Source organism: Pezoporus flaviventris, unplaced genomic scaffold (genome assembly GCF_033815535.1).
Source record: "Pezoporus flaviventris isolate CSIRO_AGI_PZ_B2104156 unplaced genomic scaffold, CSIRO_AGI_Pfla_v1 ptg000003l, whole genome shotgun sequence".
In the NCBI taxonomy this organism is placed as follows: Eukaryota; Metazoa; Chordata; class Aves; order Psittaciformes; family Psittacidae; genus Pezoporus; species Pezoporus flaviventris.
In genome coordinates, this window is record NW_026892551.1 from 8963138 (window position 1) to 9107316 (window position 144179).

A 144179-nucleotide genomic window follows, 5' to 3' on the forward strand; every position below is an offset into this window, starting at 1 on the left:
CACCTGGAACAGGACTCAGGGACACTGCAGCTGGCACAGCACCATCACTGCACACAGCACTGAGCACTAAGCACACAGCACTCCCTTCCCACAGGCAAATCCATCACCAGCATGGATTTCTGTGACTTTGACACCCCACAAACTGCCACTGCTTCTTTCACAGTAAGGATTCAGTGCTTTTTGAAGACATTTAAAAGTAATATAAACACAATTTCTATGAAACTGACCTAATTGAAGCCTCCAGCAGATTTCAAGACAGGAGACTTGTAGAATGCTGCAGTTATGCATCAATGCCGACATCAGAACAGGCTGTTTGCCTTCTATCTGTGCCAGAAAACACACACGAATCTTGGGAAGAGCCATATATATTATGTTTACAGTGCAAGTAAAGGAAATAAAAGTGGGAAAAAGATACCACCCATGCCATCTTCTAGTAGATTCTGCCTCTTCACACCCTGACAGAAACCTACGTCACAAATCAGAGAACAGTTCATAGGTCCCAGTTGGACAAACCAAAGAAATATGGAAATGTCAATGTAAGGCACATGTTGAGGGGACTGGGCACATCCAGGCACTCGGGTTTGTCAGCTCCAACACATGGATTAGCTGAGCTGGTCAGACCAGAAAGTCCTTGTAATGCTCACGTCCACCCTTGGTGGTGGCCACATGGCCACCTATGTGGAGACTAAAGCAGGCAGGCTGCCTCCCATGCACCCTTTGGCACTGCAGTCTAGCCAAGAGCAGCCACGCTGGCCCATTGTTAGATAACACGTCACATAGAAGCCAGCCATGTCAGAGACACTGAAGCTATACAGGTAACAAGTAAAAAAAAAGGCAGAGTCTTTCATGTGGTCTAGCAAAGCTTTCCCAACACAACTTTTACAGCTGGCAGTGAAACACTTGAGCTCCGTCATGGCAGCCCTCCCACGTCCTTAAGATTATTCTGTCATAAGGGCAAGTTTGGTTCTTCTGTAAGCCACTACACATCAAAGGATGTTTTGCTTCCAGTAGGTAAAGGGACCTCTTCATAAATTATTTTGAGATAAGGGAACTTCATAGGTAAAAACCAGTATTCCAAGTTGTAGAAGAAGTAAAACTGATGATTCAAGATGACATGATCAATAATTTTTAGAAGATCCACAAAAAACTCCCTGACTGTTTGATGAGGTTTAAATGGGTAGTAGAAGTCCCTTATAGCTGTTGCCAATGTCTTGTTTCCTACCGGTCCAAAAATAGATGTTTCATTTCCCAGATAAACAGGCTCACCACTAAATAAAATTATGCTTGTATAGTTTGTTTGTATCTTCTTAAAGACAGCTCCTAAGTCAGCCAGCTTCTGGTATGTTCTCAGTATGAATTTAGAGCATTCGTAAGAGTCAAACCACACTACTGACCGTTTGTCAGGACTTGACTGAACTGTCCAGGTCTCATAGTAAATGCCAGTCTCATTGTCGTGTCTTACCCATTTTGCCATTTCATTAAACATGGCTCCTGCAAGAGATGAAAATAGGTATTACAGAGACAACGTAACAAATACATGACTCAAAATATTTTCCATCTATTTCAAGGTTCACCTTTCCTTCCCTGAAGAAGTTTATGTGCAACATTACCTGACCATACAAGGCGTAAGTTGGAGGGAGAAGCAATATATGTAAATATAGCTTTTTCAGCTGGGTAAGTTATTTAAACTGTAATTCCTTTTTCTGCCCTATTTCCTGCTACTATGCCAAAACATCCAAACGTCAGGGAACCATGACAGTTCTGATTTTGTTTTATCCATGCAGACAAGCAGTGCAGGTGGCAAAACCTACCAGAGATGCTAACAAAGTGCTCACTGGCACAACAGGTGCTTCTGCACTTCCTGAAGTTTTACCTAAATTCAGAAATTCATAGAATGGTTTGGGTTGGAAAGGATCTTAAAGAGCCTCAGGGCAGAAGTTTCATGTCTCCACACAAGAAACTCCAGACTGGGATACCTGCTGTTTTAGCAGCTCCTCAGACAGCAAACTGAACTAAAAGCCAAATGATGAGTGGGGTGTGAAGACCAGTAAACTTAAAGCCCTTGAGGATTATTTCTTAATTCAGAATACATGTTTGGAGTACTCTGATGATGGTGTTTTCACAACTGGAATGAGGAAAACATCTCTAACTCAACTCATCTCTCTGGCAGCTTGCTATGGGTGATGCACCAGCCTCTGCTCCAAAATACAGCTGATTCACAGGGCTAATTTGCCTTCTATTTTTCCTGCAGTCCTAGCACTGCACCTCAGCTGAGTCCTTCCCACCCTCTCCTTCCTCAGCCACAGCACAGTACAACCATCCATGACTCAGATCTGTCACCTCATATTCACAGCATGACCAAATTTTGCAGATTCTTCTTGCACAACACATCAGAAGACACAGTCAAACAGCTTGCTATACACGGACTTAAAGATCCCCTTCAGCTTCTCTAATTCCTACCAGATTACCTTCCAAGTGTGTATTCTTTAAGGCATGTTATTGAGAAGGATTTGTCTCTCCTAACACGACTGAGATGAACTTCATATGAAGTTCTGGCCTTAACCTCTTAAATTAAACAAAAATTATTACAGGTTAATGCGTATCTCCATGATAATCTCTTGGAAGATGCCTAAGCAATCAAAAATCTGATTTTGGCTATTCCTGACCTATTTTACAGAAGAAACATACCCCTAAGTAACATTAACACAGCCAGCAGGCATTAAAGGAAAATGAGATTGCTTCACTATGGTCTGCTGACAAAAAGCAGTGTAGGATCTCACACAGGCAAAGAGGACCAGCTGTTTCATACGTTAAAGCCCTCTCCCACAAGATGGGATGCTTTTTGCCTGCTCTTTGAAGAAAGCAAGTTCAGCTCATGATCACAGAATCATAGAATGGTTTGGGTTGGAAGGAACCTTAAGATCATCTAGTTCCAAACCCCTGTCATGGGCAGGGATACCTTCCACTAGACCAGGCTGCTCAAAGCCCCATCCAACCTGGCCTTGAACACTGCCAGGGATGGGGCAGCCAGAACTTGTCTGGGCAACCTCTTCCAGCGTCTCATCTGAACTTGCACCCGTTCATCTTCTTCCACAGTAACTTTCAGCACTGGATAAATTACCTAGAGACCAAGTCCAGTAAAGCTGCTGAAGGTGGATGCGAGCAAACATAAAGCAGCACATCACTCTATCTGTAACTTTCCACTGTGCCCTGTACACAGCTAACTTTGCAGAGTAAGTCATTTTATCACAAAATTTGCAATTCTCCAAGTCCTCAGTGGGCTTTGTTTGTAAGTCATTCACTGTATTACTACAGTAGTCAGTCAGATTTATATAAAGGACCTTTTTATTTTAGGATTTCAGTGTTCAATATACACAAGGAAGCTATTATGGTGATCATCCACTTATTTAGAGGTGTAATTCCTGGTTTTGTTCTACACCATATGACAGAGACCTATTACTGGGGACATTTGCACAGTTTTTATAACACATAATGGAGGAGACAGAAATAAGGGATTAGTATTCTTTGTATTTCTGAGACAATTTCTAAATATGCCTTATTTGTTTGCCCAGTAATTTACACATTTCCACCAGTTTTTCTATCTCAGCAGTCATCTGTCACTTCACAATAGAAGATTTTGTTTTGGTGAAATCATGTGAACAAGTCCATAATGGTTCTGTACAAGCTGTTTTCCATTTTTACACTCAAGAGACTCAATGTTTTTGTACAGCAACAACAAATGACTCTCATTTAACAACTCTTCAGGGTATTTTGTTCAAAAACCAGCAGCCTCAGACCACTTTTTGTATAGAGTGCAGAGACAGTATTTCAGTTCGAAATTAGCACGGGTGACTAACATTGTAAATAACCTACAAACATAAAAGATACTGCTTTACATGAAGACAAGGCTGACTCTATATTTTATATTAGCACTACCCAAAGCATCTGAAACCTACCTGATATTGTGGTCACAAGAACTAAAGTTCCATTTTCCTTCCAGTGTGCATCATCTATTCCTTCATAAAAGCAGGCAGCGCCCTGGTTACACCAAAAGGGTGCATCCATGCCAGGCCGGAGATGTGGAAACGTGCAGTTCCCAAGTTGGAAGAGTTCGTACCACTCCATTGTGTAGTTTTTGCCTGTTAGAGAGCTCTTGAAACCCACAGCATCATGCATAATTTTCTGAAAAAGAAAAAACCCACTAAAGTCCTAGAACTTAACATAAAAACTACTTCAGCTTGAGCTGTACAGAAAATAAGACACCTGGAAGCTGCTGTGTAATAGGGCAAGAAGACAGAAAGAGGGTCCTATAACACCTTGGATTATTCAGCACAGGTGCACAACGTACTGGATTGTATCACACACATACTTTTATCATAGAACCATACTGTCTCAGTGGTTGTCTATCCATCCATTACAAATTCTGCCTCCAGATACTCTGTGGGAGCTCATCTTCAAAACTCAAATTCACTTTTGAATCAACATCACAAGGGGTATCAAAGAAATAAAGACCAGAACAGAGTTGCCAAAACCAGATCTTAGTAATTAAAGCCACAAGAGGAATGAGATAAGTATTTCTTTTAAAAGCTGTAAATAAATCAATCGAACCTTAGTTTAGCAACTCTGATATTTGAAGCTATTTCAATTTTTGACTCTGTGTGCTTGGTTCTGATGTTGCTCCTTCATGTTCACTAGTATTTATTCACTAGGGATTGTGCTTTGAAGCTTAATTATGCTACTGATAAAACTATCACTGAAGTTGAGATTCTTTAATTAAAGTATTCATTCATGGAGTCACGCAAATATGAAAGTCTGTGATCAGTCTTAAGTAAAGTCTAATGATCAGTCTTAAGTAAAGTCTAATGATCAGTCTTAAGTAAAGTCTAATGATCAGTCTTAAATACTGATCATAACATTCAAGAAAGAACCATGAAAGCAACCAACTCCCCACAATCCACCATTCAGACCAGATGGCTGTCCACTCCTGACAGGTATTCACGTCCATGCAAACACATAAGTTTTTAACAACAGAAAAGTTAATACACTAAGAAAGTGTATTAATATCAGGTAATACTGCTGCTCTCTTTAGCACTCACAAGGTCTCAGCTCATGGCTCTGTTTCAGGTTTCAGCATCACAGTTTGAGGACAAAACACCTTCAACTCCAGTAGGCGAAGGTTATGGGACAGAACTGGCAACAGACGGTTTGGAATCACAGAATCATAGAATCGTTAGGGTTGGAAAGGACCTTAAGATCATCTAGTTCCAACCCCCCTGCTGTGGGGAGGGACACCTTACGCTAAATCATATCACCCAAGGCCTCTTCCAACCTGGTCTTGAACACTGCCAGGGATGGAGCATTCACAACCTCTCTGGGCAACCCATTCCAGTGTCTCACCACCCTAACAGGAAAGAATTTCCTCCTTATATCCAATCTAAACTTCCCCTGTTTCAGTTTTAACTCATTACCCCTTGTCCTATCACTACAGTCCCTAATGAAGAGTCCCTCCCCAGCATCCCTATAGGCCCCCTTCAGATACTGGAAGGCTGCTATGAGGTCTCCACGCAGCCTTCTCTTCTCCAGGCTGAACAGCCCCAACTTCCTCAGCCTATCTTCATGCGGGAGGTGCTCCAGTCCCCTGATCATCCTCGTGGCCCTTCTCTGGACTTGTTCCAACAGTTGCATGTCCTTTTTATGTTGAGGACACCAGAACTGCACACAATACTCCAGGTGAGGTCTCACAAGAGCAGAGTAGAGGGGCAGGATCACCTCCTTCGACCTGCTGGTCATGCTCCTTTTGATGCAGCCCAGGATACGGTTGGCTTTCTGGGCTGCGAGCACACACTGCCGGCTCATGTTCATCTTCTCATCAACCAACACCCCCAAGTCCTTCTCCACAGGGCTGCTCTGAATCTCTTCTTTGCCCAACCTGTAGCTGTGCTTGGGATTGCTCCGACCCAGGTGTAGGACCTTGCACTTAGCATGGTTAAACTTCATGAACACAGATAAGACAGGTGCAAACCAGGGGGATCAGATGGTACTCACCCAAGAGGTGTAAAGGAACTAAAGTAAGAGTGTTGAACTAACTGTGCAGTCTGTAACCTAGTGTTTCAACTTAGACAGTGGCAAGCAAGCAGAGCAGAACTGGCACTGCAAAACGGGATTATTGTACTGAACCAATAGCATGGCTAAAGCAGGGTATCTGAAAGGTCCAAAACCTCTGCAGAGGGAAGATGTGCTTCTTAGGTCTGCTTTGAAGGAGGCAACAAGTTTTTGGATACAGGTAAATGCTTGATTTAAGTTCACCTGAATTGCCAGAAGAAGTCAAAGAAGATTCAAGGTCAGGCTGGACAGGGCTCATCTCACCGAAGATGAGCAACCTCATCTAATTGAGGATGTCCCTGCTCACGGCAGGGGGCTCAGACTAGATGACCTTTAAAGGTCCCTTCCAAGCCATTCTATGATTCTTTAAAGCACTTCATCTGATATAAGGGGATAAATAAATGTATTTTCTTCATGCAGCTCTGGTGCAGAAAAAAGAACAAATGTAACGGTGTGAGTAAACAAAACACTGCCAAAGGTTCATGGGGGAACACATTCAAACCCACCAACAGTGCTGGTCATGCTCTTTTCTTTAGCTGAGCTAAACTCTGTAACTTCTGTTTAAAACTTACAGCTCTTTGGGTATCTTTCCTATAGATAGCTGAACTTGAGTGCTCCAATACTCTTCCATGCAAACACATCCCAATGTTACAGCTACCCTTCTTGACAACTTCTGTTGAACTCAGCTTAATTTGCCACTACAACTTTGTTAAACAGAAACATCACCTTACCAAATGTCCTAGTAGGTCCCCATATTTAAATTCCCATACTGGAGCCTGTAATCGATACACTTCAATGACATCCTCTTCTTTCATAACTGGAATGGCAGAGCCAGTGGGACAGAAGGTGTAACGAGCTTGGCAGTAAGGATCGGTTTTTGGACGGTAGTCAAAGCGCCTGTGTTGAGAAAGAGAAGCACAGAGAACGATAAGCACAGCTTCCTGGCTGGAGTAACTGCCTTGTGGCTTCCTAAGGGCCTGAGTGGGACAGTCCAAGTGTCCAGCCACCCCAAAGATGGGTTCTGTGATGCAGACACTGCAACACCTGGAGCTACACAAGTTGGTCAGATGCTGAGGTGCGCATCTGCAGAAACAGGACTTCAGACTCGTAAATGCCAGCCATGTTGTATACAGTACTGACCACAATACAAATGGAAATACAACTCTTCTGCAACTGACAAAAGACTGTTTATAAGAAATATTCAGTGAAGAACCCTGAATGCAAGGAGCACATATGGCCAGTTGTGAATTACAGCAAGCATTGAATTCTTTTAACTTCTTTTATATAACCTGGACAAGAACAAGTTTGGTAAGCACAGTTATTTATTAACTAACACTACTGGAAATGGATATCTATTGAACATGTAACTATTTCTGTGCACTTAACGTCCCAAGTTCAAATAGCTTAATGAAAATGTTCATGTTACGGCTCAAATGGAAGAAATTAACTGATTATATGACTTGGACATTATAATGTTAATGACTGATTTTGGTAGTGGACTTGGCAGTCCTGGGGTAATGGCTGGATATGGTGATCTTGAAGGTCTTTTCCAACCTGGCTGATTCTGCAATGGAGCTGAAACGATGATAATCTATTCCTCAATGCTAATTTAGATAATGAGGTCTAAGAACCTCGCAAGGATCACTGTTTCCATCCACCATTCCTATTAAGCCTCAAAAACCAAAGACCGAATCTGGTTACTTGTCACTTTATATAAAACCAGCAAAACACTTTTCCAACAAGTCTTCCTTGCCCCAATTTCCCTCAGATTCACTCCTTGTATTTCAGTTAAAACACATGTAACACATTCCTGTTACCAAGACAGACTGGCAAACACAGCTTTGCCCAGGGCACAGCCTGAGAACCGAACACAGTCACCCAGAGCTACTGAATGACACAAATAGCCCAGCCATGAGATGACTCAAGGACATCGGACTTCCTGAGCCATAGTAAGGCCAGGAGCCCTGCTGAGACATGACTGACTGTCAGTGCCGACTTCTCCAAGCTTGCTGGGTACTTCAGCATGTCAGCTTTATTTTGTCCAGGGAAAAAGAGAAGGGAAAGGAAGCTGAAAAAAGAACACACAGTTACAAAGCAAAGACTTACGCCAGCCACACATTTAAATCCTGTTTCTAAATTGCACACCTTGTATTTTCAACTTCCCCTCCCACTGCACCTTGCATGTGACAAGGAGGTAACAAGCATGTTAAGAAGCACTAAAATACCACATTTCTGAGTTTCTCACACTGACAGGCTTGCACTCCAGTTCAACCACCCCAAGACCCAGTCTTGCAACTACTGAACTTGCTGGAAAATCTGAACAACTCGTGACTGCAAGATCAGCTCCTTCAGGCATCACCTGATACAAACATAACTGCTCATAATTACACAACAGGCTTTCAAAACTTCAGGTGTGTATTAGATAGCAGCTAAATATTGGGAACACCTCCCTTTACAAACAGCAAACCCACACAAGCATAGCTCTTCTCTGAAGCAGCTCATTTCCTCGGCATAACTCAAACTGCAGCTACTTGCTCCAGTAAAATGCAGTAACATGCACTCTTCTGCTTTCCCCAACACCACCACATCTTCCTCTGGAGCTAAAAAAGCTCTGCAGCAGAAATGGGGTGTTTATACGATTTCATTTAATATGAGCGGAACTATGAAGGAAAGTTAAATTTAAAAAAAATACAATAAATCATAGCCTGACTTCCTCATCGTAACTCTTCGCTAGAATGGGATTTAAAGGACCATCTTTAAAGCAAGGGCAGTCATTCCCACTGCTGACAGAGCTCACAGGGATGGGACACCCACTCCCTTGCGAGCTAAATACACCCAATATTGCATATATGACAAATACCCCCGCGATTAGAAAGGGGAAACTATTCATGGCCATTTCAGTACAAAAATTAAATAAGCAAAGAAAACTAGCAGAAAGCTGACGGGCCCCGAAGGAAGCGGCGGCGGCGGGGGGGGGGGATAGGTGCAGGCAGCCGCGGAGCCGTGCCTCTTCCAGCTCTGGCCGCTGGGCCCCGTCCGTGTACTCACTCACCTGTAAGGCACCGGCCACCGCCGCTGAGGGGAGCGGGACCCCGCCGAGAAACACAGACCCCAAACCGCCGCCGCCAGCAGCAGACGCAGCAGCAGCCGGCAGCGCCGAGCGGCGCCCATGGCGACGCGCCCTCCGGGGTCTGCGGGCCCCGGTGCTGCGGCCCGGCGGGGGAGGCGGCGGGGCTGAGGCGGCCGGGCGGAAGGGAAGGAGTGAGGCCGCCCCCGAGCCCGCCCACAGTCCCTGGAGAGGCGGTGATGGCCAGGGAGTCCGCGGGCCGGACGGCGTGAGGCAGGAAGGGCGAGTGCGCGCTGTACGTGGGGTCCCGACCAACCGCAGGGAGTTTTTAACCTCTTTCCGAAGGAAACCTGCCGTGTGGTGAATCGGCCTTTAAAAACGTCACTTGATGAGCCACGATTTCGGTCTTCTGGAGACAGTTATGCATTCTTTTATGCGAAGCACTTGTTAGCAGCTCGGGGTGTTGTTTCACGCTTTGGGGCCACTTTAAAACACACATGAAACTCCCATTCCTACAAGCGGAACGCCCCGAGAGGGATGACCTGCATCTGGACCAGGACGATGAGTTGAGGCCTCACCAAGTGGCAGAAGGTCGTTTGCTGTGACAAACAGAGGTGTCCTGAGCCTCTTCTGGCTGCCCAGAAGTCTCGTCTGAAGCTTTTCAGGGCTTCAAGCTAAGTTTATACATCAGTCACCCACTCTAGAACACTTAACTCAGGTTGTAACAGCTTACATTATGGGCATTAGATAGAGGTTTATTCTCTCATTTTTACAACATAGCAAGAACTATATCAGAGGAACTCTGGCTAAGGGGAACGGCAACTACAGCTTTGCAAGGTGCATCCCTGCAGCAAAGAGATCTTTCCAGCTCTGTAAAGTTCAAAACCGGCTATGCTAGCATCAGAGCTCAGGAGGATGTTTGGTAGTTAGCATCCATGGTGAAAGAGCTGGTGTATGCTGTTCACTGGATAAATAATAACTGTGCTGTGAACTTCTGTCTACCAGGAGGCAGAGAAATATACCATTTCATTCCTTGCATATAAGCCCCTAAAGAACAATCAGTTCTCTAGTCAGCATTATGCTATCTCCAAACAAAACTGGAGGTGGAAAATCCTGCATCCTACGTAAATATGCATGATAGGCTGCTGAATACCAGTCTCTGTAATGCTGGAGGTACTAGAGGTGTTCAAAAAACCGTAAGATGGCACAGCTATTGAAATCTTTCATTTCAGCCACTTTTCTTTCTCTCAGTTCATTGCTGCCTGATTCTATACTGCTTATGTTTAAAATCCATGTCATTCAGCACTATACATTAATTTAATGCATGTATACATGATCTATATTGTCTAGACTGTGCTTTTGCCAAGAAAGATTGGACCAGATGATCCTTGAGGTCCCTTCCAACCTGGTACTCAATGATTCCATGATTCTACCATAATTCTATGGGATTCTGGTACCTATATTTCAGTGTTTCATTTTAATCTCATGCATGTTATTTGTCTCTGCTTTAAAGTAAAGAACAAAACCAGAGCTTTATAAAATAAAGTGTGCTATTATTCATGTTTTTTCTATCTTCAGTGTAGTACAAGATGCCAGCTTTTTCATGTGTTTGAAAAGGTTATGTGTTTGTGTGGAATACAGCTGTCATTCCTTTTTTTACAGATTATGATGTGTAACCTTGGAAGTACTTTATGAAATAAGGGAAGGATAATTTATCCTTTCCACAAAGCCAGGATGGAGGGAAGTGAAATGACATAATAAAGGTGCCATAATCACTCATTAGCCAAACTAGAAATACAGTATGAACTGGTTCTTAGCCCTGGCTCAGCATGTGTTTGCAGTCTGGACTATTAAAGTCTCTATTCAGGCACTGCTGTGGTTGCTGAAAGTGTTGGGTCAAGTGGCTAGGATGGCCAAGCTATTGATGTTTTTCATTTCAGTAGCATTTCTGTATCTCACTTCATTGCACCCCTTAGGTTGTATGAGAAGAAAAAAAATGGTGTACTGTGCAGCAAAAGTTTCCTAAGTTACATTATGAAACATATTTTAACATAGAAAATAAACTAATAAATATACTTGAGCTAAAAAGCTACTGTTAGCTATTTCTGAATCAATAGACATGTGTCTATTAGCCAGACACATGTCAAAGTGTCCTTTATAAACCCACAGAACTGATCTGCATCTTTGTCCATTGGCAGGCTTAGAGGAAAGATTGAGACTGGCTATAAAGATTATACTGGAACAGATTGCTCAAAGAAGTTTTGGATGCCACATCCCTGGCAGTGTTCACAGTCAGGCTGGTCGGGGCTTTGAGCAATCTGGTCTACTGGGAGGTGTCCCTGTCAATGGGAAGGGGATTGGAACTAGATGAGCTTTAAGGTCTATTCCAACCCAAGCCATTCTATGATTCTGTGAAAAATCAGCTTCTGGAGTTGACAAGATTCCTACATTTTTCTCATTTCCTGGAGTATTTTCTTTTGTTTAGTGAAAACCAAACATTTTCCTGATACAATGAAGAAGACTCTTCAGTATGATTTCCAATTATAAAAGTACCTTCTCCGTCTCTACTCTTGAGAGCAACAGGATGGAAGGAACAGAGAGAAAGGGGAAAACAAACCCCTGCTGCAGCCAAAGGTTGTGGGTTTGAATAGCTAGTTTGGTTTTGAACATCTACAGGAGTCACTACGCTGTAAAAAAAAAAAGACTGAAGCAAACACTATCCAGCAGACAGCAGTCTGCCCTCAAGCAGGGACCTTCGCTATCTCAGCACTTTGCTGTTCAAGCATCTCTATGCATCATCCTGCACAGACTTCCAACATCTCAATACATAGCTGAATGCATTTTGCTAGGGACTTTGCTTTCTTTCATATGCCATTTCCAGTGTAAGCCCTGTTGTTTCCCCTGCAGAACCCCCATACTACAAATTTGTGAAGCTGGGAGCAGATCAAAGAACGTAGGTTCATTTTCTAAAGAAACTCTGGTTTTCCTGGCAAAATGGAGCCACTCCCTAGAACAGAGTCTGAGGTTAGGATAGACAAAAGGTGTCTGATGTGTGAGGGTACCACGGATCCTCAACAGCATCAGAACCCAGAAGCCTTCTGATTAAACTCCACTTACTCTTGCTTTCAAAGCTGTACATTCATTACATCATTACAGTCCTGTGTGTAAACCAAAAAACCACATTGGTGAGCCTTTGTGAGGTCCTGCTGGAAGCAACCCAACTTCCAGAAGAGCTGCAGCAATACAGGTAAGTAACAGCACCACACAGCACCAGCTCAGTGCTACTGCTCCGCTACGGTAAGCAGGCCAGAAAGTGAGACCGAAAACACGTCTGAGCCTGTTTAATTTAAAACAAAAGGCACATCTTTATTTCACATCACTCCCCAGGTTTCCCCTTGCCATTTAAAACCCATCCTCACCTACATGCAGGCAGAAGAGGAAGCACGTACCGCACAGCTGCCTGCAGGGGGTTACATGCGGTGTGCCAGACCTCCGGGGCACGCTGAGCACCCGTCGGTGCCGCCCGTAAGACGTAGGCCAACCGGAGCCCAGCGGCGCAGGCGCAGCAGCAGGACGTGGAAAAGGGAGGGTGCTGCGAGGCCCGGGTTCACCAGCTTGGACAGGCTCTGCGCGGTGCCCGGCCGCTATGGGCAAGCGGGTAGCTCTGGTTCTCGCCGGCTGTGGCGTCTTCGATGGCACCGAAATTCACGAGGCCTCGGCGGCACTGGTGCATCTCAGCCGCGGCGGCGCAGAGGTAGGGGGCGGCGGGTCCCGCTCCCCGGCACCCCGCGGGGTTGTGTGGAGCTGGGCGTGGCAGGCTCTCTGGGGCGGGGTACGGCTCCGCCGTCTCTTTGTATCCCTCAGCAGACGAGAGACCCCCGCCTTGGCCCCCCACCCTCTGGCCTGTGCCGGGGAGCGGGCCGTGCCATCCCGTGGCTCCTGGTGTTTGTGGGATCGAGCCTCCCCTGCTTCACGGTTTTGTTTTCCCCGCCACAGCACACGACAATGCCTTTTCAACCATAATCTCTCTTACTGTCTTGCCCTCTCCCTTTTCTTTAGTGAGCCCCTCCCCGAAGCCGTAAATGTCCCCCTGACAGGAGCAGCGGCGCCAGGCAGGCCCCGGTTGTGACGGGTGGCAGGAGGCCCTGCCCTGCTCCTTTGTCTGTAGGGTCCTGGAGATTGGGTCCAGTTAAAATTCTTCGTCTGTTTTCTGATTGTTTTTGCAGAGATCGGGGGCTCACCTTTGCTTGCATTCACCTGCATGCCTTCTGTTACCTGTTTCTGGGCTTTTTCAGTAACTGGGCTAGTTCAGTAACAATTACTCTTTTAAGCAATTGGAGGAGCATGGGCCAAGATCATAGAATCATAGAATGGTTTGTGTTGGAAGGGACCTTAAACATCTCGTCGTTCCAGTCCCCCTGCCACGGGCAGGGACACCTTCCACTAAACCAGGCTGCTCAAAGTGATGTGGTGGTGTGTTGTCCTGTCTGTGGCTTCAGACAGTGGAAGGTGGTCACTTTCTGTCTGCTTATAGCTGCATTCAGGTGTTTGATGGTAACAACAGCACCCTCATATTTAGCACAAAATTATCCTCTCTAAAATTAACTGGAGTCTGCAAAGCAAGACTTCTGATTTGAAAAGCAGATATGTGAAAATAGGCCCTGCAGTATACCTCTCACAAAGCTTTGCACTTCCATGCAGCTTTCCCCTCTTGTGCCTAACCAAAATATGTTCTTCCATGTTTTGTTTTCCCTTCCTGCTACCAGTGTTTTGAGAAAGCAGCTAACTCTTAATGTCTGCACTAGGAATGCTTGTGAAGTTTGCATCCTTATATTTTAAACTTTTTCTGTAAAACTTTTAGCAGTATGATCCCCTAGCTGTTAAGAGCAGCCTTTCTTCAGACTCAGCTGTGTTCCCGGTCAGCCTGCTGGTATAAATTGTGTTCTGTTTGTCCTTGGGATTATCTGCAGAAGGAAAGCAGGCTGTGGCAAAATCAGTAAGCTTAATGTTGGTGTCAGAATGCAGTCCTGTCAAAAAACTGCAGGAATAGGATGGGGAAGATGAACAGGTTTACCTGTCCTAATATGCCACCTATCGCTTTAGTTATTTAATGCCATAGATCCATCTTGTGGAATCCACTTCTCTTGTTTATTTTGACCAATATGTAGGAGGTCTGTTTACATTCACAAAATTGCTTTATCTCTCTATTCTAGGTGAAGATATTTGCCCCAAATATTGAGCAAAGGGATGTAGTCAATCACCTAAAAGGAAGTCCAACAGAAGAGAAGAGAAATGTGTTAGTAGAAAGTGCCAGGTTGGCAAGAGGAAACATTCAAGATTTGGCTGAACTGAAAGCTAGTGAATTTGATGCAGTCATTTTCCCGGGTAGGTGCTTTTAAAAGAAAGTTATTTGTGATTTTTCAGTTGCAAATTGAAATTCCTCAGTTACTTTTCTATTTTTAGATCCATTTAGAGAATAAATTGTTGATTTGAGAGGTATGGAGGGGGGGGTGGTTTTTTTTTTTTAACTTATTTTCTGTCAAGGATGAGAAAATGTTTCAGCAATCTTTTGCGGGCTGATTAAGTCATATGAGTTTTTTATTCTTTTATAGTTAAGTAATTTAAAATGCCAGACTGTTCTTTTGGTGTTAAGTTATACATCACACTGTGCCTTCTTTCTAAAGATAGTGAAAACTTGAATACCTACTTGTGGATAAAAACAAAAGTAGGGCCAGAACTTGACAGCACATGGCAATGCCTTGATTTTAGGACCTCTGAAATTGTTGGCAAAATAGCAGGTTTCCAAATAGATTATGTTTCCTGTCAGATGTGAGTACATTTTGTTTTAATTATGTATCTGATCTGCTGCTGATCAAGTTACACTAAACATATTTATGGATAATTTTTTATTTATAGACCACAGAATTGCCTTTCAGACGGAGTTAATTGTAATCATTTTAGAAATGCAGAAACCAAAGTTTCACGAGGAAATTACGATTTGCTGAAGATCACTTTCGAGAATATTCATAGTACTGTTAAATACTGCCTTCATGATTGTGCCTAAGCTTTAATTTTGGAGTTGTGACACTGTCTTCTGTTGTAAAGCCAGCAGAGGGAGCGTGTGTATAAGGGAAGAGAAACATACTTCCAGCGCTAAAGTGTACGGGTGACATCATTGCTGATCAGGGAGTAGAGGCTAGCAAGTATTTTCCACTTTAATTCCATGCTGTTATAACCCAGGCTCAAAAGGGTTGCTGTAATAACTGTCACAGGGAAATAAACTCTATGAGAAGTTTGAAAATTAAAATCTTACTTTAGAGATTCCTGATAGCACTTGAAAGTGAGCAAAGGGTGAAAAAAAAAATAGTAAAAATGCAAAGCTACTTGGTGTTGTCTGTTGAAATACTTGTGGAAATTTTTTTGTTTACTGTAGAAAAGCTGATGTTGTGCGCATCCTGTAAGGACTCAAATATAGTGGATGGTTACTCTTATTAATAACCTTCTCTGATTATTCTGATCTGGCAAGTGAAGATGCTGTAAAATACAGTCTGCTTGTACAATTAAATGAAGATTAAATGCAAGTTTATTGTTATAGATATGTAGTTATTATTGCTATAACTAATTTCTAGAAAGACAAATCCTGCATTATTTTTAATAGGAAATTATCATTCACAAGTGGTGTGTCTCAGAATATCATATGTTATAATTTCCTTTTTATGTAATATTCATTTGGTTTTATTATGTTAACCCATTCTTTTAAGTCCAAAAATAATACTAGAGGAGTAAAAAAGCTTAAGTATTCAACTAAAACTTGAGAGTGAATTACTGTTGAGCATCAAATCACTGTTTGCATTATTCTTGTGACTTATATTTTTCTACTTCTGACTGTCATTGGTCTTTTTTTCTGATCCCTCTCTTGCTTATTGAGGGATGTATATCAGATGGTGCAGCTTTTCCAGTGACTAGCATTTAAGGTGAGCCTTCCTGTTTGTTTGCTGCTCAAGGTTAAGCTTTCTGGCCTATGTAACATATGTGATATGAAAAAGCGCAGTTAAACGTTTAACATTGTAAACACGTCATGTTTCAGGTGCTGAAAGCTTACAGTGTAGTAACTTAGCAGTCCTATGTATGCCAAGATTATGTTGTAATATGTTGTCTAGTATTGAATTGAATGACATTTAGTGTTATCATATATTTGAGCTTTTTGTTTGTTTTCCTTTTTTTTTTTTTTTAGGTGGCTTTGGTGTAGCAAAGAACCTGTGCTCCTGGGCTGTAGATGGCAAGAACTGTACTGTCAATGAGCACGTGAACTCCACACTCCAGGCTTTCCACAGTGCTAAAAAGCCCATTGGTTTGTGCTGCATATCACCGGTTCTGGCAGCTAAAGTCTTTCCTGGTTGTGAGGTTACAGTTGGCCAAGATAAAGATGTAGATGGAAGGTAAGAAGGAAATGGATAATTTACATGGGAATTCAGATTAGGAAATGGCCAGTCTTCTGAGGTCTCTAGTGCCAGTAAGCCCTGGGTAACTTCTGAGTGACTTTTTTCACTTATTTATAATTTTCACTTGCCTAATAGTTCTTGTATAATGAGCAGAGCTCTCAGGGGAGACAGACTGAATCTGTGAGGTCAGGTGACTTGTGCACTACAGTGTTGGAACGATTTATCCCTAAATTCAGAAATACATTGGTCTGTGATATCACAGAATCATTTAGGTTGGAAAAGACCTTTAAGGTCATTGAGTCCAACCATTAACTCAGACCTGGCAAGTCCATCACTAAACCATGTCCCTAAGCACCACATCTACATGTCTTTTACATACCTCCAATGTTCTGATACCAACATCTACAGGCACACTACGATTAGTAGTTTGGCGACTCTAGGTAGCCTTATCTCTTGCGTAAGCTGTCACTCTGTGAGCCACTGAAGGTAGTTTAAGTTCCTGCACTGGCTTTATTATGCAGTGTGGGCACTAATGAGTCAGTGGATGTAGCATCTGTCAGTCCTAAAAGTGACAGAACAAAGCAATTTTTATGGAATCATAGCTGTGCGAACATGCAGATGACCAAGGATATCAAGTAATTTTTTCTGCATTATATTCATGGTAACTGAGCGATGGATTTTAGCTCATACTGAGGGAGGTACAGAATGTGCTTACCCAATGCCTTTGAAGGCCATGATTCATACTGCAAATGTGGGAATGAAGAACAGGCATGTGGCCAGCTGGCATTCAGAAACTTGGTACCCTGTGGTAATTGGAGCGGCTGTTTAAATTGCGTCTGTGGGCTTTTGTCTGTTCAGGGATTTTTAGTTTTTCAGTCAGTAGTGGTTTGGGGCCAGTTTAGGGGAAGTAGTTGAGAACAGGACCTGGCAGAAGTATGTGCTGCTTCAGGAACTGTCAACTCCAATAAAACTTCTGAATGGAATTTCATCTCAGCAGTGATACCGAGGGTTTGTCTCTGCTCCTTCCTTATTCTTAGGGAAAAAAAAAGACAACAAAATTATGCAGAATCCCAGCAAAAGACTTTACATGAAGGTGTTGGAAAAGGTTTAAAGTGTCTGCAAGTTCAGCTGGCATCTCTCAAACTTTTGAGGATCAGTTATGATCACTTGGTATCATCTTGTAAACTACTGAAAGATTGTTAAAACCAGAATTACGCCTTCTGCCAATCTGTCGCTCTGCATTTTTTACCTTGTTTTCAAAGCTATCAGATAATCTGTTTTGCCATAGGGGCTGGAAGGACCTGGCAGTAGCAGTCGTGATTCCCTTGTCATCATCAAGAGTCACTTTAATATTATTGTAGTTCTCTCATTCAAGTTATGTTGGTGGAACTTTATGCCTGTGTTTTCTCTTTAAGTTAATGACAGCCTTTTTATTTACAGATTTCCTGATGCTGAAACAGCATCTGCTATAGTTGAGCTTGGATGTAAGCACATTTGCAAAAATGTAAATGAATCCCATGTGGACAAAGCCAATAAAATAGTTACTACCTGTGCCTTCATGTGCAAGGCTCCTCTGCATGAAATCTTTGATGGAATTGGAACAATGGTACAAGAAGTCCTGAAACTTGCATGACCGGAATCATACAGACTTCTACAGGGAAATCAGTGTAACTGAGAATAAGCATTTAGCTTCCTTTGAACGTAGTAATAAAATAATGCAACTACTAAACTTCACAGTTCTTGGGGTTTTGTTTCGTTTAGTTTTAAAATCTGTACATCACAGGGTTATTGCTAATTTTATCCTATTTATTTCTTTTTTAAAATAGAAAATGTGTTGAAGGTTGTGTATGTGGGTGTCAGCATTTTTTTTTTTTCTCATGAATCAGTGTATTCAGTCATGATGAGACAGTCCTTCTCGGAGAGGGACTTTTTGCAAGGACATTTAGTGACAGGGCAAGAGGGAAATGGCTTTAAACTGAAAGAGAGTAGATTTAGATTAGATATTACGAAGTTCTTCACTGTGAGAGTGGTGAGACACTGGAAGAGGTTGCCCAGAGAAGTTGTGGCTGCTCCATCCTTTTCAGTGTTCAAGGCCAGGTTGGACGGGGCTTTGAGCAACCTGGTCTAGGGGCCCCTGCCTGTGGCAGGGGGTTTGGAACTAGATGATCTTAAGGTCCTTTCCAACCCAAACCATCCTGTGATTCTGTGATAATGTGGGACCCCTCTGTGCCCAGCGGTGTGATTATCAGTAATTCATATTTGGTGTTACCCAGCTATAATTACTGTTGAAATAGCTCTAAATGAGTCTCCGTGCCTTCAGTGTAGGTGAGTAATTAAATTCTAATAGGAAGGAAAAAAGCATGCAAGTCTTTAAGCACGTATAATTTTAGCATGGACTTAACTTTAGAAACCAAGAGTCAGAGGTACACATCAAGTACAAATTAATACATTGTTTGAGAAAAACACGCAAGTTTTGCTCTAATATATGAAATTACTTGAGGTTCAGTTGGTAAAATGAAATAGCTTTATATTATGATTTTTTTTTTATACATAGTTTATTGCCCTAAGGAAGGTACACTTCACATATGCTAGAACACGTGCTTTGATCTCACAAATGTGAGCAAAGGTGGCCAGCCTCTCTAATAAGCACAATATGGCAAGGTGTTGTACTCCTGAAGGAACTAGAAATTCCCAGAATTTGTTTAAGGTAAGCTGAGAGTCACTGTAGACACTTAATTGTCTCAGCATAAGAAGTGGTATGATGCTTGCAGATCTCTTTCACTACTCACAGCAAATGTATTGCAGTCCATGCTTTGCAGTGCCTGAAGGAATCTAAACATGTCATCATCACTAGTGCTAATCATGATCAAGGGCCTGGAGTGGGAATACAGCAGGAACAAACCTGTACCACAGAGCAGCCAAAAGATGGGACTAGGAAATAATGCCTTTGTGATGGGGAGCATTGAGTTGTGCCTCTTGCTCAGCAGCTGGCATGGTCAGGGAGGGCGCTAACCTTTACCTGTGATTCCTGACATGTTGCAGAGCGTTGAGTGCTACTACTTTCTATGTGTGCCGTGTTTATTCTAGCACAAACATCAAAGTTCAGATGTAACTGGTAGCTTTTTCAAGGAGGATTTAGAGCGAAATCTACAGAAATAAATATATAAAGGCATTTATTCTCTGTCCTTCTCAGGGATGTTTCCCATGGACACAGCATTTCTATACTCCAGAATTTCTTTTATGGATTTACTTAGCAGAAGCAGAATATACAGACACTTTTGGCAGCAGAGCTGGCATGTTTTTGTGTCATGCACAAGCAGTGCTCTGCCTCTAGAGGTATAAAGATAATGGAAGTGCCACTGATCATGCCAGCAGAGGATCTTCTATTCAGCCGGAGCTGTGTACATAATCACTAAATTACTTACTTAGTCAAAACCCAAGGTATTTGACCAAGTGTGGCTCTTGGGTTACAGGAGTCCTGTTCAAAACTGCTTGAGTCACTAAATAAGAGTTTGTCCTGAGTTTTGTGTTTGCCTTGTGAACAGTCTTGCTGTTGGCTCAAGCAGCCAAAGCAAGCGCAGCTTCTCCAGAAGAGCTCTAGCTGACTGTCCTGATAAAAATGTACTTAACACAGAACAGTCCTCTACTTTTTCCAGATTGTACACGGTCTCTATGATGCCTTCTGTGGCTTCTGCAGGCAGGATGCTGGAGACATTGGATTGAAATTTTTTCTCCAAGTCCTCCTTTTTCAGGGGTTTCCTCCAGTGCCCATAGAACGTGTCGCAGCGGTCGCTGATCGTGTTGCCATCCTGAAGCATGACGCTCACTTCGCAGTAAAGACTCTCAAAGCTAGGTGTGTTATCAGGAGAGTGCTCCAGTTGTGTTTTGCAGAGGAGCTCCCGCAAGGCCGGCCGGTGAATGTTCTCACTGGTGAAGGACTGGACCGACATGCTGCCGTCCAGCAAAGCAGAGCACGCAACAAACTGGAAGGAGTGTCGAGCTTCATGCTCTGAGGTAGGGCTGGCTCTGTTCACGTATTTGACGTCTGGGACTCTGAGAATGACTTTCTCAATTTTATGAAGGGGGAGCAAGTTGCTGCTCTCCACAAGCTTCCTCCTAACAGAAGATGCTGCATCAGCCACCCAGTGTGTTCCAAGGTGAGCAGGAAAGCGTTTAATGGCGACATCTTGCTGGTCTAACAGCCACGGATAGGACTGCAAGGTTGGCAGAGTCTGTGGGTTGTAATCTGTATAAAAGGCACCTATTCCGGACTCCATATCCAAGATCTGCTTGTTTCCTTGAAGGCCCTGTGATGCTAAGCAAGCTGCTTCCAGTCCATGCTTGGCAGCATTGCCAACATGGAGGGGCTTCGTTTGGGTTGCTGCATTAGCCAGTGGGGCACCTGCATAGGAGGCAGCGATAGCCAAGGTGTTTTTACATTGCAGTTGATCAAGAGCTAGCAGTTTAGCACAAGCTGCTGCACTCCCCATTGTACCAACCACAGTAGGTGGGTGAAACCTGAGAAAACAAAAATATCTTCATTACCATATTTCAAAAAGTCATCTGAACTCACTATATACAAAAGCTCCAATTTCCTAGCACTGCTGTGGAAGACAGATTGAGGCATAAAGAAACATACACTCAAAATTCATGTGTGGCTCTAGTGGAAAAAGTTGTTGGTTTTCCCCAGGAATAAGTTAAACTGGAATAGTACTACTTCCAATAGGTCTTCCCCAGAAAGCAATTGAAATTTTAGAACTGCTCATAATTTGAGGCACACCAAGCAGAATAATGGCAAAAGCATCACAGTTTATAGTCTTCTGTACATTGGGGGAGGCAAGTTTTGTCATTCTGAAGTAGTTTTGTAAAACTGATAGAAGGAACACACAAAAAAATAGCAAGAAGACATCTAGTCCATCCCATGTTTCAAGGCTTTCCCCTAAGCACACCCCATCTTCCTGGGCTCTGCTCTGGGCCCAGCTCCAGTGGCTCCCCTCTGCTGAGAGCGAGGCACTGTTTGCAGTAGAGGCATGATCGTATGTATTCGTGAGAGCTTGAAATCTCTGCTGTTAATCATTGCCTTTTTGCTGCTGTTTTTAATAGATAGGGAGATCATTACATCCTTCTTGTAAACTGCTCAATGCTCTCATAAAGACAGCTATTAGCTAAGCCATAAGGAGTCATGTAAGTGTATTTATGTTTAAGATGAACCTTTCTTAACTTTCCAGACAAGCAACATAGAAAATATGAATGTCTATGCTATCTGTATTTTAACTGGCATTTAATTAAGTGTATTAACACTGAGAAAACAAACCCATTCCACTCAACTTTCCACTTGAAGCATTTCTTTGTACCTTTTGGGGATATTCCTGGCTTCATTGGAGAAGCGCAGCAGCCGGCCTTGCACTTCGATTCCCACATTGAAAGCTAAGAGCAGATCAAGACCTGAGATTTTTTTCTTCTGAGGAAAGGCCTCTGAGAGTGCAATCACAGCAGGAAGCACAGCCCCAGACGGGTGCGTGGCAGGATGCCACGTGTCGTCAAAATCCATTGAGTGCACCTAATGGAAAGAAAAGCCTCGACGTGTCATCAGAAATAAACTCTGAGTTGGCAAGACTGGCTCAGTCAAATGAAACTACTGAAATCAGTATAAAAAAGGGCTGAAGAACTAAATTTTCCTTAGAAAACAAATCTTCAGAAGTCCTTCTTTCAAAGACCTTTACTCCCAACATGGCTCCATGAGAAGTGGCAATGCAATACAAATCTTGCCTCAAAGGAGTGGAATTCTAATTCAAGTTGTAGCAGTCTAAAACCAATATGACAATGATTCATCTTTCCTACAATAGGGTTTTGCTGCTTTAATTAGACTGGTATAATTAAAGCAGTAGTTCTAGGTTCATCATATGAATGGTGAATTTTCACTTCCCCCAAAACAGTATATAAACATGTTGAAACTACTTCCCCAGTGCTGCAACTGATGCTGCCATTAGGGCTCACACCATTAAAGCTGTAGCAGTCCAGTCCATACTGCTAACTCTTAAGTTATACCATCAGAACAGCTTCTTCAGTGCAACCCTCCACAGGCAACAGGTACAAGCCTGCAAATGTACATGAGGCTTTAGCCTGAATTCTCAGCACATTGACCTATCACATGAAGAACCAGACTCCCTGGGGTTGCTAGGACTGGGAGAATGTTGGTCTTAAAAATGTGATAAGCCGTTTAGTCCTTGAGAGTGTCCAGAGAGGTGCCTCCTCTCTCCCATGCCCACAGCCCAGCTGCTTGGGAAGACTGGGTATTCCCAGCATGGTAGGAGACTACTGCCAGCAATGCAGTCAGTGTTTGCAACGTACTGCTTGACGGACCCCCACACCTCCCACCAAGATTTTGAGAATCCCCAAGGACTTGAGAACATCAGGGGCAGCACTTCTAATAACAATATCTCAAAAGCTGAACTTTCATGCCTGTTCACCCATGTCTTACTTCAGAGCAACTGGGAAGGTGGTCAGTCTCCCCAGCGCTCAAGTCTTGCCCCATAACACAGGGAACATGCACTTCTGAGGACCGTGTTTCTGAACAGGCATAAGAAAACATAGTTTCTACCTTGAAAAACTTAGATGCCAGCTGGAAAGATGCCCTGCAGTGCTGGAAAAGTTGTGCCCAATACCCAGTAAGCTGTGTTCTTGGCATCTTCAATAAGCACTCAGAATTAACCCGTGACTGAGATGTAAACTGAAATGATCATACACATGTTAAAAGCCACATTTGAATGTCAAATGGACTGCTAGTTGCTGGGAGGATCCAGATCTCTTTTCCAAGGTAATTTTTTCTACATTGGAAATGAGGTGTCAAACTGGACCTCTGATCTTGTTGTTGCAGTAATTCAGATAGGTTTAATATTACCATTTCCTTTGTTGGTCACCTTTGCTAGTTTTGCATAATTGCCAATTTTGTCTACCCCACCTCTTGTGCATATTTCAGTTTCAAATGGTTTCAACCTTAATCTGAGTTTAGACAAATGTATGGGGAAACTGTTACTGCTTTAATGACAATGTATGTGTCCAAAACGTATGGTTGGCTTTTGCAAACTGCATAACCAAAGATTAAATTGCCTTGTGATATTTTATGCGTGTATGTATATGTGCATCTGTCTGTATTTGCGTTTTTCTGCAACTGTACTTTGCCAGCTGGCATGAAATTTGGATCCCAGTGAAATCAGCCAGAGCTAGGAGTATCTCTTTATAATGCAGCTGTAGCAAGGTTGTAACAAGCTGTAGAGTTCTGACCTTTGAAAACACCCTTGAGTCCCACATTAAAGGTAAGGGATGCTATTGAGCTGGGTCAGATATGTATTATACCGTGATCTCAGTTTCATTGGGAGAAAGTTGAAGCGCATTAGGAGAACGGTGTAGGAAAGTTTTGTAGCAGGCTTCAGGCAGAAGAATAAAGTAAACCAAGATTTTAGGAGCTTTCTGTTCTCTCTAGATCAAGAATGGCATCAATTACTGTGATTTAAGAGCAAACAAAAGAGCATCCCTTACAGCCACTCCATTCACAAAAGCTGCATACAGAGGAGGCAGTCGGAAATCCAAGTGGCCCCAGATGGTACTGGATATATCTGAGCTGTAGATCTGAAAGAAATTGTCATAAATTAATTCAAAATCCTGAACCCAAGGATGAATGTGTGCCATATCTCTGACGTAACCCAGATCAGGCTGTACCCTCTTGGGACCCAATTGTTCCCCTTCATGAGAAAAACACTGTTTTTTAGAAAGTATGAAAAGAAACTTTCCTGTTGGTTTATGTCCCTTACCACCTGAACAGACCTCAGGTGCCAGACCAACACCATGCACCCAGCCATTCAATACCTTCACACAACCTCTGGCCATTGGTATCCCTTCCCACAGCCCATCTGCAGTTGTCTCAATACTGTCATCATCTTGTTGGGGAAGATCTCCAGCTAAAGGTTCTGGTTTTCTACTTTTCAGAAGACCCTGAATAAACGATATACAGGCTCCTGGAGCAAGTAGCCCCAAGCTCCTTTCCTTTTGCTCTGCAGATCTTTGTAGCCAATAAAAAGATTTTACAGAATTAAATAGAACAAAACCCCCCTAGTTTGGGAAGGGGTGAGCTCTGTGCAAATGGACTCACAGAACTCTGGAGCACGAGTCCAGCTGGGCAAGTCTGGTCAATAAAACAGCAGGTGAAACTCCTCCTCATGTGCTCCTCTGTTGGGAAGGCTTCTCCTCAGGGTCAAGTACTGCTCAAGTTTAGGGAAAGCAGGACTGGAGAAACATAACCAGTGTACTCCAGGCAATAATTATATTTTGGGAAGTAAGCCACTTATAGCTCTCCATCCCATTAACAGTCTCTTCTTTTTGAAAGTTGATGATAAGGGATATTTACTTTGCTGATGTTTCTGAGAAAATCTCACAGGCGAAATAGCAACAATTCTTAATTATCTGTGCTTGCAGGGGGTTATCTTAACATGCATTCTGTTACAGAGGCTTTTGCCCATCCAGAGTTTAATAACTCAAGCAATGAAGTTTCCCTGTGTGAAGTGGGAAGAACCCTGTGTCTCTCTTTCTGTCCCCCAAAGAATTTCACCATGAGGAAATTTCCCCTTATAGCCCTAATTTTCCCTTACTGTCCTTAAAGCTGAACTTCAGGGCATGCTATGAATGCCAGGCATCTTACCTTGCTGTATTGTGTCACTTTGTGGCAGACCTCAGTGTTGGTACCCAGAAGCCCCACTCCAAGAGTATCAAGAATCATTCGCTTGCTTCTCTGAATGACTTGGTCTGTCAAGTGGTTTGCATTCAAACCATGAATAACACTGGCAAAATTTCCTGTAATTGTCTGGGAGGGGGAAAAAAAAAATAAAAAATATATTTCTGTTAATTTAAAGAAAACACATTTTTTTTTCTTCCTTTTCTTTCCTCTTTCTTTCAGTTTCAGACTACTACTTAGCATACCAGCCATTTCTATTGCCCTGCCCATTCTTACATGAATTGCATCAGCAAAACTAAGGTTTGAATTCTTCCTCTTTTTATTCCCAGAAATGCCACAGTGTTATTTATATTTTATTTATACTTTCATCAGTGTCTGTCTCTCTTCTGTATTTCTGCCGCTTCCTCCTTGAGTCCTTGAGGGTAAGTACTGCAGGTGATGTAACTTTGGAAGATATCTTCATCTCCACCTCTATACACATACGAACATATATAAAACAAATAGATAGCAAAACCCACCTCGCTTTCTATAGCACCTTGCTATTGCAATCAGTGGGAAAGCAGCATTTCAATCCCGTGCAGCCACTGCCACACAAGGAGGAAATATTTAATCTCCCCGAGTAGCAGAATTACTTTCCCAAATCTTGCTGAGCTTGCAGTTCAGTAGGACTGGCATCTCTACCTTGCACCTGATGCTCCTAGCTCCCAGCTCTCACTGAATTCATACTCAGCTGGGGTCCCAGCTTTTCTCCAAGACAAGATCTCACCTCTTTGAAAGCAGTGGCTCTTTGTTCCTGCTGATCTGGGAATTATATCTTTTTTTTTTTTTTTTTTTTCCCTTTACTTTCCTATTGAACCTATTATGCAAGTTCAGCCTGCTTCTTGGCTGGAGCTGTTAGTTGCCATTAATACATCTATTAGAAATCTAGAACTTCCCTTTTCTGACCATTAGAAACATCCCCATATAGAGGTATATATTATTTACAACCAGTATACACACACACTTGCTTTTTTTTCATATTGGTATTACTGAATATAGCTGTTGTCCCTTTTGGAAACTGTCTCCTTCCATTCATCCTAACCCTTCTTCTACTCCCCTGTACATATCCGCACAAGGTGGTATTTCCTCTTAGCCTGCATTTTGCTAAAGTAAACCAAACAGTGCTGCTTTCTCCTTTATAATGTAGACTCACCCCTAACTATACTAGTAGCTTTTCAATGCGCTGTTCACATTTGATTTCTATCCTATAGCAATGGTGACCAGAATTGTACCCATTATTTCAGACAAGTTCTCACTCGGCTTTGTACTAAAGCATTAAGACTATCTTGAGGAACAGAAGTCATTTAAAGGAGGTGAACCACATATCCCAGTGGTTCCCTAAACATAGAGAGTGAGGATACAAAAGCTAGAACAGAAAAGTGCATCTTACAGTGCAAAGAAACAAGACAGTACCTTTGCCCACATCACAGAGGGATGGTGCAAGGTTCCAGAGAGATGCAGCAAATGAGTGGTAGCCAGTGAGCAGGGGAAATAATTCTCTCACTATTTATACGGGTAAGTCTGGGGTGGGGAAAAGAAATATTGGGCCTTTTTTCTTGCTCATCATGTCCTGCCCATTTCCTCCTCTGCCTGGAAATGTTCCTTTTTCTTCTTTCTTTCAACTTTCCTCTAACTGTAGCATAAACTGCTGGGACATGTGCTATGGGACTTTACCAGTCACATTCACATGTTGTGTAAACTGATACATGTGATGTTTTATTACCAGATAGAAACCAGTATATTGAGTGTCTTACATTTGTTAGTATGGAAAGAAGAGGTCATCAGGTGTGTCAGGTTAATCTTGGGCAACCACAGTAGTCCATGGATAACTCTACTGGTTGAGTGAGCAATCAGCCCAGTACTAGACTATAGGATGGCAGAAGCTGTTTTAACTTAAACAATCTGTTGTTTTGTTTTTTTCTTCCTTCATTATATGTCTCTTCTATAATATGTAGAATTCAGACAAGGGAAATGTATGGCATAAGAACTTCAGAACATAAACTATATTAAGGCAGCTCTTGGGGGTTGGACTAGATGACCTTTCAAGGTCTCTTCCAACCCAAACTATTCTATGAATCTATTATTCTGTGGTTCTTGGTATTTAACAGTGTTTTAACAGCATGAATCACTGTGTGAGACCATAATTTCTACTAGCAGGTTTTCTGCATCTCAGTCAAGGATGCTTTCTCTCAAGAAGGAGGCAATTCTCCCACCACCAGTTTAGGCATCTGGGGGAATCCCAGACTGCTACGAGATAGTGAGTCGGAAATCCCTGCCCATCCCATCAGGAAGGGAGCAGACCCCAGAGGAGCAGGCATAGAGGCCACTGAGTAATTCTGAAGTGAAAAAGTAATGTATGTCAGAAGTTTGGCACCTCCTGGATTACAAAACAAAGCATCAAGTCTTCTCAGGATTGCAGTCTTGCACTTCCATGCTAAAGCACTGCCTAAAACTTACTGTAGGAACCTCAGCCCTTTACTCAGCCTAGCCTCAAATAATTTTGTAAAGCTGTATCTAATCCCTGAGTGCTTCCAGGTAGAGACTGGCATAGGTCTGTAGATGAAGTCAAACATTGATTTGAGTAGCTTTTATTAATACTAACAGGTCCTGTTTTAGGCTGCATCCTCTTCCCTCTCCTGTTCCTGGACACATAGTCCTCTTCATCCTCCTTGTGCCAGTGCTGAAGCTGAGCACACCCTTTTCTGAGCTGGTCCAGCCTGTCTCCAGAGCCAGCTCAGGGATTCTCAACAGCCAGGCAAAACTGAGTTTCTTGCCTCAGAAATGCAAAATGAAATCTAGGAGCACATGTGGAGGGAAACAGAAGTAGGGCTAGCAGTATTCCAGGAAATTCTGGGAGGGCATGTGCAGGTAAAAAGAGGTGAGAGGGCATTAGCTGGTTTTGAGCAAGCTCTAACCCAGACATTTGCCTATTTTGCCTGTGCCTTGAGCCAGCTCTGCTTATGGATGTCATCTTCAGGTGCCTAACTTGATGCTGAAAATTGCACTGGGTAAGCTTACGAGTGCCTTAAATGATAGAAGCAGTGATGTGACTTTTTTCAGATTTAGCCAAAGAGGCTGAGGCCCAGGAGGCCCAAACCCCAGCCCTACAAACACATACACACTTTTGTATGGGCTAATCTGCATTATGTGTAAGCTCCATTTAAAAATCTTATCCTTTCTCTTCAGTATGAGCAGCTGTTCAGCATGGCATGGCTAAACCTCTTCCCACACACATTTCTTTTTGAGTATACCACTTTCTTTATGCATATTTCTTCACTCATGTATGCATAACCTGCATCTACATACAATATCCAAGCAGCATTTACTAGTTCCTGGGTGAGATGTGCATTTTGGCCAAATCCTGAGCCCATGGGGAGACAGAACCAGAATGTTCATCAATGTGTCTTCCTTGCCCCCTCATTTCCATGCTAAGGAAAACCTCACAGGTGGCCTGGATGTGCTGAAGGATTACCTTTGGTGCTGATAAAATCCAGCCCAGCTAACAGGATTACTCACACAGACAAGTTTGGCAATGGCTAGAAAGGCTAGTAGAAGTTAATGCTATTAGTCTGAAAAACGGAAACATCTTCTTAACTTTCATTTTTGTTTTTCCCTGCAGAAAATGGAAGAAAATATGTAAATCACAGAACCACGGAATCACAGAGTGGCTGAGGTTGGAAAAGATCATCTGGTCCAAACTGCGTACTTTAGCAGAGCTATGCAGAGCAGGTTGTCCAGCACCGTGTCCAGTTGGGTTTTGGATATCTCCAAAGATGGAGACTCCACAGCCTCTCTGGGAAACTTGTGACAGTGTTTGACCACCAAAAAATTGCATATTCATACCCTAAAGTCAGTCCCCTTTCAGTCATTTGCTTCCTTTACCTTTGGGGTATCTGTTATAGTCTCATTCTGTTTCTGATTTCTTCCTCAAGTGAAGCTGAAGTGAAAGTTTTAATATCTCCTTGATCCCTCTGTGCTTCTGTATGGCACAAAGGAGACACAACCGCCCCACAGGAGAATTTCCCCACATAAGAAGCAATGTGGGACCCTTTTTATTTCCCCTGACAACTCCAATGGACGGAACAGTGAATACATCTGAATGCCTAAAAAGCATGAGAAAACTATGCAATAATGCAATTCCTGATTAATTTATTATTTTAATGACTGCTCTAATACAGCTGGCATTCTACTGGAAAGCCCACAATCAGAACTGAGAAAAAATGGCCCATAAATCATTTTATTTCTAGAAGGCACAGTGTAGTGTCAGCCTGTAGGACTGTGTCCTCAGCCTTCATTATTCCTCAAAACAAGGTCCATACAACAGCTTACAGTTTGCAATGCCTTACATCCCCCCAAACACTTTGAAACACTGTTAGTGGAAGTAATAAGTGCATAGCTGCCTTTAATCCCATGTTAAGACTCCAAAGTGAATTCAGATTGGAGCCAGAACTTGTGCCTTGCAGTGTGATGTGTGGTCACATGCTGCTAGCTGATCTCAGATACATGACCACTTCCTTACATAACCTTGATTGCAGGATGGATTGTCCCATGTATTGCAATAGGAGGATCAGTACTATTTAAGGACTGGACAGAGATATGAGAAAGTGACTTCCTTAAACAAAAAATGAAGTGAAGCTGTAAATGCAAATAATTAAGTTACCTGGGAGACCAGTTTCCAAAATGTGGTCTGAAGACCTCAGAGTCAGATGGACACTGTAGACTTAGGAGTGAAAGGAAAGCAATATGATTATCACTGTAGGGGGAAGAGGCATCTATACAAAGTCCTGTACATCCACAGGAGAATTCGTAGGGGTCGAAACAGAAGAAGGTTGAAAAGCAGTGACCGAGAGTTTGGAACAGTCTGTCCACCCTGACAAAGGGAATCTGCTGCTTTCCTCTTCTTTGACACTCTATGCATGGTTCAGCAATTTGGGCAGACAATTTGTTAACTAGTGAGCATGATGGAAAGACAAAATGCATTCATCCAAATGCCATTTGCAACATCATGCACAGCTACAGTAATGAGCTCTGTTGATTACAGAACAAGGCTTTAGAAAACCAGTGCCCCACAGAGTCTATTTTCTCATGCTGACATCACATTTTTAAGCTGCTTTTTCTTTCTTTTGCCTCCAGTTATTTCAGGCTAAACTCTGCCCACACCTGCAAGCTGTATGGTTGCAACTGAAAGCAGATTTGGCCATAGCCTTGTGTTTCTTTTGTTCTAAAGAAATATAAAAAATGATGACAAAAATGCAGAGTCCAAGCTTCCTTTTCTTTAAGCCAGCCTTTAAGATGTGACTTTGTTCATGGGCTGTGCTGAGATGAGAAAATGGGAGGCAGGTGCCAATGTGCTCTGTTTGCAGAACCTTTCGAATTGCTTAGGGTCTGAAAGCACCTTACAAGTGCAGGACCTGCTCCTCTGCCCTCTGCTGGGATATTTTAAGTTCAATAAAGAGCTAAGAATCTTAGCAAATGGCCTGGAATACGTGGTTTAATGTGAATGCTGCTAACAGCCATACAGCCATAAACTTTGGGATCCCACAATTCTTCACCACTATCATTACAGTCTTCTGTGCCTCTTTTTTCCACAAGCCTACCATCTCATGTTCAACAGCAGCTACTGAGCCAGCCAGCCATAACACACAGCATATGTAATAGGCAATGATTGCACCATAAAATGTATAATTCTGGAAATTTCTGGCCTACAGTAGTTGCCCAGTTCCCTTACTTCCACAGCTAGTGACAACAGCAGTACAGTCTCTGAGAAGTTACAACACTCTTGTTTCCTTTTCTCAAACTTGCCTTGGAAGTGCCAGGCCCTATTCTGGTAAAAGCTGCTACAAGTCAGCACATGAGGTCTACATTACACAGTCCTTACAACCTTCATAAATTAGCTGTGCTATTCCTAAGGCAAGTCCTTGCGGTTCATTTAAACTTGCAATGCAGATGTTGATTTGCTTAAACGAGCTGTAAGAGGTACCAGACATAGCTGGGATAATCATGTAGGGTCTTGGTGAAGGCAATCAATCATTTCAGTATAGACATATTGTGAACAGGCCTCAAGCAACTGCAGTAGAGGCAAAAGCATGTTTGAAGCGAAAGAGTGTGTTGCAGGATGATTAGGCAAGTCCCTTTGATATAATTGATGGAGTAATGTGAAGGGGCATGAACTATAACAGCGCGAGAAGACACCACATTTCTATGAAATTCCGATTGGCGCAGTGCAAATGTTAGGTCTCACCCATACCATAGCCTTTACCTGTGATACTAGTGCCAGTGTTCAGATACTGACAGTGCAAGGGGCTACACCGTACTTACCTGCCCCAGGTTCACAGCTCAGGAGGAGGAGGTGTAGCGGAAGGTGACACAGCCAGGCCCAGACCCCTGTGAACCACTCTGCACCCTGGAGTACCACCTCTTCTCCCTGGGATGCCTCACAGGCAAGTTCCCAAAGCTTTTCTTTATCCCACTGTAGCTTCCTACCCTATTTGCTAAAGAAATAAGGTTACCTAGCAGGTGGCTGTACAGGATTTCTGTATGGCATGACCTCCACTCTGAATATAGCAGCAAGTGTAGGAGATCACGTAGGTTTTCTGTATGTGCATAGACTTTGCTGTAACTTCCCCTTGCTGACGGTTTTGGCAGCTTGGGGCACACATTGCTCTCTTAATCAAAAAGCAGTCAAGATGTCTGTACTCGGCCAAAAATGCGTCCAGATGTCATTATAGGACTTGTGCCATTTGGGGAGACATTAAAACTTAACTAACATAAATTCAGAGTTTGATTAGTGGAAACCACATTACTGTGAGCACATATGAAGGAAGTGGCAATTTTAATTAGATTAACAGCAAATCTCTGTGGTGCAAATGAGGCATTAGTCACTGTGCTGGGCTGCTGCATCGTACATGCAAAGGTACCCAGCAAAGAGACCCTCCTGATCATTTCAGAGTGAGCCCAAATGTTGGGCTGTATCAGGTCCCAGCAAGCCTACAATGGTGGTCCAGTGGGCAGATACAGTATCGAGTCCTAGTATACAACAAGCTTCAACACTAACTGAGGGATAAAAGAGCCTCTCTGCATCTAAACTATTACTCAGGGATTTTGAACCACTAGGAAATTATCCCACATGCCATTACAAACTTTTTTATGCAGTGGTAGGGCTAAAATAACACCTAAAGCATATACAGCAAACCCAGAATGAATAATAAAACATTCTCCTTCAAGCAGAAACAGGTTTGGGGAGAAAAATTAATCTAATTTTGTGGGAGTTCATCCTGTCAGCAGTTGCAGAAGCACTTGAGACAGGTACTGGGAGATGCTATGCAAGCTGGTGGAATTGTTTCTCCAGCTTTCACCACAGATGCTCTCTCTCTTCCTCCCAGCTTAGTTCCTCCTAAGCATAAAGGCCCTGGAAAGATTCAGACAACCAGCCATGTTGGAAAAGCCACAGAGTACTTGTTGCTAATGGATTGCTAACTCTGCAAGCCTGGGCCATGGGTTGATTCCCTTCCACCCCCCTCTCTTAATACATGGACTGCAACATCTGCTCAAAAAATATGCTCTCACTGGGGTCCCCGAGGTAGCTCGGACATCCCATGAGCTACACGAATGTCACTGCCCTTTAAAATCTCCTTTGAGGAACTCCAGCAACTGGAGAAAGATTCCTTTTCCTCATCTGTGGTTGTACGTAGCTACATCATGTATTTTCCACCACAATATATTTCAGAAGTGAGAGGAAATATTACAAAATGGCCTAAAATTATACTTTAAATGTGGCAGCCTCTGATTTATGGTGCAATTATAAAACATGCCATGGTAGTTATTAGTCGTGAGATTGAGTATTACACGTCTCAGACTGTAAAACATACCGGAGAATTTCTAGCTGTGATTGTGTATTCACCTCTAAAGAGAAAATGGGCGTAATTACACTGACATTTATGAAAGGGAGAAATAAAAGCAAAACCAGAAGAGAAGTTAAATTTGAAGACGAGAGCTATGAATATATAGAACATTTATATTGTTACAATTTTCTAATTGAACATTTAAGCAGAAGCTAATTATTTGATTTAAATTGGCCCTTCTTTACATAAGTAGCATTTGAAGAATTTTGGCTTTTAGAATTTATAATGACACTATTTTTTTCCCTAACATTACTCATCTTCAGCATAGTAGATTGAGACAGATGCAGGAAGCATTAAAAATCAAGGAAAATACTTTCACAAAATGAAAGGAGTGATTCAGTAAGATTTGATCATCCACGCTGACTTTTCAGCATCAGCAGGGTTTAAAACTATTCACCTAAAAATGATACCTACTGTCAGAGGTAGTGGACAGTATTTACCTTTTTGCTCTGCAGCCATAGTTGGAAGATGTCCCTCCTTATGTGGCCTTGGATGTTGCAGGAGAAACAGAGTTAGCTGTAAGGAAAATAATACATTGAGTCACGGCATTTTTGATTTATAAAGTTGCTTCAGGTCGTAGTCAGAGAGAATATATGACATTAGTGCTACCACCAACTCACACAGTTTATCCTACTGACTTTGGTAACTGTTCTGCGTGGCGCAATGCCAGCACTATGGTTTTAATAAAATAAGCAAATAAACTAATCTGAGTCCTCCTTTCTACAATTAGAGGATTTCTCCATTTTTGTGATCTGGCTATTTCCATTCTTTATCAAATTGGCAGTTTTGAAGTCTATGTTGAAGTTCATGTTTTCTCTTTGGACTTTTTATTTCCTATATTTGGTATAGTATTTTATTAAACTTGGGGTTGGGGAGGATTGCAAATGAAGGAATACTGAAATATGGCACATCCTAAAATGCCAGCACAATTGCAGCGGGGCACAAATCATGCTATTCAACCAGAGATACACAATGCAATGCTGTTTCACTGCATAAGAAAAGCAGGCAGCTTCTGAGGGAATCAGCTTTAAGGAGGCAGCTTGCTGCCTGTGCTGCTTACAAATGAAAAAATAAAGCTGTGTGTTCCTCAGCTTGACCCACCCGTTGCTACTTTGTGCTTCTGCATTCCTCTGCAGCCACTGCAGCCAAAGGAAGGGCTCCTAAGGAGGAACAGGGTGACTGATGCTGAGAAGTTGTTTGTCCTCACAGCTTCCTGCTGTCTTGCCCCACTACCCTTGGCAGCCGGACTCTCCTCCACCTTCCAAGCACAACCCAGCCTTGCACTGCCCCTTTTCCTCCTATGCTAATAAGACCCAGATGTATTTTCCAAAACTCTTCTACTCCATGTGAATTTGGGAAAACTATCCAGTCAAAATCAATTGCATCAAATCCTATGTCTCCAGCAGCAGCAGGCTGAGACAAGAGAAGCCCCTCTGCTTATCCAACCTCCATGAAATAAAGGGCAACTGCTCCAAAATGTCAGTGTTTTAGAGGGAGCAGGGCAATGTATACAGAGCTGTTGGATGGAGGAGTAACCAGTCAGCCCAGAGAGCCTCTGCAGATCAGTACCAAGTTTGGCACTACAGTAAGGTCCCCACCCTCTGCCATAGTCTACAAGTGGTTTGTGACCATTCAGTTGGTGCTGGGCCTTGGCAGGCACTAACACAGACTGCTCTGCACAGCTTTCTGAGCCAGGGTTATATGGCTTTTTGTCTGCCCTCATTTTCCTTGCTGGCAGCACTTGGCTTGCCTCTTCCTGGTCCCCTGGACAATATAGCACAACTCAAAATAGCCTTGGGGCTGTGTCCAGCTGTCTGGCACAACTGGAGCAGGAGATGCCTAGCAATAATGGCAGCAGCTCCTTCCCTTTGTTTTCTTGGCCATGCACACAAGGACCTAGGGCGGATGAGCTTTGTGCTATCTGTCCTCTGCTCCTGACTTGGTTTTGTCAGTGCTCTCATTTCTAGTCAGAAATGCTGCCTGCCTCTTCCAGACGCAGTAAGAAGGTTGCCTGTGAGTTGACTTTGTGCCAGTGACTTCTTGACTCAGGGGTTTGATGCAACATGGGAGTTGACCATGTTGATGACTGCTCTTGAGCTGTGGCTGAGAAAGAAACCCCAAAGCAAACAAAAATCCCAAGCACATAATTCCTTCCTAGGATTAGATTGCTTCCACATATAGTCTGTATCCACAGTCTTTTCCTGTAAGTGTCGACATCTTTCCCAGCTAGTAGCTGTTAAGGCAGATGCTCCAAAGTTTGCAATCACGCATCCAAACTTGGCTTTCATTCCTGTGTAATAGAAGGACATGCGCTGTGAAGCCCTCCTCGACTCTATAGGTCAGCAAAGGGAAACGTTAAAGAGACAGAGAGGAAGAAAGGTTTTGTGGTCAAACTTCTGCATACTCTCCATGTGGCCATAAAAATGGTGGGGAAAGCAATGGCTAAGAGAGGGAAGAAAGTATCTGTTCATATCTATTGTATGAAATGCGGTATCATTTAATGTGATGCTGCTTCCAGACAGAGTCAGAACTATGATGAGCTTGCTCACTGAATCCAAGTGAAAAATACCGATAGATCTCTGGCCACCTTCAGCATGCTGTGCTATTTATTGCCTGGTATTATATCCCTTCTTTATGTGGAGAAATTGTCCATCCTTTATTCCTTCATTTTTTCCACTCCTATTCTCATAGGTCAGCTGAGATCATTCCCCACCTGAAACCAGTGCAGGGTGACACGTTCCCATAACTTTATCAGAAAAAGTCCACTCCAGCTTATGTCCTAGATGTGGATGCCACACTGATGCTGAAAAAATGGTGATCTTCAGTCAGACTGGCCGATAACAGGACAGTGACAAATGCTGGAATAAGATCATGATGGGACCAGCAGTGAGTGCTGGAGGTGGCACTTGGAAAGTGGTGAGCCCTCTTTTCAGTCTTGTCCCATAATTCATCAGCCTGAACAATCTCCATTAGGGTGGGTGCTTCTGACAGAGGACCTGGAGCTTTGGGAACATTCAAGAAAAAATGTGCAAGGTTGGGGGAGGAAGCTGAATTGGAGGATCTGCTTCTGGGATGTGAAAAAAGTATGGTCATTCACTGAGAAATCCCTGTAAGGATATGGAAAGATGAGCTTCAAAAGCTCAAGAGGGTGGGCAGCATATAAAGGTGAGTGTCATTACAGCATAAGGAAGCCTGTAATGGAGAGACCTGGCTTGAAGGTTGCTCATTATCCATATCATCTCTGAGCCTGAAGGGCAGTAACCAAAGCCTGCCCATAGGCTTCTGCTAATTCCATACTCTGAGAGCCATGAGAGCCTTCACAAGAAGGACAGGAAAGACCAGCAATTCTTACCTTCAGATCATGCATTTCTGAATGTTTCTGAACAAGCTGGCTCATGTCAGTCATGATCTGGTTGCAAAGGATAATGTAACTCACAGGTTACCACAGTCTGTGGTGGGATATGAGTTCAGCTGCACAGTCAGTGATGTAATCATTATTAGTGCATCCTTCTCTACAGCGCGGGTTTCATCCACAGCAGACACCCCAGAACAGACTCCAAGCTCACTATTGTTAACGAGTGATGGGATTTAAAAGACCTTTATATTCGGGACCTTTATTACTTTAACTTTGCTGTTTCTGTATCCTCAGGCTTCACATTCTCCACATTTTTATGGTGAAACTAGAATAGTAAAAACTTAAACTCTTAATTGGGTACATGACCGTGGGTGGTGATGGCTTTAAAAGCAAAAACCAAATACTTCAAGACTCTAGATCATGTTTTGAGAGAACTATATGAATATGAATCAGGAGTGAATCCATACTGGGAAATATAAATTATTTATACGTATCTAAAAGACAGAATACAGGAAATCTTAACATCTCATTCATACACATTGCCCCAAAATTATATTTGCATGAAGCCATTAACCCCAAAAGAGTTCAGATCACATGAAAGACTCACTGAGAATGTCACGTGCCTACTCTCAATGTAGGTCAGTGCATACGCATGGCAAAACTGAAGGAAACTAAAGGGAAATTATCTTCACCAAGAGAAACTCTTGCCTGGATGATGCTCCAAGTTAAAATTAAACCTGGTTCTATGATTCTATGAGTAGAGATTGGAATGACTTTCCTTAAACTGCAAAAGCATGGCATGGGGTGACATGCTTGTGTTTATCACCCATCTTGTGAGCACAATTACTAAGCATATAGGCAAAGTCACAGTAATGGCACACACAAATTAAGCATGGAAAAATGGGCAGAAGAGATATGAGCAGCAAGGTCTCTTCTTAACCCTCCTCATGGCTTGTTCACTCATAACTGAATCACACATTGTAAACATTCATCGGATACAGAAATATGTTAAAGGCACTAAGTATGAAAAAAATACAGAAAAATGGAGAGGATTCAGAGCATAAGAACAATAATAGGCCTGCAAAAGAGGTGCAAGGAGTTTGCCTAGCCTAGAAGAGAGAAATTGTGTTGTTTCACATCACAGCTAAGCCAGTTTGACCACTGGCACTTCTTTGATGCCCTCCATAGGGCTTGAACTAAGTCAGCAGAAAATTAATTTCTTAAAAGAACTGAAAGCTTCTCCACTTTGCCCTCTGAACTGGTTCATCACAATCACACAAGGGCTGGCTGAACAGGGAAAAGAATTTAGGTGTTTAATTCTGGCAACAGCTAACCTTCAGACCGGCTTAGTTTTAATATGAAAGTGCACCATATACGGGCACACAAAACAGAAATACAATCTGTATTTTAGGAAGAAAAGGATGTTGAGCAGCTTTGCTCTATCTGCTGAGAAAGAAGACAAAAAGAAATCTGCTAAGTATTTATCAAAGATTCTTGGTTTATGTGAAAAAAACCCTAAACTGAATCGTGCCTTTAATACAGGAATGGTACCGGGTACTGAAACATTAAAACACCATAAATAAGAATATTGTGGAATGCCTTCACTGGAATCATTACCAGTGTATTATGTGGATGTCTGCTGGGACTGTCCAAAGTTTCTTGCTGCCTTGGTACAGAGGTGAACTGGAGGATGATCTCTTGACATTCATTCCATCCCTCCCTTTTTCTGACTTCACGATTTACTGAGTTCACCAGAATTCAGGCTAATTCTGCCTGAATTAGCTCTAACTGAATTCAGTACTACTTAGAAAAACGGCTTTAACAAGAGCAGTGTCAGATTCTAATACTGTTACTTTACTAATATTTTGTTGAAGACCAGAGAAGCATCTGTGAACACACTGTCTATGGATGCATTATCAGACACACTGCTCATGACCTGCTTTATATTCTGGAAAACTTCCTAGATTGGCACAGCTGGTTTCTAAACACAGCATGAAAATAATCCCATGAGAATAAGTCATATTTCAGAGGTGATTCCCAGGCTTATGGCTCATTCCACAAATAGGAATGCAACACTGGCAGTTGCTCAAGCATGATGGAAAACCAGTTGTAGACACTGGAAATCAGGTCACCAACTGGGAAATGGGTACACTAAGATACACAATTTCATTAACATATCAGAAGTATAACAAACAGCAATTTTTTGTTGAAATATAAGTGATGTTCATATTCAATCTGCAGAATTGTGAAATTGGGGTTAAGTTTAAGTAGAGGGATGTGCTGCATTCAGGACTTCTTTTTTACCTTTTTCTTTTTGGAAAACTTCCAGAAATAACAGACTGCAGAATCAAAGAATCTCATTGGGAAAACACTGAAATATACTTAACTTTCTGTCTTCCCATAGTCAAGAAATGCAATTATTAGTGATGTTCTCTAGTGAACTGTTTTGTGGACAAACAAAACACCACAGCTTTCCTACACAGAACTCTCTATTCCCTTTACTGCAGGGAAGTTCTGGGAAGAGCCCTGTAGGAAGAATAGAACCAAATAATTTTACAGGCATTTATTAAGAAAATATGCCAATTCATTAATAGAACTTTGTTATCTAAGTAACTAGGCAAAACAGTTCAAATGCAGCAAGCCTGTGGAATCATCTAAGACTTTGCAGGTGAGGGATCAAGCTAAGAAGTAAGCTTTGTCGATTGTCTTTTCAAGTCTTTGGAAGTCCTGTCAAATGGAGAGGATCAATAATAATTTGGGAAGGCTTCGTAAACCCTTCAAAGAAATCTGAGCACAGAACTTGCCATGTAATCACGCCCACCCTGCTGATGCCAGTGCGGCCTCATATGGGAACCACCACTGTGGGACACAAAGCTGCCATCCACAGTTTGAGGAGCAGGCAGATTTCTTCTTTTATAAGCCCTGCTACCTTTGAAGCTGGGATCTGCTTGTTCTAATGAGACTGATTACAGAGGGAGAGGAAACTTCAAAAGGCTTCGCTGCCTCTGTGAGCTAAATAGTCAGAAGTCTGCACTGACATCCTTTTGTGACATGTACCAGAGGTTATTTTTTAACTTGTTCTCCATTCTGCCCTTTAACATTAGCATCTTCTTTCTTTTTTTTTGGTGTGAGAATGCTGAAGTTTGCAGACACCTCATAAAATAATCAGTTCCTCTGCTTTAAATGGGACTCTTTCTATATTTCTCCCTTCTGGGCTCCATGTATTTTTTTTTGCTCCTAAGTTTTCTTCTCAGTCACACATTTTTAAAGCCATTGTAATCCTGATTCAGCAGTGTGATAAATGGTTGTGACTGCCTGACTGATGAGAAAAATATTATAGGGATAATTCAATGGGAAGGGCAGTAATAACTGATACATGGAATAGGAAAGAACAAAATGCAAACAAAATCCTGAAGATTGGTCTGCAATTCCTCCAGGCCTCTGTGTGTGTGTTTATTTAATTTAATTTCACTCACTTAATGCTGAACCGTGCTGATGCTGTCTGTTCTCCTCTTGCCAGATGCAGCCCATCTAGTTTGAGTCCAAAGCAGGGTGATGCACAAGTAATCTCCCCTTTCTCAGCCCTTGAAGGAACCCATGGGTCAACATCCTCTGTTCATTTCCTTCTCTTGCTTCTGTGTGCCCTTATGGAAGCATGACTTCCTCAGCTGATCAACCGAAATACCACTTCTCATCCAAACCCTTTCTGTAAAATGTGTTTCAACAGATGCCCATATTTACAGGAATAAATTGTAAAGCCAATCTCAGAGAGAACTTCCAAGTGCCTCCGTTCTGACAGGTTTGTCTTTTCAAGGTGTAATGTTAAAAGAACAGGGATTTTTTTTTTTTTTAATTTATTTTGGTGACAATATCAAATATGTTGCCATCAGGTAACTCAGACGTCCCATTTGAGGAGTCCATATTAAAGATAAAACCAGATCCACATTTATATAAAAAATAAGCTGACAGAAATGCTTTGATCATTATGCACATATCTGTTTTTAGCATGTATTGAAATTGTTGACCTCAGTGATTCACATCTCATCTTTTCAAAGAAAAATAATGTACTTCACTTACTCTCTTATAGTTGTTCCTTTTATGTTACTTCCCTTGAACTCCAGAGGCTGAATTTGTCCTTTCTGTGAGTCCTCTTGGGGTAACAGAAGCCACACAGATGACATTTCCTGTTTCCTGCTTCTGCTTTTGTCTTGCACATTCAAATCACAGGCAAATAAAGAAGAAAGAAAAGAAAGGATGACCCAGCTTGATACACTTCATCAAACCCATCATGAAGACCTGGTCTCACAGCTTACTCCCATGTGTTTGCAACAAGCTCTCTCCACCACTCTCAAACAAGCTAAGGCACCTGCTGTCACTCTGTCTCTGCTCCCTTCCTCCTCCAGTCCTTTCAGGTAACAGATGTCCTATTTGGCTTATCTGTACTCATAAACAAAAGAGAGTGAGCCAGTGAGCTCTGGCTGTGGACCCCTGATTGTCTGCATTGCTTAGTCATTAATCTTGTGGTTTGGCTCTTTGTTGGACCACTGCAGTTAGCTCTATCTGCAAGACAACCTGTTCCCAAGACATTAGCAGAGCAGACATGAGCCAGCCAATCTCACTTGACCTCAGAGCCAGGACTGTGAACACAGTTTCGGATCTGGAAAAGACAAAGGCACAGTCAGGCATCCCATCTACTGCCTTCCTAATGCTCTTCTAGTTACATGGTGAAGCACCAGTTTTATTGCATCAGTAGTGTTTGCTCCTGTCAATGACACTGCTACTGTATTTACTGCTGAGAAAAGAAGCATAGAATCCTAAAGTGGTTTGGGTGGGAAGGCACCTTAAAGATCCCCTGTCACGGGCAGGGACACTGTCCACTAGACCAAGTTGCTCAAAGCCCCATCCAACCTGGCCTTGAACACTGCCAGGGACTGGGCAGCCACAGCTTCTCTGGGCAACCTGTGCCAGTGTCTCACCACCCTCGCAGTATATAATTTCTTCCTAATGTCTAATCTAAACCTACCTTCTTTCAGTTTAAAGCCATCACCCTTGTTCTGTCACTACATGCCACTGCAAAAAGGCCCTCTCCAGGTTTCCTGTAGGACCCCTTTAGGTACTGGAAGGCTTCTATAAGAGCCAAAATAAAAGCGATCACTAATTGATGATGTGATTCTGGAACAATTTAATCACATGGCTCTGGAACATTTTGTTACTTGCACAACAGCAGTACCATTTGTCTTTTTTTTAACTTATAGAAACAGAAGGCAACTGCGCTTGCCAGCATGGGCTGCCAACAGCAGCATTAAAGATACACGATTTGTTCACTTTTAGGTAAAGAAATCTTGGGTTAAAAATAGAAGTAACGAAAAGTCACTTGTACTCCTTGCTATATACCTATACACCTATGCTCCTTGCTACATACACTATTGCAAATGCTATATACATGACTTGGGGGAATTTCACATGGAAAATGATACTGTTCGTAGTCTGGAGATTAAATTCATACCACCTGATAAGGCTAGTTGGCACTGCCCATGAGCAAAAGTGCCTCTGTTTAAAGAAACCTGAACTTACATTGCTCGTGAAATTGCTTCGTGGAGCTGGGCTACTGCACTGCCTCAAAACGAGAGCGGAGACACAGCACTGCCACCTACTGCTACCAAGGACATGGCTCTCACTCAGCAAGGAAACAAAAGCTTGGGTAGTAAAAGTTGGCATGTACCACAAAAATACATTTACTGTAAAAGCAAATGTTAAAAATTAATTTTAAAATAGATAGCTAAAAAATAATATTTACTGTAAAATTAAATACCCAATTTTCCCTTTGCAAAGCATCAGGGAATAAAAGAAGCTACCATTATGATCCTGTCACAATTTAAAAAACCAAACTCCATCTTGCCACCCTGTTTTGCAGCTTAGTCACATACTTTGATACTTTGATTTTTAGCTAGTTCAATGTAAAGAGCTTTGTTAGGAATTTACTGAAACTGAGGCAATTAGCATCTTGCCAGACTAAGTCTTTATATTAACAATGCTGGCCTTAAAGAAAGGTATGATGGACAATAGACATTGGTGATAATAGAAAGAATAACACACAAGAAAACTTATTTCAAAATCATATTAAAATGCATGACCTAAAAGTGATAGGGCATGTATTTCTATTTTTTCTGCATCACCTGTCCTATATATCTGAAATTGTTAACCTGAGTCTTAGAAGTCTTGTCCTTGATAAAACACTACCAGAAATGCACCTAAGGAGTTACTATTTAAGGTCATAATAGAAACTATCACATTATTTGTAGTACTGAAATGGTACATTAATAGGACAAGCTAATAGCTTTGTGGAAACGGAGCACTGATGTTTGTAGCTAGCAAATGACATGGTTCATCCACACTAATTCAATCACAACAGACCTCTCTAGTGAAGGGTGATTCTAAGGCGACTATAAAGTTGGTGCTAAAGAAACTAAACTGGCGTTGTAAGGGTTGCTGGCCCTGCAGCCCTGAAGCTTTCGATGACACTTTATTGAAGAATTTGATTAGAATTTGTGATTTAAATACTGAGTTGCAAAGGTTGCCAGAAACTGCAAAACAGGTGGTGACTTTTTCTTACAGCAACACATACGTAAATTTTAAGAGAAAGTCACTGAACTGTTTGGGAAATTAAATTTCAGCTTTTCCCCTAAGAAATGCTTTCATGAAGTAGAGAAGCGTATATGGAAAGGCCTGCATACAATGCTGTCAGTCACACATGCTGTCTGAAATCCTGGCTCAAACCACGTGGAAGTCTGCCACCAAGCTGAGAGAGGGCAAAATTTCAACTTCTGTGTTTACATTTGCATGTGGATTTCACCAGGAAATATGTACTTCCTGGCTTTTGGAACATCACTTCTTTGTGCTTCATTCTAAAGAAAACTGCTTTTCACATTAAAAACAGCACTTGGCACACAGTGTGGCATTAAACCAGCTCATACATTGTCTTCCAATGCTTTGAATCAGGATCATCTTTCCTTAGCAAGTCAAGCTGCCTACTGCTGCACTACCTGAGGTTTATTAATGCTGCTTTGTAAGCCCGTTTTTTTGTACCTATTAAAGTCCTTTCTCATAAGTCATTCAAATCCCTGAACCTAAGCCCTGCTCTACTACTGCTTTTAGTCATTTTTATTTATGCCTGGAAGGTTTTTTGGATGTCAGAAAAAAAAGCCAACTGAGACAAATGCATGCTAATGTATTTCTTTCCCCTTTTGGTGCAAATTCAAACAGGTTGGCTTCTACTATGTGGTTTGAACAAGAGTTGAGCTAAGGAATATTTCCACAGCCAGGCATGATTCTCAGCTGTAAGAAAGAGACTAACAGCATTCCTTCTTGGATAGCCAGGTTCCTGGAATTTCCCAGCTGTGGCATATTTGACTGGGTCCTCATTTAGATGCATCAGGCTAGGACATTTGCCCAGCCAAAGCACTGTGAATGTACTGAGTCCTTTCTGAAGAAAATTATTCTGAATCCTAACACAAATTATGACATTGAATGTGATACTTCCAGACTAGTTAAAGCTCATGACACACACAAAAAATAATAAAAAGATAAATCAAGAAATCATCTGAATATAATTTGAGGTACTAGCTACTATGAAGTTCAAACTTCACAAGGATGGAAAGCAGAAGTTAGGAAAAAAATATACAGGTTAAATTAGTTCATATTTGCTTATTCATGCAGTGTTAGCAGAAAAAACATACAGACTTCATATGCATTACCAGTATATTGTCTCTCACTGACATTTTAAAGTATCAGTATGTGCTTTAAAGAGCATAAAACCACCTACTACCTATCTCAGGTGAGAGATGTTTGTGCTTTAGGAGTGGGGATTAATGAATTAAATTAGCATTTCCTGTGCGGCAATTTGCCAGAAGTATGGATGGATTTATGATTTGCATAACAAGAGTTGAGATACTCAAAGTTGAGAAAACCAGAGCAGAATATTTCAGTTGGAAGGGTCCTACAATGATCATTCACCCCAAGATTTAGCCAAATAGCTCCAATTAATGTAAGTGGGAATTGCATGGCTAAGACTGCTAATTGGTTTTGTGTCTTCAACCAAGAATATTTACAGCATCATAAATTTTCTTATAGAACCTAGTATTTATGCTCCAGGTAAGAGGAATATTATATAAAAAAAGTATTGCTTAAAACCTACAAGAACACTCAAAATAAGATTCAAGACTGGTGAATGGAACAAAACCAGTGTTAGCTTAAGATGGTGTGATCTATAAGGTTTAAATGCTCAATAAGCTTCCTGACAATACCCAGCTGAGATTGGTAAACCAAATTTCATTCTTCACAGAGAAAGCACAATATCAGAAAAATGACTTTTGCTCAGTGGATGGGAATAAAAGGTTTATGCAGAAGAATAAATCACGTGAAGCAGAGAAAAACTAGTTGGGCAGTAGTTACACAGTCAGTTTTGCAGAGTGTCAGTCATTATTGTACACACAGATGGGATTATCTTGACATTTCCTGACCTGTCTACCAAATATGTATTGCTGGAATGTGCTCACCTCACTTCTGAAGAGCTTCTGTGGGTGATACAGTTACTAAACATAGCTACAAATACTTTTTTTCCTTTGTATAGCAACCAGAAGACCTTGTTCTTTCCATTCCATTCATCTGCTCCTCCACTCCATCTTACTCTTGACTCCTTCTCCGGACACATGATGCATACTTAATTTGGCATTATTGATAATCTGTCCTCTCGTACCTGCAGAGATGCCAGCTCTTAGGGTTGCATGTAAGCACGTCCTCTGGCTTCCCAAACATTTTTTCCTACTACAAAACAAGAAAACCTGGAACAGATGCATTGAATATATTCACTCTGGATGATGGAAAAAAAGCTCCAGCACAGAAAAAGGAAGAAAGTGGAGTTTTCCTGGAGAAAACAATTGGAAGATGCCCTCCTAGTACATCTCATGTTGTTAAATGGCAGTCATCCAAACATCATCTTTCTCCTCTAGAAATCAAGGGAACAGAAACATCAGCCTCGAGCAAATGACAGAGGCTGAGAAAGAGGTTAGGAAGTCACCTGGGTAGGTTATTGATGAGCAGTTTGCTGTTGATAGTCAGTCCACTATCAAACAGATTTGAATAACCACATTTATTATCTATATACAGTATTAAAGACCTGGCTGCATAGTTACTGTACTCCTCTAAAATACTGACAATTTGGACCTCAGGGCTTATAAAATACAGAAATAATTGTTCTGTACTTATTTTGCTTTTTCTTAGCTACATATTTCATTTCTTCCCTTCTTCTCTTCTAACAAGCCTTATGCTTGGCAATTTTAATTTTTTTCCTTTCTCAGACTGTCAGTCACAGGCAGCATCTTGACTTATAAAGAGATCTTTTCCTATTTATCACTATGACTGCAGGCCTTACGCTTATCTGCTGCCTCTCAGATAAAATCCCCCTTCACTAAGATCCATCCTATAATCTCAACCTATTTCTATGTGATTTAACCTCCTTGAGATAAATAGATTTTCCTTTGCTTGTTTTATTTGAAAGGATTTTATTTAGAGGACTAAGTTCTGATACAATCTAGACTTGTGGCATTCAGTTAAAAAATACAAACAATAATGAAGAGAGGTTTCCATTTTATGAGAAAGGCAGTTTGGCAAAAACCATACATAACACACATGAAAAATTAAAGGGTAAAAACAAACAAGCAATTTCCTTTTCATGGGCATAACTCTTATCTAGGCTAGCAAAACTTTATGGCATATACTCCTGCCATTGCAGATACAAAAAAATATAATTTCTGTGCTTAGTTCATAAGCAAATAATAAATAATCTTTATTTTATCAACAGCTTGCAGGTATATAGAGAGGGGAGTCTTAAAAATCTAATTCCTGTATTCTCGAGGGCTTAAAGAGTCTGTAGGCAGCTGGAATTAAGTGGCTGTGATTCGTCTGTGATTTCAGCCATTTGCTTCATTAAAACTTCATTAAATCTAAACGCACTCTTCATACATATACTTCTTAAATGTTCTTAAAATCCCTCATTTATTCTGCCAATATGTTAATTTTTAGTAATAATGTATTATTTTATTTACATACATGACTGAAACCCCCACATATTGTAGACAGACGATATCTTACAGGAAACTCCTGCAAAGCAGACTGGTAATCCTATGTGAACACTTGAAACAGGAAAGCACATTCAGAATTTTCTAGACACATTAAATTAAACCTATTTAGGCCTCTGCAACTAAAGAGCAAAATACGTGGAGTGAGCTTTCCTAAGAAGGAAGACAGGCTTATAAAACTCACCTCCATATGAACCACAGCAACTCTGTTTTTCTTTACAGGTAAGAAACAGCTGCTTTTCATTACTTTGGGCAGTAACATCTCATTAGCATAGCAATTCAGGAAGCTGGGGAATCATCAGCTATGCCTAATGAAGTTGATTCTAAGTTTCTTCAAGCTTGGCTCAGCCCAAGCAGAAAATCAAGTTGGGTTATGCAGTGGATAATGGGTAAAGGTTCTGGAAACACTGCTGAGGATGAGGGTTGTTCTGGCAAACTCAACTTTGGCCCTAGAAGAGGCTGACTTCTGCTATTTTACTCTCTAGGCAGAGATTTTTGGCAGTCAGGCAGCAAATAATTTCCCCTGCTAAGTAAGTGAAAAGAAATGTATTCTCCATGACACATTAATTTACGTGGCAGGTCAGGGAGGGTATCAGTGAATAGGAGGTCCAGCATCCCATTCTGGCATGGGTTGCACAGCTGTGTTACGCTGCCTGCAGGAGCTAAGATTAATTACAGCCTTCATTCACAGATGTCCCCACTGGCATGAACCCTAGTTATAGCTGTTGGTGACATGTACTTTGGCACAGTCTTGACAGAATGGATATTTTCCAGGATGCCTGGAGCAGTAAGAGCTTCTGGAGCTGCATCCTCCACACACAAGCATCTGTCCTCAGAGGCCAAAGGAGAAACAAGTTTGAGTATCTTGACAATAAAGAGTCTCTCCTTTTATGTGTATATAAATGGTTTTTCATCTTCTGGGTGGGAAGATGAACACTGAGTCTGTAATGAGACTTCATTAATTTACTTCCAGTCTGTGTCAAGAAATTATGAAAACTGGTGGACAGATACTTGGCTGTCGAGCTCCAGTAGAAAACTAGAACCACATCTACCATATTCAAAGCATCCTTTGGGACTACTACCCTGGTGGGAGATGAGCAAGTAGGGGACTTCACAACAGTATACAAGTGTTGTGCAGCCATTCATTCCTTGAAGGTATCCATTCCTTGACAGTTTAATATTGCCTGTTAGTTTACATGGGCTGTGAAACAAGCAGGGTTTGACGCCAATACAGTCAGTTTTGCCATTGAGAATATGAGCTTATGTCTTCATAGAGAAAAAAAGAACCAAAAATCAAACTAGTGCAAACATAGTTTTCTTAGGTAGTGAAGAAAGGTAGATGAGGTAGTAAAAAAATCAGTTGCCAACTTACCTATACTAGTGTGCCTTCTGTGGACTTTCACCTGAGACTTTTACCTCCTTCATACTTTTACAGATGCTGTAAGCATCCCTGGTAAGGATTCTGATATTTCTTCTATTAAACATAACAGATTTTAAATTGATCTCAACAGAAAAAAAGATGTAAAGAGAACAATGCAGAACATTCAATGAGTTCAATGAGAACTTTCAAACGAGTCTGTCAGAATGAATGATTGCATTTCATTTGTTTAGTTTAATCTAAATTGAAGAGTTAACACTGGTTAGGCAGAGCTTGCATTGGTACATAGTGGCAGAAAGAAAAAGCAAATGCATTAATTACTGTTCACTGACCACAGGTATGATTTTGAAATGTATTAGATTAGTGAGTACTATGTCTCCAATAGTCACAGCTAAAGCAAATGCATATATTGGAAACACACAACCACCAATGTCATTATTATTAGCTATTTTACCTTTGAAGAATCACTCTGCTGAAAAGAATAATTACATTCAATATTCTGAATTAATTTGTTAAGATACATTTTTGCAAGAAAAGGGTATAAGCAAGACCAGTGAATTTTGAAAATTTCATTAAAAAGCATTTTCTATTGGAGAGAGCTCCTGCTCAGGAATGATACCACCACTGTGATTAGCTTCTCAGAGGAACAGTATTAGGGACAATTCTTAACATGCTCCTCTGCGAAACAATGCTCTTAGATTCTGATTTAGCTCCCTCCAAAAAAATATGTGCTTTTTCCCCACTGAAACCTATTCTGAAGCCTGACTGACCCCTCACGAAAGCAGGCTGATAAGTGGGAGTAGAGGTTGTATTTGACAACCTAATTGGCTAGATAATGAGCGGCATTTTCCTGAACAGGAGGCTCCTTTCCTGAATCCTCATACTGCCAAATTCTAGGAGATGGCTTTAAGGTTGTTGGTCCACATGGATGATTCATGTAGAAGATCAACCTAGTTGCCACTCACATTTGCAAAGGTCTGGTTGTCTTTCTGTTGTTGCTGTAGTAGAAGCTAGGTCAAAATGCTATTTATCCACAGATAGGAAAATCACCAAGGGGAGATCTGAAGATGTGAATGAAACGTTTCACAGAGATACAGAAGATTCATTTCAGAGTCAAGGCTCAGAAAAAGAATCCTGATTTAAAACTGCTCCACAGGGGTTATGAGCAATTTAGCACAGGAGAAAAACCTCACATGTTGTGCATGTAGAATACCACACCGCTACATATTATAAAGTGACTTATCTGTCCTCTGCTTTTTTGGCATCAGACAGAGTTGTAACTTTCTGATAACGAACCAAAGAAGGGAAACAGGAAATCAAGCATCAGATTTTCCTAGATATCACCTGAAAATAAAGAGCTGGGAGTACATTTGGCATAAGGTGCATAGCCTTTTTTCTTGTGTCCTCCAAATTCAGTGACACTCAAGATGTGTGTGGAAGGTGTTCCCTTCAATGCTTTTCTTTACTGAGGCAGAAACAACCTGCCAACACCATGACATTGAGAGGGTGCATTTTGTCTCCCAATTCTTGCAAAGGTGCTTGAAGGAAATTAATACAGCTCTGAATTTCACTGATTGCTCACTTGATTATGTTTTTCAGTCACAGCTCTGTATCATCCAAGGACATCGAATAGACAGCTAATGGCTGTCTTCCCTCCCTCCTTACTTCTCTGCCTTCCTCCTTCCCTCTCCAGGCACTGCAAAGCATTACCGTCACAAAATTATTCAGAGCAATGTCTGTATGACACTGGCAGGAGGAAAGTGCTTGAGCACTTCAATGACCTGCTTTTAACCTGAATTATTCTATGATTTTTCAGTATCTTTCATGCTTGAACATACGTATTTTCATAGCAGCTGGACTTCTTAGAACATGCAGTTCCAGCTAGACATATTCAACTGCATATACAAACATACAGGTTATGAACAGATATTATCAAATATAACTTCAAAAACAACATTCATTACAATTCTCATGAAATATGGAAATCTATAACTTCTGAATTTGTGTTGTCCAGCTATATACAGCATGTGAGACTGAGTTTGCAGGGAAAGATAACTCTCTTTAGAAGCAGTTGAGTTCTTTAGGCTTTGGGTGGAATAATAACAATTCAAGTTTTTGGCAGCATTACTTGGTATCACTTCAGTATAATGCTGAGCTGGATAATTTCACCCTGAGCAATCATTCAGAAATGGGAAAGGTTTCATCTAATAGCCAGCTACTGACTGACAAAGTCAAACCTACAGAACACACATTTTAGAGAGCATATAAGCTCCAAAAATGTGAAGAGTTCCCAACTCTTCAGCAATAAACCCTGCTGTGGGACTAACTGTACTCTTTTTCCTATACCCTCTAAGCAAGATTGTGAAGCCCAAAAAGAGCGTATTTCAGCCACTGGTTCAGTTTAGATCACTAACTCCTGTTTTTGGTTTTATGCAGGAGGCTAAATATTTCACTGAATTTAGTATTAAAAATTCAAACAGTTCAGTCATATCTAATTAGGCATTTTTCTAAGCAATATTAAGCCATTTCATACAATACAGACTGAAAAAAGAACTAATAAATGCTTACCACCATTTTTAGTTCAGAACAGGGATAAAATAGTTTACATCTACTTTTTATGACCGAAAAATTATAGTTTTCTCTCTATTAAGAATCTTCGGAGCTCTTTGCATTTCTTAATTGCAATGTAGGTTTACTCCCACTAGGTGTTACCCTTCCTCTATGGTTTGTGAAGGAAACCATCCTGAATAAACCTGGAGCACCAGTTGGTGCGCTGCCCAAAATGCAAAATAGGAGCTCATTCTTCTTCCCATCGTGATGGAAACATGTTTATAAATACTGACACAACACCACCCAAAACCCCCCACCCCCCCAAAAAAGCCACCCCACCAAACAACCAAACCAAACACCCAAAACCCAGTGTAAACTTCTCAAAATACTAAAAACTGTTGGATCCCATCAGATTAAGATAGCATGCATCAACACGTAGCTACTTCTGGTCGGCAGCTAATAGCAAACACCAAACTGCAACTGTCTTATCTGAAGGAGCTATTGCTCAGAAATGTCATGATGGTGCCCTTTAGAGAGGAGTGTATGCCTTACGAGGCATTTTGTGGCAACCTTGAATGTGACATGTACTAGTATTTCATTGTCTCCCAGACAAAACAAAAATAAACTACTGAGATTATGACTGTATTACACAATCTGGTAACTGACACGTAAGTAAAAATAGTTGATATCCATTATAATACCCCCAGATGAAGTCCAGTTGTGCTCACTGGAGACCAATGCAGCCAAATGAACAGAGATAGGAAACAGAGAAGAAGTTAGTTGAATATTTTGTGAAAAGAAGAAAAAAATCTGTTAAAGAAAGAAGTTACAATAATCAAAGCCTTGCAGCCAAGTGAAGTATCCTCACATGCATAAAGCAGCAGTCAGATGCCCAAAGAAGATAATTCTTCTGAAGAGAGGTTGGCTCACACCAGCTATTTCAGTGCTGGGCATGTTTTTAAGCCCAGAAAATGACAGCTATCTCAGAGACAAACAGTGCAAGCTGGGCCTTTGCCCAGGACTGTTGAACAGGCTGTATGAGCAGTATCTTCCTATGAGAAGGCTCCTTGTTCCGGTGGCCGGGGGGGTCACGTCAGTTTGTACATTGGCACACAGAACACTGCAATGGGGTGGGTCGGTTCGTACCACTACAGAAAGATCTGGGATAGGGGCCCAAATAAGGTGCTTGTTAAAGCTGTGTGTCTGTGTCCTGTGTCGTCCCCTCACTCACCGCCCTTAATGTGCATGACTTTGGACATGCTGCTGCACGAGAATGTGGTGGGTCCTTCTTATCTGGCCTCCTCTAGTTGACAGGCAGGTGGAGGTGCAGCTCTGGAGAGCCAGTGTCTGAAGAAGCAGCATAACTTGACAGGCTGAGCTGGGCTTGTTCAGCCTGGAGAAGGCTCCAGGAAGACCTTAGAGCAGCTTCCAGTGCCTAAAGAAATCTGGAGAGGGACTATAAAGTGATAGAACATGGGGGAATGGCTTTAAAATGAAAGAAGGGAGATTTAGATTAGACATTAGGAAAAAGTCCTTTACTCTGAGAGTGGTGAGACACTGGCACAGGTTGCCCAGAGAAGCTGCCCCATCTCTGGCAGCGTTCAAGGCCAGGTTGGACAGGGCTTTCCGCAATCTGGTCTAGTGGATGGTGTCCCTGCCCACAGCAGAGGGCTTGAAGCTAGGCAGTCTTTGAGGTCCCTTCCAACCCAAACTATTCTATGATTCTATGCTTCTATGAACTTACTTGCCTGTGAAGCTTCTGAAAACACGAGCTGGAAGATCCATTAAGCTCAGATTTTATCAAGTCTGGTCTTAAATCTAACAAATCTCAGGGCAAATAAAAAGTTCAAGCATAATAAATATGTTAGTGCTGTTTTTATTAGCCTACTTTAATACTCAATGCTAAAGAAATTGTTTAATAGATTAATTAATTATCCCTTCATATATATATATGTGTATGTGTGTGTATATATATATCTATATATATCTATATTATATATATGGGAGCATTTCTAAGTCTCACCTGCTGGTAGGTACAAAATACTCCAGTGCAAATTCTGCTGTGAATAAGCGCCTGCACAAACATTATATGATTTCATCTTCTGGGTGCAGAGTTTAATCACTGTGCTCTCAACAGAGAGCCCACACTAGGGAAGCAGAGTTTAAAATACGGATCTGTGGGAGGCTCTTGAGGTGGCTGCTTGCTAAGAACGGCCAGAAGCAGGGTGATGTGGGGGGAGATGCCACATTAAGAGACTGAGAGGTAAAAGTAACTCCATGAAACTGTTACCAGCAAACTGCCATGTGAAAATTTCGTGTGCTTTTAGGCTGGTGAATTGAACCTAAAATAGTATAAGGGAAGAAAACAAAGACTCCCTCTGTGCTAGCAGCTAAATCACATTATTTTCCTTTTTTTTTCTTTTCTACAGCAACAGACTTGGGTATTTCAAAGGGTAACAAATCAACTTCATTGAGGTTTACTTTAATTTTCCCTGATCTTTCAGAGCTGTTTTCACCTCTCTCCTACTCCCCTAAAAATAAAAATAAATAGAAAAAGGAGACAAACAAGCTGCTTGTTACAAAATGTCAGCAAAACATCAGATTAACCTGATTTTCCATTTTGCTCCCACAGCTGAAAACACTTGGTGGTCAAAGCCCTGGCAGCTGGCTTTCCCACATGGAAAAAGTAATGTTCTGCATCTTCGCTATCCTACTCTTGAGTCCTGATCAGATTAAATTCCTGTAATTTCCAAGTGTCCCATGCCCCAAGCCCCACCCCATCTCCTTCCTTAGACCACAGTATCTCCCTCTCAGCTCTCTCTCGACACATGTTTTTTCTCTCATCCATTTGCTTTTTAAAACTTCTGTTTCTTAACTCCCCCTCTTTTTCCTTTCCTTCCTCTTTTGCCTCTTCTTCTCTTGGGCAAACTTAGCTTGCTTCTTGAGAACTTGCCCTTCCTTACTCTCCCATTTCTCAATTTTCGAAGGACTTCTTCCCCCCTGCCTCTGCATCTTTTGATTTCTACTTCGTGGATCACTGCATTAGGACGTTTGCAGCCGGCAGTCCAGAGAGGAAGGCATTGACGTTGCCTTCATAATCCTCAGACCTTCCTGTCCTTTCAGCTGCTCTTTCGAGGAGACTAACACTTGAACTCCCAGAAGAGAGCAACTGAGTACTGCGAGGCAGCAGCTCTTCACTGTTACTTGCAAAGAGACACAGAAATGTAGATAAAATTCAAGCCTGAAGCGTAATTTCAATGCTCTCTGCCAATGCATGTTAAATAGGTGCTAATATTTCACGCAGATCCCCTATCTAATTAATCCAAATGAAATCCGAGCTGCAAGAGCACCCAATTACACGCGTATTCACGCAGACACGAGGAGCTCTCACGGCAAAGAGCCGCTTGACAAGGCAGCCCGAGGGGACCCCATCCGCTCCGGGGCCCCCCTCTCCCCCCAAGCCCCGACGGCGGGCACTCCAGCATGCAGCTAGCTCCCGGTGCCACCAAGGGGTGTCCCGGGTCAGCGAGAAGTTTTGATGGGGTCCTTAAAACCTGCGTAGTGAGAGTGTTCTGCAAGCCCAGAAACAGGCGGCGGATCAGGGTGAGGCGAGTGCGGTAGCACCGCACGCTAGCGTTTATCCCCTGTCAAGGGGACGGGAGTGAGGGGACACGGCTACCTCGTCGGGGTCTCGCTCGGCGAGGGTTTGGACAAGCCTTAGAAAGACTAGCGGGGGGCTCAGCGCGGCTCCTCGGGCGGGACAATAGTGTCTCGCGGCTTTCCCGCTCCCGCACCTCGGGGCGAGCGGAGGGAGGTTCTTGCCTGCGAAAAGACGAGACGCCCCTGGGAAGCCGCCAGGCAGCGAGCCGAAAGCCCCAGGGGTGCGGGAGGGGGGTGAAGGGGCAAGGTTTTACGCCGCCGGCTGCATACAGCGGTGCCCGTCCACCGGGTGGGAAGATGATCGCCGCCGCAGCTGGGGAAGGAGGACTGGGAGGGAGGGGGGGTCACACACGACGAAGGGGGACCCTGCGTCAGTGCGGGGCCGTCCCCTTCCCCTCCCCGTGCACTCGGCTCTGCCTTCCTCCAGCTCCCCCCCCCCCGCCGCCTCCCGCGAGGTGCGGCCGCGCTACATAAGCTCGGCCCCGCCGCCGCCGCCGGGGCTTTCTGCACGCAGCCCGAGGGAGGCGCTTGGCCGGTATCGGGCAGAAGAGCGGCTGCGGGGAGAGGGTTGGCGGCGGCCGCGCGGCTCCGGGGACAGACGGGGCGGGAGGCTCCGGCGGGCAGCGGCGGAGGGTTGCGAGGTCCCTCGCGGACGGCGGCGGCCCCGCCGGAGCCCAGGCGGCCAGAGGAGGAGGAGGAGAAAGGGCGGCGGCTCTACGCCGGCGGCGGACTCGCTCCGGTATGGCCCTGGCGGACAGCGCACGCGGGCTGCCCAACGGCGGCGGCGTGTCGCCGGCGGCAGGGAGCGGGACGGCTGGTAGCGGGCCTGCGGCGGCGGGCGGCTGGTCGTCCTTCCCCGAGATCGTGGAGCTGAACGTGGGAGGGCAGGTGTACGTGACGCGGCGCTGCACCGTGGTCTCGGTGCGAGACTCGCTGCTCTGGCGCATGTTCTCGCAGCAGCAGCCCAGCGAGCTGCCCCGGGACAGCAAGGGCCGCTTCTTCCTTGACCGCGACGGCTTCCTCTTTCGGTACATCCTGGACTACTTGCGGGACCTGCAGCTAGTGCTGCCCGAGCACTTCCCCGAGCGCAGCCGCCTCCAGCGGGAGGCCGAGTACTTCCAGCTGCCGGACCTGGCCCGTCGCCTGGCGCAGGCTCGGGCCGCCGCCGCTCGCCCCGCCGCACTGCACCGCGACGGCTCGCTCTGCGCTGAAGAGCAGCCGCCGCAGCCGCTTCTCGGCTGTCTGGAGGCCGAGCCGCTGGAAGGAGGCGGCGGTGGCGGTGCCTCGGCGTCCGCCCCGTCTCCCACCGCCAGCCGCAGCCCCTCGGGCGGACCGCTGCTCACGCCCTCGCAGTCGCTGGACGGGGCGGGTGGACGGCGCTCGGGCTACATCACCATCGGCTACCGGGGGTCCTACACCATAGGGCGGGAGGCGCAGGCAGACGCAAAGTTCCGACGGGTAGCCCGCATCACAGTCTGCGGCAAGACGGCGCTGGCCAAGGAGGTCTTCGGAGAGACGCTGAATGAGAGTCGCGACCCCGACCGCCCTCCTGAGCGCTACACTGCCCGCTACTACCTCAAGTTCAACTTCCTCGAGCAAGCCTTCGACCGTCTCTCCGAGGCCGGTTTCCGCATGGCCGCTTGCTCCTCCACCGGCACCTGCGCCTTTGGCCCTGAGCAGGGCGGCCCTGCCGAGGATAAGATCTGGACCAGCTACACTGAGTATGTCTTCTGCCGGGACTGAGCATTTGCCCAGCCCGTGGCGGGGGGATGAGGCGGTGGCCCCTGCATACCCTCACACTCATGGTCCCCTCCCGTCATGGAGGAAGGAGGACGTGGAGGGGGGTAGTGTCCCCCTGCACTTTCTTCACCCCGGTGCATGCGTCCATGCACAAGTGCAGGTCAGCCTCCAGCACAGCCCCCATCACTCCTACACGCAGCTCCTGATGGCCGCAGGGACAGGAGGTCATCATGTTTCGTTTGGCCACCATGTCCCTTTTTGTCTACCGTGTCCCTGCTCAACCTCTGTATGCCAGCTCATCCTGTCATCTTCCCTCCAATGCCTCCCAGTAGCTGTGTTGGTAGTGAGGAAGGAGAGGTATTGGGAGTACACAAATACTTGTCCCAGGAAAGTGTGCGTGTGTCCAGCCCCTGCCCCTGTCTGCACACAGAAGCTGAGGGATACCTCTGTCAGGGTGGAGTGTTTTAAAACCCACCCATTTAGGGGCTGAGGAACCTTCCAGTTGCTTTTCAGCAATTTCTGTTGAAGGTAGCATGACAAATGGCTGTTTTTTTCTCATCCCCATGTCCTTAAGTGGGATTTCACCTTTGTGGGTGGACCCACAGTGGTCCATTTTATCCTCTCACCCCATCAAAATGATGCCTGTCTCTGAAGGACTGTCACATTCAAGTGATACCTGCCAGTGAGGGGTTGGCACTCCTGCTCAGACTTCATCTATAGAGATGAGCAATTCTGCAGGAGGCACATGCATGTGGCCCTTCAGGACTGGTTGCATCCACCTCCCCTGCCTGCTCCCTATCTTTTCGAACTCCCCTCTCCATGTTCTTAAATTGGACTGGGGCTTGCATAAGCAGGTTCATAAGGCTGATATGAAAGGCCAAGTTCTCTGGATAATCAACCATTTGAACTATAATGTGTCCTCAGAGACACATGTATATTTCCTTGAGAGGTAAAACAACGATGCTTTGAAAAATTAGAGTGCTTGTGAATCGTAATTTTCATGGGTGAAGTCCTTAAAATTCTCTTGAAGTTACTGGCCATAACATGCTTAGAAATCCCAATGTATATTTCCTTAAGTACCCTCAGAATGAGGGGGGTGAGATGAAGCCAGGCTTGCCAGAGTGAAGGTAGGACCTGCTTCCTGGGAAGCTAAAATCATGTACATTGAATTAATTAATGCAGATGTACATTCCAAGTGTAATCACGAGCACCCTGCTTGTTAGTTTTGGTCATGTTAGTGCTGTAAAACTTGGAAGCCAACAGAACTGATGCAGAAACCACTTTTTTAGAACCAGTTTCTTCGATTTCATGGCAGTACTACCAGGGCAGTGACACTGCTGAGAGTTAAGAGACCTCTTCCTGGCCAAAATTAGTGCTTCTTAGAAAGAATTAAGCCCCATCCTTACAAAACTGAGAGTGACGCCAAGTTTCTTCAGAGGAAATTACCCTTTCCAAGCTGTATTTTGTTTGCATTATCTAACCATTTTTCTTTCCCAGAGGAGGCAGCAATAGCTTGCTTTGGAACAGATGATCTGAGCAGTAGGGTTTACGGTAGGGAAGATTGAGCAAGCTGCTCAGTCTCAATAAATTAATGAAGATTAGGGTACAAAAGAATTTTCCTTTGAAACCTGAACTTGATCAAAAATCCTATACTGTTCCTTCAGACCTTCACAGAAAAATATCCTAAATGTATCTGGAGCGTTGAGGGATTTAACAGTACATAGTAAAGGCTTGAAGTTATATTTTTAAAACTCTTAAATAAGAAATTGTTCTAAGTCCAAATTTAGAAATACTTCCAGCACTTGTATTCTAACCAAAGAATTTCACAGTAGGGTTTTATTTTTAAAACCTTAATTCCTTTGAAAAGAGCTATTCCTACATATGTATTGAGTTTCAGTGCTCAGCCTCTGTGTTCACCACTTGGTCTTTCATTATGCACAATGCATAAAACTGGAAATAATCCGCATCACCAGTTTGGTTTTTGTTTGCTTTTTTTTTTTTTTTTTTATACTGTCAAGATTGGTTGTCAATTTGATTAAATTGAAGACACACATATGGAAGCAATGGGTATTGTAGATAGTTGCAGTATTTTTAAAAGGAGAGACGTATACCTGCCAACTTACATGAGCAATAAGAGTGAGAGGCCAATATACCTGAAGACAGAATGAAACCTGTTTGTCCCATGCCTTACTCTGAAAAGATTTCTTTGTGCTTAACATTTATACCACAAGTGAAAGGACATTGATCACAGCTACTAGGTCTTTACAATGCCGTTCTTGAGAATAATGACCATCCTTTTCTAGTTTCTGTTAAGTAATTTTGAAGTATGTTTTTTAAGATTTTATATAAAATCAGTTTTCAGTGAAGTGTTCAAATTTGGTCTAGATAGCTTTTTTTCTTTTTTTTTTAAAGAATCTGGTAGCTTGCTATATCCATCATAGGACCTATGAATAGGGGCAGTTTTAAATTGAACTTCGGATTTAGTGTGTGTATATATATATATATATATATATACACAGTATATAAACATTTTACACGAATCATTTAGTTTTTTAATCATTTTAGTGCTACAGAATTTCATAATATATCTAGCTGAGCATTTGCATATTACACTATGTACATAATATCGTAATGTTTTACTTGTTCCCTATACCTGTTTCTATGGAAAAATTGAATATCAGCTTGTAGAACTGAAATCAATTACATATTTGCTTGAATGTGAATCATAGCTAAACTTACAGGTACCTGAATGCATCTCTAAAACAGTGATCTCCTGTATTTTGATGACTGATTGCCTATCTGTTTGCTGGCTGATGACCCAGAAATTCTCACATTTTACGTGAAAATGGGTGTAATAAAACCATACACTGACAATTTTTTAACCTTTGTGTTTGTGCTAAAAACTCTTGAGCATTACTAGTATTAGGAAATGGGGCCCTACATTTACTGATAACTCACTACATCTAGGCTTAAAAGGATGCTGCCATAAATGTAATAGTAATTTGATTGTTTGCCACAGAAGACAATATTTTTCTTAAACATTGCTCAGTAATTTCAGTAAAATTTCTTAAAGGTAAAACGCTCAAGGCAAAGTCACTGAGTTTTGCTGGTCTCTTCTACTGAGAGCTCAAGTAAAGGATAACCATGACGACTCTGCTAACCTGTTGACATGCAGGAGGACAGGAAACTGAAGGCACAATACTGGAGTCCTGTGTACATTTTGTAGCTGTTGTTCTCATTTCATGTTCTTATTTAATGCAGTGGTTTTGCAAGTGCTATTAAAAAAGGCAGTGTCTCTTTTGATTAGAAGCTAAGGCATAGGTCTAGTGATGCATATCATGAACAGTGACTTTGCAGATGTTTGATAGAATGTTTATATTTTTATACATGTAGATAATGAGTCACATTCATTCTTATTTTCACATGTATAACACTGGAAATAAAGATCCTCCTAGGAAAACACTGCATACCAAATTAAATTCTTGTTCTTTAAATAGTAACTCAGTTGTGTGGTTTATGCTGTCCTTTTTACTGTTGGTAAAAATGTTGTTTGCCTTTGCTCTCTCTTACACAGTATCATATTCATAACTTCATCAAGACTCCAAATTAATATGGTAAAGCAGAAACATTCAGGAAATAATATTGTGCATATAGGGATTTCTAGTGGCACCTGTGGCAAGATAAACAGAAATGTATAATGCTCAGACTTTCCTTTTAAGTGTCACTGAGAATTTTTGTAGCACTGGTCGATATAAATCAGTCCTCAGGAAATGGTACTGATTAAACAGCTTGAGTAGCACAGAATAATTCTTGAAATAAAATGATAATGCTTTTTATGAAGCCAAAGAATAATAACATTGGATATAGTGCTCATTTAATGAAAGAAACATTAATACCAAAGGATATAGATGATCCAAGAGAAATGCACTTAGCAATTCTATTAAGGAACAAGGGGTGATCTTGTTAGGTACTATGTGATATCTAGTGAACTATTACAAACCTGATAGTTTATAATAAACCAGTGGTAAATTTCATAGAAAATTAGTAAGGAATTTTTAGTGTAAGTGTGTGAAGCATCTGTGTATTTAATAGAGCCTTCCTGGGTAGCATGGTTATAATGAAAAGGAAGCAGCTGAACAAAGTTTAATCAACCGTTTTATTTAATGGCTTGATAGTATGTGAGGGCTTTGTTATCATACAATACTATAAGGGAGGTTGTCCCATGAGCAACAAAACTTTGAGTCTGCCTTTCTTCAGGGCTTAGGTCTCATTTCCTTTACACTACCACTTCAATAACTCTGCTAACCCCATCCCTTTTACTTCAGGTCTACCAGGCAAAAGATGGCATGCTCTTTGGCAGAGCCAGCTTCTGCTGTGCTGAAGGATATAGCTGAATTCTGCCTTTCTCCCTTAGCGAGCTATGGATTCTTTTCCACTTTCCATCACTGCCAGCAGTATTAATGGAATTCATAAGAACATAACATCTGCAAAATTTTTTAGCTTTCGATTGTGTTTGAAATTACCTATCAACTCAGAAGTTGTTAGGGGGGGACAGATGTCCACCCAAATGGACAATGCAAGTGTATAAGCCTTATTTCCTTAGGAGGCAAGGCTGACAACAAATTACTGTAATTAATGTCTGGCACCGTCTGTATAAAACCTTTTGTCAAAGGAGAACAGGGTAGCCTGAGTGCACTAAATCCCTACAGACTGAGGAGGCAAGCAGTCACTTAATTTTGTGACAGTGGCCAGTCAGCCAAGCAAATGGGTGGCCTAGAATGTCTTAACAATATTTCCATCCTCCAAATTTCTGCAGTGTTTTCAAGTGTAGCCTGAACACCTTTGAGACTTGCTGCAACAGCCCTTCTTGTCTGCCTGTCTTAAACCTGTTTGTAAGTTTGAGTGCATACATGAGGCACACAGTTCTTAGCATAATGCAGTCATCTCAGCACATTGTACCTGAGAATGACCACCTAGAGGGCCTAATGGTCCACTCTCCCTCAGCTACCCCTGTCTTGCTGCCTCTTACTGGAGTGAGGGCATGGGAACTTCATTCAACCCTTTGTTCTCAACATCCTGTATATTTTGAGGGGTTTTCTTTTCACTGAGGAAGATGAGTCTTTCCTATCATTGCCAGCTAATAGAGAACAGCTTTTAATTCATCAGCTACTTTTTAGACGAGGTAGATTTAAGTGGCCGTTCCCATGTAACTTACCAGTTCTAGCTTTTCCAGGTGGCAAAAAATAATCTCCTTTCTATAAACGGAAGCTCCCTACAGTCTTTAAATGATTCTCCTCCTAACAGAGTCTGTGGTACAGCAATATGGCCAAGAGGTCTGGGGCTTTGGTACTGAATGTAAAGAAGTATGGAATGAAAGCATAGTAACCACTGGCCTTCTGGGCAAAAGTAGTGTTTTTTGTTTCTCAGATTAGGAGAACCAGTAACATACTCAAGTTCTTTCCTTGTCAAGACATTTACGTGGTTGCAAGTGTCTCCTCAGGTTTCTTAGGAGAAAGAGCAGTTCCTGGTAGAAAGAAAAGGCTTACATCAGAGAGGGAGAAGTGAAACCCAGGGATGGAGAGAGGAATAAAAAGGGAAGGGACACATCCAAATACAGAGACTGCCCAGATACACATTTGACACTTTATTTCTGTGTGTAAATGGGAAGAAAATTCAGGAAGGCATAATCCATGTGAAGAAATGCTAAGAACTGCAGGCGGTGTGTACAATGTATTCCAGCAAATGCAAGGGTTTATCAGTCACTCTGCCCTATTACAACCAAATCACTCTGTTGGTTCTCAGATTTGAGACAGCTTTATTTGCAGATGACTGGGATGCCTGCTATCATTTCCCAATGGCATTTAAATAGTCTTTGTTTATAAAGTATCACAGTATGGACTGGGACATCTGTGGTAGATCACACTAAGATCTTGAGAGCTGGTATTTCTCCCTTTTGAGTGCAGAGGGATCTGAAGGATTTTTTTTTGTTGTTATTGTTTGGGTTTACTTTTTGTTTGTTTGTTTGTTTGTTTTTTGTTCAGCATCTCTGTGCCCAGAATGAGCAGTTGTAAAAAAGGATTTAGGTTGTTGGTTTTTTTGTTTGTTTTTTTTTTTTGGGGGGGGGGGAGGAGCAATGTTTGTGTGTCTATTTTTTAATTTTTGTCTGTGGTTTCTCTTTTTTTGTTTTGTTTTGTGTCAGTATCTATCTGCATTCATAAATGTCTTTCTGTCATTTCTTTCCTAATCCATGGACTCAGTATACTTTCTTTTGCATTTTGCATTCTGCAGGATGCAGATGCCAAGGTAGAGAGATAGGACTTCTGTAATTCTTTCTGCTTTTTTATTAATATAGGTGAAAAGTCACTCTAAGAGTAGTCTTGTGACATAAAATGAAATTACGGGAAGTCCTTTCCAACACTACCTATCCTATTGTAACCCTAACTATTCTATGATCCTATGAAGTGTATACTCAAACAGTATGAAATAACTACTATCCTATGATGTGTTTCATAAACTATATCCTAAAATTTGTTTTAAAAAGACATAGTAATAGGGTAATAGAGTAATAAACGTATTAATAAATAATAGTAATAAATAATAGAAACAAACATACCCTGTTTGTGTGTGCCCCAGCCTGTGCGCAGAGGCAGGTGCTGGCACAGCCCTGCCACATTGGGACAGCCACAGGGTCAGGATAATGCCCGATGGGACAGGACAGAGGAGCTGCTCGCCCCTCTGGTGGGATGTAGCACCGAGACTCACTAGAAGGTGACAATGCAGGATCCGCAGGGCCACATGAAGACAAGGAAGCTGCTGCTCTTCCCTTCTTCCTCCTCCCCGGCAGCATACCCGGATGACAGCTTCCCGCCGCTCAGCACCTGGAGCACGCCCAGGGCCAGGCACAGCAGCGGGCGCCTGTGCAGAGAGGAGTGGCAGGGAGTGAGCTGGAGGTGGCCGAGCCCGCTGGCTCCCCTCTGGCGCCCGCCTGCCGTGGACACAGCCACGGGTGCATCCAGCACCAGGGTGCTGGGGAGCCTGGGGCTGCTCCTTGGCTGTTCCTGCTCTGGTGCCCTGGTGCCAGGGCCAGGGCTTGGGAGGAAAGGCAGCTGGGCCCTGCAGTTTTACTTGGTCTTGGCGATGACCATGGTGTCCCTGAAGAGGAGGAGGTCCCTCTTCTTCTTCTGTCCATGACTCTGGGCCACCCTCAGTCACTCCTGCAGCAGTGTCTCAGGCAGCACCGGGTCAGGGTAACATTGCTGCTCGTGTCCAGGGTCGTCCCTGCAGAACAGACAGCGTCAGGCATGAGCAAGGTGGCTGCTGCAGGGCCCGGCTGTGCTGGTGCACCCCTGAGCTGTGGGGGAACCCACCTGGACCCGCAGTAACAGAACCACCGTCCCATCCTGGCAGAGCTGTGAGAAGAGTCTCTTGTAAACGCATGTGTAAAACACACAGAGCAGGAGTGCTCCGCTACAGGAGACCGGCACCCCCATTGCCACTGGTGCTGTGAGCACAGCACTGTCCCTGCAGGCACTGGGGCCGTTGCTGGGCCAGCCGTGGATTAGAACGAACACCACGGTGACCTCGGTTCTGGAACCCAGGGGCCCCGGAGGCCTCCCCTCTCTACACCCATTTCTCTGTTATACTGGGCAGCCCAGACCTGGGCTCAAGTCAGCCAGAGCTATGTTAGAATGAGAACAGGACCACAAATAATCATTCATCCTTGTTTCTGTATATGCACGACTCCTGCCAGGAGTTTCTAAGTGTGTTCAAGAGCTCTGAAGTTCTGCAGACCAGAGTTTCCCTCCATTTTAACTTCATCAGCAAACTTACTTGTGGTGCGTTCAACTCCTGCATCCTGATAATTGACTAAAATATGGAGAACTGGCCCTTGAACTGATCCCTGAGGAACACCGCTGGGGACTGGCTGCCAACCTGGTGTAGATCCATTCGCTATAACCCTTGGAGTGCTCCTGTGCAGCCAGTTCTTCACCCAGAACTCCGGGGTCTTGTTCTTTTCACAGCTGCGCAACCTGCCCAGAAGGCTAATGTGAGGGACAGTGTCAGAAGCTTTAAAAAAATCCAGAACAACACCATCCTCTGCTTTCCTGAGGTCCACCAGGCAAGTGACCTTACCAGAGAAGGATATCAAATTAGTTCAGTAGGACTTTTCCTTTGTGAACTGTGCCTCATGACTGCATTGTCCTTTAAAATGCCTTTCAGTAGCACCCAGATGATCTTCTCTTTACTGTGAAACAGAGGTTAGTCTAAGAGTCTTGTCATTTCCTGGGTCTCCCCTCATGCCTTTCTGATAAACTGGATGAAGGTTGGCTAGCTTCCAGCCAGCAGGGACTCCCCCAGGCTCCCAAGTATACTCCCTTTGGTGTACGATTGAGAGGGATCCTGCTATGACATTGGCTAACTCCTTCAGGAGTCTGAAGGCCTCAGGAAAATTCAGGCCTCAAGGACAGCTCCCTTACAACTGCAGTATTCACAAACGGAAAGTCACGGCTCCTGCAGACTGACGGGACCAGGGTGAAATTTCACACAAACTTAAATTTTATTTCACATAAAATAAACACAGTAATAAATACCAGTAACAAACACAGCAATGAACATAGTAGTAATGAACGTAGTAAACATGTGGGCCAGCATAAGTGCTGTGTCCTCTATCCTGCTCAAATGATCTTTATGGCCATGTGTAGATGGAGTCCAGAGGCCAGCTCCCCACCTGGGGAGGTGCCAGCGGGTGGGCATTTGCTCGTGGAGCCGAGGAGTGAGCCAGCAAGGCCTCCTGCAAGGGCTGAGACGGGTCTGAGGGAGGTGCTCTGGCCCTGGGGCGAGCTGGTAGAGCCTTCCATCCAGAGCAGAAGGACACAGTGATGCTGTCCTCAATGCTGCTGAGGTGGTGCTGGTGGCAGAGCTCATCCGGGGAATCCAAGCAGTAAATGGGCGCCTACAAGGGCAGAGTCACAAAGTGCTGATGAAGCCATGAGGACAGGAGCAGGCGGGACTTGACCCCTGTTTATTTTGCTGTAAAAGGGGTCATTTCTAGCACAGGAGAGAGGCACCTGACATTCATGTTCCACCAAGGGCATGTGCATGCCTCCAGTCTAGGACCATCCTATGAGCCTCAGGGATGTTTCCTATACTCAGAGCTTTGAAAGATGGAAAACAGGGTCTGCTACATACCCGGGTGCCTCTTTCTTCTTCCCCTGCTTGGATTCCCTCAGTTGCCCACCCCTGATAGCTCGGTTGCCAGCCTTCTGTTCTTACTGATGGATTTGCCTGTAACTCCCCTCTTCACAGGTTGCTCTTTGCTTCCTGGTGTCCCCTGAAAAGCCTGGCAACCTTTCCGTTCAATAGTATAGTTAGACAGGTGACACCATGACAAACTTGAACCCAGCAAAGCTAGGTAGTTTTACCTTCTCTCCGTGGAACAGCTCTAGAGCTGTTCACTCTAGGGAGTGACAGGAGGCACCTACAATGGCAATGTGCAAGTTAGCAGGGGGCAAGGACCTCCCTGCCCAACTGCTACCCTGGCTCTGAAAGGCACATCCCTTGGATGGGTTTGCTCAGCTCAGCTGAGCCAGCTATGTTGGGATCACCGCACAAAGCGCGATGGCCAACCTGCATCAGCCTCGCTCTGCACTTGGGCAGAGCTGCAGGCTGGTGGATGACCGTGCTTGTCCCTGCGGCAGCAGCCCCACCTTGTGAGGGGGGAGGCTTTTGTTGTCATGCTGTTTGTACACTTCACAAACCTCTGCTGTTTCTGGTGCCGTCTGCCGTGCTGGTGGCTCCTCGTTCCCCTCACTGGCCAGCCCGGCCACCTCCTCCCCAGGAAGTTCCTCCTGGTGGTCAATGAGGAACTCCATGAGCTGCGTGACCTGCACACAGCAAACCACTGTTTTCACCGAGGGGGCTGGTACGGGCTCAAACAGCCTTTCTCAGCTTGACCCACATTTCTGTGCAGGAACGTGCAGCCGTGGGGCTGCTCTTCCTGGGTGCTGCCCCACGGCTTTGCTGATGGGAGGAGGCAGCCAGGGCCCTCTGAGCAGCAAACCTGCGGCGGGCTGGGGAGGCTGTAGCCATCCAGTGAACACAGTGTACCTTCCCTGTCTCCTGCACCAGGACACCCAGGGGCAGCTTCTGGGGAGGGCTGAGCAGCAGGTTCGGTGACAAACAGATGGCTGGGTTCCTGGCTGACATCTTGGTCGTGGCCACGATTCTGCTGATGTTATGAAGCAGGGACAGCAAGTGCTGGAGCGGGAGCTGGCCTCAGGTAACTTACAGGCTACCCTGAGGGAACAGGAGCACAGCGTTAATGAAGTCAGTGTTGACAACACAGGTCTCCCAGACTGATCTCACTCAAGGCCACCGCCTGATCTACAGCAGGGGGACTGCCTTCACTGATACTGCCACTTCCCTCCCTCTCTGCCCTTCAGAAAGAGGCCCTTGCTGGAGCAAGCTCCAGTGCCTGAGGGAATTGATCCCTGGAGAGAAACACATTTCTGTGCCCCTTTCCCCCCAGACATAAACCCCACAGCAGCAGGAGGTGGCTTGCGGGAGCCATGGCTATTTCAGGCAGGCCACTGATTTTCAGGCGCTCCCCAGCCTGTGCCAGTGCCTGTGGAGCAGGCAGGCTGCTGCCACACTTACTCTCTCAGTGCTGCCAGCCTCTCCTGCCTGCTGGTCTTCTCCATGGCTCTCACCCACTCCTTGTACAGCTGGATATCATGGAGCTTGGAGGGGATCTTGCACAGCAGGTCCTGCAGTGCCAAGGGCTCCGTGTGAGGCTTAGACTGCTGCCTCCAGGAGCACCCACAACATCCCCAGCCCTCTGGCTCATGAGCAGGCGGCTGGTTTTCTGCTTGTGCTCCCGCAGGTGCCCATCAGCACCAAGAGAGCCGGGAGCTGCTGGGCTCCGGGTCAGCAGGGCTCACCTTGAAAATGACAGCCAGGAGCAGCATGGGCTGGCTTTGAAGCTAAACCTCCAACCCGCTGTCGAGGGCCTCCCTGATCTCACAGGAGAGGAGTGGCAGAGAGTGGCCTGGAGGTGGCTGAGCTCTCTGGCTCCCCTCTGGCATTGGCCTGCGACAGGAACGGCCACGGGTGCATCCAGCTCCAGGGTGCTGGGGAGCCTGGGGCTGCTCCTTGGCTGTTCCTGCTCTGGTGCCCTGGTGCCAGGGCCAGGGCTTGGGAGGAAAGGCAGCTGGGCTCTGCCAGTTTTACTTGGTCTTGGCGATGACCATGGTGTCCCTGAAGAGGAGGAGGTCCCTCTTCTTCTTCTGTCCATGACTCTGGGCCACCCTCAGTCACTCCTGCAGCAGTGTCTCAGGCAGCACCGGGTCAGGGTAACATTGCTGCTCGTGTCCAGGGTCGTCCCTGCAGAACAGACAGCGTCAGGCATGAGCAAGGTGGCTGCTGCAGGGCCCGGCTGTGCTGGTGCACCCCTGAGCTGTGGGGGAACCCACCTGGACCCGCAGTAACAGAACCACCGTCCCATCCTGGCAGAGCTGTGAGAAGAGTCTCTTGTAAACGCATGTGTAAAACACACAGAGCAGGAGTGCTCCGCTACAGGAGACCGGCACCCCCATTGCCACTGGTGCTGTGAGCACAGCACTGTCCCTGCAGGCACTGGGGCCGTTGCTGGGCCACCCCGGGTTAGAACAGAACACCACAGCCCTGCAGCTGGACCTCCGGCCCGCTGTCGAGGGCCTCCCTGATCTCGCAAGAGGCATGCTCACTGGCTGCCAGATGGATGATCTTCTCTGTGGACAGTCAGTGCTCATTCAGCAGAGCCAGCAGGTCCTGAGGGCATGGAGAAGGAGAGTTGCTGGGCTGGAGACAGGTCCTAAGGCAGGTGCTGCTGACAGCCCCTCTCCGGAGGAGCCGATGGATGGGATGGGAACCCCTTTGTCCAGGCTGTCTTACCTGGATGGTCAAGGGCAGCATGCCGTCCTGGCTGCAGAGAGTGGCCAGGGGCTGGCCGAAGAGAGCATCCCCGTGAGCAGAGCCCGATGACCCTGGCACCTCTGCTGCAGCCAAGGTCCCTGGCCACGCAAATGACCAGGGCAGCCTCCTCGTGCTCCTGCAAGTCCCACCTGCTGCCAAGGGAAACAGAGCAAAGAGCCCTGGAGGAGAAGCACCAGGAGAACGCTCCCAGACTCCCTCATTGCTGTACTCCTGACTCCCAGGGCACAGGAGAGGTGGTGTAGTTTGGGACTGAGGGGCCTTGGGGCTCAGCTCACTCCTGCTGCAGAGGGATAAGGATGGACGTACCCTAAGGGAAGGGCAGCAGCAGCCCCATCGCAGCATGCGTGCCTGCCTGCAGCAGCAGGAGAGAAGGGCCATCCTGCTTGTCTTCTCCACACTCACCATCTACATGGCCACATCTACCTCGACTGTGGGAGGGGATGGGAGGTGGCTTCTGCTTGGCACCAGCCTGCAAGAAATGCGATGTGCTCACCAAGGAGCCCTACAGCAGCTGTGTCAGCCCCTGGCTATGTGTGAGAGGTGGGGATGGGAGAGACTGCACTGCAAGTGACCCTGATCTGAGCCTGGCGCTGAAGCATCTTCTCCAGGCTGCCGGTGACCAGTGTTGTTGCCTGGGCAAGCGAAAAAGAGCAGAAGGTGAGGAGCAATGCAGCTGATGCTGCGCTGGGGCAGCCCCTAGGGGCAGAGCAGGGGCAGGAGGGACACTCACAGCACTGTGGCCCCTCAGCTTCTTGAGCACCAGCTTGATAGAGGGCAGCTGGGCTCCCTGCACTCCTTCAGATGGTCTGTGCCTGGGAAAGAGGCAGAGCAGAAGCTGTGTGAGACCCAAGCCAGCTCTTTCCCCTGCTGCCAGCCTGGAACAGCTGGAACAGCCAGCCAGAGCCGCCTGGAAGCGGAGTGGGAGCAGCGAGGATGGGGCTTGGGCAGGTGTTGGCTGGACACAGCTGGACAAAGCAGCTCTGCCAGATGTGCCTGATCAGCAGTGGGGACATCTCTGCCTGCAGCTGTGGAATGTCTTTGCCTGTAGCTGTAGGACACCTCCGACTGCAGCTGTGGGGGCACCTCTGCTCAGCTCAGCAGAGGTGTTTCCATATGTTTTGGATGCCACATGTGGATCATTTGCCCATGATGGGAGTACGTGTTGCCCCTGCTGCAGTGCCAGGGGCAGGGTTTATCCAAAGAAGGCGCTGACCCAGATCTCCTTCACCGCCCGCGAGCTGCCAAAAGAGAGGAGAAACAGCCTGAGTGCCTACTGTGACCCAGCCTGTGCGCAGAGGCAGGTGCTGGCACAGCCCTGCCGCATGGGGACAGCCACAGGGTCAGGATGATGATCGATGAGACAGGACAGAGGAGCTGCCCACCCATCTGGTGTGATGTAGCACCGAGACTCACCAGTAGGTGACAATGCAGGAGCCGCAGGGCCACATGAAGACAAGGAAGCTGCTGCTCTTCCCTTCTTCCTCCTCCCCGGCAGCATACCCGGATGACAGCTTCCCGCCGCTCAGCACCTGGAGCACGCCGAGGGCCAGGCACAGCAGTGGTCACCAGGTGCTACCACGTCTACAGAGAGGAGTGGCAGGGAGTAACCTGGAGGTGGCTGAGCTCTCTGGCTCCGCTCTGGCATTGGCCTGTCACAGGAACGGCCATGGGTGCATCCAGCTCCAGGGTGCTGGGGAGCCTGGGGCTGCTCCTTGGCTGTTCCTGCTCTGGTGCCCTGGTGCCAGGGCCAGGGCTTGGGAGGAAAGGCAGCTGGGCTCTGCCAGTTTTACTTGGTCTTGGCGATGACCATGGTGTCCCTGAAGAGGAGGAGGTCCCTCTTCTTCTTCTGTCCATGACTCTGGGCCACCCTCAGTCACTCCTGCAGCAGTGTCTCAGGCAGCACCGGGTCAGGATAACATTGCTGCTCGTGTCCAGGGTCGTCCCTGCAGAACAGACAGCGTCAGGCATGAGCAAGGTGGCTGCTGCAGGGCCCGGCTGTGCTTGTGCATCCCTGAGCTGTGGGGGAACCCACCTGGACCCGCAGCAGCAGAACCAATGACTCTAGGTGGCCTTTGGCTTTTCGTGATGTCTCCCTCCATGTGTGAGTCACAGCTCAGTAGTCTTCCTGAGAAGTTTGACCGTGCTTCTAGAGACCATGTAATTGCTTTTCCTGCCCCAGTTCCAGGAGGAGTTCCATGCTGGTCTTCTGCTGCACTTGCTCGACTTCCATTGGCACAATGGGATTGCTGCTCCTGGTCTTTCCAAAGGTGGTTCTTTAAAAGTGACCATCTCTCATGGACCCCTAAATCATCAAAAGCACATTCCCAGGGGACATTGAAATAAGCTCCGTGAGTAGCTTGACGTTTGCCCTCTTGCTGTCCAGGGAAGCATTTGTGCTGAACTTCTTTCTCATCACACCCAGAATTTTGAGTCTTTGGGATTACTGTGGCCAAGCCAGGCTCCCACCACCACCTCTCCCATGAGTCCTTGATTCACTAAAAGCAAGTCTAGGAGGGCATGTTTGTTAGTTGGCTCAGAGTGCTTGTATAAAGAAATTGCCTTCAAGAAACAGTATGGTATTCCCAGTTGAGGTGTGGGAAATTGAAATCTCCCATAAGGAGAAGGGCTACCTATCCAGACGTTTCTCCTAATTGGCTATAGAATAACTCATCAGCACTATCCTCCTGGCTGGGTGGTTGCTAGTAGACACCCACAAGGACATCTTTTGTTTTCCATCTGTGATTTTTTTTAGCTTTCGATTGTGTCTGAAACTACCCATCAACTCAGAAGTTGTTAAGGGGGACAGATGTCCACCCAAATAGACAATGCAAGTGTATAAGCCTTATTTCCTTTAGGAGGCAAGGCTGGCAACAAATTGCTGCAATTAATGTCTGGCACTGTCTGTATAAAACCTTTTGTCAAAGGAAGACAGAGTAGCCTGAGTGCACTAAATCCCTACAGAGTGGGGAGGCGAGCAGTCACGCTTACATTTGTGACAGTGGCCAGTCAGCCAAGCAAATGGGTGGCCTAGAATGTCTTAACAATATTTCCATCCTCCAAATTTCTGCAGTGTTTTCAAATGTAGCCTGAACACCTTTGAGACTTGTTGCAACAGCCCTTCTTGTCTGCCTGTCTTAAACCTGTCAGCTAGTGCCTCTGTTGGAGGGACTTTCTGTTATGAATATGGAGTTTTTAGGACTCCTGCCCTTTTGGCTGGCAGAAATGGATCAAAATGTTCAGGAAAGGCCAGACTTGACTAAGTTGTATTATTATTATTATTATTATTATTATTATTACTATTATTATTATCATCATTGTTATTGAAAACCTTCACCATAATTGCCAATGAAAAATAGAAATATTTATTAAAGTACTATCATTTAGTTTTATGACAGTGAATGCTAATTTTGTTTTTCATGATAATGAGCTGCATGTGGTTTTCTCCTTGCAGTGAACTGTGCTAGATGTAAGGCTCTGCTGCTGAACAGAGCTATCTTGTATGATTGCTGAAGCCTTAATACTGCCATTGCAAGTAGTCTGTTGGAAACATGCAGCACAACTGCTGAGACAGTCATAACCGCAGTCAAATTATCACATTTCCTCTCTGTTCACTCTCTACTGTGTTTAAGAAGGAATAAAATTAAGCTCTGTTATCCATTTCTTGTTCTAAAAGCTTTTTAGCACATACTATGGAGTATCTGATACATCCATTAATACTGTTGGTAACAGAGAGTCAGTGTTTTGAAGTGGGTTTATTTCCTTGTGAGGAAAGATGAGCTAGGAAAAATCCTTGCACAAAGTGGGAGGTGCCTCATGCAGTTTTGGGAAAAATTCTTGGTGTCACAAGAAATTCCAAGGTATTTTTCTGTCTAGTGCAAATACTACATTCATGCATTACTCCTATCTTGTAACACCACCCATGCCCTAGCACCTACCTCAGAAAGACTATAGTCCTTAATGTAATTTGTTTTGTTCTAGGTCTTACTTGATACCATCAGGATGAAATAAATATTCTTTTTTTCCTTTAAAAACTCTTAGTGATTAGCTGCTGGGAAATGACAGCTAGGAGTACATCCTGCTTAGGAATGTGGGTTAGTATTTTATCATGCTTTTTAGTTCAACATATTATGAATGGGTGGAAAGTTTGCACAGTAGCATATAGGAATGAGCTGGTGCGTCCTGTAGTGTCAGTATGCAGATGATGCCCAACTTCATATAGCCTCTGACTTGGCTTCTGCAGTTGGAAAAATTCCTCAGACTGGAGTTTTAATTAAGCGTTGACTCACTGAAGTTCAGCCAGAGAGGATGAGAACGGCGTATCTAGACTGTGATCAAAAAGCAGATCCATCGATAGAGAGCACATGATCTATTATTTTCCTTTGTGATTTTGAGGTAAAGTCACAATCTTGGTTAGTTTACTGAGGAGCAGGCTGTGATATTGTCGTGGTTTAAACCAAGAAGGAGAAAAATGACTGCTACTGCTGAACCCAGGACAGATATAAAAAAGCCAAATAAATGTAAAATAAAGGAAGAGCCCTTTCCTCCAGTCCTCTCCCTGCACACATATTCTTCTGGAGGGAATGCAGTGCTGGTGTGATGGGAACAACATTTTTTGTTTCAGAGATGGCAGCCACCTCAGTTTTGGCAGTTTTTCTGGTGGTGGCTGAACTTTAGGGGTACACCTACAGTTAAAAGTGTCCTTTAGCAGAACATACTGTCATAACTATATGACTTCCATAGATGTGGATGTAGTCTGGTTTTGACTCAGATTTTCCAGATAGCTTAGTGACAGTCTCTGTCCTCAAATTACAGCAAAGTCTGTGATTATTAGAAGCCTGAAGTTAATTTTTTTTTTTTCTTTTAAAAGGGCAGAGATTGTTCCAGGAATATGACTTTTTTTTTTTTTTTTAAGAAAAGGATCCCAATTATGGATTTCCCTCCTTTTCCCCTCCCCCAAATCTGTGATCTTGTACAAACACTCCCAATTTTTTTCACCTTGTAAAATTCACGTCCACGTCTTCTTGTGGCTGACAGCTCAAGTCATTTCAAAGTATTTCAAAAAGCTGCAAAGACCAGAAGGTCTTGCAATGACTCACAAGTGCTACATGGCAGTCTCTTCCTGCTGTGGTCCTTCTAGCTGTCAGAGCCAAGCTTGGTGGCCAGCTGTGTCCCAGGCCCCAGGATGGCTCACTGAACTGCCCCTTCTGACTTGCTTCTCCCCGGCCATAACCAAAGTGTCTCAGTAGTCCCTAAGCAAGCATAGCCCTGCTTCTGGCTCCTTGCTGAATAAAAGGGCAGCATTTGTATTCTGGTAAGCTCTGTGTATCCCAACAGCCACAGAGTGGCACTTTTTCTAGTCTTCTGACCCATTTATTTCCAGGTTTTGTTTTCACGGTGTTTATGTTATCTGCTGTCTCAGGGTATGATTGGAACATGGGAAAGATTCAGCTGTTTACAGTAGGCTCCTAATAGCTTATCTCCTGTGGCACTGAAGGAGTGATAAAGGCAACTCAGCTAAAAATGGTTTTACAGTTCCTTAAAATGTTGGCGTTTGAATAAATCATGAAAAATGCTGAATAAATTAGAATAAAATTGGGTGAAGGCACCTTTTCTTCTATAGGCTTTATTAGTTTTGCTGGAGCACCAACATGTTTATCCACTTGGACTTGCTTGTGTCATGTTAAAGGCTGGAGAGCACTAAGTTGCCGATACCCAGACCAAACAGTCATGTTTCTTTAGTAAATGTTAGAGGAAGAGCACATGTATACTAATGCTCTAATTTTTAGAATCATAGAATCATAGAATCGTTAGGGTTGGAAAGGACCTTAAGATCATCTAGTTCCAACCCTCCTGCCGTGGTCAGGGACATCTCACACTAAACCATGCCACTCAAGGCTCTGTCCAACCTGCCCTTGAACACCGCCAGGAATGGAGCATTCACAGCTTAACTGGGCAACCCATCCCAATGCCTCACTACCCTCACAGGAAAGAACTTCTTCCTTATATCCAATCTAAACTTCCCCTGTTTAAGTTTTAACCCGTTACCCCTTGTCCTATCACTACAGTCCCTAGTGAAGAGTCCCTGCCCAGCATCCTTTAGGCCCCCTTCAGATACTGGAAGGCTGCTATCAGGTCTCCACACAGCCTTCTCCAGGCTGAACAGCCCCAACTTTCTCAGCCTGTCTTCATACAGGAGGTGCTCCAGTCCCCTGATCATCCTCGTGGCCCTCCTCTGGACTTGTTCCAACAGCTCCATGTCCTTTTTATGTTGAGGACACCAGAACTGCACACAATACTCCAGGTGAGGTCTCACAAGAGCAGAGTAGAGGGGCAGGATCACCTCCTTCGACCTGCTGGTCACACTGCTTTTGCTGCAGCCCAGGATGCGGTTGGCTTTCTGGGCTGTGAGCGCACACTGAAGCTGGCTCATGTTCATTTTCTCATCGACCAATACCCCCAAGTCCTTTTCCACAGGGCTGCTCTGAATCTCTTCTCTGCCCAACCTGTAGCTGTGCCTGGGATTGCTCCGACCCAGGTGTAGGATGTTGTACTTGGCATGGTTAAACCTCATGAAGTTGGCATCAGCCCACCTCACAAGCATGTCAAGGTCCCTCTGGATGGCATTCCTTCCCTCCAGCATATCAACTGAACCACACAGCTTGGTGTCATCGGCAAACTTGCTGAGGGCACACTCAATCTCACTGTCCATGTCACTGACAAAGATGTTAAACAAGACCGGTCCCAACACCGATCCCTGAGGGACACCACTCGTTACTGCTCTCCAGCTGGACATTGAGCCATTGTCGACAACTGTTTGTGTGCGGCCATCCAGCCAGTTCTTTATCCACCGAATGGTCCATCCATCAAATTGATGTCTCTCCAATTTAGAGACAAGGATGTCATGTGGGACAGTGTCGAATGCTTTGCCCAAGTCCAGGTAGATGACATCAACTGCTCTACCCCTGTCCATCAGTTCTGTAGCCCCATCATAGAAGGCCACCAAATTGGTCAGGCAAGATTTCCCCTTAGTGAAGCCATGCTGGCTGTCACCAAGCACCTTGTTGATTTTCATGTGCCTTAGCATGCCTTCCAGGAGAATCTGCTCCAAGATTTTGCCAGGCACAGAGGTGAGACTGACTGGTCTGTAATTCCCTGGGTCATCCATTTTCCCCTTCTTGAAAATGGGGGTTATATTTCCCTTTTTCCAGTCATCAGGAACTTCACCTGACTGCCATGATTTCTCAAACATGATGGACAGTGGCTTAGCAACTTCATTCGCCAGCTCCTTCAGCACCCGCGGATGGATCTCATCAGGACCCACATTTTTGTGTTTCTAAAATAAAAGTTTGTAGGTTACTTGCAGATTCGAAGATTGGATGTTTTTCAACACATCACTTCCAAGGGTTTGAGGACAGTAAGAAATCTCTAGATCATCTAGTCTACTGTTCTGTGTAGCATATACTGCAGGCCTTCCCTGAGCAGAGCCTTTAAATCAGGCAGAGAAATCTGTTAGAGTGTCACCTAGTCTCATGGATGATATTGCTGGTGAAAAAGAAGACACAGCAGTGCTCAATTAATTGCTCCTCTGCAAATGTCACCAGCTTTGGCTTACACCCAGAAGGGTCTGTAGGGCCTTCCTCATGGACACCACGAGGCTGGAGAGAATGTGCTGTAGGAGGGTATGTATGAAGAGAGGCAGTTCATTAGATCTAAATCTGGGGATGAACTATCCTGTCTTTTTCTTCAGTTCCCTGCCACTTGTCCCTGAAACCAGTTCTGTGTTGGCACTGCTTATGTGACCATGGAGTGAACCAATTCAGGGACATGGTGCAGATGGAAGCCTGAAGTGAATTCAATTTATCTACATCTTCTGAAGTGCTGGTTTCAGGTACTGCACATTCTAGTAAGGGAATGCACTAAAGCAAGTAAAATTTCCCTGTCCTACCCCTTAAGTTCATCTGTCCAAGGTTTGCATCGGCAGTCCGGGCATTTAAGAGTCACTGGAGTTTATGCTCAGTAAACCATCGCTGTGAGGACCTGTCCTCTAAATGCTGTCTATCAGTCCAAATGCAAAGCAGTACTTAAGTTGTTTTCTTATTAAACATTATACCACTGTTTAACTTCTACCAGTTAAATAGCTTTAAAAAGCAAAGCAAATCTAAAACAAGCGGATCTATTTTCTACACATTGATATTGGTGAACCTTATTACTGGGTCACATGAATGTTCAGTCTAGTTTCTTACTAGTTATTACATTGGATAGGTAGTTTTCAGCTAGATAAATGGATTGTTGAGGATTGATGACAGGCTGGGAGCCTTCAAGTTCTCAAATTACTCAAGTTTTTAACTACTCTCCTCAAACACAAACAGCTTGCTCATTTTTTTCCCTTGCTTTGGAGCTTCCCCAGGCTTCTGAGACATTCTGCCTCAGTAACTTCACAGGCTTGTAAAGATACCAGGTGTAAATTGGCCAGACCTGGTTAAAAGAAATACTTGTTGCTTTTCTGTTTTGATTAAGCTCAGAACAGAAATTATTCATTATTCTCCACAGACCTGTGGAGCAAAATATTTATACTTTTCCTGAACTAACAAGCCTCCAACTTCCATCTAGTAATGAATCAATACAATTTTTCACATTGTTCCTAATAAAATTAAATAATTTTATTTTTAATCATGCTGACTACTACTTTCTTTGCCTTCTTTTTCCTTACCTTATTGAATTTATATAATGCAATTAGTACAGCATTTGGAATTTTTATCTCTTGACTCATACGGGTTGTGATAGCCTTCTCTTTCCCTATTAGAGTTTATATCTGACTTTTTAATAGCAGATATCTGGTTCCTGTCCTGGGGTGTACTGTGTAAGTGTAACTCCTACTGCTCTCAATAAAAGGTGCTGTCACTGCAAGATGTACATAAGGATTTAGACAAAACCCATGCTCTCTCTTTTACATTCTGGATTTTACATTTATTTGCTGAAACTAACTGAGGATTTAGAATTACAGTATTTTTAAAGGTAAGTTTCTTGATATGCAGTTAGTGGGAATTTATGCCATAATGTTACTTTCTGTTTTGACTGTTTAATCTCGTTCTATCTATTATGGTGCACATCCAAAGAATATCTACAGAATGTACCAGAAGAGTATGTTCACAGCTCTTTCCTAGCATTGTTTTGACGCATCTAAAAGTTGCTTCTCCGTTATTTATGTTATTCCCAAATTCCATTTACAGAGTGACCCAAGAACATAGAATCATAGAATAGTTAGGGTTGGAAAGGACCTCAAGATCATCTAGTTCCAACCCCTCTGCCATGGGCAGGGACACCTCACACTAAACCATGTCACCCAAGGCTCTGTTCAACATGGTCTTGAACACTGCCAGGGATGGAGCATTCACAACTTCCCTGGGCAATCCTGGAACAATCCCAGGCACAGCTACAGGTTGGGCAGAGAAGAGATTCAGAGCAGCCCTGTGGAGAAGGACGTGGGGGTATTGGTCGATGAGAAAATGAACATGAGCCAGCTTCAGTGTGCGCTCACAGCCCAGAAAGCCAACCGCATCCTGGGCTGCAGCAAAAGCAGTGTGACCAGCAGGTCGAAGGAGGTGATCCTGCCCCTCTACTCTGCTCTTGTGAGACCTCACCTGGAGTATTGTGTGCAGTTCTGGTGTCCTCAACATAAAAAGGACATGGAGCTGTTGGAACAAGTCCAGAGGAGGGCCACGAGGATGATCAGGGGACTGGAGCACCTCCTGTATGAAGATAGGCTGAGAAAGTTGGGGCTGTTCAGCCTGGAGAAGGCTGTGTGGAGACCTGATAGCAGCCTTCCAGTATCTGAAGGGGGCCTAAAGGATGCTAGGCAGGGACTCTTCACTAGGGACTGTAGTGATAGGACAAGGGGTAACGGGTTAAAACTTAAACAGGGGGAGTTTAGATTGGATATAAGGAAGAAGTTCTTTCCTGTGAGGGTAGTGAGGCATTGGGATGGGTTGCCCAGTTAAGCTGTGAATGCTCCATTCCTGGCGGTGTTCAAGGGCAGGTTGGACAGAGCCTTGAGTGGCATGGTTTAGTGTGAGATGTCCCTGACCACGGCAGGAGGGTTGGAACTAGATGATCTTAAGGTCCTCTCCAATCCTAACTATTCTATGATTCTATGATTCTATGATTTATCATCTCTAATGTTATTTTACAAATTTACCATTTTTGATGGTTAGATTTTTAGAAGACTTTTTATCTGCCTGTTATCTGCTCTCAGTCAAATTTAATGAACTTTATAGAGTAATTTTGAGGCTTTTCCTGGAACAGCTAGAACCTGCAGCCAGCACTGGCTTTATGGGACCAGGCAAATTCAAATTCATACACAGGTGCATCTACTTCATTCCTCTTTTATTAAAATTCTCTTTCTCAGCATTTTATTTGAGTTTCTTTTTTCTGAAATTCTCTCATGGGGCACACGTGCTGCTTTCTGCACAAGACCTCTCTTAGGAGGCACAGAGTATTACAATGGCAAGAAGGTCTCCTGAGTTACTGGAATAGATAAGGAAGGGATAAGAAAGCAGAATGGACTTGCATAAGCAGTACCTAGGGTCTTTGTTGATGTTGGCTTTGATACCATAAGCATCCATTTCCCAGATATCCCTCCTCTCCCAGCACATGGGGAGCAAATACAGTTTTCAAGACAGAAGAAAAAGGCAGTGAGTCACGTTTACCAAGTATGTGCTTGTTTTTAGGACTAAAATCAGAATTGCACATTTTGTAAGTATGAGCGCATAGTTCTTAGCGTAATTCAGTCATCCCAGCACATTGTAACTGAGAATGACCATGTAGAGGGCATCATGGTCAACTTGGGCGCTCCGGATCATGCATTCCAGTTTGCTCCAATAGGTACAAAACATCCATAGGGATGAGGGAACATGTTTCAACCCCCCTTCAGCTGCCCCTGTCTTGCTGCCTCTTACTGGAGTGAGAGCATGGGAACTTTAGTTTTCATTCAACCCTTTGTTCTCAACATCCTGTATGTTTTGGGGGTTTTTCTTTTCCCTGAGGAATAGCCAGGATAGCTGGCTATCATTGCCAGCTAATAGAATCACAGAATCACAGAATCCCAAGGGTTGGAAGGGACCTCAAAAGGTCATCTCTCTTATGAGGAGAGGCTGAGGGAGCTGGGTCTCTTTAGCTTGGAGGAGACTGAGGGGTGACCTCATCAATGTTTACAAATATGTAAAGGGTGAGTGTCAGGATGATGGAGCTAGGTTTTTTTCAGTGATGTCCAGTGACAGGACAAGGGGCAATGGGTGTAAACTGGAGCATAGGAGGTTCCATGTGAACATCAGGAAGAATTTCTTTACTGTGAGAGTGACAGAGCACTGGAACAGGTTGCCCAGGGGGGTTGTGGAGTCTCCTACGTTGGAGATATTCAAGGCCCGCCTGGACAAGTTCCTGTGTGATCACAGTATCACACAGTATCACAGTATGTTAGAGATTGGAAGGGACCTCGAAAGATCATCTAGTCCAATCCCCCTGCCGGAGCAGGAACACCTAGATAATGTTACACAGGAATGCGTCCAGGCGGGTTTTGAATGTCTCCAGGGAAGGAGACTCCACAGAAGTGGTCCTTGAATGCTGACCAACTATCTTGAGCCCCTTTACCACCTAGTACCCTTTGCCATGATACTTCCCTTAGCAATTGATTGAAGAGGCCAAAGTTGGCCCTTCGGAAATCCAGAATTGTGGCCTTGCTAGGTATTCTATTCCTCCCACACAGGATCCTAAACTCCACCATCTCATGGTCACTGCAGCCAAGGCTGCCATTGACCGTCACTGCTTCAACCAGACCCTCCTTGTTGGTGAGTACTACATCCACCATTTGCATTAAGAAGTTATCATCAATGCACTGGAGGAACCTCTTAGACTGTGAATGACTGGCTGTGTAAGTCTTCCAGCAAATATCGGGGTAGTTAAAATCCCCCATGAGGACCAAGGCATGTAGTCGTGAGGCTGCTTTCAGTTGCCTGTAGAAAGCCTCATCAACTCCTTCGTCCTGATCAGGAGGTCTATAATAGACCCCCACAACTGTATCACCCGTACCAGCCTGTCCCTTAATTCGTGCCCACAGACTTTCCACTTGCTCCTCATCTGCCCCTGGACAGAGCTCAATACATTGTAGTTTCTCTCTCACATAAAGAGCAACTCCACCACCTCGCTTTGCTGATCTATCTTTCCTAAAAAGGACATAGCCATCCATGACCACATTCCAGTCATGTGAGCTGTCCCACCATGTCTCTGTAACTGCCACCAGATCAGAACCTTTAGACTGCACACAGACTTCTAACTCCTCCTGTTTATTCCCCATGCTGCATGCATTGGTGTACAGGCATTTCGGGGAGCGAGCTGAGCACACTAGTGGCACCCTTGAAGGCGGGAGGCCTTCTGGTCTTCATTAATACTAGAACAATGCCCCACTAGTTCAAACCCAGCTACAACCCCCTCGCACTTTGAATCTAACCTAAAGCTCTGTGAGTGAGTTCTGCTAACTCTTGCCCTGGTACCCTTTTCCCCCTGCAGGACAGGGTCTAAACAGCTATCCTTTACCCCAAATAAAACAATAGATTGAGAATCCTCCCTAGTCCGCCATCCTTCAAGCCCTAGCATGTTTCTCTTGGGCTTGTTCCTAACAGTTCTCCTTCCCCCTTCCTACCTAGTTTAAAGCCCTGTCAATGAGCCCTGCTAACTCCTGCCCCAAAAACCTTTCCCCCCTCTGGGACTGGTGTATCCCACCTGCCACCAGCAAACCAGGCGTCTCATATAGCAGTCCATGATTGAAAAACCCAAAACTGTGCCTTTGGCACCAGTCACTTAGCCATACATTAATCTGCAGACTCTTCTTATTTATCTCTTCACCCTTGCTTGTAACAGGTATGGAGGCAAACACCACTTGTGCTCCAGACCCTCTAACCAGCCGTCCCAGGGCCCTGAAGTCTCTTTTCATTGCCCTTGCCCTGCTTGTAATAATTTCATCACTGCCAACATGAAAAACCAGCAGCAGATAGTAGTCAGAGGGCTGCACCAGATCAGAGAGTTTCCTTTTAACATCTCTAATCTGAGCCCCAGGTAGGCAGCAGACTTCCCTGTGGGATGGATCTGGTCGACAAATGGGCTCTTCTGTTCCCCTCAGAAGGGAGTCACCCACCACAATTACTCTTCTTTTCTTCTTGGTTGAGGAAGTTCTAAGGCATGGGGGTGAGTGACAAGCCCTAGGTGACTCACTAGATAGATCTACCCTTCCATCTCCATTTACCTGGCCCTGTAGCTCCAGGACCTCGTACCTGTTATTCAAGGCCAACTGGGAGGTAGAAAGGGATTGCGAGGGTTTTCTCTTACCTCTCTGAGGAGGGACCTCCCTCCATACTTCCTTGTCCCTTAAGTTTACTCCTTCTGTCTGATGGTAGGAGGGAAGGGGATCCATGACTTGTTCAACCACTTCCCTCTGCCCTTGCCTTAGGGCGTGGCTCCACCAATCTATTTCACTTTCACATTCTCTGATGGCTCTCAACCTTTCTACCTCCTCCCTCAGTTCAGCCACCTGCCTGAGCAGATCATTTATTTGCTCACACTGCACACAAGCGGTGTCACTGGCTCTCTCAACTACAAGTGCTGGGCTCAGGCTTTTACTGCAGCCAGAGAACAGGTTTTAGTTCATCAGCTACTTTTTAGACAAGATAGATTTAAGTGGCCGTTCCCATGTAACTTACCAGTTCTAGCTTTTCCAGGTGGCAAAAAATAATCTCCTTTCTATAAACGGAAGCTCCCTACAGTCTTTAAATGATTCTCCTCCTAACAGAGTCTGTGGAACAGCAACATGGCCAAGAGGTCTGGGACTTTGGTATTGAATGTAAAGAAGTATGGAATGAAAGCATAGTAACCAGTGGCCTTCTGGGCAAAAGTAGTGTTTTTTGTTTCTCAAATTAGGAGAACCAGTAACATACTCAAGTTCTTTCCTTATCAAGACATTTACGTGGTTGCAAGTGTCTCCTCGGGTTTCTTAGGAGAAACAGCAAAGTTCCTGGTAGAAAGAAAAGGCTTACATCAGAGAGAGAGAAGTGAAACCCAGGGATGGAGAGAGGAATAAAAAGGGAAGGGACACATCCAAATACAGAGACTGCCCAGATACACATTTGACACTTTATTTCTGTGTGTAAATGGGAAGAAAATTCAGGAAGGCATAATCCATGTGAAGAAATGCTGAGAGCTGCAGGCGGTCTGTACAATGTATTCCGGCAAATGCAAGGGGAGTACGCGTTTATCGGTCACTCTGCCCTATTACAACCAAATCACTCTGTTGGTACTCAGATTTGAGACAGCTTTATTTGCAGATGCCTGCTATCATTTCCCAATGGCATTTAAATAGTCTTTGTTTATAAAGTATCACAGTATGGACTGGGACATCTGTGGTAGATCACACTAAGATCTTGAGAGCTGGTATTTCTCCCTTTTGAGTGCAGAGGGATCTGAGGGATTTTTTTTTTTTCAAAAAATGGCTTTTTTTTTTTGTTAGTGTTTTCATATTTTATATTTTTATTTTTTGCTTGGTTGGAGGTTTTTTGGTTTTTGCTTTTTGTTTTTTTTTTTTTTTGTTCAGCATTTCTTTGACCAGAATGAGCAGCCGCAAATAAAAACGGTGTCATACAATTCAAAGATCCTTTCTGCTGCCTGTCTGCACTTCCTTTTAGAAACAATTTTCTCCGTACTTCTGAACCTTAACAGATGTCTAAGGCAGGGAACTGTATTCCAATAGCAGGCCATTACTCTTCTGCAGCTTATTTGAATCTTTTTCAAGGTGTAGGGGTTTGTTTCTGTACCAAAAGGCAGTGTAGCTTGGCTGGCATTATCCACCTTCTTGACACTCACTCAGAAGTGTCAAGTTGGGTATGTGATAAACTATCATTCTTTTTCTCCATTCATAAATCTCTTTCTGTCATTTCTTTCCTAATCCATAGAGTCTCTCAGTATACTTTCTTTAACATTTCGCATTCTGCAGGATGCAGATGGCAAGGTAGAGAGGTAGGACTTTTGTAATTCTTTCTGCTTTTTTACTAATATAGCTGAGAAGTCACTCTAAGAGTAGTCCTGTGACATAACATGAAATTACTACAAGTCGTTTCCAACTGTAGCTATCCTATTTTAACCCTAACTATTCTATGATCCTATGAAGCGTGTACTAAAAAAAAATATGAAATAACTACTGTAGTATAATGTGTTTCATAAACTATATCCTAAAATTTCTTTCAAAAAGACATAGTAATAGGGTAATAGAGTAACAAACATATTAATAAATAATAATAATGAAGAATGATAACAAACATTGTTTGTGTGTGCCCCAGTCTGTGGCAGAGGTGGATGCTCCCGTCAGGCCCCAAGGACTGCTCCCTTACAAATGCAATATCCACCAATGGAAATTCACAGCTCCTGCAGCCATTGGACTCATGGCACCAGGCAGCCCCGGGCCTACCACGCACATTTAAGGCTGGGGCAAAGGAAAAGCATTAAATGCCTCTGACTTTTCTTCATCCCCAGGTTTCACTGAGCATCTTCATCAAGTATCAGTCTGAGACTTTCTTTAGGCCTCCTCTTCCTGTGAGCATACTTCAAAGGCCTTTTATTGTTGTCTGACAGAACACTGGCCAGTTTGATCTGTAGTTGAGCTTTGGCCATTCGTGATGTCTCCCTCCATGTGTGAGTCACAGCTCAGTAGTCTTCCTGAGAAGTTTGACCGTGCTTCTAGAGACCATGTAATTGCTTTTCCTGCCCCAGTTCCAGGAGGAGTTCCATGCTGGTCTTCTGCTGCACTTGCTCGACTTCCATTGGCACAATGGGATTGCTGCTCCTGGCCTTTCCAAAGGTGGTTCTTTAAAAGTGACCATCTCTCATGGACCCCTAAATCATCAAAAGCACATTCCCAGGGGACATTGAAATAAGCTCCGTGAGTAGCTTGACGTTTGCCCTCTTGCTGTCCAGGGAAGCATTTGTGCTGAACTTCTTTCTCATCACACCCAGAATTTTGAGTCTTTGGGATTACTGTGGCCAAGCCAGGCTCCACCACCACCTCTCCCATGAGTCCTTGATTCACTAAAAGCAGGTCTAGGAGGGCATGTTTGTTAGTTGGCTCAGAGTGCTTGTATAAAGAAATTACCTTCAAGAAACAGTATGGTATTCCCAGTTGAGGTGTGGGAAATTGAAATCTCCCATAAGGAGGAGGACTACCTCTTCAGAGGTTTCTTCTAATTGGCTATAGAATAATCATCAGTGCTGTCCTCCTGGCTGGGTGATTGCTAGTAGACAGAGCCTCTTGGGCCCTCCTGAGCAGTGATGATCTCTCACCATTCTGCACCAGGGACAATAAAGCTTGTCTGCATAACTTCCAGATTCACCAGAGTAAATAGTGACCTGAATCATGATGGAAATATGGGTTTAGTATGAAACCATGCAGAGACCACATACTCTAATACAATATATGCAATTTGTGAGTCAGTAAAAATGTGCTAAGATGCAATTACAGTTAGCAGACTATCAAGTTGTTCATGTTGTCCTAAATGCAGAGATATTTAGGACACCTTAGGTGAAGATAGATACTGTCTAAAGCCTCAGTTTGATTTCTTACACACAGGCAGCTTAATGCCATTTAAGATGCCTTAATGACACTAGCACCTAAAGCCTAGCAGATATGACATAGGACCTATGCACAGTCTTCCCCTTTGGAGGGGACAGCTGGAAGCCAGATGACATACCTATAGAATCTCAGATCGTACCCAGATTCTGCCAAGGAGTAGGCTGCTTCATCAAGCCCTTGATATCCATTCACTATAATGGCTGTGTGGACACCTAGTCCAGACAGAGACACAGAGGTTAGGGTGAGCTAAATCCCACCCTAGTTTTAGTTCCCTCTTCAATCAAGGAGGTTTGCATTCTGTATTCCCACAGCTGAGACCTAGTGGGAGCATTCTTCATACAGTCTTTGTAGCTTGTGCAGTTCAGAGCAAACACTGGGGCTCTTTTTTGTTGTCTGCATCCTGTAGGATGGCAATGAGAACTGGAAACAGGTAAAATCTGTGGGTTGAGATAAAAACAATTCAGTCATTGAAATAAAGTAAATAATAATAACAATAATAATAAGTAATAAAAGGGAGATAGCAAAAAGAGAAAGAGCAATAAAACTCAAAAAAAAAAAAAATACAAGTGATGCACAATACAATTGCTCACCGCTCGCTGACTGATGCCCAGATGGTCCCTGGGATGGGACATCCGCAAATTCTCTGGGCAACCTATTCCAGTGTCTTACCACCCTCATAGTGAAGGATTTTTTCACTTGTGAAGCATATGAAAAATGTGCTGGTGACTGACTGGTGTTGCGACTGTTGACTAATGTCCCATGTTACAATAAATATGTCCACAAACACTAACCAGCCTGAAATGTGTTAAGAACATGAGAATAGTGGTTCTGGGTCAGAAAAAGGGTCTGTTCTTTTTCTAGTGCTGTCCTTGAGCCTGCCCACCACTCAGCTGGTGTATTCATGGGCACACCCCAAACCTCTGTTTTCTAGGGAGCTGATCAGTACATGTAGGAGAAAGAGTAGAGAAAACTATTTCTTCATTCTTTCTATTGTTTTACTAGAGAATCTGAAGTTGCATATACCTTCTTTTTTTTTAATTATTATTTTATTTTCATCAGCAATTCATTGGGTCCAAGCTAAATTGAAATTGTCTGTCTGCAGCAAAATTTGGACTGAGCCCTCCATTAATAACCAGCCATTGGTTAACTTTGGTTTTGAAATACAGCAAAATGTGGGGGAGTAGGAAAATGAGACAAGGTATTAGTTATATTTTCTGGAAAGAGGTGGAAAATTTTTGAAGGAAATTTTGTTAATAATATTATTGTGAATATCTTAAGAATAGCACATGAGAGCGAAGTATCGTTGCTCATCTAAAGTAGTGAAGGATGCACTGGGTTTGTTGTTAAGTTAGAGCAATAGCAGCTACTGCTCTAGGCAAATAGCTTTTTAGAATTAGAAGCCATTACTGTCTGAAGTGACACATTTAGAAAATATCTCTATGTGAATGATTAGCTCACATGGCAAAGCTGCAGCTACCTGATAGCACAGTATTTTTCCCACTTTGGAGTTTTTTTAATTTATCTAAAATTTCAAATTGTTGTCAATGCTAGCTTGTTCCCTATATGACAAATAAGTCGTAAATGACGGTGTTTTCATATGTTGTAAAAAATCTTCATGTTTACCTTCTTTACAGCTGTTGCAAAGACGTAATTGAAACCCTGAAGAGCTTTTGCTCTTTATACTACTGAAAGCCACGCTAAAAAGCTTTTTGCAAATTTTCAGTTTGAAGAACTGAAGAATAATTATGTAAGTGTTTATGCAGAGGAAAAAAATTATCTTCCTTTAGAGACAATATTTTGGCCCAGATTTTAGTTGTTTCTCTTCTGTTACATCTGCCTTTTCTCCAGCTCAGAAACATCTCCTTCCTTAAAAATTATTCTCATTTGATATAGTAGAATATCTGTGCAGTAGCTGCAAAGGAACTGGACCTGCCCTTTGTCAGTCAAATACCACACTAAGTTATCATTTACATAATGCATGCAGTTTTCCTTATTACAGAAAATTGCCAAACTTTTTTCATTGCTCCCATAAATCTGCTGGAGGCCACGTATCAATCTAAATGTATGGCCCAGCATTACTTTTTGCAGCTGAGCTAAAAATCCATGCCAAATTGTATCATAACCCAGGAATAAAAACAATAGGGATGACTTCACATAATATTGTCTGCAGATTGTTATGACCAACTGCAAGTAAATGAGGAAAATATAGGTAGCTGATATTTCTAATTTAATCTTTGACATCTCAGTGAGTCATTTTAATATTAAAATTATTTTTACTATACTTTCTGCATGGAAGATCAAAATAATATATGTTTTTAATAGGATTTATGCAGGAAAACATTGACAAAAAAGTACTAGAGTACTTTTAATGTTTGTTCCTACATCAAACATGCTGAGATGAGGCTTAAATGGCCACCAGGGAATTAAAATTTACCTCAATGCTGCTAGCAAAAGCTTTAATTTTCTGTATTTTTTTTGAAAATGCTTAAAATGAAACACAACCTAATTCTCAGTTATAGAACAATGTAGTACAGCAAAGACATTAACATAATTTTTTCATTATAAGATGTGGGTGCATAACCAGGAAGAACACTAACATGATCACTTTTTAGTAAATCCTTACAGTATATAGCTGTATAGCAGAGCAGTGAAAATCAGAACTTATTCTGATTATCATAACAGAACACTTCCTTTGTATGGGTAGAAAAAGAGCTTGACTTTCTGGGATATTTTCATTCTTGCAGTCCGGTTTCCTCTCCTTTAATTGTCAGTAACCTCACTACCCATCAGTTTTTGTGAGGGATTAGGGGTAGCCTAGTTGCTTTCCCCTTCACTCTTGGCAGCGTTAGTGAGGCTAGCATCTCCAGCAGAGTCCCTTGGCCCTTACTGCTGCTGAATAATGCATGCCAGAGCTCTGTACCCTAGATCAACTTTACCCACCCATATTGAAGGGTTTAGCAAAGGAAACTATAATCCCAACAGAGGCTGAACATTGACCAGGGTAGAAGTAGGCAAGGCTGGCAATTACCTAGTTAGGAGCCATGGGACTAAGAGGGACCGTAGAGTTTACATGACCATGCCTAGCCCTTGGATAAAGAAACCCAAGATTGTTGTTTGTGTTTAGTTTATTGATCTATTAAGGCAGCCGCAGATACCTTTTGTTTTTTCCTCTGTCCGCATCTTTTACAATTCTCTTATTTTTTTCTATAGCTGATGCCTAACAGCTGAGGGGGAAACTTCCAAATGTATTGTGACAGGGAAAGACATACTGCCTTTTTTAGTTTCTGAAGTTTTAAGTACTTAACTGTTCAATTGTATATGCAGTGCGGGGGAAAAGCAACTTGGGAGAAATATCAGTGGAATGAGGGGATAGGGAGGAATATTCTAGATAGGAACAAGTATGCTAGGTCAGGTAGAAGTTTCACCTAGCCTAGTAGTGTCTTTCTAGAAATGAGCAATAGGGAAATTTAGGGAAGAAAGGGTGAAGCAAGGGAAGAATACAAGGCCCATAAGTGTAAAGCAAACATGTAATGGTATTTCCTATTACCATTCTCAGATTCTAAACCAGTGGCCGTGTCTATCCAATTATGCTGAGTGGATTTCTAGTCCATGACTTTATATGTAGTTACTTTTACGCCTATGAACCTTTCAGATCTCCAGCATCTAGCAGCAGCAAATTCCAAGGTTTAGCTATATCACGCTAAAAATCTTCGTTCCCTTTTTGTTTTCAACCTGCCACATAATTTTGTTTGATGACCATTAGTACTTATATGGAAAAAGAATAATCATTCCTTATTCACCTGCTCCCTTCCATGACTTTTTTTAGCCCTCTGTCATATTGTCTTCTTAGTCATCAATTACCCAGGGTAAAAGCCCTTGTCTAGTTGGTCATTCCTTGTCATTCCCTGCCTCTGATCAGTCTTCTGCTATTTTCATCTTCAGTATGGTTCTTCCTGTTCTCTTGGTAGCTTGTAGTTCTCATCACTGGTTCCTTCATACACAGTCCTGCAATTTAGGGTCTGGAAGCGGGAAGCTGACATGAGTCAGACCAAAAGTCTGTTTACTGTCTTGTATCACAATATCCATCAATGGGTATCTAAGGAAGCATATAAAACTAGACTGTTCTTCAAGAAGATTTGCACTTTAAATTTTAGGTTCATGCACTGCAAGTTTTTTTTCATTCCTTTTTTGAATGGTGCAAAATTTAGACTTGTCCAAAAAAGAGTTTTTAACCATCCCCCACCCCAGCTTTGACCCTTACTGTCTAATAATAAAGGATGGCTCAATCTGCTGACTGCATGTTCTATTTCTTGGGGATCTTAAAAACAGGAAGACATTTCCCCATTAAGAGATCACCTGGTGCCATGAAAAGTTCCATAAAGTAAATAAGCCCAGAATAATCATTCAAAACTATTAATTTCAAGGATAAAAGTTTTATATTCACCCTGAACAGTAATTTCCTGGGGATAAAAACCTTGGAAATCTGAAGGGAGCCCTGCTCCAAATTTGTTCTGCTGTAACAAATAAATACAGAATGCTACAAAGTGCAATTAATGTAACAGATCCTGAGCTGATGACTGTGTTAAATATTTGCTGAAGCCTGGTTTTGGGCAATATAATGGTCTGGGCAAACTGACAAGTAGCTCCTGCTGATAGACCTTCTATTAAACTCATAAACCTTCACTGATTAACATTTTGGTGACCTAAGAAACTATCATATAAATATTTAATGACTGTATAAAGGAATTAATCACTTAAAATGCTGCTTCAGCATACATCTTTTAAGTTGGCTAGAAATAATTAACTTCATGATGATTTATTGAAGAGATTAATCTTTCAGCAGAGTTGGAATAATCTACATGACCTCTTTTTAAGAATATTGCTCACTACAGTTTTAATGGGTATCAGATGAGCTAAGAGAGTGTTGCTTGCTTTTGCTACCACCCGATAGATGCTCTGCCTCAGTACCTCTTTGTGTACGTAATTTATTTTCACTGGCATATATCCAATTAAGCAGTATCATATTTTGAACACTTTCTTTCTTGATGAAAAGATTTTATAAAAGGCAAGCCCTGAAGAATCTCACAGGTCAGACCTTTCCATCTTTTGCAGTACTAATCAGCATAATACCAAAGCATAAATTGTTTGTTGGTTGCCAGATTTCCTGTTGAAATCATAAAGCCACAGGAGGTTAAGTATGTGTGTAAAGTCCTATTGATTTCCAGTTAACAAAGATAGTGTCTAGAGTCTATGGACACTGTAGGCATAATATTCTCATTTCTCTGGGAAACAACTATTTGTTCATTGAATTGAACATGTATATAATCATAAATTTGAATCCACATAACAAAAAGCATGCTGCTTGAATCAGGTTTTTTGTTTCAAAATTTTTGATACACAAAAATACCTAACTTTTCCGGCAATCAGCAGGAAAGAGTTAGTTATATCTTAATTACAGATTACTTATTTACAGATTCTTATAAATCTACTCTGAAAAACAATCTGAGAAATTTCTTGTGCATTTTCTCCTTTCTTTGATTTCTTCCCAGCACAGTTAACTCCCACTTCAGCTTAGAAAAGCAGACTGTCTTGCTCACATCATGATCTCTGACTTTTTATGGGTTTCAGCCAATCTGAGCATAATCCTTAGATTGTTAAGAGCATATTCATCTCCAGTTCTTCCTGGAACCAGCTTTTAGCCTTGCAAGTAACAAGTTGTGTGATGCCAGAAGGAGCTAAAGATTACATTTCCTACAGAATACTTTTGACAATACAAATTGTTTTACATTGTTTGATTTCATATCTCTATTATCAGCCTTTTTACATTTTGTTCCCAGTATACAGGGAGGACAGCAAACTAAGGAAGACAAATTAGTTGCAGAAAAATGCCACTAATTATGCATGATAGTGTGTCACCCCCCCCCTTCCTATGTCACACATATGTCTCACATAATACATGTCAGATAAATATCTTCACTCTAGCTGATATTTTTACTTAGCTAACAAGAAGAAATTTCTGGAATGTCAGCTAGCAGGATCCCTTCCTGAAGGGTCCCTTGCTTTTGTACTTATTTTCAGTGTCTTCCATCAGACACGTAAAAAAAGCCTTTCTGTTATTAGGAGCTGGTATGATAAAGTAATAGCAAAATGATCATGTGAATTAACCAGAATAGCTTTCTGCTGGAGTGAAGCTAAGCTTTCTACACACTATGATGCATGTGTTTTAAGGTTCTTTTGCTTGCTTTAATACATTAGCTCTGGTCCTGTTTTATCTGTGTCACTTCACCACTTCCTTTTTTTCACGAGGCATTTCATCATCCACAACACCATATCTGATCTCTTACTAGCCAAAAAAGTCTGGGCAATTGGCACATACAGGGCTTGACGGCATAGCAGCAGTTGGGAACTGGCAGTGCATGCTCTAATTTGGGAATACTAGTCTGTGTATAAGCAACTTCCAGTTTAATAATCCTACTTTTCATTAAAACTTGTTTTCTCTCTTTATCAGCCAGTAAGACTCAGATGACACAGGAAGGAACAATCTTGTGGTAACGAGATTTCAAAAGACAAGTTAAATTTGTTCATATAGAAAAGGAAGGACCTGAGAAGTAGGAAGTGCTGAGAACAACAGATAGGCTTATGAGAAGTTTACAGGCTCTAAGAAGCTCTTCCGATACCTGAAGGGCCTGCTTTACACAACCTCCAAGTCTAGGCTAGCACAACAAACCAGAATGTGGCAGAGGCAATTTTTTTTTCCACAAGAAGCTGTTTTTCTCAGATGGTCTAAAAGCCCAGAAAGGAAACTTCCGCCCTCAATTTAGAGATTATTAGGGCTTTTGCTTTTGGCAAATCCAGCCTTCTTGGATTCTTGATCCACGAACAAGGACTTAATTCTCAGCACTACGGATTGCTTTTGTGTTAACTATCTAGGATTTGTAGCTTTTGACGTTTCCCTTCATTTCCCTTTCTACCTGCAGAAGCTGATTTTAAGCTAGGGAAGTTAGTTTTCCTATATTTCCTCTGTTGTCAGCACAGTAAAAGACTCACTGTCATTGGTGAGGCAAAGCGCTTTCCTTTAGGCTCTTGCTCTCAGTTGCTGCTCACTCCATGGATCATATGGCAATCCTGAGGTGAGTCTCCCAAGGAAAATCAGCATCATGAACATCCCAGGGGCTTCAAATGACCTGTCTGAAAACCAAGGTAGCATTTAACCCTTCTTATAAGGAGACTGCAGATAAGGAGTGCTGAGCTAATAGACACAATAATCACCAACTACCCAGAGTAGTAGCAGCTCTCTCCTCACTTGGTCTTTGCCTTTGTATGCAATTGAGCACACTAACTGCAGAACTAACCTGCAGTATAGCTGGATAATTTTGTATGCCCTTTATCCAAGACTGGTAATGCTGCTTGCATCACAACAGCTGGCCTAGGACTGGAGTCATCAGTTACGAGATTTTCAGAATGACAGAATGGCTGAGGTTGGCAGGCACCTCTGGAGGCTGCCCTCCAACCCGTGCTCAAAGTAGGGTCACCTAGAACTAGTTACCCAGGACCATGTCCAGATGGCTTTTGAGTACTTCCAAGGATGGAAGCTCCACAACGTTTCTGGACAACCTGCTGCAGTGTTCAACCACCCTCACAGTAAAAAAAATGTTTCATCTTCAGACAGAATTTCACGCATTAGTTTGTACCCACATGCTTCAATGAATTTGTGTCCAAATTAGTGGTTCTGCTTATAGTGTGGTATTTGTTTCACCTTGAGACTGACTTAGCTGATTTAAAGTAAATGTCTAAGGCAATGTTGCATCTGTACAGTCCGGGACCAGCCACCTGTATGGACAGTGTGTCTGAGAGCAGGTTGGAAGGGTCCCAAGCAGACGCAGGGAGTGAGGAGGGGGGCAAGCAGTGTGTGTGGTCAAGGACCAGTCCTTGTCTGCTGCAATGCTGCACCTTGTAAGGAGCAGCATTTATTTCCCCCTAAAGTTGCCTGAGGGATTAATTACATCCGTAATAAACATATTCACCATACAGAGGTCTTTGTGCCATTAATGTAGCATTCCCTTGGCTTCTATGTGTATAGTTTCCAATGAGGACACAAAAAGGGAGAGTTTTAAAACATATATTCTCCATATATTAGGGCATAGATACTGAAAATCAGCATTCTGCATGATTTTCTTCTTAGTACGTATTTTGAGGCAAAAATCAGGCCTTTTAATTGTTTCATAGGTGGTTGTCCTGGGTTCAGCAGTCGCAGTCATGTTTCTCTTTCGTGGTAGCTGGTGCAGTGCTGTGTTTTGACTTCCAGCCTGGGAACAGTGCTGGTGATACCGATGTTTTCGATTGTTGCTAAGTGATGTTTACCCTGACCAAGGACTTTGTGAGGCTCATGCTCTGCCAGGGAGGAGGGGAAGCTGGGAGGAATCAGAGATGGGGTGCCTGACCCGGGCTAGCCAAGGAGGTATTCCATACCACAGCACGTCATGCCCGGGGTGGGGGGTAACTGGGAGTTACCCGGAAGGACACGGACTTCAGGATGGGACTCGTTTCTTGGCCAGTGGTATTGTATTCTCTTCCCTTGTTATTTTCTCTTATCAATGTTGTCGTTGGTGGTAGCGGTGGTGATTTGTGTTGTACATTGGTTGCTGGACTGTTCTTGTCTCAACCCGTAGGAGTTGCACTCTTTCGATCCTCCTCCCTGTTCCTCTGGGAGCGGGGAAGGGGAGAGCCCCGGGAGGGTTGGGGTTGGGGGGGTGGGGTGGGGGCTCGATTGCTCTCAGCCGGGCACCACTCACTGGGAGTGAGTGAATAAAATGTCTGGCTAGGGTTTAAACCACAACAATGGTTCAAGAGACTCAATATCTTCTTTTTGTGGCCTGGGAAACATTTATTTCTTCTCTTAGTTGTCAGCAACTCATACACATCTGTCTTGTATTACAGATACCACACTACACTTACAGTGTCTCCACTGTTAGCCTGAAAAGTGGTATGATCATTATCCTCCAGCTTAATATTCCAAAACTGTATGTATGCACTCAAAAAGAAATTTTATCTTTTACAGGTCTACATTGTGACTGATCCTTAGTCTTCTTGGTAATGTGTATCAGGAAGAGGAAAACAAGTTTATTTCCCTAATACCACTTCAGCAATTTACATTGGAAAATATGTTACAGTGTAATCCAAAGTCTGGGGAAGTTTTCTAGTGACTCTCATGGACCTTAAAAACTTCGTTTTTTTGACATTACACCTATGTAGTTGAGTTCAGACCAAGTATTGTTTTCCCACTACTGAAACTGCCTCAAGAAACAGTGGTTGTTTGTCAGCTGTTCCTTTGCTTCTGTGCACCAGCCTGGCTAACATATTCCTTTTCTGTATTATAACATTAACACGAAGCTTTGGGAACTTATTAGGACAAGTTTAGGGTGCTTTCTTACATGGAGATAGGAGAAGAGATAAGAAGTTTTGCAAACCCTTAGATAAAGAATATGTAATAACCATTGTCTTTAATAAGGACCGCATTTATCAGTATTTAACCATGGAAAGGTATTAATTTTACCTTCACTTTTGCTTGCCAACAGATATCATTAATGACAAGAAAGTTAGGAAATGAAATAATGGAACGTTATTTTGTTCCGCAACCTGGCTAGCTTGTTGCTTTAGTTTTTTCTTAAAAACTTTCCCTAATTCTGTTTTCCAAAAGGAAAGATAATAGTTGGAAACCCATTTGTCTGGCTCCAGCACTTGCGTCTTCATACGAGGTGCCTGGTGATTCCCCCTTATATCTCTCTCTATGCAAATAAATAAATATTTTATTGTAAAAACTAAATACCCTTCCTAATTGTAGGAGAAAGGTCAGATGCTTTTGAAGGCTTTCAGAAGGAGATCCACTCCAACTAAAATGAATTTTCAAATTCAATAATGTCAATAACCAAGCGCTTAATTTTGGTGAATTTGAGCCCCTTTTGGACATCTTCAAAAGCACCTTACTCCCTCAATTGTTGATTCATCTACTTGAAGAACTGGCCCAACAGGTAGATACTTTACAATTAGACACAACCAAATCTCCAAATCCAAATAAAACAAAGAATTCTTTTCAGATGGGGCAGCTCCTTTATTTTTATGTCTGCATGTGGTATGACAAATCATATTTATCACATATTTTTGACCATCTGTACTGAAATCTCCTTGGCATTTCAAACACCTCTTCTAATTGTTTCTGTTTATTCAAAATTTCATTCTTCTCAGGCTATAAAACCAGATCAGGCACCAAGGAGTTGTGTAATGCTGGAAGGTATAAGATCAAATCTTTCTCATATGGATCAGAGATAAAAATTCTTAGAAAAGCATAAAATAGTCAGAATAAAATGGAAGGAAATGCTTGATGGTATCATTTTTAATAATAGCCAGAAAGCAAGGTTTTCCAATGTTACATTACCTTAAGGTAACCGTCCCTGGACAATGCTAAAATATTCTGTCATTCTGTAGTGTATGTACTACCTGTGTACAGAATGCTTGCGTTATCTGTGATTTTAGAAAAGCGGTTTGAGGACATAAGGCTTCTAAGTGGAAATTTTATTTCTTTTTTAAAAGAAAAAAACACTAACTGTTGCTTAGAGATCACATTCCTCCCCCTGCTAGGTTTAGGGCCTGTTGACCCACCTCAAGCCAAATTTGAAGACAAGTAAGACTTATTTACAAAGAGAGACAGTTGTGTTACCACCCTTGTAATGAAAACTGATGTCTGAGTGGAAAGAAGGTCCATGCTAATGGTGCAAATAAGAGAAAGCTTGAAGGATCTAACTGATGCTTCAGCACATGCATTTGTCTAGGATAACAATGTCTTTACTGCCTCTTGTTTCATTGGGTTGCACTAAAGTTATGCAGAAGTGTTGGGGCACTCGGAAGGGGAAGATTGTTCATCTATAATGGATCTGGGCTTCATTTACTTTCCTGATTATAGAACAACTATGCTTTTCAAGCTCTTGTAAAATATGTGTGGTTCTTAGTACAGGAGCAGAAATCTCAATTTATTCCTTATTCGTGGAGTCATAGAATAGTTAGTGTTGGAAAGGATCTTAAGATCATCTAGTTCCAACCCCCCTACCATGGGCAGGGGCTATTCTTTGATAGGAAAGTATTTCAACATAATACACCTGCAGGGAGAGTTTTTTCTTTGCTCCGTACAGAAGGAGCCGTTTTAGGCTGGATCATTCTGTTATTTTAGTACTAAACTTGTCTTTAAGTCACTAAGACAAGTGCATATACCTGTTATTTACTGGTTTAAATAGTTTCCGGAAAGCATTAGCTCATCTCTTGCATCCTTCACATGGTTTGGTTTCCTGCAAGGAATGTTTACCCCGAGGAGTACCCTGGTGAGGCCTCCATGCTTTATGGTACAGTTGGTAATATTCTCTTAAGTTTTATGTCTCTGAAGCTTTCTAGGATTTAAAAATCTTTACTTAATGTATCTAAAACTTAGAAGTCAAAAGTCAAAAAGATTGATTTACCTTTCTTGAAAATTAGACCTTATTATAATATATAGGCCAGTTTGTGTTCTTCACATCTATAAATTCCAGATCTTTACAGATGCAGACAGAAATCAAGACATTGGTTACATTCAAATGAAATTTTAAAACTTTTTTTAAAATGCCTAAACACTTCTTTTTAGAATGAAAACTGAAATGCTAAGATACGATCCCAAGACCTATGTATGAATAAGGTTTCTTCTGGGCTCCGTTATAAAACTCATTTGTGCTACATACATAGCAAGAAAAAGAAGACTCTTCATCACTTTGTTCTGCTTGAGCAGCATTATTGCCTTCCCTTGAAATACCTTTCTCATTGGCACTTACTTTATCTGTGGCTCCTTGGCAAGCTTGAAATGGGGTAATTTCATATTCATTCTGTTAAAATCCTTACATCTCATGGAAACCCAGTGTTACCTCATGTATCCTGTTTATGTCACTGCATGCAAGAAGTCTGCTCAGGATCTAACTTTAGCTTCCAGGCTGTATGTTTTATCATTTGTATTACATTTGATGAATATTTATTTGACTTAAAATGACAACATCCACATCTGCACCTGCTATGGACATTTGGCCTGTATGCTGGTAGGTGACATATATAATCTTATGAGATTACTATTCTCATGCTGCATTTTTATGAACTATAGAAACCCCCTTTTGTTTAAATAAAATAGAGGAGTTTACATTTAGTGTCATAAAATTAACATATTTTTACATTACCTTTTTCCTTCCTTCCTTCCTTCCTTCCTTCCTTCCTTCCTTCCTTCCTTCCTTCCTTCCTTCCTTCCTTCCTTCCTTCCTTCCTTCCTTCCTTCCTTCCTTCCTTCCTTCCTTCCTTCCTTCCTTCCTTCCTTCCTTCCTCCCTTCCTCCCTTCCTCCCTTCCTCCCTTCCTCCCTTCCTCCCTTCCTCCCTTCCTCCCTTCCTCCCTTCCTCCCTTCCTTGTGTTCTTTCTGCTCATAGCACCCAAGATAGCATAATTACCTATATATATATTTTGGGAATTTGATAATAAAATTTTATTTCCCGGGGAAGGTCCAGCTATGTTCAAGAAGGCTTGCTTTTTCTTTAGCAGGTCTGTCTTTTGTGTGATTCAGTGAGATTATCGTGAGTTTAAACAGGATGTACACGAGCAGTAAGCAGCCTGGCATACTCTTAGATTCACTATTTATTTCCAGTGTTCAGACCCTGTAGGCAAACACCAGATTGACTGTAGACAGGCAGATGGACTATCTAGACTTTCTTGCTGACATATTCATTCCCTAATGTCAAATGCCGTATCAGTAGCATGTGAGATGCCCTTACTTGCAAGATCACATGTGCTCTGGGTGGTGCTGTCAATGACTGAAGCTATTTTGATGATGACCTTTATATGCCTGCCTATCAAACAAAACATGTGCTCAACATAAATTTTCCCAAAATTCAGTCTTTGAATTGCATGCTATTTCCAAGTTTTGTAGCATAAACAGAAAAGAACTGAGGAAAAAATTATATGTGATGTGTTGCAAGAACTGTTATATTAAACACAAGGTGACTGGAGATAATGAAAAATGCCTACTGTGAAAGAAATACAGCAGATTACTCAGGAAACTTTTGGATTGCATCAGGGAGAATGCTTCTGATTCAACAAGTAAAGAAAGCAAATAAAGGGGAGATTCTTTTGCATTCATTGACAACTGTGAGGAATGGATGAGAATTTGAGTCTGGAAGATCCATTCAAGAGTGGCCATTAGAAAAAAAGTTCATGATCATTCAGGACAGAAGGAGAAATAGCAGGTAAGTGATAGAAGATAGACTTCAATATATTCACAGAATGGGTAAGCAAGATCTCGTGTCAAGGAAAATGGTGTTAAAGATTTAGCACCTTAGAAATAATGCACACAATAGCATAATATCCATTCTTGGGTATATACTATCCCACTGTGATGAAAGAGAAAAAATGCAGTACGAGATCAGTTTGATTAAAGCACGAACTGTGCATGAACCTCCAACACAAGAAAGAATCAAGATGGAAGCAGAAACTAGGTCAGACTACTGAAGACAAGTGATAAATATAACACGAACATGTAGGAACAAAATTTAAAAAAGCCGAAGCTCAAAACAAGATGCATCTGCCAAGAGATATCAATCAATTCAGAAGTGCAATTGTAAGAGAGGGAAAGTGAAGGAATGGGTGAATTGGTCTGCTGTTCACTAGAGAGGAAAAGCTACTGCTGGATGATACTCAGAAGGTCAAATTTTGTATAACTTTTTTGCCTCAGTCTTTAAAGGAATGATCAATTGCAATTGAGGGGTATTATAGTTAATACCAGTGATATAAGTAAAGACCTCAACTTTGAATGGAAAAGGAACAATTTAGAGGTTAGTTTTTCAAGTCAGCAAGGGATTATGAGTTTCCTAATGAAGAAGTTAAAGAACTTCATGATGAAATATTAGATTCTACTGTTGTACTTGAAAGTGTGTGATGGGCAGGTAATGTCTTGAAAGGTTAATGAAGGGAAAGCTAGTATCTGTCCTTAAAGAGCACAATTTCTCCTCCAAAATGTTTGAACCACTGAGAAAACCTAATTGTTAGCACTAGAAGACAACAAGGATGTTAATAGCAGCCAATGTAAAAATTTCAAATCCATGTGACTTCCTCCTATAGCAGGGCAACAGGATTTGAGAACATAAATGCCTTTATGTATCATATTATACTAAAAAATAGGAAAATATGATCTGTATTTGGGGTGTTTGACTAGATGATTTTTGAAAGTCCCTTCCAACCCAACCCATGCTATGCTATAATTCCTTGAAGCACTGACATAGTATGGATACAGAAGGGTTTGGTAGGTTTTATAAGCCATGAAATAATGATCAGTGATTTGCAAGAAGAGAAATCACATGTCTAGTATGGTTCCCTAGAGATGTTTCTTCAGTCTGTGTTCATATTTTTTCTTAATGATCTGAAGAATATGCTGTTGTGGTTTAAGCCATTCAATTTTCAAGTTACATGGACCTGGGTGGCATGAGAAGAACATAGAATTCGAAATTACCTTAAAAATTTAATAAGTAGCTTGAAAATAGTAAAATGAAACTGAATAGGGACAAGTGTAATGGATTATTCTTGGGCAGGAGTAAACAACTAGACACATAAAGGAATAGAATATCCAGTTAAATAGCAATACTTCAGAAAAGCAGATGGGGCGGCATTAGATGATAAGGTAAGCATAACACACAGATGGAAAGAGGCAAAAGTCGTTTTTATATACCCAGCAAATTTAGTATGTAAGGCATAAAATACCACTTGTTATCATCAAGGTTACAGAACAGTATCCAATTTTGGGGTAATACATTTTAAATAAAGGCAACTAACAAGTTCAGAGGAAAGGATTAAGAGTGATCACGAATGTACAAAATATGATCTGCATTGAAAGACCTGGCCTGCATGGACTAATGACTACTTGTATTCCCTTCTAGCTCTGTGATATTTAAGCTTAGAAGTCAGTTCACATAGGTTTGACTATTATGCTACAATATACCAGCTGTCAGTCTGTCTTCAGGGGTTATAATGTAAAAATACTTGAAACAAAAAGGGGGGATGATTAAACCCTGACATATTATTGGAAAGTCAACAAAACATAAAGCAAGATGACATGCATTATTTTGTCTAGAATAAATCCAATGTAAAAGAGAATAATAGAATCATAGAATCGACTAGGTTGAAAAAGATCTTCGAGATCATCAAGTCCAACCCCAGGGCTGCCAAGTCCACCACTAAACCATATCACTGTGACATATCACTAAATATGAGTGACATCACAGAGATATGAGTTCTTTTGACATGTGTATGTGAAAATACAAGTATGAAAATATATGAAAATCTGTGATATTCAGTCATTTACTTTCCTGTTTAAGAAAAGAATTATTTTATGGTTATAATTAGAAAGGCCACAAACTTGTATTAGATAGGTCTTTACTAAAAAAAAAATAAAATAAATGTTTATATGTGCTTTCTGAAATAGTGTGTCTAATATTTGCAATATAACATTGCATTCAACTGATATAATTTGAGTAAAGGTTTAAAATGAAGACTGCATAAATGTGTTAGGTAATGTTCTCTTCAAAATATTGTGACCTACAGCAATTTCACTTTTTCTAAAAGCAAAGGCTTTGTTCTGCAAAACTAATTTATAACTCATTTTTAGTTCAGATGATATAGCAGTATTCAAATAAGAGAGCCTTCACAGAGAAGAAAAATATTCCAGACTTCACAAAACTGATTAACAGATTTCTGGGGTGAATACCTCTACTATAATATCAGATGTGCTCATGAGAGAAAAAAGGAAACTAACCCCCAAGAAGGTGAAAAAGCAGCTCTAGATAAGTAAAGTTATTTCACTACTAACTTTCATATTAAAAGTGAATCAATAACATTAAGCAAGGAAAATAAGAGCAAATAAATAGATAGTTCAGTTTTTATATCAAATGTCATAATATGTGAAGAACCTCTTAAAATGCTTTATTACTAACATAAATTCTTTATATGACTATGGTTAAAAAGCTGAGGCTGAAGTCTGGATTTTGAATACTAGAGGCCCTGTGAAGTGGATGCACCCTTCTGACTGAAGTAATTTTTGTAGTATTTTGAAGTCAGTATATGCTCCATCCCTTCCAAGCCATTCAGATGGGGAAGAGAAGGAAGCTTAATTTTCTATTTGCTAGCTGTAGACCAGTGCTGCCTAAAATGCAGGCAAACAAGTTTCACAAAAACCAATTAAAAGCAATGATGTTATAGAAATTCAGCTGGTTACAGGTGTTCATGCTTTGGTAAAACTTGTCTTTTTATGCAATTTTCTTTTGCATGGTTTAAAACAATCAATGGAATTTTGGTTCTGTTTGCATTAGAAAAATCATTACTCTGGCTTGTGAGGTTCTTGGTGTATTTATAGCCTCATACTGAAATATTAAAGAATGGATCAACACAAAGAGAAGCACACAATGAAGACTTTGGATCTTGCGCTGGTTTTGGCTGGAATAGAGATAATTTTATTTATTGTAGCTAGTATGGGGCTATGTTGTGGAATTCTGCTGGAAACACTGTTGATAACACAGGGATGTTCTGCTGAGGAGTGCTTAGAGTTGTTTTCTGCTCTTCACCCTACCTCACCAACAAGTAAGCTGGGGGTGCACAAGAAGCTGGAATGGGACACAGGCAGGACAGCTGTGACTCCAACTGACCTGAGGTACATCCTATAGCATATGGTGTCATGCTATATAAAGCTGGGGGAAGAAAAAAGAAAGGGGGGGGAGTGATGGCATTTGTCTCCCCAAAAAACATTATATGTGATTGAATCCTGCTTTCCTGGAGATGGCTGAACACCTGCCTGCCCATGAAAAGTGATGAACGAATTCTTTGTTTTGCTTTTCTTGCGTGTGTAGCCTTTGCTTTCCCCATTAAACTGACTTATCTCAACCCACAAGTTTTCTCACTTTTATTCTTCTGCTTCACTCCCCCATCCGAATGTAGTGGGTGTGAACGAGTGGATATGTGGGCTTAGTTGGCAACAGGGGTTAAACCACACAGACCTGATTCTCTTCTCATGCTTTCTTCAAAATATTATATTCCAGTTGACTGCAGTGGAGTTATTCTTTATATGTACTGGAGTTAAGATAAAACAGTGGTAGACATATACATGAATAGAGAAAGAGAAAATAGAGAAATGTAGATGTCACTGGTCTAGTGAAGGACTAGCTCTATCCTGACAAATGTAATTGCTCTAGACAGTGATTCTGACTCTGCAGGCCAAGTGGGATATAGTTAGGGCTACCGTGCACTTCAGTAACCCAACGACATCCATGCTGTAAAATTCTCAGCTCTGGGGCCTGTTGGATGCCCTTGCAGATTTCATTCTTATTTTGTGTGTGGTGTTTCTAGTTCAGTGTCTGTAACAGTTCTAGGACAATATTGCAGCCTGCCAGATTGCACTGATTAAAAGGAGTGACATTTGTCAAGAACAGGAATAAGAGGCATGCATCTCTTCTTTATACGTACACTGGCACTTGGAGAGGCTTGTGATGACTGATAAGGTGCTCCTACCAACCTCCTCCCAAACCCATTTTGCTTCACTAAAGAGGTTCCCCAAACCACCTCCAATGCTGGCCGAAGCAGGCAGCTGTACATGGAGAAGCATGCAGGACCAAGCACGCCCATCCTTTTGTAGGAATATAAAAGGGAAAGCAGGAACAGATCCAATGTTCTGAAGGAATATCTATTTCTTTTGAGATTTTTCATGAAGAGATGTGGCAAGGAAGTCATCCTCTTCTTTAGACTTGAAGGGTCTAAAGAGAATAACCTTCATGGGTGGAGTTTTGCTTAGTTTAGGCCCCAGAGCTACAAGATGCTTTGTATTCAGTGGACTGAAAATGCTCTTATGTATGTTGTCTGCTTTCACACAGTCCTTGCCTCTGGACCTGCCAGGACTGTCCAGTTTGATAGTGAATTGCCCAGTTCCCTTGGTAAGCAAATTGTTGATTCTTGTGTGGCTTCTAGTACAGGTGCCAATACCAGGCACGGAGAGCAAGAGGATATTGTTTTCTGCAGCAGAGCTACGGGGTCCCATTTTCTGTCGGCAGCTTGTGTGTGCTTTGTGTGGGAATCTTGTCAGGTCTTTGGCTCTCACTGGAATAAAGTGTGTCACCCTGATGTCATGAGTCTTGTCTTCCAGGTGATTGTGTAAAAAAAGGCCAAAGGATTGCAACTGAAGGCCACAGAGGAGGACCAGACCACTTTGCACTTCCCCTTCTCCACTGTGCCAGCATAGAGGATGCTACAGAGTGGACAGGAAGAAGGCATCCATGGAGGTTTCCATTTCAGAAGGGACACTTGGATCCATGCTACCTGTGGAGAAACCACAGCTCCTGACAGTGTGCCCTTTCTCAAGGTTTTGGGGCAGCAGGCTGATTCTGGGGGGGAGCTCTGTTTTACCTTGAATCACCTGCTAAACCCAGATTCAGTAGGTAAAGTTGAGTCCTCTGAATCGCATGGGTTTCTCTGTCCTGTGCTAATACAAGTTAGCAGATGCTGGCAGAGTGGGTTATTCATATGTGCACAGTACAGAAAAGCAGCCCTGGGTACAGTTATAGAAAGAGAGTTTCTATGCCTACATTGAACAGCCAGGAACATTCATGGTGTTGTGTTGCATGGCTGGGGCACTCGCCAGCATACCCTAAAAATCAGGCACTTCAGGCAGGGCAGTTTGGACAAGAGGGTTTTCAAGAGAGGCTTTTACTTAGAAATCCACCACAGCGGCAGGAAATGTCCTCCAAGTTACACTGTATGCTTTTAGAAATATTTTCATTTAAATACAAGTTATCCGTCACAGCTTTTCAATCTTCAGGATTCATTTATCTTCAAGTTCAATTTCTTCCATATGTTTACCATCAGCTAAAGAACCAGAGCTGATGAGCTGCTCAGAAATGTTTTGTCATGCTGTATATGAGTTTCTTGCTTTGCAGCTAAATGTTTTTACATTTAACTTGCAACCCTTCTGAGAAGAGATGAGTATTCATTGTTAATACTGTTATTTCAGACTTAAATAATAGCTATTCATTTGTTTGATGAGTGAATTTTCCATTAAGGATTTCCAAGACTCACATCACAGTAGTCTGGAGTTGCAATCATAGTTTGATACAACCTTGGCTTGCACATTATTAGTACTGAGTGGTGCATAATGCCACCATCTTTCCCTATGATGGAAACTCTGGCTTAGGTGGTGCAGAGCACTTCCATTTGATCTAAACAAAATTGACTCAGTTTAGCAAGTCAATCTCATGAAGGAGCATCTTGGGACTTAATAACATGCATACAGTATGATAAAATGTTTGGTAAGTGCAAGGGTAAATAGGGTTCTTGTTACAGATGCTATTAGATAAATTTACAAATGGATTTGTTTGTTCTAGATTTATAAAAAAGTCTTATGCAATTCTACTGTTGACTATCTATAGAAATACTTCATAATTATATTCATTTTTCTTTCAGATTGCATTTGGAGTCTACTGTGTAAGAATTTTATCAATGAAATTTAGGAAAGTGAAAGCAGAAAAATATAAAATCTGGTTACATTAGGCATAATTCAGAATAGGTTTAGCACTCAGTGAATTCTTTTTCTTGTTGTAAAGTCAGCAGACATGTCTGTCAATTTATATCAAAACACTTTAGGAAAGCATGGGAGTAAAAGAAGAAAAGTAGAAAACTTGCAGTTGTGCTGCAAAAGTAAGCAGTTTCATTTAGATACATTATTTGGCCATTCATGTCTGAGTTGCTGCAGAATTGATACTGCCTGAATGGCAGAAGCACATACTCTAAAAGGGTCTTGCTTAGCAGGACTGTGAATCACCAGCGATAAAACAAGATCTGACCAGGCCTTCTGCTCCATATCTTAAATAAACAGATTTGTTAGTCTCCATTCTTCATATCTCTGTCATTCACTGCAGCATCGACTGACACAGGCTCCACAATAAAAAATGCAGCAGCCATCCTGCCCGGTCTCTTCACGCTATGACCAAGCTCCCACATGCATTAAATTGCATCATTCCCTCCTAGATGAGAGTTCCCATCAGCTGCCTCTCTGTGGATGTCAAGAGCCCAGCCACACTGCTGGAACATGTGAGAAACCAATAGCATGCCATGGATCCATTGAGGTATTCATCAACTGTACACTGGATGTTACATCTACTGTGAAATACCAAAAAGCATAGCACACCTTTGAAATTAGATTCAAGGGAAACCCAGGATTTAGGGGGAAGTATGCACAGTGACATTAAGTTTGGCAGCTGTCCAAATTCATGAGTTTAACATAAAGATCTCTGCAGAAGCTAACAGCTGACAGCTAGTAACAATGAACGGTCAGCAGCATAAATATTCATATGCAACTAAGTTGATTTAACAACATAAAACAGGGAGAGTAAATTACCCTTGGAAACTGGTAAACTGAAGAAACTCTGGAGAACCTTCTCTACCTAAATCCTGCTGTATCATACCCTTATATCCCTGAAATCCTCATAGGAATCCCTAATTGTTAGTCTCAATATTTGTTCCCAGTGGATGATAGGCTGGAAAAAATAATTAAAAAAGCCCAGTGCAACTCTTGTAACAGCATAACGTTTGGAAATCCAAATGAGAAATTGTATGCTTTTTATCAGTAGTTTTTCCAGCTACAGTGTTGGACTAAACATAATACTGTGAGAGCTTTTGTTTGCCTATGGAACTAATGAAAAGAGGAACTTCTATACACCCAGAATATCTATCAAAACCCACCAAACAGATGTGCTGCTTCTTTTTCAGTAAGGAACAGTCACTTCCTGATATTTCCCCTGAAGACATATTGCTTTCGAAAGCAATACCACAGTTTTTAAAACTTCCTTTACATTTTTTGAGATAAGAGATCTCCTTGTGTGCTTTGACTGTTGCAACTATTTAATGATGGTTTCCAAAGGATGCTTGTAATAAGGACATTTTGCGTGTGAATTGTGCTATACAATCAATGATACCAACACGAAGATTTTCAAATGTTAGACTATTTATCTTCCTGACTAAAACAGTGGCTAAATCCTTGTGCTTTATCACCAAATCAGGTCTGGGATAATTTGACATGCTCAGCGAAAAAGCTTTTAGATTCTCAGCTGTTTTGCCTCTAGTGAGCACCAGATCACACATTATTCTGTGAAACATGACTGTCAAACGTTTTTTGCTGGGAATGGTCTCTTCAAGATGTTCATGTCACAGTGCTTCGTTTTTCAGGCATGGATTCGGCCTCTCTTTCCCAGGTGACCCTCTTGACAGGAAAGGAGAAATAAATGCTGGGTAATTTTCTGGCTTGATGTGGTTTTTAAGTACACCCTTTTTTCTCTGTTGAGCAATAAACACCAAAGTGGTGTTACAGGCAGTAATTTCTCCTCCCTATTGGTAATGAAGATTGTTACAGCTGGTCTTCTCTTGTATTTCTGATACAGCCTGAGAAGTTCAGTATATTAAATCATTAAGCTTCTCTTTGTATTTAGCAAATCAGCATAGAAAGGAGATGGCAATCATTTTCTTTTTTAGTACAGAATTGTCTGGCAAGCTCTGTTATCCCTTGGATAATCTGTGCAATGAAAGGTAGAAGAACAAAACTGATCCCCACTGCAGTGTTAGCAGCTCCAAAATCCTTCAAGGATACTTGTTTTTGCTTTGACAACACGTGTTAAAAATGTAATCCAATTTTATATTGCTGTTGTATATAATTGCTCTTTGACTAAACAATTATTTCTGAACCAGGAATCCTCATGTGATCTGAAAACACTGCCCATATCACTGCTATATATGAAGGTATTGCTGCTGGCAGAGAAATAACCATGGAGCTTTTTGCAGAGTTTTTTTGCGAACACTGTATTATCATTTGCCTGTGAAAATGTATCATATATTGGTATTATCCTAGGAATACCATAATTGTGGCCATTAGTAGGAGGGCAGGAAGAAGATTTTCTGTTTCTTCAGAATCTTTTTAATGCAGGCTTGCACAGAATTCCCAGGACACATTGCAATTGACACAGCAAAAAATATTCTTGCAAACCTGCATGATGTCTATTTTGTATTCAGATGGGATAAAGTCAGCATAATGAAAAAGCAGTGTTGGGCTCCTCCTGAGTTTTTGACAAAGGCACAAATACTGGCTTTTATTCTCTGCTGCTCTACTATTCAAATAGAATAAAATATCAGTCGTGCATTTTTTCAATATATCTGAATGAGCTCTCTTGGCATTTCAGGCTTGGTGCAGAGTGTGCTGGGTACTTGAGTTTTAATTTTCCTGTTCAGATAAATACTGCAACATTTCATGGTCCAGCTAGTCCTGAAGCCCTCTTAACAATCTTTGAAAGAGCCTCTTTTACTTATGTATATCTTATGCTTCAATGTTTGTTATGCAAATTCTCCACAAGCCACTGGCAACCACGGCCAGTAGGCCAATAAGCACATGATCATCAGTTGGACTGTGGGCAAGGCTGGTTTTGTAGAAACAGTGGTAGATAATTCTGCTTAAAACATCTCTAGGAGCCCAAGGCGGATATTATTTCATTGTCTGACATCCAGGGGAACTGAACTCTCAGCTCTTACCCCAAAGTAGACCCCAAGGGCCAGCCTCAGTGAGCAGTCAGAAGTATAAAGGTGTTTGTGCTTACTGCAAGATGACAAATTCTGTTTTCAATGGTGTTAGGAAAGATATTCCTGAAGCATTTCTGCTGGCCTCCTACATGTGACAAGTGTTTCTGAAAAACTGCATCTTAGTGGTTGCACCTTAGGAGGCACTAATAGGTCATCTGTTGACTTGTTACTCAGTGGGAAATTTTCCTTTTTCTCTACCCAGACAAGTTGCTAAGACTCCCTCACAAAAAGCTGCTTGTTTTCAACTCCAGATACTTTTCATTGTTTCTTTAGTCCTTATGACCCAACTGCTGGGAAAAGGAAAACGTGACTCAGGCTGCACAGGCCACTTGAAGCTCATGAAGAAATTTGTGTGCTTGCTTATTGCCTGAGAAGCATCCTCACTTATACCTACCATGCTGGAGCAGTGACAATCTGGTGATGAGATACTGTTGAGAAACCTGCAAGGGCTCCCTGTGGAGGAGCATCACAGTAGTTGCATATCTTTCTCCTCTGAGAACTGGACATACATCATAAGGAATGGATGAGCATGGCAGCCAAAAACCTGCACAGAACCAAGGCAGGTGTAATCTGGTTTAGGATCTGGAAGCAGCAGGATAAAACTAAGTGTGGGTTAAATACCATCCTGGCATTCACCCAAGGTCTGGGGTAGATTTCATAGTCTGTGTTAAGTTTTGTGTTGCCATAGCTACGGTGCCTTTGCTGGGTGGTTAAAACACACTCGTTTCTGCCTGAGCAGCAGGACTGTCTTCGCATTTAGATGCGTCTTGTGTGCTGTCATCTGGCCCAAGAAAACTCTTCATTGACTTGGTTTGTAAGCTTAGCCTCCCTCTAACCTAAAACCTGCTTTGCTGAAGTAGGTTATGCATTATTTAATCCGCTTTTAAATAAAACATAAAAAGGCATGTCGTATTTTAACCCTAGCCAGCAACTAAAGTACTACGCAGATGGTAGGATGGGGAGGAGAACTGGACAAGAAGGTAAACCCCATGGGTCGACATAAGAACAGTTTAATAATCAAAATAAAGTACTACAACAGCAACAACAACAACCACCACCACGATAATAATAATAATAATAAATAATAAATAATGAGAGAGAGGAATAAACTGCAAGGAACCTAAGGGAAGCACAATACAATTGCTTGCTACCTGATGACTGATACCCAGCCCAACCCCAAGCAGCAATTGGTCCCTTCTAGGTGACTCCCCTCAGTTTGCATACTGGGCATGACGTGCTGTGGTATGGAATACCCCTTTAGCTAGTTTGGGTCAGGTGCCCTGTCTCTGCTTCTTCCTGGCTTCTTGTGCTCCTCCTCACTGTCAGAGCATAAGACACTGAAAAGTCCTTGATTAGGGTAAGTGCTACTGAGCAACAACTGAAACATTGGTGTGTTATCAGCATTGTTCTCAGACTAAATGAATATTGAATGCTAACAGTGTATAACTGTTTGTGGAAACACTGTTTTGTCTCCTCTCTTTTGAGCTGAGTGCATGCAACTCTTTTTTCTTTGATGTCTTTGTCTTGTAAAGGACAGTGGAGCAGTTTTTGCTTGCCTTTGCAGGTAAAGTCCAGGGTTACTGATGGCTTCTGTGCTCCAGCCTCACTTTTGCCTTTTGTGCCTGGCAAAAGGACTAGCACTGTTAGCTGAGGATTTCCCAGTGTAAGGGAATGAGGAGTAATCCAAAGGGTAAAGAAGGAAGAATAAATTTGTGTTCTTACTTTCATGGTTACTATATCTTCTGCAACATAAAATAGGAAAAGGCATGTGTACTCCTTTCTGTTTCGATATAGTAATTTCTCACAGTGACTTTCAAAATCAACTCTTTTAAAGACAGTTTCCAAAAGTCTGAAGCCACAAAAGTGAAGTTAAATTATGTAGACTTCTTACAATCACAACAAACCCAACACTGAAAAGCTGTGCTGGTATGGAAGAAGTTATTCTTATATAAGTGGGGATTAAATCAGACCAGTTGATATGGCAGCAGGTGTGACTCCATGGAGGCTGGTATGCCTTGGGCACTAGGAACGTTTGTAATATTCTGGAACATTTGTCAGACAGCTTTACATGGTGTCAGCTTTTCCTCATTTTCACTTTGTTTTTCTTTCACTTCCATGGCAGTTTCCAGCCACACTGAAAGCAGGAAAGTGAGATTAAAATCTGGGTGAAAAAGAGTAGGATCAGGAAATGAAATCACCACAAGGTGCCTAGTAAGTGGTAGGTAAAGTGCTATGGTATGTGGCAGAAAATTTTCTCAGCATGTGCACAGATAGACAGCAGTTATCCATTTTATCTGACCTTTATTTTCTCTTCTTCAGTGCAATCACACAATTATTTATGTACCTGGAATTAGAATTTCATGCTGTTATATCTGTACACACAGCATGTGTGTATTTAACTGTGGCTATATTACATAAAGAAAATGATCACTATGTCAGAAAACTCTAAGGCATCTTCTAGTACATCCCACCACACTGTTAAAACCATTAATTCTTGACCTGCCAAAGTGCCTTGCATCTTTTCCCATCTTTCAGAAAAACTGTGCTCTTTCTTGTTCAGTCACTGTAGAGGAAAATGGGAAACTGAGCATCAGTTATCTAACCAGCTGGTTTTTCTTCCTCTGAACTTGTGTTATATTTTACTCCTGACCACTTTTGCTGGTAGGGAAAAAGCTTTTGCATGACTTTGGTGAAAACTCAGACATTTTTTAATTTTGCTATTTTTCCTTTTTCTGTCTGCCAAATAAACATTTATAGATAGGCATGGATATGCAGGCATCAAAGCACTATGGAAAATACTTTAATCCAAGCATTCCCATATTCGAAGATTACAAGCAGAAGGGGTCAATGTTGGCTCTTCTTTTGCCGTGCAGCTGGTGGCCTACTAAAACGGCTTGAAGTTATAGTAATTTTTAAAGTTGCAAACCTTTGGAGTTACCAGAGTGTCCTTTGTCTCCTGAACTCACTGTCATACATAGAGTTAAACTGCCATCCTCGGTCAAATGTACATCCTGAAACTGAGCAAGCCACAGTTGTTAAGCCTTCCTCTGAGTTCTCAGGTAGATAACAGCACTGATCTATCTCTGTAGACTGAGTAAAGTTGAAAGTCTTCAAGATTATGACACTGGAGTGATAAGGCAAATACAGGTTTAGATTGAATATTAGGAAAAAAATCTTCCCCAAAAGGGTTGTCGATCAGTGGAACAGGCTGCCCAGGGAAGTGGTTGAGTCCCTATCCCTGGGGGTGCTTAGAAGATGTCTAAATGTGGCACTTAGGGATATTGTTTAGTATTGGACTTTCTCTTAGGTTTACAGTTCGACTCAATGGTCTTAAAGGTCTTTTCTAACTCATGATTCTATAATTCTATGAAAATAGGAAATGTTTCACAGATGTCAAAACAGTGGAGTACTGCCCTGTAGGCCAGAGTTTCAAGCTCTTGTTTTATTCCACTTACCCAGGACTGAAATAGAAACAGATAGAGGGAAAGAGGAAGAAGTAAAGCCCAAAATTCAGAGATGAGCAATATGCAGCTTGCAGCAGAGCATGCAGGCAGCTGTTCCCTGAAGCACAGCCAAAGAAAGTAGCAGAGAGAACTGAAGAAAGAGCTCATTTTTGTTGGTAAACATTAGTCAGATTGTGATTAATAATAACTTCTCTTTGTGTATTATTTAGAAGCCACCCTCATATGGGGTGTTATGACAGAAGATGCCCAAGAATGCAGAGTTTAGCAACTAGGAAAAAAACCCAACCAACCCCAATCATGACAAGAAGGAATATTTTAAAATATTCCTTCTGCAAGGATTAATAAATACCTTTTGAAGACTGTTTTTTCAAAGTTTCAAAGGCTCAATTTTCTCCAGGTTTTTTTGCACCCAAAATTTCATGATTAAGTTCATGCACAGAATTACAAAGCTTTTTCTTGTTTTAAATTCATTATCTCTCTGCAACCTGAACTGTGGTGTTATGACAGCCTGAGTTCACTGTGAAAACTTATTCCATTTCATTGCCTTTGCATAATTTCCCTTTTTTTTTATGGTGTTACTGTGCTTCATGTCTAGGAAGTGTCCTGTATTCTTCCCTTGCAGAACACAGAGATAGCAAAGGATGCCGTAGAGGCTTTATACAGAAGCCACCTGTGAAATTTATGTATTTACATTAGTAGAAAACAGAGGACTTGAGTGATGCTTTTGCAGTTTTATGTAAAGCATAAATCATTTATTTGATCTCTGTTTGTGACAGTCTGCAGTTTAAGCAAATTATTTGCTGACAAAAAATATAACTGGAACTGTAGGTTCAGAAGCTTTGCTGTGCTCTTTCATCTGCTCCTTTTTCTTCCCAGAGCATTTTGATCTCCCCTGAAGAAATACTTTGAAACTCAAAGCCATTTTTTTTATGAGCTGCATGCTGGGTAATAATATGAGGACCACGTTCTAACGAAGCAAAAATGACTTCTGTTGAAAATCAAGGATTTTCTGAGTTCTTCCCACAGCAGCTAGATTTCTTTCTTTCAGCTCTGTACACAAGGTGATTTCCTAGTGCCTGCTTCACACTCTTCCTTCCCTCAGCTTGGTCTCCTTCCTCCCTAGTGTCATGCTGTTCCTACATGGGCAGTTTTTAGAAAGAGCTGTAAAACCCACCTTTTAATGTAGGCCTTTCCAGTAAACCAAATGATTATTTCCACAGCCAGTAGAAGTATGGCCTAATGAGAGCTGTCCTGCTAGGACAGCAGCACTCTTCCCTGCCTTATGCAGATTATCAGTTATTTCACTACGTTCCATATAATGTTATTTTGGCTCCTACTGGAGCCAGTCTTAATGTGTCAAAGAAGCTTCAGCCTTCAGAGAGTGGGAATGGACATCCTAGCATAACTGCTTTCTGCAAGTTGCTACCTCGTGGAGAAGTCATTAAGAGATAGAGATACAGAGATAGAGACAGAGAGATAGAGACATAGGAAGAGATGGAGATAGAGAAGAAACAGAGATAGTCTCCCTACCCATCTTTCTCAGTGCTGACCTTACAGATAGGCAGAAGATGAAGGTCGTGGGATGATGGACAGGTTTTTTCCTTTGATCTGCAGCTTTGAGCTTATGAAAGAGCAAAGGCAAGTTCTGAGTGTCGCTGGCAGCGCAGCGGCCAGGTTTAACACTTAGGGGTGAGTTTACAGAATTATAAATTAGGATTTGCTCAAATCCAAAATGATTCACTGAATCCAGAAATAATTGGAGTGATGACTCAGTAGATTGCCCATTCAGTGGGATTTTGTACTTGGCTGCAGGGTCAGGATGTTTCTGGAACATGCAAGTCTCTAGGACAAGGTGCCGAGGCTCATTCAGTGTGACATCACAAATCCTTGTTCTCTTGTCTCTTTCTCATCTGGCTCCTGGTGTTGCCTCACCTCGTTCCATCCCAGAATTATGGAAGAAAACTCCAGATGACCCCAAAAGCCTCCAATATCCCTTGGCAACTGACATGCTCAAGTGGTAGATAAAACTCTAATGCATTTGTCAATTAGCATGCTGCTTAGTTCTCATCTACTGAAATGAAAGCTCAGGAAATAAGTTTATTTTCAGGACTTCCCCTTCTCCTTCCTTTGTCTTCTGTCTGATGTTACAGCCTTGCAGTGTTTCCTGGCAAAATTAGAGAAGTGTCAGCATCAGACATGAATTCAGACACCTTCACTTCTGGTGCTGGAGAGGAAAAACCTCTGACATGTAGGAAAATGAATGTGCTGCCATATCTGCACCCTTTTACATCTAATTCTTCACTGCCTCTGCCATCCATTGAAGTTCCTCCTGGTTGCACGCAGCAGCAGTGATACTTTTACATCTCTGTCTTATAGCTTCCAGTATTATTCCTTGCTTTTAGGAACATCAGATTTTAGGCTCTATCTTCAAAGTGGGCCCTGCTCTGGGTGGAATATGGACCCAGTGGCCCCCAGTGGTCCCTCACAACTTATTTTTTTCCCTGGTTGTATGATTCTGAACTCACTTGTGCCTGGACAGGCAAGTGGAGTGACTTCAGTCTCAGAACAATCCTGAGGAAAATTGCATGACTTCTTGCTGACAGTTATTTAAGTTTGAAAGCTGATCATATGAAGCCTATTCTGTCCCCAGATACCATAGCAGAGGAAAATTGGCAAATTGGATTTCCATGTTTTAATGGGAGACTACTTTCAGGAGGCTGTGCCAGATCATGAGGTTGTCTCATTATACATTTATTTGGAGGATTAAACAGCTAGATCTATTTGGAAGGTAACCTAAACTATAGACTTTGTGCTGTAAACAGAGGTGCCAAATGTGTATCTGTTAACCTACATGCCAGGACTGGATTGTTATTGCCCCAATATAGGATCTGTGCAAAAGATTTGAAAGTCTGACTTGAAAGGTGACTTCCCCAAAAGAAAGGCATTAACAAATATCTCTCCTATGTTAAAGACAAATCTTAAAGATATGCATGCACTCAACTGAAAGTTGCTTAGCTCTGTCCCACCAGTACAAAGTCTGCAGGCTTTTCAGTCACAAAAGAATGGAGGTCCCTGGGAAAAGGAGGCAGAGGCAGAACCTAACCTCTCAGGGCAGACTGCAATGGATGACTTTATTCTAATTTGTTAATGTTTCCATATCTCCTAGAACAACAAGAACTATCATAGAAAAAGCAATTTTCTCAGGGAGCTTAGCATCCAGTCTCCAACACTGTTTATAATGCAGGTGTGTGGAGCCTGGGTCCCATCATGATGACAAATAACATCTCACTCCTCCCTTTCACTGCTTCGTTCTATCTATATCCAGTGTGTGTCTTATTTTCTGCTTAGATTAACTCTGATTATAAATGCGTTGTGACAGGTATTTTTTCCATGTTTATGAGATAGTGTGATTAGGTGAACATTTGCTGGATTGCTGGTTTTTAACCTCATTTGGTTATAAAACAGAGTGCAGATCTACATTTGTTTGCCTCAGACATGCATCTGGGAACGGTACTCCTTATGAAACTTGTCACCCAGCTATGGAGTAGTTATCCTAGTTTTAAGTGACAGAGGATGAAGCAGGAGAGCATTGTGAATTTTAAGGGAGCAGAAACCTCTGTGGTCAGTGAAAAAAGACCCATCTTTTGGGCCTCTTGGTGAAAATACAGTGACTCTGGCTGCTTTTGTAGTATTCACATATCATGAGAACAAGCTGTTCTTGTGTTTTTGGCTTGGCCATCTGGTAGGAAAAACAAGGGATGAAAGGGAAGAAAAGGAAATGTCAGAGGACTCTGAGTGTTTGGTCATGTGTGTGTATTCATGCATTGGGTAGGAAGAGGAAAGGAAATAGTAAGGGAGGAAAAATGAAGGGGGTATGAAAAGTGGGAGGGAAGTGAGCAGAAGGGAAAAAACCTGCAAGGAAGCACATTGCATCCCTATAAAAGACAGGGAAAAAAAAAAAAAAGAAGAACCTTTTAAGAAAGGATACAGAAGGGAAAAAAAATAAAAAATTAGACATTGTTGGGTTACTTCTGTCAGTTTTGTCAGAAATTAAACCCTTTACCAGACATTTGTGTTGTCATCTGACTTTAGTGGTACAGGTATTACTGAACTACCGCAAGGAGTCTTTGTGGTAGTGTCTCTATGAAGTCCTCAGGAGTCTGAGCAGAGAGATATATTATTATTAGCTGTTTTATGACTTCTTTTATTATTATTGAGGTTGAGATATCAAACAAAGAACTCCGTTAACCTTTATATAGCTACTACTCTCTCTCTTCCACTTTCTGTCCAACTTCCCTGTGGAGAAAGTTTTTAAACTATGGACTGACAGCTCACAAACAGTGTTTGGATGATGGTGTTTCAAACAACCACAGTATTCAGTGCTGATGTCAGAGCTGCTGGGCAAGCTGTTGCTTTTTTGAGGTTTTGTGCTTGTGTGCAAAGAACAGGCTGTGGAGGGACAGCGGACTTGTATGAAGAAGAATAAATCTCTTGCAAATGCTGAAGAGACCATGCTTAAGTATGCCCAGGAGAGTACTTCCTCACCCATCCATGTGAGGATCTGGATGCATCTCTGCCAGGACTCCCCTGGAGGAGGTCCCTGCCCTGTCTCCCCGTGGATCCAGCCAGGGAGTTCTGCACCATGTGAACATATGGCTCTTCGAAAGTGTGCATCAGGCAAATGTGTAACTTTTCCAGTCATACCAGTATTACATCTGCCCTGCAAACTTCCAGGACTAAAATGCATGCAAGGGAGGACAACCCTTCTCCAGAGAGAGCTGGATGAGGTGGATAGCTGTGCAGGTCAGGGCTGCACTGGGACCACCAGGAGAAGAAACAGTTGGGTCTGCTTCTTCTGTTTATCAGTGGTACCTGCCATGACCTACTGTCAGGGTGAAGCTGCTCAGCTGATAAACTGCATCTGTTTTTAATGAGGGAAGATGTGTAACAAGAGGTTGAGCCACGGTGAAAGATACCTAACAGCAAAGAAATTATCACATGAGGCTGGAAATGGAGCCACAGAGCAGGTGTAAGAATTTCCAGCAATATGTGAGGTCTTACTAAAACTGTAAGGACTTGGATATCCCTGAGACTAATCAGTATCCTTGGTGTAGATGGGATTGTCAGTTTCACATTATTCCATTTTCCTTTTTATTACTCATTCTAGTTCTCATTTTAATTCTTTGATGATTTTCTTTGTCATCTGTGTAATTTTAATTAAATAAGTTGGCTTTTAATTTTGACTCAGTGCCTTGGGACCAATCTATTTCTTTCCTGTTGTCATTTCTGTTCGTGGCATACAGTTCTGGCTGACATATGTAGTCTGTCTAAATATCAAAGGTTTTTAAAAATGGGAGCAAATGAGGAAAATGCCAGGAAAAAAAGCACCACAATCTAGCTGTGATTTACCTGAAAAAAAAACCAACCATTTTTAATCTGAAGGCTGATTGCTGAGACAAGTTTAAATGTTAAGCTCAGATCAAAGTCCCAATTGCTCAGCAAAAGTGGACATTTTCTTTGAACAAAGCCACCCACACCTACAAAAGCTATTTTATCCTGGGGCAGATGACTGCAGTGCAGCTCTGAAAACCTGAATTGTTACCACAGTACTTCCACTGAACAACGAGGTGACACATTTCCTGCTATGGTGGCAGACCAGGTATTACAAAATCTAACATGGGTAATACCGATCTTTCTTACCCCTATTTTGTATTGATCAAGCAGGTGAGACCTGTTCTGTTTGACACTGTCCTCTTGTATCCTGCTTGTAAAATTATAAGTTCTTTTGAGGAAAGCTCTAATGTGAGAGTAAGAAACTCTCTCTCCTCATTCAAGTTAAAAAAATGATTAAAAAGTCCTATAAGAATCTCAATGAAAACCAGTAATGTCTCCATCCCTTATGATATTGTAGGGGGGGAAAAAAATCTATTTTCAGTCCCATACAGTGAGAAATCACTTAAAATCACTGATTTAGAATTGTTACTGTCAAGAACAATTCATTGTCATTATGCTGTTACTCATTTGAGGGTATAGGCAAGAAAAAGGCATGAACAGTTTGCAAAGCACTTGGGAAGATGATTACAATTTACAGAAAGCTTTGGAGGAAGCACCAAGAAGATGCACTGTACTGTATTTAGCTGGAATGCTCCCTGTGCCCATAGCACCTCTGAAAAGGAGTAGTTTTCTTACAGAAATAGTCCAGCCTGTGGTCTATGAAACATATGGGCCAGGGGCTAGTGAGCCTCACAGCAAGAAAGAGGATGTAATTAAGAAGCAAACGAAGCTGAGTCAGGCATATAAGTGCTGACCAGGCAGGAGCATCCAGAAGTGTTGTGTGAATGTGCAGGGACATAAGTGGTGTTTGACCTGAGAAGTGCAATTACTAGGGATATACTACGCAACTATGACAGTGCCAACAGCCAAATGTAAGTTGTTGAGGAATATACAGTGAAACATTTCTGGAAATCATAGTAGCTCTTCTATTCATTGCTTGGCCTCACATATTTGATTTCAAAACAAAACTGAGAGGGGAAATAGTAATTTTAGGCCCTATTAGGAATTTTAACAGACTATGAAGATATATTTCATGGTGCTGATGTACAGACGCTAATGGGGAAATCATGAGATTGCTGGCAAAAGAAAATGAATTATTATACACTACTGAGTAGATCAGTGGCCCTGTAAATGTCAAGAAAAGTTTTAGGAAAGCTGAAGTTTTGTATCAGAAGCTCATAGCTGCATGGAATTGCTGAGCAGAATTCCCTTTATCAAAGACGATATTTGAATTTACTGTATTGCTTGTGAAAAGACCATACTACACAATAATGCCATGGCAAGTCACAACACTGCCAAAGCAAATGTCGAGAAGTGACTATCAGACTAAACATAGGCATACTGAAGCTGAGGAAAACTCAGATACTTTTAATCAGGAATCTATTGGTTTCTGAGGAAATATGGACAGCCCCAGGGAAAATAAACCCCAAGGGACTTTCTAGATCAAAATATATGAAACATCCAGGGCTTCTGTGAGAGTGATCTGATAGATCTTAGGTTTATTGGAATCTCTCAGATTTTGTTATGCTCTGCCCTTGAAATTACATGATGGCACCATTGAGACTCAGGAATACCTTTTTCAATGATAAACAACCCCCCCCAAAATGCTTCACAAAGCTGTGCAGCAGCTGGAGCAAGAGAATAAAGTATCTGAAAGAGACCTGGGAGCAACGCTCTGGTAAAACAAACTTAGTCATTAGGGTTCTGAGTGACACAGAGAAGAATAAGCTTGGATAAAAGAGGAGATGTTAGCTTTCCACCATGGAACAGTCCTGTCATTCTATCTTAGCTCTTCACTATGATACAAACCCATCACAAGCTACTGTAAAGTATTGTGTAGAGGCCATTGACCAAATATTATCCAGGAAATGTACTCCTTGTCACAGATAAACTGAAGAGGATGTATTCCTCTCGTGCAACTTAAGTGGCTCAGCAAATAGAAAAAGCATTGCACTTGAATTTTTCCTACTTCGGGCAAGAAAGTTTAGATTGAGCAGCTAAGTGAGGGAGTGCTCACCTTGAGTGAGTGCTAGGAAAAGAAAATGATTTATGCCCTCAGACTGCCCAGTCCATAAGGAGGCAATATCATAGGAATATGTTTCTGTTGCTGGTTGGGGAGTAATATGTGGAATAATGTCTAGGCAGTAAACACATACAATTTATACCTAGGTTATTAAAAAGCCTAGGTAAATTTGGAAATAAACACACTGTTGAGGAATGAACATCCAACAAACCTTATGGGATGTGCAAAGACTACAGTAATCAAGGAAAGTGAAGAATATTTTACCCTTTAGAAATCCCAGCCCAGCTGTCAGAAATATCAGTTTACTTTTACAGACAAGAACTAAGGTATAAGGTTATTTCTCCATCATCTGGAATATGGGCTTTCCCAGAGATACTAAAGCCAGGAAACAGAAGGTGTATGGAAAATGAAAGGCATGTAAGGATGTTTAGTTCTTACACAATGCTGCAATACATTGTAGCAGAATTCAAAAAAGAACCTTTGCTTTGTTGCCATGCCCAGAAACGTTGAAATAGTAACAATTTCTTAAGAAACAAAAATGAAATAGGTGTGTAATTGGAATCCAGAAGAATAAGTCTCAAGACCTGTGAAATGAAAGTGCCTTCACACAGAGATAATTGAGCCTATCTTTTGGTGTAAAACTTAAGAATACATTAAAGGAAAACCATGGCCATAATCACATACTTCTAGTCTGAAATAAGGAAAACAGCAAAGACCATTACATTAAAAATACTAGTGTTGTTATTCTCAATGCATCATTTATTCCCAAGGCTCCCCAAAAGTTATAAGAAAGGGGTAAAAAGTAAACAGGGCAAAGAGGCCCCAGGGTTTACCTATCCACAGCACTGTTGCTCAGCGCAGAGCAGAGATCAGCAGAGATACATCAGAAAACCAAGGCTCTGCTTCCTGCTAGGGCATTCAGTTACGACAAGTAGCTAGTATGTACAAATAGCTAAAATAACGCATAGTAAGCAGAGACGAAGCTACAATAAAAAAAGACAAGAAATGGAGACTGTTACAGAGACTATAAAATGTTAACCATCAAATGCCCATGTAAAATAATGGCAATGGAGGGACCTGTGACATACATCAGGTGAGTTGGTTGTAAACTCAGGATAGCAGTGAAGCTGCAACTGAAGGTAACTTCAAAGTAGGGGCAGACTATAAACAGTGATAACCATTCTTTAACTAATCTTCTGAAATTGGAGAAAAGCAGAAGGGTCCTTTTCCCTTCCAACAGCTAGAGGGGAGTGGAGTTTCAATTTTATAAATTGCTAACTAATCTGGAGCTAATATAAACTACTAATCTCTTACTTATGCCCCAGGTCTAACATCCTCCTCATTCCTGCATTTGAAAGTATCATTCAAAATGTTTAGGATATTGAAGTTTCAACTTTCCTGGGGAAATGAAGAAATAACTGTGGTTTCTGAGGAATATTTTAAAGTTATTTTCTATTTAATAACCTGCTAACACAACCAAATTAAAAAAATAAATAAATAAAATAAAGAAAGGATTTCCAAACAGAGTCAAGATGTGTCCAGAATAACACATGATGATTGACAGCATGGTATGTCATCAGTGTTGCAGTTATCCCAAATAATAGAAAATGCCCACATGCAGACAATTAGGCTGCTGAAACAACCCTAACTCTGTCCCATAGTCCCATGGTGCAATAGCCATATGATTGTGCTTAAAGCCTCTCAGTGTCTGCAGTCCCAGAGCAGAATAAATGAATTTTTCTTTTTTTTTTTTATGTTTTATTTTTGATTCTTTTACACTAACCTCTGCACCTTAGCTGCAATGAGAAGAATTTTGAGAAGGTTTAAGCTTAAATGTCATTTGGTGCCAAGATTAGCATAGCTGAAAATTCCTCTGTATATGACTATTCCCATCAGTGAAGATATCAAATAACTCTCTTCTCAAAGAGGTTTTCAATCCCATTGCTCTTAATGGGACTGAGGGCAAATGTCCCCTCTTCTGCTTTGATGGTCATCACCTTGCTTTTTTTCTGAAACACACAAAGTCAACAACATAATGTGCTGGCAACTTAAATCCCCAGTTAAGCTTCCCCTGAAGGGAGATCTAGTTGGTAGGATGAATTTGCCTGTGCTCTGCTGCTACCAGATAATCTAAATCTTCACTTTTGATAGTGCATTGCTGTTGTTTACTAGCTGAATTTTGTCTACACTGTCAGAAGCCTGGAGTCCTTGGCAGGACAAGGTCTTATTCTGCTAGGAGCATGAATGGATATTTTCTTCTAGACCAAGTAATGAGCAGCGTGTTTTTGAAACAGAATTATCTGAGTTAAATTTTCCTTTTTAAGTTCCAAATAAAATGGCAAGGGTGACTGCATATTTGCTACATCTCCTGTTTTGGTTTGGCACCACAAAAAGCCAATGCAAATAATTATCAATAGCCATTCCAATAGAGCTCTGTGCCATTTCTGTACAAGACAAGCTTGATCTGGTTTTCTTTTCCAAGTTTCTGAACTAACCATTCTTGCTCTTTCCCATCCCCCAACTTTGAGGCTTTTTTATGTTATAAATTTTCTTTGTCTCTCTTTCCTGGCAAGTGTTCTCATTGCAGCGAAGTCCTTCCTTTCTGTTGCCAGGCACATTTTTTTTTTCTTTAGGTTGCTAGGCAATATTAGTTTTCTTCTTATTTTACTACTCATGTGACTTTTGCTCACCATCCCCTTCCAACATTACCCCACATCTTTTATTCATTACCACCTCTGCTCACACATACACAGCTGAATAAAATTGAACAAGTGAACACTGGAAGGGGCTTAAATGAAGAGACTTTGCCATAACTAGCCTTAAGAAGTCAAAATTTATATCAAAATTCAAATTTTAAAGAATAAGGTTTCATGTTTCTCCTGAAGAATGGTTTTTAACAAACCCCAAATATAATGTGAACAATTCTGGTGGAGTAAGGAAGAGCTTAGCTGTAGCTAATATATTGTCTTGCTTAAAAAACATAGTGTAAAGGGCCACTGAAGTTAAACTGTACTTCACTGTATTTGTTCAAAAACCCATAATAGATTACCTCTGGGACCTAATTCATTAAACCCACTTCAACAAACAGTGGCATGAAGAAGCAACCAATTCATTTTTATCCATCAGAAAAGCAGGGGCTAAATCACTGGTGTTTTACATCACACTATTCAAGTAATGTGTCACAGACACGTTGTCCCAGATGACAGTATGGAAATTACCTTCCCAACACCTACGAAATACATGATATTTTTTGTCTTTGAACTTTCCTTCCACTGGTGCTGCAGCACTGATGATAGTGCTCTGCCACCTAAATTGCTTCTGCCATACAGTTTCAGCATTGGCTTTTGCTCAGAATGACACACAGCAGCATGGAATACATGGGTCATCATCACAGCTGATAAAAACTCAACATTCACCTCAGCCTCCTCTATGCCAAACTCACTCTTCCCTTATGGGGAGCTGCTCAAATTGTCCTTGAAGAAAGCTGACTTTCTTCTCTTTCCTATCCAAAGCAGCTGTCATGCAAGTTTGTTTCTGAGTTCTCTTCTGTTGCAAGAGGTCCAGAGACCAACCCTTGCTTGCTAGAATTTTACTTTTCTCCATTCATGACCCAGAAAAAGACAAAGAACCGGGCTAAGAGAAGCCCTGACAGTGGTGTGTGCCTGTTCCTCCTCTCCACACCACCCTCCGTGCAGAGCAGATCTTGCTTTTCATTGCCTCTACAAAGAGAAGGAGTTTCCCTTGGCCATAGCTGGCTTTTATCATTGCTCCCTTTGTCTGTGGGAGGATCTAAGAGGGTAAATGGTGGGGTAAAATGATAAACAGAGGTGCTTTCATAATAGCATATTAAAAAAACATAGTAATCTAATAATCTATCTGATTCAGCCTTACATGATGGTACCAGGATACACCTTTTAGCACTCCTCTAAAGCACTGGGCCACAGCTTTCTCCCCTGTATAGACTTTGCTGAGGTTTTACTGTAGCCTAAATGGTGGGTAGACCCTCTCCCTTCTCCATGCCTTTTATGGAGGTTATGGTTTGTTAGCTGAAATAGAATCACTGTTAATATATGTTGGTAAAAGGGGAAAATAAAGCTGACTTCCTGGTCTTTGTTGAATAGAGGCTTCTTTTCACCTTTTTTACAGATAACACTGTCAGAAAGTCTCAGTTCCTCTCCCATAGTGACTCTATAAAAAGAAAAAAATAAAACCAAAACAGTTTCTGGGTATTCCTTGAGCAGACCTTGTATGAAAATATCGGTGTAATTTCTCAGTCAATACAGATCAAAGCAGTCTTACTGACAGCAGTACAGATTTATTGCAGCTGAAATGTATCAAAACCTTAAAAATCAAATTGGACTGGCTCCTCTTGTACCACTAAATCCCATATGTAGCAGTTGCAGTTTGTTTTGCCAAATAACCCTTTTCATAAACAGTCCACACTGTTTGATTTTGATATGTGAATATTGTTTGCTTTATGAAGACAGAGCAAGTATTTTCTTTCTCTTTTTTGGTGGGAGCAGAACATATCTAAAAGAAAGGCATTATTGAGCTAAATACAGAAGGAGTATTTAATTGTCAAGACAGAAAGAACAGAGAATGCAGAGTCAAAAAATTCTCTTTTCTGAATCTTGATTTGACTGGAGAAGATGGAAAACAAGGTAAACTTGAAACTGAAATACAAAGGAAGCGCCATGCTAAAATCTTTTCTGTACCCTGCACACTGACCTATCAATATGGACTTGATGTCTGACACTGCCTGAACTTCCTTTCTAAAGCACATGCTGCACATGCTAGTGATAAGACTATCACTTACATCACCTCCATGACGAGCTTGTTTTAGTAATCTCTGTATCAGGAAGTGCTATCAGGTTCCTTGTTCAAGTCCTGTAAAATGCATTTTCTCTTGCAGACCACTCAAGGGTCAGAGTGCGTTAGCCTTCTTTCTCACATAGCTGTCTAGTTAGGAGTTGGCCTCAGGTTAATCCTTACCCATGCTTTTCAGAACTCACTTTTTTTTTTTTTCCTGTGTGCTGTTATTTTTCTTGCTTTGTCAATACTTGATCATGTTCAACAAGTCTCTATCACTCCTGGCATTAAAGACTCTCCTCTGTGTATGAGCCCATCTATTCCACAGAGCTCACTGGCTGACGTTGTGTTGAATTGCAAAGAGTTACTTTCATAGTTAAAAGTTCGGCCCGATGGTTAGTTTTGGGAGCCTTCTAGCTCCTGAGGTCTGCAACTGCACCTAAGTGAGTAAAATGTTACTGTCAGCAGGGCTCTCTTGCTGAACTGGATTATCACCAGGTTATGTCACCTTCAGAGCTGAAATGGTTGGTAGTGCCCAGTCAGCTCTGCTGTCTGTAGACCTGGTTTCCTTGTGCTTACAGGTCCAGAACTAGAAAGATGTAGCCTGCTTTGACCTCCCAGCAGGGAGAAAGCAGCATGTCTATACATGGTAGATGTGCATTATGTCTTGTTGTGGGGACACAAAGAAAACATACTGAAAAGTTTTTACCCATACAAACCAAAGCAAAGGCTCCAGCCTTGCCCTTCATTTCCTTCACTGTCCTTCCTTCTTCCTTCTTGTCCTTCATTTCCTAATGTCATGCAACTTCAGTGCCCTGCTGGACGTAATTACTCCTTAACTTTAGTTCAGCTGATGCCAGGTAATGAACCTTGTCAAGGGCTAGAGAGAGCAGGCAGCACACAGCTTTAAGGAGAATGTAATCTATGTTTGTTTTTTTTTTTTTCAATCCTGATGCTCAAAACCTGAATAAAGACTCACAGAGATAAAAAATTGTTTCAGATTGGTACAATACAGCCTTGTCAATATGTTTTGCAGACAGGATGCTACAGACACTAGCAAGGGCAGTGTGAAGCAAAGACTACTTGAGAAAGGTTGAGGGCCTGCCTCCTTCATAGGAGTTTGTTCTTTTCCTCTCCAAAAGTTCTCCTGTGAAATTCCTCTGTGCTTAATTTCACCAGTGGGGTAAGAGTCCTCCTAGGAACAGGTGTGCTCATTAAAGCAAACAGTAAACCTGTTTACTGGCAAAGAGAAAAGCATTTAACCCTACTTTGAATGGACTGCAGTGGCTATGGCTTGGAGTAGCTTAGTCAGCCTCTAAAAATGATTGCAAAGCAGAGCTTCAACCTCCCACACCACATTTTTATGTCATCTATTATGTGTGATTTTACATGCAGTGTGGCATTGTCCTCCCTTCTTTCAGCACTGTTATTTCCTAGACAGTGAATTTACAGCCCAGATTTGATTTTCACGTAACCCGACATCTTTTGGGTGAGGACTATAAATGCCCTATCCTTCCAGTTCATCTGCTTGTGCAAAGCTAACCTTGACTCATTCTGTGTAGAACTGATCTGAAGCATCAGGCCTTGACAGCCCCTCATTAATGGAAAGAGTTCAGGTTGTGATGCCTGGCTTGGCTGGATATTTTTCTGCCTTCGCTAGTCTGAGTTGCAGTCTTTAACAGACTTTTCAAAAGCATGTTTCTTCCTCATCCCGTTTTTCCAAAACAGAACTTTAAAAGTAAAGATCTTCAAAGAAGTAAATATATGTTGACAACCAGACCATAAATCATGGCAATGTTCTTACAGTGAAAGACATCATTTGAACAGCTCTTCTTATCTGTTTCACTTTATGGGGGACGTATGGTTATAGCCTTATACCATCAAGAGTGTTTCCAGCTTGGAAAATAGAAAAAGCGTATCTGTAGCTAAGCCGTAGGATTCTGGCACCATACCCCAGAGCATTCTAACTATCAAAAGACCTGACTGGCCATTATGGTGGCACCAGGAAGATTTGCTAAAATAGTGTTTCTGTTTTCTTTAAGGGTAGACACAGGAAAGGGTACGGCACTTTGGTTTTAAGAATCTCAGTCCATTTTGTCTCTTTTTGACACAAGCGTAGTGTAGGGATGAATGGAGAGAAAGAAGGTGCGTTTGCATGACCTTTTTCAGAGCCATACAAAGATACTGTCTGTGTTAAGAATAGAAAGAGGGAACCACTTGTGTTAGCTTTTTTGACCAGAGCTATCTCATCTACCATTGCTCTGAAGTGTCTGCACTGCCTCCAGAAAGAGGTAATTCATGGATGGCCTGCAGAGCACCAAATGTTTTTGGCTCCTGTAAGGAATTCTGAAGTGGAGAACTGACTCCCCAAAAGGTCTATGGACAGGTTTATGCCATGCAATAACATAATGTGCAAAGCTTCCTTACCTAATATTAACAAAAGCCATCATGCCCCTTAAAAATAGTGCAAGGGTAATGATAAGGAGAGGTATGAGTCTCAAAAGTAATATGGCTCTTTCACTGTGGTACCACTTGTGGACTAATAAATGTTGTCTTTCAGCTGCATCCCAATCGTAAGTAAGGCAAACCAAGCAACAGCTGCAGACTCCGCACTGAAGAGGCTCTGGTATCAGAATCTAGCTCTGTGGTGATGATCTTGCTGGCAAGGGAGAGCACACAGCTCTTTCTGACTGTAGCAATATTGTGACCCATCTCATTTCTGAAAATCCAAAATGGTCCCAGTGTGAGCTCACCCACTTTTTTAAATTCATGGGGATTGCAGTGAAAGCCATTTCCTAGAGGACATATTGAAAAGAAACAGAACTCAGGAAGTTTAAAGTTAGCTTTACATCCAACGCAGCTAAACCACTCTGTAAACAAATTATATTGATGATCATTTGCTTTCTGTTAAACTCTATTGCTCCATTTCAAAACCTGATGTGTTAGAAGCCACATCTGATGGTGATTCCTTTTCAAGGCTAGGTCTTGATATAAATGGTGGTGAGATCAGACTGGGGTCTGAATGATAGTGGCCACTGAAGGAGCTCCTGCCTAGCTGCAGGGCAGGAGACTCAGTGGAGAACAGTAGTGCCACTGAATACAGCTAAAATGGAAGGGCACAGTCCAGACCTTCGTTTGCAATACAGGATAATCCCTTGAGGCTCTATAGATAATATGAAAGCAGGAGGGAGGTCTGTTTTGTATTGAAATACATATTCCTAGTTAAAATGTTACATGAAAATAGAAACCTGTTTGTGGGACTCAGTCCCTCTGGCTCCTGTTCATCTGAGTCTTGTATTTTTGCAAGGACTTTCACACAAGTGGAACTCACCATATAATCTCATGGCAGTATAGGAATTTAAACTGCCCCAGTGGTTTCTGTTATTCCACTTGAAATGCAGGAATAGATTACATATGCATGGGGTTATGTAAGGACTCTGCTTATATACCTGTACCTGTGTTTAGCTATAAAGCACTCCAAGAAGATAAGCACTGCCTGTGTTTGTAGTGACACTTGCTTTCCAAAATGAGGTCTTAGCTTATCTACATTTGGCTGGTAGCGCTGCCCAGATGTGGAATGAAACAAAACATAGAAGGAATGAAGGACTTCAAAAATGATGGACTTACCACTGTATTTGAGAAGAATTTAGGATATGACTGAAGGGAAAATTTCAGCTGCCATGCTCTCTTGTAGTGTCTGTCTTGGTCACAGGTAGGATGGGGAAATAGTAAGCAGCATATTCAGAGAGTATATGTTTTTGATTGAGGTATCCTTGAGCGAGGTGCTACTGTGCCAGGCATGTTTACATCTGCTGGGCCAAAATGACTTCACAAGCAGCAGTCTTTTTGAACAAGTGACTCAAATACATCTTGGCAACAAACACCCACTCAAACCCAGCTATCATAGCTTCCATCAAACCTTTCTGAAATCTAAAGACAAAAGAGCTGACACAATCTAATTATTTCTTTACAGTGGTGGCCCACATAGGATCAGATGCATTTCCTTTCTGTCCAGAGCCATCTCAAACATATTTCTATCCAGTCAAATTACGTTTGTGAGCCAATGGGAAAATTTGAAGTAATCAAGCTGCCTTGCATTAGTCATAATTGCATCAAGAGCCTCTTTGTTCGAAACAAATTTTGCTAAAAGATCTGATGAGGTATGTGCATCCTTGTACAGAAAGCCCCCACACTGAACAGAAGGGGACTTTAAGATGCCTCCAAAATGAGAGGCAATAGGCTATAAGCCAGAATACCTGGAATGTAGGTTTATATAGCGTATTTCTGAGAAGCTTCCAGAGGCTGGAATGTAAAGAAACCATCTTGTAGAAGAATAATGCCACACTAATACTCCTCCTAGAACAAAGCGCTTAGTGCACTTTCTACTGGTGTAGCAAAAGTGCTGCTCCCATTATTGGATGTCTTCTGGGATGAATTAAAATTATCACACTTACATTAAATAAGGGGCAAACTGCAGTATCTATTAAACCAGCTTCACTCACAAAAGATATTAGTCTAAACTTACAGCTCTCATAAGGAACTACAACCCAGCTGGGCTCAACAGTCTTGCACTCCTCTACATTAGCAGTGAAGTTCAGCCAATGTTTCCCTGAGATATTTTTGTACTCTTTTCCCAAGCATTAATTTAGTTTCCTGGACCAGTGTCATTCTCCTAGATAAACAAAGTCCCACCAAGATACCTTGTTAGCCATTTAGAAAATTTTTGGCCAAAAGGAAATACTTTCAGTTGAATGATTTTTTTTTTTTTTTTTTTTTGTAAAAAGTCTTTCTAAAGTGGAAAAATCTGCAAGACCAGGCTTTTGTTTCTTTCAGTGGTAAGAAACTGCATCTGAATATACGGAAAATTTTATTGCATATGACATAATGGTTCCTGTTTACATTGCAAACATGTGGTCTCAGCCTGCATCCATTATGTGCATAAGGCAATACAGCTCTATGGTTAATGCTGTCAGAGTTTTGTGTTGAGGGATCCAGCTTAGTTTAATTTTTGATATCTTGGCTACCATGTCATAGAGTAGCTGGGGTGCCAGTCTTTGCGTAATCCTCTACTAGACTGGACAGCTTGTGGTGATGCTCAAAAGACTATGGCAATGCAGGGAATGGTGCCTGAGTACAGCTGGTGTCTGCCTGCCTCCGTGCTGCCATCAGACCTCCTGCTGCAGAAGCATAACCTAATTCTGGCTGTGGACTCACACAGCTCTGGCCAGCAACGCTTTTAAATGGGAGTCTGAGCTACTGAAAGTTTCCTAAATTCTATTATTCCTTTTTATTTCCTGTACCATTACGACAATGATTGTTTTATTTTGTTCTTGCATGTTGTCTGCACTTAAACATTCCTTTCTGCAGTACTTCCTTCAAGTCCTTTTTTCCTTCTTTCCTGTCCTACCCTCTGTAGGAGGGTATTTCTGTTCTGCATTTGTAGATCCAATTTCAATTGTCAGCTTAGTGTCTATTCTTTTTCACCAGGTCTAATACTGAAACTAAATAAATAACAGGAAGAAGGAAGATTGAGCTGATGTGAAAAAAAGGAAGGATGCATTCCTGCTCTGCTGAAAAAAGTGGTATCTACCAGCAGTTGTACTAAGTAGCTACAGAAAGGGCAAACAACTCAGTCTCTTCTTCATGCTTATAATATCTTACTGTTTTCCTCAGTCTTCCTGCTGCTGTCTCCCAGCTTGACAGCTGGGGGTTGAGAACCTTTTTTGCTCCTCCACCACCCATAGTTTAGATTCTGTCAGGGTGATTCTGTCAGGCTGGAGGTGGGTAAATTGCTGAGAACACACTCTGTGTGTGTCTGTGTGTGTCTGAGGAATGGATGTGGTCTCTACAGTTTTCTGCTTTGGAGGAGGAAAACACAAGTACTACACTTTAAGTTCTGTCTCCAAAACCAAAAGCTAACAATATGCTAATGAAGTGATGAACTGTATAGCCTACCAGAGCAAAGAAACCAGTAAAAAGCAAAACTATTGGGATTTCTGATTTTAGTAAATTATTCTGAATAGCTCTAGCCTCAGTAAGTAAATGCCCCAAACCCCACAGAAATGTCATTCCTTGTCTATGATTGCATTTTTATTCCTTTATTCTGGATTGTTTCCAGCTGGATACATTCTGATTTTCATAGTTCACTCTGAATACAATGTAGGTAATGCAGTAGACATCCTAGAGCTATTCTCTGCATACCTCTGCTTGTACTTGTTTACAGATAAATAAGCTATATTTTTTTCTGCTCACTGGTTTGAAAAATTCCCAGGGGGAAAAGAAAAATGCAAAAATGATTGCAGTTATTGTCATGCAAAATGAAAACTGACCCCAGCATGAGTGGCAGGTTAGCAGGTCCCCAATTATGTAGACATTTTAATAAACATCCATTCCAGAAATCAGATAAACAGGTGGTAGAAGGCAGCTGCCAGGTAATTGCATTTTAGAAGCTGAATGCAGAAAAGCAAGTTGCAGATAGTAAACAGGAAAGGAGAAGCTCTAGCCTAAACACAGCTGGAAGATGAATCTACTCCTTGCTTGCTGTTTGCTTTCACCAAATGCTGTGTTCCTTCTGCTGTAACAATGTACAGAGGCTTACATCATAATGAGGGCTACAAACTGTTATATGAAAGCAGGGAATGGGTAGGCATGATACGAACAAGTTGGCCCACAGTAAAATAATTTTGAATACCTATGAGGGAATCCCATATGTGCAATTATTTATACAATCTTTGAGGAAGTCAATTATCAAGTCTGCTTATCTGTGGAGATGACTCCAAAAGGACAAGGATTTTGAAATTCTGGAATAAAACATTCCCAGAGCTTTTTCACTGAAAATTTTAAATGAAAACATGTAGTGTGGTGAGGAGGAGGAGGTATTCCCATTGCACAAGCTGAGGTACAGACTACTTTTGTGAGGTGCCAAGGACATACACTTAGGAGTTACAGATTGCTACAATATAAAACCTAATTTATGTACTCTGAATAATTCTGGAGGTGTCCATTTTTATCCATCACTTCCAGAAGGAAACCTAAAAGACTTGTTAGCAAGTCTTAGAGCAGAAATGTGAATATTGTCTTTGGATTTTAACTTTCAAGAAATTCCATTACACTGACATGAGATATATGTCTTAACTCTTTCCCTCACTTTCTGCCTGTCTTGCCTGAATCACAGACATATTGAAATCAAGACTATTATGCTGTTTGTGTGGCATCTAGCAGAATGCTGTCCCTTCCAGCTCAGCTTTTGATCCTTCCTGAGAAACTAGAAAACAGAGAACTGTATGAGAACTGAGTTTTTTCATGTACCGCAACCCAGTATTGAGGAAATGCAAGGAGAACCAGTGCCCTGATGTGCTCCGAAATAGCTGCCTCCACCCAAATAAGCTGTAAGGGATTGTTGCTGTTAAAGACATTAAGGCAGTGGGCTCTCTAATGAAATGCCATCACAGTACTGCTTTATCAAAGTGAAGTGCATGCAAACCCAGTTCTGCTCCCTAGGTGTAGCAGTGGAGCCACTTAGCCACTGCAGGCTCCAAGTGCTTGGTTTGCTGGATCCAACCTGCTGTTAGCTGTTTTCCCTTCCCTTCCCTTCCCTTCCCTTCCCTTCCCTTCCCTTCCCTTCCCTTCCCTTCCCTTCCCTTCCCTTCCCTTCCCTTCCTCCACAGAGAAATGTCCTCAAACATTGTCTGATATGGTTAATGCCTTCCCCCTTGTACCAGTAATGCCTTCCCTCTTCTACCAGCACCCTGGCATGGTGTGCCTGCAGTCTTTCAGCTATTCTATACATTCCATGATGTGTCTGTCCTTCAACACATTTCCTGTCTTGCTTCATCGCTCTCCAACTAGTGTAATTTCTTGCTTATCAGTGGTTTTCACAAGATTTTTTTTTTTAATAAGGTTCGAAGAAAGCTCTAACCGCTTTAACATCTTCAAATCCTGTCCCTGGATTTCACACAACTGGCCCACCTGTGCATTTTAGTCTCTTTTATATGATTGCTTTCAGCTAAAATACTGTTACCTTCTTTAAGAAAGGGTCTTACACTGAGATTTTATAGTACCAGCATTCACAATGTCACACTTTGCATGTGTGGACAGCACTTTTATATTTTTGTCTGTCCACACAGCCACCTGCACAGAGGTGTCCCTGCTCATGGCAGGGGAGGTTGGAACCAGATGATCTTTAAGGTAGGTCCCTTCCAACCTAAGCCATTTAATCATTCTATGATTCTATGTATTTGACAGGCTGTGAGTACTTTGGCATGTTTAAATAAGCTTTTGGGAGTACTTAAGAAAAAAAAAACAGCCCTAATTTGTGTGAAGAAAAGAAAAAAAGAGTCCAGTGATGCATCCTGAATCCTCAAACTTACTTATTTTATTTAGATTAATCACAAAATGTCTAGAAAATTTTAAGTACCTTTCGTAAGAAAACAAGCATAATGTAACGTTAGCTAAGAAGGCAGAAGGAAGAAAACCCACTATCAGTAAAAAAGATGTTTGAGACAATTTTTCAAGCACCAGGGCAGATTGAAAATATTTTAGTGCTCAGTTTTGTCAAGTTGCTTGAGCTAAGGGGAATTAATCCTGAAATAACTACACAAGACTTGTATGAAAGAAAAAAAGAGAAGTTAAAAGGAGACGGTTAGAGCTGTAACAGGAAGTGGCTTTACAGTCCCAATCCACAAGTGTTTTGCCACTGCCAACGATCTGCAAAACTGGACTCATAAAGAGCAGAAAACATCTTGGTAAAACCTTGGCTGACATCAAGTCTTTTTCTTGAGGGCACCCAGATTATCCCGACAGAGCTCTCTGCCCAGGAGCTGATAGAGAAATGACAACAGACAGTGGTAGCAGATTCAAAGAAATGTAGTAACACTTTGTTCAGAGAGCAGATGGGGTGCGGAAATTGTTACTTGACATCAGATCGATGTTCTGACATCACTTGCCTTTGCTTTATTTAGAATCGCCTGTGCTGGCTGTGTCATGCCATACTTGCAGAAGGAAATTCAATAAGCACTTCAGGTATTAGTGGGTATTTGTCCCTCCCTTATGAGAAAGCAGACTCTTGTTTAATCACAGCCCATGTTTTTATGATTAATGTCTGAAAAAAGACATTAGTCATTTTCAGTTACTTACCAATATGACTGACGTTATGCAGGCTCTTCTGTAGTGTTTTGCCTAGTTTTATTCAAATACTTCTTTGAGTATTTAAAAGAGCTTCCGCTATTTCTACTGACTTCTTCACAGTCTAATTGCATGAAAATATTTATTAATAACTTGTGTTTTCATTTCCTTTAAAAAAATATCTTTAAAAGCCCAAGCAAACAAGGATGGCTTCATTATAAACAGAACTTGGTTCAAATACAACTCACGTAATTCTGCACAATTTCCTTGTTTTCTCAGCCAGTCTGTTCTTTCATATATAGATATATTGGCCCTAAATTTGATTTATCATGTTTGAAAATAATTGGGTAGTGGATTTACAGGAGTTTGTATTGGGATGTATCTTTTTTGTTGCACCACTCTGACACAAATGTGATTTGCTGCCATGCTTAACAAGATTAAGTGACCTTTGTTCAGTTTCCATCCTTCAGTTCTTTCTGTGCAATCCTGGAGTTAGAATTTGAAGAAAAAACAGATGACAACATTTTTTTCCAGCCTATGTTTTTTCAGCAGCAGTAAGAGGGAGAATATGAACATAGTGATAATAAGCTCATGAGGGTAGCATCACCATGGTAAATTGTCAGAGTAACTCCTCAATAGGACACAAGACTAAATTTAGAAGACTATACTGCTGGTGAGTCACAAGTAGCATGGTCTTCTGCAGTGAATATATTTACTGTGTTTTGCATACGTAAGTATGCAGTTTGCTGAGGGTCTAATTATACAGTTGTGCAAATTATGTCTTACATTGTCACAGGTGAGATGGAGCAAGCAATAACACACAATGGATCTGGATACTGGACTTTATTTAAGAATCATTTAGGTTAAAGCTTTTACCCTGCTTGATTTTCTCACACACTCCTCTTCCTCCTCATTGGCATTATGTTGCCTAGGTTTCAATGTCTCTCCCCACAGGGAAGTGGCTGCTGGCCAGGGAAGGACAAACAGAAAGCCCTGTCGTGTGACTCTGTGCCACTGCTCACTGGTACCAGGCTCAAGTGTTAGCATCCAGGGCCTCTGGTCATCCCTCTTGTACTTGCCTCCATGCAGTGCTCTGATCTCCATTTCCATAATCTTTTATTGTTGTAACCTTCACTACTTCCTGCGTCCTTCAGTCCCCATATTTCCCAATCTAAATAGTCAATGTGCAGAAGCAAATGCATGACCAGCTCCTAATTGGTGGTTCTTCCTCACATCTTTTTATTAATTGGTGGAACCAGGATGTGACACAGTTATTTAGTCCTGGTGTTATCAAAATTTACAGCCAGCTCTTATCAGTTGCAGCTAGCAGGCGGCAGGCTCATGCTTCCTTATGAGTTCAAAAGTTCAGTTTCTGAGAGTCACGCACTCACCCACAGACATGAAATTATCTGCTGCCTGTCAGTGTTCACAACCTAAGTCATCTTCACCTACTACATCTATTTGAGGGGAAAAAAAAAAAGAAAAAGCCACTAAATCTTGCTGGAAAAATAGTTGGGTTTATTTTTATTTTTATTTTTTTCTGGAAATAAAGAATCTCAATGACTCTGGTGCATCTATGTCAGTGACAGCTATTAGAATGACTGCTGCCTTAGTGGGATATCATGTAATATGGCATGCACTACAGTTACCAGGTTACTGTTTCAGTGCAATGACTCTGAAGTGGAAAACTGTTTTATTGGGTTTTTTTCAACCACACTATAAGCTGTCCTGAAACTAATTTCAAATTTTTGCTTTTCAATTCAGATAAAATCCATACTAATTTCAGGCAACATTTAGAAGTTGTCCTTTCCTCTGAAATTTGTCATATTAGAGCACAGGCCGGACTTCTCAAATAATCGATTTCCAGCTCATGAGACCACATCCAGCTTACTTGCTCTTTGGAGGAGGACCTGTGTAGTTCATTGGCTCTCTGAAAAGGCCAGAACAACATGTTCAGGTGAGCAGATCTGGTGAGGGCTTATGCTTTTTACTGGGAATTTTTGACTTCATTTTTTTTTTTTTTTTAAATACTCTTCCTGTAGGTGATCCAGTGAAAAAAGAGGGAAGAAGCAATGCTACTCCTTGAAAATGTACAGAGTATGCACAGATGCACAGTGTCAGGGTAGATATCAGCAGGGACACCACTGCATAAGTTGCACATTAAATGCATGAAGAAAGTTCACATATGTCTCATACACAGCCAGCAAAGAGTTCAGAAGTGGCCAGTATATTCACACTATTCCATTGTGTTTTACTTTTAGCTGTCAAAACTATTGCAAAAAATAAATGTGCTTTGACAATAGATTTTTTTTTTTTTTTTTAAATTCCTAGTGTAAGTCAGCATTTCAGTAGCTGGGTATATAAAACTATAGTGTGAGACTAAAAGATCTAGATTCTACTCTTAGTTCTGCAAACATAAATCTATAATAGCTCTACAGAGGTTTGTGGAGTTATTTCTGATTTACTGTAGTGTAGCTGTGAGACAAATTGGCACAAGGAGTATAGCTGTCTAGTACTTTCTTCTGTATACAGCTTCATTACTTTGCACACAGAAAAGTAGACAACCTCCTGTTACAGGGTGATTCAGTAGCCCCCCAAAACACTGTGATACCATTATAACCACACACAGAGCCAGCTATATGAAGCTGATAGCCAACAGACCCTTTTTTCAATTTCTTGGTGACAGCTGTCATCCAGTGATTTACACCTGGGGATGAACATAGGGAAAAATACTTTGTGATAGCCCAACATTTAGACAATGTCTTCATTGATTTAATGCCACCATGTTTTCGAGCAGAAATTTGAAAATTGCCAGAAGAGTAGTCTCTGTTTTCAAAATGTCTGTTATTCCAGCAGAATTTACTTTAGTTTATTATTATCTTGAAAAAGAAGGAAAATAACTGGGGATTGCCAGGCACATCACAGAGTTAAGGGGAATGTCTAACCACAGTGAAGGTCTGGTACAGTGAATGTTTGCTGCAAACTGTTACAGAAAAGACTTCGAGAGCTGAAACTGTGATCCTGAATGCAGGAGACATCGTCTTCTATCTTAGCACTGCTGTGACTCACACTGTCTATAGACTGGCATGGGCAGAAGAAGGATCGGGAATGAAAACAGAGCTTTGAGGTTCCCTTGCCCTAGCATTGTAAAGATCTACAGGGCTCAAATTCTTCACAAACCAAGGTTGGTTAATAGAATTCAGGATTGTAGAGGTGAGAGTTTCAGAGTGGTCAGAAAGGCAAAAGTTGGAACAGGTGGTTAGGTTAGGAGAGAATGTGGTACCTGCTGAAGGGAAGTCTAGGTGGAACCAGGGAAAGTGAAAGGGTAAGGAAAACAATGCTGACAGCCAAGCTGGGGAAACCTCATGCTTTAAAACTGTAAAAATGCTCTTTTAGCATACTGCGTATTGTAAGTTCTGGCTTCTGCTTGTGTAACCTTAAGTCAGTTCCCTTCTGACCTGTTTTGAGATGTAACTGCAACTAAACATGTTGCCAATAGCATTGTTTCGTGTATGGTTTATTGCTGAGGTTTGTAACATTTCCTTTGTAAAATTACTGGTTGATTAGCATTTATATCAGTACAGCATTGCTAATGCAGTAGTGAAAATCAAAACAATCTCACTGACATATGGGACTTGACCGTTAGGCCTGCTGAGTCTCACTCAGGCAAGCTCACTGAAGCTATAAGAATTTCCTGATTAATCGCTCACTCAGGACAGGATCTATCCATCCTCTTTCACAGGGTGCTGTTTTATGCCATTCAGAGCACATACCTGGGAAATACTTTGTGCTCTGTGCTCCCAAGAGCCTGACGTAAAAGCATCTTGCTCACTGCCCACGATTTAATATATATGGAAATTTTCACTGAAATGGAGAAAAACTGGGATTCTCTTAAGAAGAAAGCATACAGCCATGTGCCGAAGCAGGTCAGGTTGTAATATTGCTTATGAACATTATATTTTGAAAAAAAAAACCCACCAAGAGCTGTGCAGTTGCAAGTCCATGTAAAAAAAGGAAAGGTTCAAAAGACGAAAAAGAGTTGTTTGCCCCAGAACCATACTTTCATGGAACATTGCCTCTTTGGGTATATGACTTCCTGTGTGAATGAGTCAAAGTTTGTAGGGAGAGGTAATGTCTTTTAAAACTGGAAAAATGGGCAGATGAAATAGAAACAGAAAAAAATTAAATCTAAGCACAAGATGCGGAGAATAATTCTGAACAAAAGTATGAACTGTCACAGAAGGACGTGATAAAGTAGTTGTAGCTTATGAGGGAAAGAGAAGATATTATTTTCTTTCTTATTAAAAATGGTGGTATGTGAGAAAATGGAATGTGAGAAAAATAGAATGTATTTTATCAAAGCTGTGATTTCTAATATTGAGTAGAGTCAGTAATTTTACTTCTAAAGACCATCTTTTGGAGGCAGTTTGGAAACTGGAGAGGTGTTTCCTTTGGTGATGTTAACAATGAGGTTAGTACCTGAGAAGCTGTATGGTGAGAAATGTCTTCCTCCTGGTTATCTGGGTATTTTGATCCCTCATCAGGTGTCTATGTATGTTCCTTTTGATGCACTGTGGCACTTAGTTTCAGCTGTGTGCTTAACATGCAGACATCTGATGCATCGGGTCAATAGGTTACATTGCAGAAAGTGCAAATGTAAGAGCTAATGATTTTCATGGTAGTGTTATGGGAGCATTAATTCTGAGCTGCGATGGTATAATGGCAATTTTTACATTTGTTTATCCACGTTGGTTATAAGGAGGAGTTAGTCTTACTGATGATGGGAGGGATGTCTGAAGGATTTTTTTCTATTGAAATTGACAAAAGACATTATCCATTTCTAGCAAGGGCTGGACTTGTTCAAAAAGCTGTTGCTTTTCTTCTTCACTTTTCATTAAGGCCTAGAGAAAGAAAGAAATCAAATGTTGTGTAAGGCTATGCCCAGTTGTCCTTCAGATAAATCATTGCAAAAGACATCGCAGTCTTAATTGCTTGTACCACAACTGTATGCATCCATGCAGGTGAGAGGGAGAGCAGAAGCCATACCTCATGCTCAATTTTTCAAAGCTACATGGAATTACCAATCCTGCTGGCAAACGAAGCACTGCATCATTCGGAAAATAAAATACATTTTTTTCCCAGGGATAAGCTGAGCAAAGATGAGATTATATAGCACAAGAAAAGGTTCAAAAAGCATACAGCTGAGTGCTGCTTAAAATTCAGGATCATGTTCTGCCTTCAGGTATGCTGTTGTACAATGCTTGTGGAAATCATCATACAAATATATATTTATCTCAGGCCATAAATTTGTCTTCAATTTGGAGAGATTTATTTTTCCTGCAGCCTGACTATTTACCACTTTGAACTCCTATGTAAATTCCAGATCTGTACTGCTGCTATTTGCCAGTACAAGAAGATGTGTAGTGCAAGAAGTTGGGAAGACAATTTATGAAAGAGTTGGAAGACAATTCATTTGTTTTATTGAAGAGTTTTTATTTTCAAGAAAATCCTCCAGGGATATAAGGCAAGTACAGCACCAGATCTGCTCTTTCACAGCAGGTTGGAATGGGATAAAAAAAAAAAAGGATGACTAAAGAGCTCTCTTGTCTAAGAAGCAGTGGCTATAACTAATTTATAAGGATATTGGGTAAATTTTCAAAGAACTTATAGCAATTACAGCTCAAGTCTGATTTTTATAACTGACTTTTGATTTTGAATGTCAGTAACATGAAATCGCTTCTCTTTGTATCTGAATGCGCATTTTTGAACTATCCTAAAGCTACAACAGGTAGCCTCTGGAGCAGCTCCAGAGACTGCCTGCGTCACGTTCTTCTTGACCCCTTTCCCAACCTATGCTTTCCTAAGAATGGTGTCATTGAACCAGCACTGTGAGCGGATTGCATGAAAGTAGGAATAAAAATTGAGAATTCCTTTTTAGAAGTCATGGACATTCATAAACATCAGGAACAGACAGAGAATATGTGGGAATCGATTCAGCAGGAGTTTCATTTTCATCTGCCTGTAGGTGGTTTTGGACTGTAGGAGGAATACATAATAATGATTTTATAATTGTAAGAAATTTGCTGTAGGATGACAATGCACAGGCAATTCATTTCTGCGTTTACTAATATTGTTCACTAGTGTAAGCAATACGTTTACATGCACAATGAAAATAGAAAGCACATATTTCCCTTTCTTGGTTGAGGATAAGTAAATATATACAATGTGCAATGTTAATTACAGCTTCACAGTGTGCGTTACACTTAAATAGCTACTATTCCTGTTTCATTAGTACACTAATCATTCATATACAGGTCAGAAAAGTAGCATAACAATTCTCATAGAAGATTTTATTTTTTTAAAACCATTTTTGAAGAGATTAACATGATTGTTCCATCAATCATCAGCCGTTTTAGCTAAAAGGTATACTTGCTAAACCACTAAAAATACCAACTAAACTGAGTTTTGCAAAACTCAGAAGAAATGATTATGGTTTGGCCATACACATGGAAGTGTAGCTAATCTCAAGGGATTTTTATTAAATCAAAAAACTGAATGGGATTTGCAAGGTAATAAATTACAAAAGACTGTTGAAGATGTGGAGTGCAAGTAAACTTCTGCCAGCTGCAACTGTGAACGACACATCCTGATCTTACAGGTGTTGTCTTAAATGTTAGAACAAATAGCCCTGACAACGTATTCAATTCCAGAGCCCGATCTGGTCAGTAAGAAAATGTTGAATAAGACAGTTATTGACTGACTTCAGATTTTTTGCCCATCAACATAAATGCTGAAATTGTATTGCAGGACATGTTCCAAGGGTCAAAGACCTAGGTAAGCTGCAGTTGGCTCATTAGCAAGAAGACAGAATGACAGAGGGTCAGAAAGGTATGGCATAGAGAAGGGATGAAGACTGATGAGATTGCCTGTGGTCTGGCCAGATGTCAGAATCACAAAGAGGGTGGCTTGAGATTCAGGAAGGTTTGAATTTTAAGGCTGTGCTACTTGCAAAAAAACCCAAGCCTCTTTCCTTTTACTAAGGTTCTTTCCTTGCTTGTCAGCCTGGATGTTTGTTGCAGAACTCAGAAAAGGCAGAGCATGAGGTGGAGTCTTGGTGGTTGTGTGGAAGTAAAGAATGACTTGGGTGGCAGAGAAGCTGCTTCCAGAGGACTGCTCTGCAGGAAAGGTGTTGGAGGTACAGTTTGCACCAAAGTGTTTTTCAGTAATACAGGTTAGTTCTCACTCTCAGTGAGTCTTAGTCCAGCACTGAATAGAACTGATAAAGCATGTGGCATCATAGTAAGTACTCTTTATACATCCTGAATCAATTACCCTTGTAGAAACACTGTCAACCCTTTAGGCCCCAACTCAAAAAGGGTTAGTCTGAAACATTGTCATCTTCAGGGGGAATAATAAGCTCCTTCCAACCTAAGTAAGGCACAATTGCCTGGCTCACAGGCAATAACGTCCATTGATAAGAATGTCATACACTGTATGTAGAATAAGAGACATTGCAAATAAAATATGTCAAGCAGAAATCTCAGCAGAATCACAGTGTCTTAGAAAATAGATGAGCCTAAGAGGGTTCTAAAAGAGAGGTATGGGCAAACATAGAGCTTGTCTAAGACTTATGACTTAGTACCTAAGTCACGCTCTGACAGTGTCTTTTTTTACTGACACCATACCGATCCCAGGGTGACTGCACTCCTAAATTAGGCCTCTGAACTGCCTAAACGTCTATGTGATCAGTCAGACCATGCTTATAGATTTAGGTTTACTTTGTGTGTGTTTCTAGTACAGAGTTGTTGTTTAACCTAATATATATGATAATCACTTATACAGGAGTTTGCTAAGCATAACTTCAGAAACTTTCTTTGAGGATTCATCTTCCTTCTACATCCCTCAGTCAGTTCAGAAAACTTGGAGATAGTTTTCTTCAGGCTTTTTTTTTACTCTGGGAATTAATATTAGTTTTTGATAGAAAACAAATATCTCTTCAGCCTCTATCAATCTCCTTAGGTTTCTTAATAAAAAGACTGCTTTCGTTGTTAATGCAGCTGGGCACAGACTGATAGAATAATTTAGAAGATGTTTCCAAGATTTCTGACTAACTGTCTGAAGTGAACACTGTCTTCAGCTGATACCTTATTTTCTTCTGGTCCTGTCTTCTTTACCTTCTGCTGTTCAGAAATAATTTTGAATTTCTGTAATTCACTGGACATTAATCTCATTGCGCATATGCTGAAGCCAATCAGGAACATATTATGGTTCTGCAGAAGAATATACATAACACAATCCACCCACAAGCATTTCTTTATTCAAAAGTATGTCCTTTCTTACCTAGTGACTTGACAGCTAGTGAAAAATATTTACAACAAATTGAATAAACCTCAGCTACAGGGGGGAAAGAGGTCAAGCGGAAGTGTATTTTAATGAAAGTCTCATCATTAGCTGAAACTGTTGAAATTCTCATCACAATTTTATTTTTTTTATTTTCTTGATTCAGTTGGCAATGGTCCCTGTATTTGTATTTTTCCACAGACAAAATGCTTATGATTAAGAACTTATTTTGGGGTATGGAGGCTTTTCTACATCTTGTACATTCCTCAACATTATGTAAAACTTCAGCCTTTAAAACTGTTACGGCAACCCACAGTTTTTCCAAACAGTGCAGTGTCATGATTTAGTCATAGTATTTAATGTTCTTTTGTTTCTAGCTCAGCTAATTTTAAATATGAATGATATTCAAATTATATTAAATATGAAATACAATACTACATACAAATTCATACAATATTAAAAACTGTAATAATTCAGCTTTTGGGGGCCTGAACTGAAAGACTATGATTCTTTGTTACAGACAATCATATTGTACATCCAGAATATTCAGTTTCAAGTGAGAGTAATTTACCGAACAGTATAATGTAGAAGCATGACTAATCACGCCCCTCTTTTACCTGATTTGAAGTGACACTGATTGCAGTGGCATTCTGTCTCCCATAATCTTCCCTAAACAAGATGAAATGAGTTACATTTCATTGTGATTCATAGGATTATGGACTTGGATATCTAACTTACACATTATTGTCACAAGTCATTGTAACTGTCATGGTGCAAAACAGCCTGCTTAAGAGAGCAATTAGATTTTTAAGTGAACTCAATCTCTCCTAAGTGCCTATCTCTTTCTATTGACCACTGCTCTTCTCAGGAGGGATGAATCTATTTTACTCAGCTGAGTATATAATGGATTTACCTTGCCACTCAATATATTGTTATGTGCAGTTCCCATTTGGAGATATCCGACTGTCCTCAGGCATTGTCCATGGATCCTGTGCCTCCTCTATTCTGATCAAACCTCAGCCTTGATGTAGAGTTGCACTGATTTTCAGAGAATCATAGAATCATAGACTGGTTTGGGTTGGAATGGACCTTAACGATCATCTAGTTCTAACCCCCCTGCCACAGGCAAGGACAACTTCTGCTAGACCAGGTTTTTCAAAATCTCATCCAACTTTACTATGAACACTTCCATGGATGGGGCATCCACAGTTTCTCTAGGCAACCAGAGAAATTTCTCTAATTTGCTTTGCTTGTGATTATCCCTTCTTGGATTGAGCTGGTTTGAGCAGTCCAAAATTGAGTAAGTAAGTGAGCTAACCAACACTGGGGACAGGCAGGGATTCAGTGCTGAAGCTTGCTCCATGGACCTCTTTTAATTATGCTGGGTAAATACACTCTATGAGCTTAATCCCAGAGTCTTGAGTTCTACTGCAGGTATATCACTGCTGTCACATGTTAAGCTTCACTGAAGCCAATAGGACACTTATATACAGAAAGTCTTATAGGTGTCATACAGACATCTCATAAGTACTCATCAATCAGACTGAATTCTGTTAGGTGACAGGCAATAGGAGGATCATTACCAGAGCGATGATAAAAGTGAAAAAAAAATCTCAGAAAGGAGAATTATTAGAAATTTGCCCTCTATAGTGCTAAAATTCCAAGTAAAACTATTCAATTGGAGTGCTCGTTTGAGAGGAGCTGCCTGGGTAAAAATAGAGTCCTCATTGATAGTCAGATCGTTGAGACTCTGAAAAAGGAGACACTATTGAAAAAGTGCCTGCAAACTGGCTTTATTTGGCATCTGACTGAGTTGTGGGAGCCCTGAAGCTACAGCAGCTTCCTGCCTGCCACTTGTGGAAATGCTTTAGATAGTACAAGTAATAAACACTACCCAGTGGGAAACTCCAGAGTAATGTTTTATATTGATTACAGGCTAACAGCAGGGAGAAGCTTGATGTGGACTTTCAGAAGCTGAATGTGTGAGCTGAATACCCTTTTCTAATAACGAACAAGATACCAAATCTAGGACACTACACCATCCTGTTGTTCACACTCCCTCTAAACCAGTGACAGCAGTGTGGCTCTGAAAAGCTTAAAATTATTCCTGATTCTCCTGTAATCCAAATTAATTCAATTAAAGACAACTGCAAATCAGATCAATGCAGATCAGTGAGATTTGTATTTGAAATTTCATATGTTTGCCAGGTGGTGCAACAGATTCATTTTTTTTTTTTTTTTTGGGGGGGTGTAGAGGGAGAGTGTTTCTTGGTTTAATCCCAGGTGGCAACTAGGTACTACACAGCCTCTTGCTCACTTCCCCCCCAGTGGGATGCAAAGGAGAATCAGAAAAAGGTAAAACCTGCAGGCTGAGATAAAAACAACAGTTTAATATTTGCAATAATGATTTATTATTATTATTAGTAGTAGTAGTAACAAATAGTAATAGTAATAGTAATAGTAATAGTAATAGTAATAGTAATAGTAATAGTAATAGTTATATAGTAAGGAATGAGAGGTATAAAACCCAAGGAAAATAGGAAAAAAACCCAAACTAAGTGATGTACAATGTGATTATTCACCACCTGGTGACCAATACGCAGCCAGTCCCTGAGCAGTGATCTGCATCTCATGGCCAACTCCCCCCAGTTTATATACTGAGCATGATGTTCTGTAGTATGGAATACCTCTTTGGCTAGTTTGGGTCAGGTGTCCTGTCTCTGCTTCCTCTTGGCTTCTTGTGCCCCTCCTCACTGCCAAAGCATGAGAGACTGAGAAGTCCTTCGTCAAGACTAAGTGCTACTTAACAACAACTGAAACATTGGTGTGTTATTGACCTTGTTCTCAAACTAAAACCAAAAGACAGCACTGCACCAGCTATTAGGAAGAAAATTCACCTTATTCCAGCTGAAACCAGGACAGTACGGAGCTAAATACTTTTCATACATACATTTTAGATTTTGTATTTTACACAGACATTGAAAAAAAAAAAAAGCACAAAGAAAAGACAAGCCAGCCAAGGTGAACTTACAATAGGCACAACAAGGATACAGTAAAGTGAATTGAATTCTGGTTAACAAGTGCAGTTTGGTTTCTAAATCTCCCAGTAGCTGTGGGTATTGTCGCAGTGTTCTTGCTCCATAGAGAATAGAAAGATTCACAGGGAATTTGTAGCATTATAATTATTTGTAAGAACACAAAGTTCAGATTTTGGTAAAAGATAATGTTTAATATTTCTAAGAAACAATGTGCATAAATTCAGTATTGAGGCTAGTGACTGAATACACTCAGTATGATATTTCCCATGGGTTCTATTTTTTGCTGATATTAGTCATTCCCTTATATTGCATTTAGTAATGGTAATGGCAACTCAGCTGCATTTCTGTGTGGAGATTTCCTGGCAGTCCTTTACATGAGTTGCTTTTGTTTTTTTT

General features: G+C 42.0%; 4 protein-coding genes across 8 annotated transcripts; 2 read left to right on the forward strand and 2 right to left on the reverse strand.

The window, feature by feature from the left end:
- Positions 1-211: 211 nt before the first annotated feature.
- Positions 212-9387, reverse strand: CLN5 (CLN5 intracellular trafficking protein). Its single transcript, XM_061445255.1, has 4 exons — positions 9155-9387; positions 6834-6999; positions 3957-4182; positions 212-1491 (listed from the first exon to the last, which is right to left on the reverse strand). The coding sequence occupies exons 1-4, from the start codon at positions 9271-9273 to the stop codon at positions 980-982; spliced, it is 1023 nt and encodes a 340-aa protein (XP_061301239.1). The 5' UTR covers positions 9274-9387; the 3' UTR covers positions 212-979.
- Positions 9388-12697: 3310 nt separating this feature from the next.
- Positions 12698-18340, forward strand: LOC133265071 (glutamine amidotransferase-like class 1 domain-containing protein 3, mitochondrial). Of its 2 annotated transcripts, none has more exons than XM_061445256.1 (4): positions 12698-12923; positions 14383-14554; positions 16404-16608; positions 18052-18340. In XM_061445256.1, exons 1-4 carry the CDS (start codon positions 12816-12818, stop codon positions 18242-18244), a joined length of 678 nt encoding a protein of 225 aa, XP_061301240.1. In that variant the 5' UTR covers positions 12698-12815; the 3' UTR covers positions 18245-18340. The 2 variants fall into 2 exon arrangements, with proteins under 2 accessions (XP_061301240.1, XP_061301241.1); XM_061445257.1 differs by lacking the exon at positions 12698-12923 and adding an exon at positions 13312-13463.
- A 742-nt stretch (positions 18341-19082) lies between these two features.
- On the reverse strand, positions 19083-54651 carry ACOD1 (aconitate decarboxylase 1). Of its 4 annotated transcripts, none has more exons than XM_061445249.1 (6): positions 52722-54651; positions 33720-33795; positions 25307-25468; positions 24151-24240; positions 21966-22171; positions 19084-21129 (listed from the first exon to the last, which is right to left on the reverse strand). In XM_061445249.1, the coding sequence occupies exons 3-6, from the start codon at positions 25382-25384 to the stop codon at positions 20112-20114; spliced, it is 1392 nt and encodes a 463-aa protein (XP_061301233.1). In that variant the 5' UTR covers positions 25385-25468; positions 33720-33795; positions 52722-54651; the 3' UTR covers positions 19084-20111. The 4 variants fall into 4 exon arrangements, with proteins under 4 accessions (XP_061301231.1, XP_061301233.1, XP_061301235.1 ...); XM_061445251.1 differs by lacking the exon at positions 52722-54651 and adding an exon at positions 48143-49830; XM_061445247.1 differs by lacking the exons at positions 33720-33795; positions 52722-54651 and adding an exon at positions 26792-27727 and having other exon boundaries at positions 19083-21129.
- A 148-nt stretch (positions 54652-54799) lies between these two features.
- KCTD12 (potassium channel tetramerization domain containing 12) lies at positions 54800-57099 on the forward strand. Its single transcript, XM_061445252.1, has one exon. The coding sequence runs from the start codon at positions 55100-55102 to the stop codon at positions 56099-56101; it is 1002 nt and encodes a 333-aa protein (XP_061301236.1). The 5' UTR covers positions 54800-55099; the 3' UTR covers positions 56102-57099.
- Positions 57100-144179: the final 87080 nt, after the last annotated feature.

What these genes read in the sequence shown, in the direction of transcription:
- CLN5 (XM_061445255.1), bottom strand. Translation starts at nt 9,273, where the DNA reads ATGGGCGCCGCTCGGCGCTGCCGGCTGCTGCTGCGTCTGCTGCTGGCG. An exon ending in CGGTGGCCGGTGCCTTACAG is followed by an intron (nt 7,000 to 9,154) that starts GTGAGTGAGTAC and finishes TTCTCAACACAG; the next exon opens with GCGCTTTGACTACCGTCCAA. An exon ending in GGGACCTACTAGGACATTTG is followed by an intron (nt 4,183 to 6,833) that starts GTAAGGTGATGT and finishes TTTCTTTTTCAG; the next exon opens with AAAATTATGCATGATGCTGT.
- KCTD12 (XM_061445252.1), top strand. Translation starts at nt 55,100, where the DNA reads ATGGCCCTGGCGGACAGCGCACGCGGGCTGCCCAACGGCGGCGGCGTG.
- LOC133265071 (XM_061445256.1), top strand. Translation starts at nt 12,816, where the DNA reads ATGGGCAAGCGGGTAGCTCTGGTTCTCGCCGGCTGTGGCGTCTTCGAT. An exon ending in TGATGCAGTCATTTTCCCGG is followed by an intron (nt 14,555 to 16,403) that starts GTAGGTGCTTTT and finishes TTTTTTTTTTAG; the next exon opens with GTGGCTTTGGTGTAGCAAAG. An exon ending in GATAAAGATGTAGATGGAAG is followed by an intron (nt 16,609 to 18,051) that starts GTAAGAAGGAAA and finishes TTTTATTTACAG; the next exon opens with ATTTCCTGATGCTGAAACAG.
- ACOD1 (XM_061445247.1), bottom strand. An exon ending in AAGTGACACAATACAGCAAG is followed by an intron (nt 24,241 to 25,306) that starts GTAAGATGCCTG and finishes AATTTCTTTCAG; the next exon opens with ATCTACAGCTCAGATATATC. An exon ending in GCCAGGAATATCCCCAAAAG is followed by an intron (nt 21,130 to 21,965) that starts GTACAAAGAAAT and finishes TTGTTTTCTCAG; the next exon opens with GTTTCACCCACCTACTGTGG.